Source organism: Oncorhynchus nerka, linkage group LG4 (genome assembly GCF_034236695.1).
Source record: "Oncorhynchus nerka isolate Pitt River linkage group LG4, Oner_Uvic_2.0, whole genome shotgun sequence".
NCBI classification, from domain to species: domain Eukaryota; kingdom Metazoa; phylum Chordata; class Actinopteri; order Salmoniformes; family Salmonidae; genus Oncorhynchus; species Oncorhynchus nerka.
Window position 1 is genome coordinate 58,003,545 of NC_088399.1, and position 144,179 is coordinate 58,147,723.

The 144,179-nt window shown below is 43.7% G+C and overlaps 2 protein-coding genes across 2 annotated transcripts in view; both read right to left on the reverse strand.

Annotated features, from left to right (window-relative positions):
* Positions 1 to 11,285: 11,285 nt before the first annotated feature.
* On the reverse strand, positions 11,286 to 74,960 carry LOC115128259 (nuclear factor of activated T-cells, cytoplasmic 1-like). The gene is given in 11 exon segments (XM_029657947.2): positions 11,286 to 16,003; positions 24,515 to 25,120; positions 27,540 to 27,672; positions 50,802 to 50,857; positions 63,331 to 63,471; positions 64,243 to 64,415; positions 66,107 to 66,309; positions 71,457 to 71,616; positions 71,799 to 72,315; positions 72,318 to 72,839; positions 74,572 to 74,960. Coding segments are annotated over 11 exon segments (2,655 nt in total). The 5' UTR covers positions 74,660 to 74,960; the 3' UTR covers positions 11,286 to 15,947.
* A 32,996-nt stretch (positions 74,961 to 107,956) lies between these two features.
* The window catches only part of atp9b (ATPase phospholipid transporting 9B), a 53,898-nt gene continuing 17,675 nt past the window's right edge, over positions 107,957 to 144,179 (reverse strand). Inside the window, exons 12-29 of the mRNA XM_029657949.2 lie at positions 135,955 to 136,115; positions 132,831 to 132,973; positions 129,126 to 129,238; positions 127,390 to 127,662; positions 123,971 to 124,132; positions 120,486 to 120,578; positions 119,571 to 119,654; positions 119,137 to 119,307; positions 118,808 to 118,906; positions 118,597 to 118,686; positions 116,035 to 116,179; positions 115,609 to 115,673; positions 115,296 to 115,451; positions 115,146 to 115,210; positions 114,884 to 114,992; positions 114,655 to 114,712; positions 112,432 to 112,635; positions 107,957 to 111,547 (exon numbers count right to left, since the gene is read on the reverse strand). Coding sequence (XP_029513809.1) covers positions 111,411 to 111,547; positions 112,432 to 112,635; positions 114,655 to 114,712; positions 114,884 to 114,992; positions 115,146 to 115,210; positions 115,296 to 115,451; positions 115,609 to 115,673; positions 116,035 to 116,179; positions 118,597 to 118,686; positions 118,808 to 118,906; positions 119,137 to 119,307; positions 119,571 to 119,654; positions 120,486 to 120,578; positions 123,971 to 124,132; positions 127,390 to 127,662; positions 129,126 to 129,238; positions 132,831 to 132,973; positions 135,955 to 136,115 — 2,328 coding nt within the window. The 3' untranslated portion in view covers positions 107,957 to 111,410. The remainder of the gene's footprint in view (positions 111,548 to 112,431; positions 112,636 to 114,654; positions 114,713 to 114,883; positions 114,993 to 115,145; positions 115,211 to 115,295; positions 115,452 to 115,608; positions 115,674 to 116,034; positions 116,180 to 118,596; positions 118,687 to 118,807; positions 118,907 to 119,136; positions 119,308 to 119,570; positions 119,655 to 120,485; positions 120,579 to 123,970; positions 124,133 to 127,389; positions 127,663 to 129,125; positions 129,239 to 132,830; positions 132,974 to 135,954; positions 136,116 to 144,179) is intronic.

Sequence of the window (144,179 nt, forward strand, 5' to 3'; positions counted from 1 at the left end):
GAGTCCCATAGGGCAGCGCACAATTAGCCCAGCGTTGTCTGGGTTTGGCCGGGGTAGGCAGTCAATTTTCTTGCAATTCTTTACATTTTTCCATGTCTAATGTGTATTCATGTGATATTTGAGTGACTCAAAAATTACTATCCATTGGCAAAAAAAATGGGAAAAAATCAAATATAAGTTAGCTGACAAAAAAACAAAACAAAAATGTTTGGAGGGGGGCACCCCAACTGCTGATTTAGCAGACGCTCTTATCCAGAGCGACTTAGTCAGTGCATTTAACTTGAGGTAGTTCGGTAAGACCCATGACAGTCGTAAGAAAAACCTCCCTAAATAAACCGTCTATCAGCCAAATCCGTGCTAGTAAGAAAGACAAGGGTGTTAGTTTAGTTTTTCTGACTAAACATCATGCCTGGTTGTATGATTCAGATAAATGATTTTCAACCTGATTTTAATTTAGAAATCACATGTTTATTCTTATACTGTACAAGTAATTTAAGTATATTGACAAAACAAAGTTTTATTGTCACATACACCAGATAGGTGTAGCGTAATGTGGTGTTTTACAGGGTCAGCAACCATTGAGCAAATTAGAGTTAAGTGCCTTGGCCAAGGGCACATCAACAGATTTTTCACATTGTTAGAGTATTCGAACCAGCGACCTTTTGGTTATTGGCGCAATGCTCTAACCACTAGACTATACCGCCCTGTATTGTAGTATACTGTAAACCTATTACAGTTAATTAATATATTGCAGTAGCTTTAAGTGTTTAGAATGTATTTGACAGGTGATAGCAACAAACTTTACATATTCAAGCACAGTCAACTAAAATGTTTAGGCTATACAGAACCATAAAAGGCCACAAAGTTCATTATTCAAAAATAAGAATATTCTCAGCTATATTTTAGATCACAATCAAAAGTAGCCTAATTACCGCCTTTTCTCTATTCAACTTGTTTAGAACAGGCAAACAGTTTTGCTTGAGTAACTAGGTCAAATATTATATGCAGTACAATGAATTGTACAAGTTATAGCAAGATACTAAACATATTCAAGTGTAGTCAACTAAACTGTTACGGCGCCATAAAATGTCACGAAGTCCATTATTCTAAACGAAAAACCATCTCGGTTCTTGACATTTTCTAGTGAACATCAAAAGGCTAGAGTAGACTATTGCCACCTATACTATTAAATGTTAGATTTTTCACAGACATACCGCATTTCTTGAGTAAACAGGTACCGTATTGGATGTGCTAGGCTGGCAGCAGATAGCATGATCACACGCACAGGAACAACTAAACTGTTTAAAAGGTTTTCTGTATAATATGACTTTAAGACCAGTAAAATGGTTGTAGGGTGGTAACACACGTACAACCATATTAGTTATGCGGACAGTTCTATAGGCACACCTTTTGGTTGGGTGCATCTCATCTTTCCCTGGCCCTGATTTCTTTACAGCAAATATAATACTCATGTTGCACCACCACATCACTATAATAAGGAAATTCACAATCTAATCAATTTCTAAGAAACTCTTTGCCAGAGCAGTTGGCAATACTATAACCCACACAGCCACATTGCACACCTCTGTAAACCTGTACATTTTCAGCGATGGGTAGATTGTGGGGCGTGTCAATTCATTGGTCCCCCTATAAGCTAATAGCCAAACATAAATGCCCTAGTTCTAAATGAGTTGGGAAATGAGAGGAAGGCTATGAAAGACTGACAGTATTGCATTGCGAGGAAGATGGAAAGATTTCAATTGAGGATGTCCAATGTTCTCTTTGCTGTAATGGAGATACACAGATGTTTTGTGATTTACTGGAACTCCAACAAGAACGGTGACAATATCAACGGTTGAAAAAAGGGCTCCATAGGCAAACTTGGTTGTGGCATTTTCCTGTGCTGATAATTGTCAAATTATTGTCATTTGTCAGATTATCAAATTGCTGGGTTACAAACTCCATGTCTTCAGGTTATGTTAGCAGTCTGAAAGAATAGGTTAGCCATCTGTCACTTTCATTCTGTAGCTTAACAGACTTTCTGTTGAGATGAATAAAATACCCGATAACATTAAATAGCTGAGGGAAATAGCTGAGGGATGGAGCTGGAGAAATGTAACCACTCTCAAATGTATTGTCAGAGCTACAGGCAAAATGAATCTTATATTTTGGGTTCTGATAGGGAATGAGAGTTTGAGTTATATTCTTTCAGAATCAATGGGTATATAACATAATTTAAAGTAAAAAAATGTATGTACCAATCACAGATTTTTCTGCATACACTCATTTCTTAAAATATCAGAAAATGTGATTTACACACCAGTGTGTTTAAAAATATATATATATATATATATCTTCCAAAAATAAAGGTATAATAAAAATAATATGTATTTAATTTGTTACATTCACTGCTAAAATGGACTAAATTTGACTACAAAGATGTGGTCCTTAAGCTCATGGTGGTCCTCAAGCTTTTAACTGTGATATGGTGGTCCTCGGAACGGAAAAGGTTGGTAACTGCTGGTCTACACAAATTAATAAAGTTATGTTAATCCCAACATTTCATTCAAAATATAAAGGTATAATGATTTATGCATCACATTGTTGCTGTGGATTTTCCTTGTACACACAATTTACAGTACAATATGTGAGTGGCAGACCACATGTAACAACACCTGCACAGGATCGGTACATCTGAACATCACACCTGCGGGACAGGTAAAGGATGGCAACAACAACTGCCCAAGTTACACCAGGAACGCACAATCTCTCCATCAGTGCTCAGACTGTCTGCAATAGGCTGAGAGCGGCTGGACTGAGGGCTTGTAGGCCTGTTGTAAGGCAGGTCCTCACCAGATATCACCGGCAACAACGTCGCTGGTTATACGCTGTACCGGCAGGATAGAACAGCAGCGTCTGGTAAGACAAGGGGCAGCAGGCTATGTATTTTTGTAAATAACAGCTGATGCACAATATCTAAGGAAGTCTCAAGCTGTTGCTCACCTGAGGTACAGTACAACTAAATCTCATGATAAACCGTAGACCACACTATCTACCTAGAGAGCTTTCATCTGTATTCTTTGTAGCTGTTTACGTACCACCACAGTCAGAGGCCGGCACTAAGACAGCATTGAATGAGCTGTATTCCGCCATAAGCAAGTGTGACAGGTTAAAGGACATATTCATAGCCTGTTATATATTAAAAAGTATTAGTAAATTCATAGTATGTGAGGATCTTAAAACATCTAAGGTTAAAAAGATGCATTCAGTATTAGTTGATAGAGATTGATAACATTCATATAATTGTGTTAAAGTTAAAATCTGTCAAAGGGTACGAATTGTGAGAGTAATGTGTAAACGTTATATTGATTACTTTATTTTGTAGTGCCTAAAAGTGTTAATCTGTGATCTACGAAATGTTCTTAATCTATGAGCCGGAGATCGATTGCTCTGGTCTCCACCCATATTCCTGGGGGAAATTTGCGGTCTTTTCTCATTGAACTAAATGTTGACTTGAGAATACAACACCGTATCACTCTCGTGATTATTTCTCCCCTGTTTTCAGGGGCGTAACACAAACAGGACAACGCCCACCCGTAGTTGGCCAGAAAACTCTGGACCACCTTTACAACACACAGAGACGCAAACAAAGCTCACCCTCCTGATTCCTGCTTACAACCAAAAATTAAAGCAGGAAGCACCAGTAACTAAATCAATTTTAAAAAGTGGTCAGATGAAGCAGATGCTAAACGACAGGACTGTTTTGCTAGCACAGACTGGAATATGTTCTGGGATTCATCCAATGGCATTGAGGAGTACACCACATCAGTCACTAGCTTTATCAAGTGCATCGATGATGTCGTCCCCACAATGACCGTACGTACTGACCCCAACAAGAAGCACATGCATGAGAGCACCAGCTGTTCTGGAAGGCTGTGATCACGCTCTCCGCAGCCAATGTAAGATCTTTAAAACAGGTCGACATTCGCAGGGCCAGACAGATTACTAGGATGTGTACTGCGAGCATGCAGCTGACAAGTGTCTTCACTGACATTTTCAGCCTCTCCCTGTCCAAGTCTGTAATACCAACATGTTTTAAGCAGACCACCATAGTGCCTGTGTCCAAGAACACTAAGGTAACCTGCCGAAACAACTACCAATCCGTAGCACTCGCGTCTGCAGACATCAAGTGCTTTGAAAGGCTGGTCATGGCTCACATCTACACCATTATCCCAGAAACCCTAGATCCACTCCAATTTTCATACTGCCCCAACAGATCCACAGATGATGCAATCTCTATTGCACTCCACACTGCCCTTTCCCACTTGGACAAAAGGAACACCTATGTGAGAATGTGAGACACTGCTAGCTAGCCAACAGCTAGCCAACGTCTACCGAATAGAACTTCCTCACTCAACAACCCGGTCGCATTCCGCTTCGCTCCACAGGTAGTGTCACATTTTCATTTCATTTCATTACAGTACAACGGTTTGATTTGTTTGATCGTAGCTAGCTACATAGCTAGCTACATAGCCGACTGTGTATCAAAGATAATTGTGTAGTCTAGAGCGATTTTCTAGGTTAGCTAGCCAGCTATTGTCGTTCTTTTAACGCAACGTAACGTAATCAACACTGCCAGCTAGCCCCAGAATAGCAGCACTGTAGAAACGATTACACTCAACGGAACGACTTGATTAGTGTAGTGTCAACAACGCAGCCACTGCCAGCTAGCCTACAAAGTCAACAACGCAGCCACTGCCAGCTAGCCTACTTCAGCAGTACTGTATCATTTTAATCATTTTAGTCAATAAGATTCTTGCTACGTAAGCTTAACTTTCTGAACATTCGAGACGTGTAGTCCACTTGTCATTCCAATCTCCTTTGCATTAGCGTAGCCTCTTCTGTAGCCTGTCAACTATGTGTCTGTCTATCCCTGTTCTCTCCTCTCTGCACAGACCATACAAACGCTCCACACCGCGTGGCCGCGGCCACCCTAATCTGGTGGTCCCAGCGCGCACGACCCACGTGGAGTTCCAGGTCTCCGGTAGCCTCTGGAACTGCCGATCTGCGGCCAACAAGGCAGAGTTCATCTCAGCCTATGCCTCCCTCCAGTCCCTCGACTTCTTGGCACTGACGGAAACATGGATCACCACAGACAACACTGCTACTCCTACTGCTCTCTCTTCGTCTGCCCACGTGTTCTCGCACACCCCGAGAGCTTCTGGTCAGCGGGGTGGTGGCACCGGGATCCTCATCTCTCCCAAGTGGTCATTCTCTTTTCTCCCCTTACCCATCTGTCTATCGCCTCCTTTGAATTCCATGCTGTCACAGTTACCAGCCCTTTCAAGCTTAACATCCTTATCATTTATCGCCCTCCAGGTTCCCTCGGAGAGTTCATCAATGAGCTTGATGCCTTGATAAGCTCCTTTCCTGAGGACGGCTCACCTCTCACAGTTCTGGGCGACTTTAACCTCCCCACGTCTACCTTTGACTCATTCCTCTCTGCCTCCTTCTTTCCACTCCTCTCCTCTTTGACCTCACCCTCTCACCTTCCCCCTACTCACAAGGCAGGCAATACGCTCGACCTCATCTTTACTAGATGCTGTTCTTCCACTAACCTCATTGCAACTCCCCTCCAAGTCTCCGACCACTACCTTGTATCCTTTTCCCTCTCGCTCTCATCCAACACTTCCCACACTGCCCCTACTCGGATGGTATCGCGCCGTCCCAACCTTCGCTCTCTCTCCCCCGCTACTCTCTCCTCTTCCATCCTATCATCCCTTCCCTCTGCTCAAACCTTCTCCAACCTATCTCCTGATTCTGCCTCCTCAACCCTCCTCTCCTCCCTTTCTGCATCCTTTGACTCTCTATGTACCCTATCCTCCAGGCCGGCTCGGTCCTCCCCTCCCGCTCCGTGGCTCGACGACTCATTGCGAGCTCACAGAACAAGGCTCCGGGCAGCCGAGCGGAAATGGAGGAAAACTCGCCTCCCTGCGGACCTGGCATCCTTTCACTCCCTCCTCTCTACATTTTCCTCTTCTGTCTCTGCTGCTAAAGCCACTTTCTTCCACTCTAAATTCCAAGCATCTGCCTCTAACCCTAGGAAGCTCTTTGCCACCTTCTCCTCCCTCCTGAATCCTCCTCCCCCTCCCCCCCCCCCTCCCTCTCTGCAGATGACTTCGTCAACCATTTTGAAAAGAAGGTCGACGACATCCGATCCTCGTTTGCTAAGTCAAACGGCACCGCTGGTTCTGCTCACACTGCCCTACCCTGTGCTCTGACCTCTTTCTCCCCTCTCTCCAGATGAAATCTCGCGTCTTGTGACGGCTGGCCGCCCAACAACCTGCCCGCTTGACCCTATCCCCTCCTCTCTTCTCCAGACCATTTCCGGAGACATTCTCCCTTACCTCACCTCGCTCATCAACTCATCCCTGACCGCTGGCTACGTCCCTTCCGTCTTCAAGAGAGCGAGAGTTGCACCCCTTCTGAAAAAACCTACACTCGATCCCTCCGATGTCAACAACTACAGACCAGTATCCCTTCTTTCTTTTCTCTCCAAAACTCTTGAACGTGCCGTCCTTGGCCAGCTCTCCCGCTATCTCTCTCAGAATGACCTTCTTGATCCAAATCAGTCAGGTTTCAAGACTAGTCATTCAACTGAGACGGCTCTTCTCTGTATCACGGAGGCGCTCTGCACTGCTAAAGCTAACTCTCTCTCCTCTGCTCTCATCCTTCTAGACCTATCGGCTGCCTTCGATACTGTGAACCATCAGATCCTCCCCTCCACCCTCTCCGAGTTGGGCATCTCCGGCGCGGCCCACGCTTGGATTGCGTCCTACCTGACAGGTCGCTCCTACCAGGTGGCGTGGCGAGAATCTGTCTCCTCACCACGCGCTCTCACCACTGGCGTCCCCCAGGGCTCTGTTCTAGGCCCTCTCCTATTCTCGCTATACACCAAGTCACTTGGCTCTGTCATAACCTCACATGGTCTCTCCTATCATTGCTATGCAGACGACACACAATTAATCTTCTCCTTTCCCCCTTCTGATGACCAGGTGGCGAATCGCATCTCTGCATGTCTGGCAGACATATCAGTGTGGATGACGGATCACCACCTCAAGCTGAACCTCGGCAAGACGGAGCTGCTCTTCCTCCCGGGGAAGGACTGCCCGTTCCATGATCTCGCCATCACGGTTTACAACTCCATTGTGTCCTCCTCCCAGAGCGCTAAGAACCTTGGCGTGATCCTGGACAACACCCTGTCGTTCTCAACTAACATCAAGGCGGTGGCACGTTCCTGTAGGTTCATGCTCTACAACATCCGCAGAGTACGACCCTGCCTCACACAGGAAGCGGCGCAGGTCCTAATCCAGGCACTTGTCATCTCCCGTCTGGATTACTGCAACTCGCTGTTGGCTGGGCTCCCTGCCTGTGCCATTAAACCCCTACAACTCATCCAGAACGCCGCAGCCCGTCTGGTGTTCAACCTTCCCAAGTTCTCTCACGTCACCCCGCTCCTCCGCTCCCCTCCACTGGCTTCCAGTTGAAGCTCGCATCCGCTACAAGACCATGGTGCTTGCCTACGGAGCTGTGAGGGGAACGGCACCTCAGTACCTCCAGGCTCTGATCAGGCCCTACACCCAAACAAGGGCACTGCGTTCATCCACCTCTGGCCTGCTCGCCTCCCTACCACTGAGGAAGTACAGTTCCCGCTCAGCCCAGTCAAAACTGTTCGCTGCTCTGGCCCCCCAATGGTGGAACAAACTCCCTCACGACGCCAGGACAGCGGAGTCAATCACCACCTTCCGGAGACACCTGAAACCCCACCTCTTTAAGGAATACCTAGGATAGGATAAAGTAATCCTTCTCACCCCCCCTTAAAAGATTTAGATGCACTATTGTAAAGTGGCTGTTCCACTGGATGTCATAAGGTGAACGCACCAATTTGTAAGTCGCTCTGGATAAGAGCGTCTGCTAAATGACTTAAATGTAAATGTAATGCTATTCATTGACTATAGCTCAGCGTTCAACACCATTGTGCCCACAAAGCTCATCACTAAGCTAAGGACTCTGGGACTACACACCTCTCTGCAACTGGATCCTGGACTTCTTAACTGGCCGCCCCCAGGTGGTAAGTGTAGGTAACAACACATCCGCCACACTGATCCTCAACACAGGGGCCCCTCAGGGGTGCGTGCTCAGTCCCCTGTACTCCCTGTTCACTCATGACTGCGCGGCCAGGCACGACTCCAACACCATCATTAAGTTTGCCGATGACACAACAGTGGTAGGCCTGATCAACGACGAGACAGGAGTTCAGAGACCTGGCCATGTGGTGCCAGGACAACAACCTCTCCCTTAATGTGATCAAGACGAAGGAGATCATTGTGGACTTCAGGAAAAAGCGGACCGAGCACGCCCCTATTCCCATCGACGGGGCTGTGGTGGAGCGGGTTGTGAGTTTCAAGTTCAATCACCAACAAACTAACATGGTCCAATCACACCAAGACAGTCGTGAAGAGGGCACGACAAAACCTATTCCTCCCAGGAGACTGAAAAGATTTGTCATGGGTCCCCAGATCCTCAAAAGGTTCTACAGCGGCACCATCGAGAGCATCCTGACTGGTTGCATCACTGCCTGGTATGGCAACTGCTTGGCCTCTGACTGCAAGACACTACATCAGTACATCACTGGGGCCAAGCTCCATGCCATCTAGGATCTCTATACCAGGCGGTGTCAGAGGAAGGCCCTAAAAATCATAGACTTTACCGGAGCCCCAAGTCTAGGTCCAAGGCTTCTAAACAGCTTCTACCCCCAAGCCATAAGACTCCTTAACATCTAATCAAATGGCTACCCAGACTATTTGCATTGCCCCTCCCCCTCTTTTACACCGCTGCTACTCTGTTATCTATGCATAGTCACTTTAATAACTCTACCCACATGTACATATTACCTCAACTAACTGGTGCCCCAGTACATTGACTCTGTACCGGTACCCCCCTATATAGTCTCGCTATTGTTATTTTACTGCTGCTCTTTAATTACTTGTTACTTTTATTTCTTATCAGTATTTTTTATTTAATTTTTTTAAACTGCATTGTTGGTTAGGGGCTCGTAAGTAAGCATTTCATTGTAAGGTCAACATCTGTTGTATTCGGCACATGTGACTAATAAAATTAGATTTGATTTGATCTAAAACAGCACTGAACACCACTGAATTCTATGTACACTAATCTTCCTTCCTTGCCATGGGTTGAAAAACATAATGTGTCAATTTCCTGAATGAATCAAACCACCGTTTTCTGTCTTTCGTGCATAAAGGCCCTCCAACCCAGTTTTTATGATTCATCAATACTTTCCTAAACCTAAATCTACAAGATCAGAGTATTTTTAAATCTACCAATTGGTGCTGAAACAGAGACGAGTAGGCTGTGCATAGCCTATATTTAAAGATGTCTCTTTCATTGATCCCTAATATTCTGGACCCATTCTCTTTATATCTAGTGAGTCTGTTGATAAAATTAGAACTAAAAGGTACAGCATATTTAAAGGGATGGCTTCATTTCAGATTACAAACGCTATTCAATCAAAATTCCACATCTGCTGGCCAGCAAATGGGAGGTTTGTCAGCGGTTGCATTCAATTTATTCAGAGCACGAATAATAGCTACACCTGCAGAGTGCCTTACATGTCTGAATAAGATAAGTCTGAATACCAAATACTGAGAGGAAAGGTGTAATTGCCAAGTCAGAATTGGACACATTTTGCATAGCAGGAAGGGTTTGGTGAAAGTCGTAGTGGAAGAGATTTAAATGGAAGCAGCATATTTGTTCCATATTATGTATTCTGCAATTTTTTTAAGATTTCTTATGCTTTTCAAATGCTTACCATGGGCTGGATTCAATACGTATCGCGGAAGTATCTCAGAAGCTCAGCAGTATAGCTCGATTGAAATGTAAAATCAACATTCCCTAATACAACAGACAAGGCCTGGGTTCAAATATTTGAGTATTTTCAAACACACAGCCCAAAACAAGTACTTTTCTTTGAATGACTATTTGTAAAAACTAAGTAGACTACCAAATTATATTTGACAGTATGTTCAAATACCTATTTAAAATACCTGGGTTAAAATGCATTGGAGTGTATTTGAGTCGGTGTATTTGAGTTTTTCAAATACTTCCCGATTTGTATTTCAAAATACATACAAATATTCAACTACTTGTCTTTTCAAATGAAATAATTCTGAACACTTACTTTGAATGTATTTGAAAGTAATTGAGGTATTTGAACCCAGGTCTGCACCAGTAACGAGTCATGCCTGACAGAGAGAAGCTGGCCACTGGAGGTCAGTATACACCATACTAACACCTTTTCACATAGGAGACATTGGACTTTTAATCTCATTCAACATCTGTTTATTCTTCTGTTTATTTCCTAACATCTTACAGTAGCCGGAGATAATACAATAGCTGCCAGTTGAGGACTTGTGAGGTGTCTGTTTCTCAAACTGGACACTGTAATGTACTTGTCCTCTTGCTCAGTTGTGCACCAGGGCCTCCCACTCCTCTTTCTATTCTGGTTAGGGCCAGCTTGCACTGTTCTGTGACGGGAGTAGTACACAGCGATGTACGAGATCTTCACTTTCTTGGCAATTTCTCGCAATGAATAGCCTTCATTTCTCAGAACAAGAATAGACTGACATATTTCAGAAGAAAGGTCTTTGTTTCTGGCCATTTTGAGCCTGTAATTGAATCCACAAATGCTGATGCTCCAGATATTCAACTAGTCTAAAGAAGGTCACTTGTATTGCTTTTTTAATCAAGACAACAGTTTCCAGCTGTGTTAACATAATTGCAAAAAGGGTTTTCTGATGATCAATTAGCCTTTTAAAATGATACACTTGGATTAGCTAACACAATGTGCCATTGGAACACAGGAGTGATGGTTGCTGATAATGGTCCTCTTTACGCCTATGTAGATATTCCATAAAAAATCAGCCGTTTCCAGCTACAATAGTAATTTGTAGTATTAACAATATCTACACTGTATTTCTGATCAATTTGATGTTTTTATGGGGGAAAAAATGTGCTTTTCTTTCAAAAACAAGAACATTTCTAAGTGTCCCCAAACTGTTGAATGGTAGTGTATATGTCTGTCTGTGTGTATATCTATATAATGTATTACTACATTTAACTGAGTGTATTATTAATTAACTAAATATAACTCTCTAAAATCTAAACTACATGAATGTAATATTCAATATAAATAATTGAGACAACTGTAGCATTCAAAAGAAGGTATTTATTAATGACAATACATACAGTACATGAAGCAGAATTGGAGCCCACAAAAAAAAACTGTGAACAATTAATCTGCATATCTGAACAATATAATAGTCAACTTTTCAGTAAACATGGCTTCATGGCTTTGTTAATTTCCTTTAAATTCATGGATTAAGACTTAATATAAAAGAGCGGAAATAAATGCAGTTGTAATAAGGGAACTTATGCGAGCTAATGATACAATGAAGCAAAAATCTTGATTATTTAGCATGTATTCAGTCTAACTATTGTGCATTCTACAGACTGAATCTTAGAATACTATATATTGTAGTGTATTATATAGTTAACCATTTGGTAATATGAGGAGCTACATGAAACACTTGAATAAACAAAGTACATGCTATAAGAATAAATACATACTTATAGAAAAAGTTTTGGATCTCCTACATGAGAATATTGCTTTTCACCATTGTTACCAATTCTTTGGATTAAAGGAAATAATAAATGTACATAAGAGACACCTTTTTCTATTACAGTCTTAATGTATACATTATTTGAGAAACAAACGCTATACCAGCATATTGCATAGGTATCCAGGAATTATTTTCTAATTGACAATTTAACCAAAGTGAGATGATTTCTTCCTTTCATATGAATAAAATAATGATTGCTAATGTACGTATTACCAGATTTCCCCACTGTTTCTACAAGGGAAACCAAAAAAAATGAATTTCAGGGATGGCATGATTAGTGTGGCGAAAACCTGCTGTATATGCTCTATCCCATTCACATATTTTTTCAAGCATAATTCTTTCCCTCAGTATCTTGTAGACAAGAACTACACAACTATGTAATAACTATGTAAAGGAAATTCATTTGAGTTAGCATATGGCAACCATATGAAGCAGAAGCAAATCAAGCATTGGCCAGTAAGCAACAGAGTTATTATCACAGGCTGACTATTGGCTAATCAAGCATGTGAAATGCAAACATTACATTGTCCCAACAGGACAGAGGCAGCACTGGTACTTGAGATGAAATTTTGGCTTTCCAAAAGGCACTAGCCTTGAATATCTTCAAAATCCTCTTGACAACATAGCCAACACATTGCCCTAGTTGTATTTCCTTAAAATAAATATACACCTGAGCAGATTGAGGTCTTTGTCTTTTATAAGGCATGTGCTTTTAACTCACTGTACTCAAGGACTCAATGTTGATGCCATTTCTCAGTCCTTGGGTGACATGAAGAGATGGCTCAAGTCACAAACATACAAAGCTGTACTAAACAACAGATCAAAAGTCAAATTGAACATGCAGGTAATGCTATCATTGGTGAGTGTGAACAAGTGCTTAAAGGTCAACTGCCCCTTGGAACCTACTTCACTGGTTTTAAATGGCCTATGTGGCATCGATGAGTCAAATTTATTCTAGTGTCAAAATAGAGTGCAAAGTGTAAATAGAATAATTTTTATTATAAAGTCAGTCTCGTCCAAAACAGAGTATTGTAAGTGCGTTCGTCACAATTTACTAGGAGGTTGGGTATGGATTACTTACATGGCCACTTTTGTAGATGATGCCCAATTGCCTAGAGACAACACGTTGTCGTACCATGTGGACATTTGATGTCAAGTCTGCATATGGATACAACACACGCACGTTTCGCTCAGCAAACAGGAGTGAAAATAGGCTTCCATAAAGTTGCTGCAAACTCCCAATGCATTTCAACAATATTGCCAGATTACCAGGAATAGATTGTACCCGACACAGTCAATTCTGCTGCCTGTCAACTGTCAAACGACTGGTGTTGGTGAGTAATGTTAACTAAATAGATAAGTGGTACTAGCTATCTAGTAGCTATTTTTGGTTATACATAGGGTGTGAAAAATGCCATATTTTGACTATTGTATTTCTGTTGCTAATTGTGTAGCTAATCCTCTTAATAAAACCAATGGTTCAAACTGCATGTCTCTATCACAATCCGTTCAAAAGTTATTGGTGTTTTTTCCCTTGTAGGATGGCCAAAATTAGGATGACTAAATCAATGGAGGCCAGAGAAAAAAAAGTGGTCAAAAGTTTAGAAAATTGCATTGTCATCTAGGCTGGATTCTGTGCAAGAATTAAGGCTACTGGCTACCTCACTTTCCTGTTGAAATCATATATTTTCTCGAATCCGCAGGACATTAAACAATATAGATGGATATTGATTTTGAGACATGGCATGTATTATTTTCAAATATTAGTATACGCTTTTCATTTTTTTAAATACGATTTCTCACAAAAACAAACTGTGAAATGTCACTGAGCATATACCAAGCATTTTATTTTCAAAGCTTTTAATATTTAATTCACCGCTATGTCAACCGAGCTCGGTGCTTATTATTGGATGTATTAGGTTACTCATGTTAGAGAAAGACCCCATGGAACGATTCAGAACATAAGTAATCATATTTGTCTTGGTAAAATGTATTTTATAACATAAGGAAGTGAAATTTCATCACCAAAGCACGTTTTCACCCACCCTGGGCAGGACACCCTATTATAAAACATGATTTGATAATGCTAGCGAGCCAGGCTAGCTGTGATACCACAGATGAAAGGGGAATGATACTGTAACTAGATAAATACATTACTCTAACGTGCAATGTGATGTATAGCATGTCAGAGGAAGATGTGCATAGCTCACATTAGCTAGCTACCTTGGTAACAACAGATAGCCCATTGGCATTTAGGGTCAATAACAGGGCAAGCACTTGGATACTAGCTTTTTAGTCAATCATAGGATGTAGCCAGCTTGTTTTCAATCATGTTAGAACTCGAACTGCATAGCTAATGTTACGTTAGCTAGCTAGCCAATTCATTGAAACTCGTACAAAAAATATGATAACTAACCCGGATTTGCAAGTTAGGTCTCTAGCTAGCATTCGGGGGCTTTGTCTGATAACCCAAAACAACATGCCTGTTCTCATAAAAGTGTATCATGTATGCTCTAGGGCAAAAATAAATGTAGGATGGCACTTGTCTACTGTAAATATAGCTATGGCTCTGGCAGCAAATAGCAAAACATAACAGTAAACATTCAGCAATGTAGACTGCTGGTTGCATAGCATCAGCGTCACCAGCCTGAATCTATTCCGTAGTTACAGTCCCTCTATTAGCATATAAATTACTTACAAACTAGAGAACCTTATGTTTCTCGCTATATCATTCAGTGATGAGATGTATTCCATTCACAGGCTACATACACAACCAGGTGGATTTGTTGTTCAGCAGCTTCGTGAGTAACCCCATACCATATTAGGAGCTGTTACAGAAGGCTGAGGCAGTGGTGAGGCACCAGTCCTGCTTCAGAGTAATGGAGGTCACATTTGGTCTGGTCAATGGTCAAAATTACTATCTGTCCTGAAATTCACCTAATCACCATTCATAATACAATGAGTGCCATGTATAGTATGTTGTAAGGAGGTGGCCCCTTCCACTGTGCCAATGGACTACTCCTGGGCCCCAGAGAGTAATGCCAACCAGTCAGTGCCATGCTGGCACGTGTCCCTTGTGAATTAGCTATGAATCAGGATTGGCTATGGCTATGTTCAACCGTGAAATAACGGCAGAAGAGATGCTTTTGAAATGTAGTCCTCTGACTGAAAGACAAGTTGACACTGATGTCTGAATTGGGAGAGACGTTGCACTCAGCATTAAAATTATACAATTATACACATCTATTACTTTGTATCATATTTTGTTACTTTTGAATATTTTGTTACATTACATGACTTGACGAAACACTGAAACTAAGTTCTAAGCTACTTTCGTAGCAAGGTGTTGTAGAATGAGTGCCTTATGAAACACATTCCAGACACTGGCACTTGCTATCTTGGCATAACTGATTTGACAGAGAAATATTAGCTAGATAGCTGCAGCTGGCTATCCTATCACCAAGCTACACTAGCTGCTGTCAGCTTGACTAAACAAGCTCACACAAACTGTAGAACTGAAATAGCTGACCATCTTGAGAAGGTCGAGTCAGTCAGGAGGGGAGAAGTCCTCAACTTCAAACGTTGTTCTCTCCATAGCAAAGCTAGTTTGTTTGTTGTGATTCCGCTAGCATTTCTTTATGAGCATTGATGAAAAACAAGGCCAAATCAGGAAGTGCAGTCGCCCTTTAATTCTCATCATTTCCTATTTCCAGTCAAAGGCACTTATTATGGATGAAATCATCTCATTGAAAGCCAGATACACAAAACAATCTGAAGCATTGTACACAAAATGTACACTTAGGCACTGAATCATTTACAATATCTGCAGACAGAAGTAAAAAAAAATACAAATAAAAAAATTCTTGGTCCACTAAAAAGCATACTTATTGGGGTTGAGGCTGGAAGGTGCAGTGCTGCATAGTACGCCTGTTTTTATTTTCTGAGAGATCAGCCATTTCATTTCATCTTCAATTTTTATACATTGGTGAATCTTCTGAAACGGCATCTTCTGAAAGGCACACATTAGATTATAATCTTCAAGATGCTCAATCTCTGTTCCCCTTGGTTGTTTTTTTGGCTTCCTGCATACTGTAGTCCAAGCATGCAGACGTTGTAAAAATTATTGGTACAGTATGGTATTTCCCTTTCTTCTGCTTCAGTCCTCCTGTGTCCATGATTAAAGTGGTGCTACGCATGACTGTGGACAGAGATGCTTGAGAGGTCGTTCCTGATGATCTCATTAACTGTGAAGAAAGGAGAAAGATGTCAATATCTCCCAATCTACATCAAAGCATCTCCGGTACATTCTTAGAAAAAAAGAGTTCCAAAAGGGTTATTCGGCTGTCCCCATAGTGGAAAGGGTTCTACATGGAACCCAAAAATGTTCTACCTGGAACCAAAAAGGGTTCTTCAAAGGGTTCTCCTATGTGCAGCCAAAGAACCCTTTTAGGTTCTAGATAGCACTTCTTTTTTTAAGTGTATAGTTCATAGTATTTGAGAGATATAGCTAGGTGTTTTAGCAGGTATTACGTCATGATGTGTTCAGTGTGAAAAATATATTCATTTGTTCAAACGGAAAATAAATGGAGTCTTGTTAACACAGATAAATAGAAGTCTCAGACTGTTTGGTTTGGAGAGGATGCAGCTTCTTGCCCTCTACAAAGGATCCAAATGCACTTGTCATGCACTTGTCTCTCCCCTTTCCTGCCTAATGCCACTCTTTCAGTGTTCCCACAGTCGGTGAGCCCTTTTATCAGCTGTGTTCTTTGGCTGATGGGAGGGAAGTGACCAAACACCGAAGGGACCAATTGGAACTAAACAAACAGCAATGTGGCAGTGTGTGCCATCTGAAAAAGAGGATGGCAAAGGCAGCCATCTTGATTGAGGAGTCCACCATGAACCAGCAGTGTCAGACTCACCAAGAGGACCTGACTCCCTTTACAGTGCTTTTTCTGGCAAGCCTTATCAGATCTGGAATCTGTCAATATTTCACAATCTGGTAACATCTGCAAAACCTAAAGCTTTTAGCAAGAAAAGGCCTCCTTCATATTAGAACAAGCTATGCCCCTTCATTACTTGTGAGACCGAATCACCATCTGTGTTATAGTTGCTTCAGTATTTAACCTATCTAGGACTGGCTCGCCAACAGCCAATGAAATTGCAGGGCACCAAATACAAATCAGCAGAAATCTCATAAATCAAATTTCTCAAACATATTAGGCACCATTTTAAAGAAAACATTCTCGTTAATCCAGCCACAGTGTCTGATTTCAAAAATGCTTTACAGCAAATGTTCCACAAATGATTATGTTAGGTCACCACCAACTCACAGAAAAACCCAGCCATTTTTCCAGCCAAAGAGAGGAGTCACAAAAAGCACAAATAGAGATAAAATTAATCACTAACCTTTGATGATCATCAGATGACACTCATAGGACTTCATGTTACACAATACATGTATGTTTTGTTCGGTAAAGTTCATATTTATATCCAAAAATCTTATTTTACATTGGCGTGTTATGTTCAGTAGTTCCAAAACATGCAGCGATATTGCAGAGAGCCACATGAAATCACAGAAATACTCATTATAAATGTTGACAAAAATTCAAGTGTTATGCATGGAACTTTAGATACACTTCTCCTTAATGCAACCGCTGTGTCAGATTTCAAACAAACTTTACGGAAAAAGCATAATCTGAGAACGGCGCTCAGAGCCCAAATCAGCCAAAATAAATATCCGCCATGTTGCGCAGTCAACATTAGTCATAAATAGCATTATAAATATTCACTTACATTTGATGATCTTCATCAGAATGCACTCCCAGGAATCGCAGTTCCACAATAAATGTTTGTTTTGTTCGATATTGTCCATCATTTGTGTCCAAATAGCTTCTTTTGTTAGGGCGTTTGGTAAACAAATCCAAAAGCGCGTTCAGGTCCAGTCGGACAAAAAGTTATATTACAGGTCGAAGAAACTTGTCAAAGTCTAGAATCAATCTTTAGGATGTTTTTATCATCAATGTTCAATAATGTTCCAACCGGAGAATTCCATTGTCTGTAGAAAAGCAATGGAACGAGAGATACCTCTCATGTGAAATGCGCGTGACTGAGAACGAGGCTGCTGGCAGACCCCTTAGTCAAACAGCTCCCATCCGGCCCCCCTTCACAGGAGAAGCCTGAAACAACGTTCTACAGATGGTTGACATCTAGTGGAAGCCTTAGTAAGTGCAAAATAACCCATATCCCACTAAATTCGAGAGAGGCTGAGTTCAAAACTACAAACCTCAGATTTCCCACTTCCTGTTTGGATTTCTTCTCAGGTTTTTGCCTGCCATATGAGTTCTGTTATACTCACAGACATCATTCAAACCGTTTTAGAAACTTCAGAGTGTTTTATATCCAATACTAATAATACTAGGCATATATTAGCATCTGGGACTGAGTAAGAGGCAGTTTACTCTGGGCACTCTATTCATCCAAAAGTGAAAATGCTGCCCCCTATCCCAAAGAAGATAAATAAACATTATTTTATTATTTTCCTATTATTTTTTTTATATTATTTTCCTATGATGATAGGATAAAGGGTCAATAGTACAAGGCATTTATTTTCATTGACACAGACACCTGATTGAGGAGCTTGGAGGAAAATTCCTTCCTTTTTTTATATTCAGGGGATATATCATTTAATAGTACTGAATGAACCAGCACCACTATCATTTAACAGCCTCTGTCTGAATCCCAAATGGCACCATAATCCCTAAATAGTGCACTACTTTTAACCAGAGCGCTATGGGCCCTGGTCAAAAGTAGTGCACTATATAGAGAATAAGGTGGTATTTGGGACTCTAACCACCTCGGCAACAGCTCCTCCTGGACTCAGATCTAGCCACAGGCCAAGGATATGTCTCTCAGCTCTACCAGATAGCAGCCAGATAGGGGAACACCCCTAGAGCCTGGTGGTGGAAGCCAAGCCCACGAGCCTACAGAGGAATTCCATTTGACCGGACACTGGCCCTGCACCATTAGCTCGCTCCCATTACAGCCAGGAGCTGGGGCCTGGAATTGTGAGATTCCCTCCCAAAAAATGAGGTGGTGCTTTTTCATCTATTGTGGTGCGGTACAGCTCTTCCCTGTGTGGACCAGCCCAGACACAGCCACTTCCTCTCAGCCTTCTCCCTTACTTCCCTGCACAATAAGAGTGACAGGGTGTTCCGAGCAGCGCTTGGCTGGTCCCGGAGGTGTTTACATGGTAGAGAGAAGTCTTTGTGGTCCAAACAATGTGCAGGTCAAACTAATTTGACATGATCACAACCGGCGGTATAAATGTACAGAGGACAGAGGTGAATGTGAGAAACCGATAAATGTGAGCAACCAATAAACTAAACGAAAGAGGCATTCCATAACATGTTCAGGGATTTCGAAGACAAATCACTTGAATTTTGATAGTAGGGAAACTGTTTTCTTATGGCTACAGAGTACAGTACAAACATCCCTGAATCTGAGCCGTCAAGTTGTCTAGACATAAAGTTAATATGTTTGGCCAGCTGATTGACTGCTATTAATAAAGAAATAGGAAAACGATCTGTGTTGGCTAAATGACGGAGTAGAGCTCTCATACGTGTGTGTCATAGAAACACACAGACACACACTATTATGTGTCTTTGAGGACAGGCGTGTATTTCAATGTGATAGGACTTCATGAGGAACTTGGCAAGAGCAGATACTTGTTAGTGGAATTATGGCATTTTTATTCATAATAGTGGATCTAGAAAAAAATGGCTATTCAGTTTCCAACAGTTCACTTCTGTGCTTTAAAGTTTTATCTTTGTAATACATCACCAGCAGACGATTTCCAACCCCATCTTTCAGATATTAGCAAAGCAATGTGCTAGGAGAGCAGGCTAGCCATCTTTCAGAAATTAGCAAAGCAATGTGCTAGGAAAGCATGCTAGCCATCTTTCAGATATAAGCAAAGCATGTGCTAGGAGAGCAGGCTAGCCATCTTTCAGATATTAGCATGTGCTAGGAGAGCAGGCTAGCCATCTTTCAGATATTAGCATGTGCTAGGAGAGCAGGCTAGCCATCTTTCAGATATTAGCAAAGCATGTGCTAGGAGAGCAGGCTAGCCATCTTTCAGATATTAGCAAAGCATGTGCTAGGAGAGCAGGCTAGCCATCTTTCAAGGGAGACCTTGGAGTATTCCCATTCAGTCATATGGAAGATCTGTGCTTCTGTGGGGATAATGTACCATACTAGGCCTCAGCTTGAATTTGATTGAAATCTTTAACAACTCTATTTAGGTTCATTGCAAGTCAAATTTACATCATGACATTTTCTAATGCATACACAAGGTGCATAGTTTAATTTCAACATGATCTTCAGAGCCCCACACTACTTCTTAGTCTTTGTCAGCAGCAAGGTGTATAACTTAGCCTTTCAAAAAGAATAGCCATTAACCACAAAGTGAAGAAATAACCACATCCCCACCTCAATCCCCACCCTTTGACTTTACTCTCCCCAACCCCTGCCACGTGTGTTCTTCCCAGAACTCAGTCCACTGGCCCGGCGTCAGTCGTCTATTTGATCTGGCATCAACCTTCTCTGCAGCTGGAGGTTATGGGATATCCTTTTCCAAACTCAAACAACCAGGGACGAGTTGTGCTCCAACGTCTCCATACATACAGTACATACATCAAGTCATGATGTCAGACATCAATCTGAGACATTAATACATCAGAAACAGACACACCATATCATCACCTTCCCATTTAATGACCAACATGGTGGATGGATTACGGAGGTTGAATAGATTTGCAGAAATATGCCACATATGGTTCAATAGGTTCTAGATATCTGCTGAATATATCTGTAAAAACATTGTATTTTAAACAGATTGACAGCAGTTTACATGAATCTAAATCTGGGATTGATTATTAAATGTAAGTGTTGAGTTTAACACCAACTATGTTGGTGGTAGATCCTACAGCGCTGTAACAAGAACAATGTCCCCCTTTCTGAATCAGTGCTGTTCATTTTGACTCTGCAAAAGCAAGCTGACCCACTGACTACAAGCAGAAAACACTATGGCTTACCCCCACCAAGCCCACACCGTTGTCTGTTTACGTCTGTTGCCTTGGACTACATTTCATTCTGTTGCCACATTTCATGTGAGGGGTCTAATTGAAAAAATCTAACCGTTGATCTGTGTATGTTTACGGATGATTCAGGCTCCCCGCCCTCAACAAAACATTAAAAATAGCCTCCCGTATGAAAGTGACAGTAGCATGTGGAACTGGTTACTATGACGATGTTCAATACAGAGTCTTGCAATAGAGACATAGTGAAAGAATCTGTGTTGTTCAAAGCAAACAACCCAGATGGGAATTTCTTGTGTGAATGGCAAGGACCGCTACTGAAGGAACGGTGGAAAACAATGACTCTGAACAGCTAGAGAAACAAAGTCAGTCACACCATTCACAAAACAATTAGCAGAACAGTGCTGTTAGCCTCATTAAGGGTTCCAGAGCATCAACAACCGTGCCAATAACGAGTGTTTCTGTCAACACAATACTACAGGACAACCGGTCCACTAACATGCTAACTACCACCTTTAAAACCTATTAATATTCACAGAAAAAGACAAGCCCTGAAACAGTGAGGAAGGGTGGTAGACATGCACCATGTACACACACATCCTGCAGAAGAAGGCCACATGGCTGGGCCAGGCCACAAGATGTTCTTGGCCCGTGCGGGCTGGGGCTCCTGCTGTATTACTGTTAGTCAGTTCCTGAGTGCAGTCGGTTAGTTCAGCATGTCACCCTGTATTACGCCAATGAAAACACTTATCCAACCAGGTATTTTATACATGCAAATTGCCTGAACAATGGAGAAATACTGAAATATGCGAAGGGCTTAAAAATATATATATATGAAAAAGGAGGGCAAGTGAGAGAGAGCAAAAATGTTACCGTGCGGATAACATTCCATGTCAATATCTGGAAATGCAGCATTGACTGGCTACTTCTCTGTGAACAGTATAAAACCAGTTGGTATTCAATATTGGATCATGGTAATCCAAAAGCCACATCATATCTCCTAACCAAAACTGTAAAAGTGGTTTTGTTTCCTTCCTTAGGTTGAGAATATTTACCAAAATGTTGAGGGAATCACAATCTCAAGCTATAGCCTTAACCTCCCTCCCCTCCTCTCCCTCGGGTCTCTCTCCTCTACTACCCCTGGCTCTCAGCTGTGACTTTACAGTAACAGTACACTATGTGCCCTGGTCCTCTACTCCTCCACTGCCTCAGGCCACAGTGGCAGCAGGCTCAGGCAGCATCCAGAACACACAAGCTCCAGTCAGTAGCTTTTATAGCCACGTGGCCTAGTCCGTTTCCATGAAGAAAGAGGTTTGGAGCCTCCTACAGGAGAATCTGAGAAATGGTAGACAGACAGGGGGGATCCTGAGACTGTAGGTTAAAAGATAGCACGGTGAGGGAGATACTGGGATGATGGAAGACAGGGATACCTTTTGGTGGTGTGGTAGGACAGTTATTAAGCATAGGGCTCAAAATATTAGAGGTCTGTTGTATACAGCTTTGTTTTACACTATAATTGAATGTATGGACATTCCATTAGGATATTCACATCGGGCGACATGGTGGCCTAGTGATTAGAGCGTTGGACTAGTAACTGAAAGGTACTGACAAGGTTAAGATCTGTCCTTCTGCCCCTGAACAAGGAAGTTAACCCACTGTTCCTAGGCTGTCATTGTAAATAAGAATTTGTGACTTGCCTAGTTAAATTAAAATATATATACTCTGTCTCACACCATTTTAAACTAATAAAAAAGCTAGGAAGTATGACTTCAGCGGCCACATCTAATGATCATTTTTACAAATCAAATTTCCTGTTAGTGCTGAAACTAATTGAACAGAATAAGTTACTAGTCCATGGACAGTAGGTGTCTCTGCACAAAATAAAAAATATTATATTTGTCTATGTGAACTTTAACGAGCATAGTCGACAATGAATTAGCGTACCACCACACCTGAGTGAGTCAATAAAATTGAAATCCACATGTACCCGTGCCAAAACTCCTGTTCACATTACTATAATTATACCTCTCCTGGTCCAAATCCACATGTAACCATGCCAAAACTCCTGTCCACATTACTGTAATTATACCTCTCCTGGTCCAAATCCACATGTAACCGTGCCAAAACTCCTGTCCACATTACTGTAATTATACCCCTCCTGGTCCAAATCCACATGTAACCGTGCCAAAACTCCTGTTCACATTACTATAATTATACCTCTCCTGGTCCAAATCCACATGTAACCGTGCCAAAACTCCTGTCCACATTACTGTAATTATACCTCTCCTGGTCCAAATCCACATGTACCCGTGCCAAAACTCCTGTCCACATTACTGTAATTATACCTCTCCTGGTCCAAATCCACATCTAACCGAGCCAAAACCCCTGTCCACATTACTGTAATTATACCTCTCCTGGTCCAAATCCACATCTAACCGAGCCAAAACTCCTGTTCACATTACTATAATTATACCTCTCCTGGTCCAAATCCACATCTAACCGAGCCAAAACTCCTGTTCACATTACTATAATTATACCTCTCCTGGTCCAAATCCACATCTAACCGAGCCAAAACTCCTGTCCACATTACTGTAATTATACTTCTCCTGGTCCAAATCCACATGTAACCGAGCCAAAACCCCTGTCCACATTACTGTAATTATACCACTCCTGGTCCAAATCTACCATTGTTCACTAAGTGTACAAGAGAAGCACAACTCCTGATGAATGTGGCTGGTGATAACTTGATTATTAGAGGAGTGATGTAAATAACCTACTACAACATAAGCTCTGCTGCTTGATTTCCCCAGACAGACAGAGCAGCCTAACAGAACTTCAGTCAGTGTGTTATTTAACCAGACTGTTAGCAGGAAGGGGGCAATTAGAATGGTTGGAGCGTAGCTCCAGCATAACAACCAATCCACCAGGGCTAGGAAGGCCCAGCCCAACCCAGCCAGATATTTGAGCTCAGTTCAGTTCAGCTGGGGTCTGGTGCAGATCACATCAAAGAGCTCTACTTTTACTGCTGCTGATAGCTGCTGGTTAGCGACTATCCCAGCTCCAGGTCTGAAGGATGGTTTCCTCCCAGTGATTGATATGGGGCCAGGCAGCACTGTTGTCTAGCTAACCCCAGGGAAGATCATTTATCCCATTTATTGCAAATCAGCACACAGCCCAGAACCCTTAGTGGTTGTGAATTCTGGAATCCCAGACCAGTGAGATCATAAAACTGGGTTTCTAAAATTCCCCAGCTTGCACTCTGCTTGGGAGGAATAAAAGAGGTAGAGGAGAGTTGTTTATTTTATCTGTGGACTTTTAAAAGGCCTGGCTATTATTCAGTGGCTTCAAAGTATGATATTTCAACCATAGACCTACCAGGGTTCTATGATTTAACTGTAAGTCCCTGTTCTAGTCGCCTGATAGCAGTGGGAGGACAAGGACCAGAGGGTGTTAATCATAAAAGCCTTACTCACCAAGTTCATGAGAAGGCAATTACTGTAAATAGTGACTGATAGTAGCATAGTATTACATCAAGTGTGCATTTACATAGCTTCTAAGCAGCTGGTTATACAAAAAATGATTTACTGTATGATTCAATGGTGGCTTTAATTATCACATTGCATTAGGATAATGTGGAGAGGTGTATGATTAATAACGCACCATCATCTAGGTACATCTGGTCCAGTTCCTCTGGCTCCTGTTTGATGTTAATGGCCAGCGTGGGGCTCGACGAGCGGCTGCCTCTCTCTGGCACTTTGGAGAACTGGGTCACTGGGCTGGAGCTGCCACTGATGGGCTGGGGCGGCGTTAGGCAGTGGGTGGGGGAGAACGGGGCTTCCGGGCCGCTGGTGTCAGGGGTGGAGGGCTGTGAGCCTGGTGAGGATGAGGCACTACTGGGTGGGTAGAGGACAGATTGCGGCTGGTAGCATCCAGAACTCTCCTGGATGATGGAGACATGTGGGATCGGAGACTGGGATGGGCCTGCTGACAGGCACTTGGAGAAGGGCGTGGTGGGTGACAGGTCATGCAGTTTGGGACTGGTGCTGGGGGAGGATGAGGAGGATAGTGAGGAAGGCTTCCCTCCCAGTCTCCGTTGGCAGGCGGAGTAGGTGCCCCCCACACATGGCCGGAGTTCTGTGGGTATAATGGAGGTCATGACCTGTGGGGTGTAGTAGGGCTTGGGGCGAAGCGCCAGGCCAGGGCCACGCTGGGGACACACCTGAGGGGGGTCGTAGTCATCATTCGGCTCCATTTTTATAATTGGAACTGAAAGAAGGAGAAAAGGGAGAGGAAAAGGAGGAAAATGAATAAACATACAGTTCGATCTCCTGTCGAGGGTGAGTGAGTGAGTGAGTGAGTGAGTGAGTGAGTGAGTGAGTGAGTGAGTGAGTGAGTGAGTGAGTGAGTGAGTGAATAAGTGAGTGAATAAGTGAGTGAATAAGTGAGTGAATAAGTGAGTGTGTGAGTGAGAAAGTGTCAGTGCATGAGTGAGTGAATAAGTGAGTGTCAGTGAATAAGTAAGAGAGTGAATAAGTGAGAGTGAGTGAGTGTGAGTGAGTGAATAAGTGAGTCAGTGAGTGGGTTTGTGGCTAGGATACCCACAGCCAAACAAACACTCATCAATGAGACTCTGTGTCTTTTCCACCCTGCTGAAAATATTCAAAAATGAAAAAAGGTGAGTGAGTGAGTGCGTGTGTGAGTGAGTGAGTGAGTGAGTGAGTGAGTGAGTGAGTGAGTGAGTGAGTGAGTGAGTGAGTGAGTGAGTGAGTGAGCAAGTGTCAGTGAATAGGTGATTGAGTGAGAAAGTGTGTGAGTGAGTGAATAAGTGAGTGAGTGGGTGGGTGAGTGAGTGGGTTTGTGGCTAGGATACCCACAGCCAAACAAACACTCTCATCAATGAGACTCTGTGTCTTTTCCACCCTGCTGAAAATATTCAAAAATGAAAAAAGGGAGACAAAAGGGATGAATCATCACCACAAGAGACTTCCAGCTGGTTTTACAATAAAAATGCCTATTTTCTTTGGAACATACCCCGGCAATAATATCCTATAAACGTGCATTATGAAATATGTTGCTGCTGCAGAAGTTTCATGCTGTACCCAAACATGAGATACATTACTGCTCTCTCAAAAAAACACACACAATAAACAGTTTTACCAAATATACTATGTACTGCTACTTCAAACCCCAATATTTCAAGACGTGGCTCAGTATTGAAACAAAATGGTGCCTGCAAAATGCTTTGAAGATTCCAATGATTATGCTTGTGGTGACCATGGTTGAGTTCAGAAGGGCCCTTTCTCCACCGTCTTGTTCTCAGTTCCCAGCCCTTGGCTACCAATACCAAATTCCTGTGTGGATCGTGTTGAACATTACATTTCAACAAGATCCACATGTGTTGAACATAACATCTCCTCCTGTATGATTCTCGGGTCAATCTCGTTAAATGGCTGATGCCGCAGTCCACTGACAACCGGCCGTTAGCACCGGTTTTGAACCTGAGATTTATCGAGATTTATCGTGCATCAAAAACTCAATTCGAACACCTAAAACGAGTGAAACCAAGTTACATCCTGCAACACCCAGCCTTGCTGAGCCCGCTGTCAAGTGAACAAGGTGAAGTCTGATGAGAAGAGTCATAGCAAACCGCTTCTATTTTAGACCCAGTAGGAGGAAGTGTGTCTGCAAGCGACAGGATAGACTAATGCGCAGACACAACACACAGATGAGTAGGATGAGTGCAATGTTTGTGTTACCACAAAATCTGAGAGCGTGCCTTAGCATCTCAGCAATAACAATCTGTGATGTTGCTGTACTGTAAGCTTACTGTTAGAAATGCCTGGGTAAGTGTACTATAACAGAAATGTTTGTACTTCTGCAGACTTGATTGATATATGCAAGTAAAAAAAACAATAATAACAATAATTTCCATCTCATTAGGTGTAGGCTTAATCCACATATTTTTGGGGAGGGATATCAAATCTCCTTTTACTGTAGGTTTAGCTGTCTGGACCTAATGTGTAGACTACTAGAGTGTGTGGCATGACACTGTCCAGACAGCTTGTTTAATGAAGAGACTTGAGTCTAACTCTTTAAGAGACACTGACCAGGCCCAGTGTCCCCTCTCTCCCCCCTCTCTGACTCTCACCAGAGGCTGAGGACAATGCTGCACTTTCAGAGGGGAAAGCAACTGAGGCACGTCAGCGCCCACATACAGGACTGGGACTGCAGTTGAATCAGAGCTTTGAACCACCCACTGGATACTAGCTTTCTCTGCAATTAGAAGTGTTTATTTTTTTTACATTTGATCTGGTGTGGCGTTTTTAATTTAGTCTGGCAACAGTTTGGCTATTCAAAAAACACTGTTCCGCTCCCCTTTTCCACTCTTGTGCAGTCCACTCCAAGTGTTCTTATAGCTGCAGGTATGGAAAATACTATATTTTATGGAGATCCATTTTTACAATGGGAATAACTGAAAAACCATCGCTTTGTTCTTCACTTGAAAAGCACCAAAGACGATATACAGAATGCTTGTGTTCTTTTCTTCAGATGTAAAAATTGTGCACAAAGTGTTCTTATTGGTCTGGGATATGAAAGGACAAGGATAGACAAAAGAGGAGTAGGGGATAGGGTGCTGGAGAGAGAAAGAGAGAGTTGGAGACAGACAGAACGAAAGAGAGTTTACCATTGGCAGACATGTAGGTGAAGTGCTGGTATTGGCTCCTTTTCCTCTTGCCATTGCACACATAGAAGTTCACCTGAACAGGATTGGATATCCTCTGGTTCCGATAAGGAGGGATTTCAATGAGAAGAGACGTCTGCAATATAAAGTCAAAGGCAATGCCATCCATAGTGAGACGCAACCGAGTGCCTTCAGAAAGTATTCACACCCCTTGACTTTTTCCAAATGTTGTTGAGTTAAAGCCTGAATTTAAAATGGGATTACATTTAGATTGTTTGGTCACTGGTCTACACACAATACCCCATAATGTCAAAGTGGAATTATGTTTTTCATTTGTTTTAAACAAATTCATAAAAAATTAAAAGCTGAAATGTCTTGAGTCAATAAGTATTCAACCCTTTTGTTATGGCAAGCCTAAATAAGTTCAGGAGTAAAAATGTGCTTAACAAGTCACATGATAGATTGCATGGACACACTTTGTGTGCAATAATAGTATTTAACATGATTTTTGAATGACTACCTCATCTTTGTACCCAACACATACAATTATCTGTAAGGTCCCTCAGTCGAGCTGTGAATTTCAAATACATATTCAACCACAAAGTGTAGGGAGGTTTTCCAATGCCTCACAAAGAAGGGCATCTATTGGTACAGTGCTTGCGAAAGTATTCACCCCCTTGGCATTTTTCCTATTTTGTGACCTTACAACCTGGAAATAAAATTGATTTTTGGGGGGGTTGTATCAATTGATTTACACAACATGTCTACCACTTTGAAGATGCAAAATCTGTTTTATTGTGAAATTAACAAGAAATAGGACAAAGAAACAGAACTTGAACGTGCATAACTATTCACCCCCCCCCCCAAAGTTAATACTTTGTAGAGCCCCCTTCTGCAGAAAATACAGCTGCAAGTCTCTTGGGGTATCTCTCTATAAGCTTGGCACATCTAGCCACTGGGATTTTTGCCCATTCTTCAAGGCAAAACTGCTCCAGCTCCTTCAAGTTGGATGCGTTCCACTCGTGTACAGCAATCTTTAAGTCATACCATATATTCTCAATTGGATTGAGGTCTTGGCTTTGACTAGGCCATTCTAAGACATTTAAATGTCTCCCCTTAAACCACCCGAGTGTGGCTTTAGCATTATGTTTAGGGTCATTGTCCTGCGTGAAGGTGAACCTCCGTCCCAGTCTCAAATCTCTGGAAGACTGAAACAGGTTTCCCTCAAGAATTTCCCTGTATTTAGAGCCATCCATCATTCCTTCAATTCTGACCAATTTCCCAGTCCCTGCCGATTAAAAACATCTCCACAGCATGATAATGCCACCACCATGCTTCAATGTGGGGATGCTGTTCTCGGGGTGATGATGAGAGGTGTTGGGTTTGCGCCAGACATAGAGTTTTCCTTGATGACCAAAAAGCTCAATTTTAGTCTCATCTGACCAGAGTACCTTCTTCCATATCTTTGGGGAGTCTCCCCCATGCCTTTTGGTGAAAACCAAACATGTTTCCTTGTTTTTTTCTTTAAGCAATGGCTTTTTTTCTGGCCACTCTTCCGTAAAGCCCAGCTCTGTGGAGTGTACAGCTTAAAGTCCTATGCCAGATACTCCAATCTACACTGTGGATCTTTGCAGCTCCTTCAGGGTTATCTTTGGTCTCTTTGTTGCCTCTCTGATAAATGCCCTCCTTGCCTGGTCTGTGAGTTTTGGTGGGCGGCCCTCTCTTGGCAGGTTTGTTGTGGTGCCATATTCTTTACATTTTTTATTAAGGGATTTAATGGTGCTCCATGGGATGTTCAAAGTTTTGGATATTTTTTTATAACCCAACCCTGATCTGTACTTCTCCACAACTTTGTCCCTGACCTGTTTAGAGAGCTCATTGGTCTTCATGGTGCCACTTGCTTGGCGGTGCCCCTTGCTTAGTGGTGCAGAATCTGGGGCTGTTCAGAACAGGTCATGTGACACTTCAGTAAACTCCACCTGTGTGCAATCTAACTAATTATGTCACTTCTGAAGGTAATTGGTTGCACCAGATCTTATTTTGGGGATTCATAGCAAAGGGGGTGAACCACTTTTCAGTTTTTATTTTTTTAAACAAGTTATTTTTTCATTTCACTTGACCAATTTGGACTATTTTGTGTATGTCCATTACATGAAATACAAATAAAAATACATTTAAATGACAGGTTGTAATGCAATAAAATAGGAAAAATGCCAAGAGGGATGAATACTTTTGCAAGGCACTGTGGATGGGTAAAAAATAAATAATCAGACATTGAATATCCCTTTGAGCATGGTGAAGTTATTAATTACACTTTGGATGGTGTATCAATACACCGAGTCACTACAAAGATACATGCATCTGGAATCAGTTGCCGGAGAGGAAGGAAACCACTCAGGGATTTGAGGCCAATGGTGACTTTAAAACAGTTACAGAGTGGCTGTGATGGGAGAAAACTGAGGATGGATCAACAACATTGTAGATACACCACAATAAAAAATATTAAATATTAAATAAAAATATTCCAAAACAATACTTCAAAAAGTTATCCTGAATACAAAGTGTTATGTTTGGGGCAAATCCAATACAACACATTACTGAGTACCGCTCTCCATATTTTGAAGCACAGTGGTGGCTGCATCATATTATGGGTATGTTTGTAAACTGGGGAGTTTTTCAGGAGAGAAAAAAAGAAACGGAATGAGCTAAGCACAAGCAAAATCCTAGAGGAAAACATGGTTCAGTCTGGTTTCCACCAGGCACTGGGAGATTAATTCACAGTTCAGCAGGACAATAACCTAAAACAAGGACAAATCTACACTGGTGTTGCTTACCAAGAAGACAGTAAATGTTCCTGAGTGGCCAAGATACAGTTGACTTAAATCTACTTAAACATCTAAAGCATGATATGTAAATGATTGTCTAGCAATGATCGACAACCAATTTGACAGAGCTTGAAGAATGTTTAAAATAATAATGTGCAAATGTTGCACAATCCAGGTGTGGAAAGCTCTTAGACTTACCCAGAAAGACTCACAACTGTAATGGCTTCCAAAGGTGCTTATACAAAGTAGTGCGTCAGGGGTGTGAATACTTACAGTACCAGTCAAAAGTTGACACACCTACTCATTCAAGGATTTTTCTTTATTTTTACTATTTTGTACATTGAAGAATAATAGCGAAGACATCAAAACTATGAAATAACACATGGAATCACGTAGTAACCAAAAAAAGTGTTAAACAAATCAAAATATATTTTATATTTGAGATTCTTCAAAGTAGCCACCCTTTGCCTTGATGACAGCTTTGCACACACTTGGCATTCTCTCAACCAGCTTCATGAGGAAGTCACATGGAATCCATTTTAATTAACAGGTGTGCCTTGTTAAAAGTTAATTCATGGAATTTCTTTCCTTCTTAATGCGTTTTGAGCCAATCAGTTGTGTTGTGACATGGTAGGGGTGGTATACAGAAAGACCAAGTCCATATTATGGCAAGAACAGCTCAAATTAGCAAAGAGAAATGACAGTCCATCATTACTTTAACTTATTTGATATAGGGGACGCTCTTTTAATTTTTGGATGAAAAAACGTTCCCGTTTTAAACAAGATATTTTGTCACGAAAAGATGCTCGACTATGCATATAATTGACAGCTTTGGAAAGTATTATCTGTGAGTGCCACAGAACTGATGCTACAGGCGAAACCAAGATGCAATTTCAAACAGGAAATGCCCCAGATTTTGAAGGCGCTGTGTTCCAATGTCTCCTTATATGGCTGTGAATGTGCAAGGAATGAGCCTACACTTTCTGTCGTTTCCCCAAGGTGTCTGCAGTATTGTGACGTATTTGTAGGCATATCATTGGAAGATTGACCATAAGAGACTACATTTACCAGGTGCTCGCTTGGTGTCCTCCGTTGCAATTATTGCGTAATCTCCAGCTGCGTGCATTTTTCCATTTGCTTCAGAGGAGAAACCCAACTGCCACGAATGACTTATCATCGAATAGATATGTGAAAAACACCTTGAGGATTGATTCTAAACAACGTTTGCCATGTTTCTGTCGATATTATGGAGTTAATTTGGAAAAAAGTTTGGCGTTCTAATGACTGAATTTTCAGGGTTTTTTCTTAGCCAAACGTGATGAACAAAACGGAGCGATTTCTCCTACACAAATAATCTTTTTGGAAAAACTGAACATTTGCTATCTAACTGAGAGTCTCCTTATTGAAAACATCCGAAGTTCTTCAAAGGTAAATTATTTTATTTGAATGCTTTTCTTGTTTTTGTGAAAATGTTGCCTGCTGAATGCTAGGCTTAATGCTATGCTAGCTATCAATACTCTTACACAAATGCTTGTGTAGCTATGGTTGAAAAGCATATTTTGAAAATCTGAGATGACAGTGTTGTTAACAAAAGGCTAAGCTTGTGAGCCAATATATTTATTTCATTTCATTTGCAATTTTCATGAATAGTTAACGTTGCGTTATGCTAATGAGCTTGAGGCTATGATTACGCTCCCGGATACGGGATTGCTCGACGCAAGAAGTTAAGACATGAAAGTCAGTCAATGCTGAAATTTCCAGACCTTTGAAAGTTTCTTCAAGTGCCTTCGCAAAAACCATCAAGCGCTATGATGAAACTGGCTCTCATGAGGACCGCCACAGGGAAGGAAGACCCAGAGTTATCTCTGCTGCAGAGGATAAGTCCATTATAGTTAACTGCACCTCAGAAATTGCAACCCAAAGAAATGCTTCACAGAGTTCAAGTAACAGACTCTCAACATCAACTGATGCCACAGGTTCCTTCCTGTTCTCAGATGTGGCGGAGGCGGTGGAGCACCCTCTGAGCGAGTGCCAGTGGTTCCACGGGACGTTGTCGCGCCTGAAGGCGGCCCAGCTTGTGCTGGCAGGGGGTACGGCCAGCCACGGCGTCTTCCTTGTGCGCCAGAGCGAGACACGCCGCGGGGAGTACGTCCTCACCTTCAACTTCCAGGGCAAGGCCAAGGTACAAGAGACGGGAGAGTGTGTGTCAAATCACATTTTATTTGTCACCTGGTGTAGACTTTAATGTAAAATGCTTGCTGACGAGCCCTTCCCAACAATGCAGAGTTTTAAAATTGAAATAGTAACAAGAGGAATACAATATAATACACAAGAACGGCGCTTAAATACAAGGAGTACCAGTACCAGATCAATGTGGGGCTGCATACAGGGAGTAACAGTACCAGATCAATGTGGGTGGGGCTGCATACAGGGAGTAACAGTACCAGATCAATGTGGGCTACATACAGGGAGTAACTACAGATCAATGTGGGGCTAGGGAGTAACAGTACCAGATCAATGTGGGGCTGCATACAGGGAGTAACAGTACCAGATCAATGTGGAGCTACATACAGGGAGTAACAGTACCAGATCAATGTGGGGCTACATAAAGGGAGTAACAGTACCAGATCAATGTGGGGCTACATACAGGGAGTAACAGTACCAGATCAATGTGGGGCTACATACAGGGAGTAACAGTACCAGATCAATGTGGGTCTACATACAAGGAGTACCAGTACCAGATCAATGTGGGGCTACATACAGGGAGTAACAGTACCAGATCAATGTGGGGCTACATACAGGGAGTACCAGTACCAGATCAATGTGGGGCTGCATACAGGGAGTAACAGTACCAGATCAATGTGGGGCTGCATACAGGGAGTAACAGTACCAGATCAATGTGGGGCTACATACAGGGAGTACCAATGGGACAGGGTTGGAGCGAGCGGTCGCATCTGCACTCGGTCCGCAGGTAGTATTACATTTCATTACATTTCATTATAGTACAACGGTTTGATTTGTCTAATCTTAGCAATTTCTTCTTAGCTAGCTACATAGCCGTCTTTGTATCATAGATAATTGCGTAATTATCATATTTCGTCGTCCTAACGCAGTCTACACTGCCCTGCAGCTAGCCAGCTAGCTAACGTCCACCGTTAGCTAGTCCACCGTCTACCGATTAGCAGCACAACTATTACACTCAACTGAACGACTTGATTAGTGTAGTGTTAGCTAGCTACATAGTTGTCTTTGCTGTCTTCGTATCCAAGATAATTGTGTAGTTTAGAGTGTGTAGTTTTAGAGTGATTATCTTAATTTACCGAGGTTAGCTAGCCAGCTATTTGTCGTCCTTAACGTAGGAGACTCTGCTAGCTAGCCAACAGCTAGCCAACGTCTACCGAACAGAACTTCTGCACTCAACAATCCGGTCGCATTTCGCTCGCTCCACAGGTAGTATCACATTTTTCATTTCATTTCATTACAGTACAACGGCTTGATCTGTTTGATCGTAGCTAGCTACATAGCTAGCTACATAGCCGTCTTTGTATCAAAGATAATTGTGTAGTCTAGAGCGATTTCCTAGGTTAGCTAGCCAGCTATTGTCGTTCTTTTAACGCAACGTAACGTAATCAACACTGCTAGCTAGCCAGCTAGCCCTGAATAGCAGCACAGTAGAAACTATTACACTCAACGGAACGACTTGATTAGTGTAGTGTCAACAACGCAGCCAATGCCAGCTAGCCTACATAGTCAACAACGCAGCCTCTGCCAGCTAGCCTACTTCAGCAGTACTGTATCATTTTAATCATTTTAGTCAATAAGATTCTTGCTACGTAAGCTTAACTTTCTGAACACTCGAGACGTGTAGTCCACTTGTCATTCCAATCTCCTTTGCATTAGCGTAGCCTCTTGTGTAGCCTGTCAACTATGTGTCTGTCTATCCCTGTTCTCTCCTCTCTGCACAGACCATACAAACGCTTCACACCGCGTGGCCGCGGCCACCCTAATCTGGTGGTCCCAGCGCGCACGACCCACGTGGAGTTCCAGGTCTCCGGTAGCCTCTGGAACTGCCGATCTGCGGCCAACAAGGCAGAGTTCATCTCAGCCTATGCCTCCCTCCAGTCCCTCGACTTCTTGGCACTGACGGAAACATGGATCACCACAGACAACACTGCTACTCCTACTGCTCTCTCTTCGTCTGCCCACGTGTTCTCGCACACCCCGAGAGCTTCTGGTCAGCGGGGTGGTGGCACCGGGATCCTCATCTCTCCCAAGTGGTCATTCTCTCTTTCTCCCCTTACCCATCTGTCTATCGCCTCCTTTGAATTCCATGCTGTCACAGTTACCAGCCCTTTCAAGCTTAACATCCTTATCATTTATCGCCCTCCAGGTTCCCTCGGAGAGTTCATCAATGAGCTTGATGCCTTGATAAGCTCCTTTCCTGAGGACGGCTCACCTCTCACAGTTCTGGGCGACTTTAACCTCCCCACGTCTACCTTTGACTCATTCCTCTCTGCCTCCTTCTTTCCACTCCTCTCCTCTTTGACCTCACCCTCTCACCTTCCCCCTACTCACAAGGCAGGAAATACGCTCGACCTCATCTTTACTAGATGCTGTTCTTCCACTAACCTCACTGCAACTCCCCTCCAAGTCTCCGACCACTACCTTGTATCCTTTTCCCTCTCGCTCTCATCCAACACTTCCCACACTGCCCCTACTCGGATGGTATCGCGCCGTCCCAACCTTCGCTCTCTCTCCCCCGCTACTCTCTCCTCTTCCATCCTATCATCCCTTCCCTCTGCTCAAACCTTCTCCAACCTATCTCCTGATTCTGCCTCCTCAACACTCCTCTCCTCCCTTTCTGCATCCTTTGACTCTCTATGTCCCCTATCCTCCAGGCCGGCTCGGTCCTCCCCTCCCGCTCCGTGGCTCGACGACTCATTGCGAGCTCACAGAACAGGGCTCCGGGCAGCCGAGCGGAAATGAAGGAAAACTCGCCTCCCTGCGGACCTGACATCCTTTCACTCCCTCCTCTCTACATTTTCCTCTTCTCTCTCTGCTGCTAAAGCCACTTTCTACCACTCTAAATTCCAAGCATCTGCCTCTAACCCTAGGAAGCTCTTTGCAACATTCTCCTCCCTCCTGAATCCTCCTCCCCCCCCCCTCCTCCCTCTCTGCAGATGACTTCGTCAACCATTTTGAAAAGAAGGTCGACGACATCCGATCCTCGTTTGCTAAGTCAAACGACACCGCTGGTTCTGCTCACACTGCCCTACCCTGTGCTCTGACCTCTTTCTCCCCTCTCTCTCCAGATGAAATCTCGCGTCTTGTGACGGCCGGCCGCCCAACAACCTGCCCGCTTGACCCTATCCCCTCCTCTCTTCTCCAGACCATTTCCGGAGACCTTCTCCCTTACCTCACCTCGCTCATCAACTCATCCCTGACCGCTGGCTACGTCCCTTCCGTCTTCAAGAGAGCGAGAGTTGCACCCTTCTGAAAAAACCTACACTCGATCCCTCCGATGTCAACAACTACAGACCAGTATCCCTTCTTTCTTTTCTCTCCAAAACTCTTGAACGTGCCGTCCTTGGCCAGCTCTCCCGCTATCTCTCTCAGAATGACCTTCTTGATCCAAATCAGTCAGGTTTCAAGACTAGTCATTCAACTGAGACTGCTCTTCTCTGTATCACGGAGGCGCTCCGCACTGCTAAAGCTAACTCTCTCTCCTCTGCTCTCATCCTTCTAGACCTATCGGCTGCCTTCGATACTGTGAACCATCAGATCCTCCTCTCCACCCTCTCCGAGTTGGGCATCTCCGGCGCGGCCCACGCTTGGATTGCGTCCTACCTGACAGGTCGCTCCTACCAGGTGGCGTGGCGAGAATCCGTCTCCACACCACGTGCTCTCACCACTGGTGTCCCCCAGGGCTCTGTTCTAGGCCCTCTCCTATTCTCTCTATACACCAAGTCACTTGGCTCTGTCATAACCTCACATGGTCTCTCCTATCATTGCTATGCAGACGACACACAATTAATCTTCTCCTTTCCCCCCTCTGATGACCAGGTGGCGAATCGCATCTCTGCATGTCTGGCAGACATATCAGTGTGGATGACAGATCACCACCTCAAGCTGAACCTCGGCAAGACGGAGCTGCTCTTCCTCCCGGGGAAGGACTGCCCGTTCCATGATCTCGCCATCACGGTTGACAACTCCATTGTGTCCTCCTCCCAGAGCGCTAAGAACCTTGGCGTGATCCTGGACAACACCCTGTCGTTCTCAACTAACATCAAGGCGGTGGCCCGTTCCCTGTAGGTTCATGCTCTACAACATCCGCAGAGTACGACCCTGCCTCACACAGGAAGCGGCGCAGGTCCTAATCCAGGCACTTGTCATCTCCCGTCTGGATTACTGCAACTCGCTGTTGGCTTGGCTCCCTGCCTGTGCCATTAAACCCCTACAACTCATCCAGAACGCCGCAGCCCGTCTGGTGTTCAACCTTCCCAAGTTCTCTCACGTCACCCCGCTCCTCCGCTCTCTCCACTGGCTTCCAGTTGAAGCTCGCATCCGCTACAAGACCATGGTGCTTGCCTACGGAGCTGTGAGGGGAACGGCACCTCAGTACCTCCAGGCTCTGATCAGGCCCTACACCCAAACAAGGGCACTGCGTTCATCCACCTCTGGCCTGCTCGCCTCCCTACCACTGAGGAAGTACAGTTCCCGCTCAGCCCAGTCAAAACTGTTCGCTGCTCTGGCCCCCCAATGGTGGAACAAACTCCCTCACGACGCCAGGACAGCGGAGTCAATCACCACCTTCCGGAGACACCTGAAACCCCACCTCTTTAAGGAATACCTAGGATAGGATAAAGTAATCCCCCTCACCCCCCTTAAAAGATTTAGATGCACTACTGTTCCACTGGATGTCATAAGGTGAATGCACCAATTTGTAAGTCGCTCTGGATAAGAGCGTCTGCTAAATGACTTAAATGTAAATGTAAATGTAACTGTTCAAAGGAAACTGTGTGAATCAGGTCTTCATGGTCAAATTGCTGCAAAAAAACCACTACTAAAGGAAACCAATAATAAGAAGAGACTTGCTTGGGCCAATAAACACGAGCAATGGACATTAGACCGGTGGTCTGATGAGTCCAAATGTAAGATTTTTGGTTCCAACCACTGTGTCTTAGTGAGACGCAGAATAGGTGAACGGAAGATCTCCATGTGTGGTGCCCACCATGAAGCATGGAGGAGGTTTGATGGTACTTTGCTGGTGACACTGTCTGTGATTTATTTAGAATTCAAGGCATACTTAACCAGCATGGGTACCACAGCATTCTGCAGCGATACGCCATCCCATCTGGTTTGCACTTATTTATTCTTTTTTCATTTTTTATTTTACCTTTATTTAACTAGGCAAGTCAGTTAAGATCAAATTCTTATTTTCAATGACGGCCTAGGAACAGTGGGTTAACTGCCTTGTTCAGGGGCAGAAGGACAGATATTTACCTTGTCAGCTTGGGGATTCGATCTTGCAACGTTTTGGTACTAGTCTAACACTCTAACCACTAGGCTACCTGCTGCGTAGTGGGACATTTGTTTTTCAACAGGACAATGACCCAACACACCTCCAGGCTGTGTAAGTGCTATTTGACCTAGAAGGAGAGTGATGGAGTGCTGCATCAGATGAACTGGCCCCCACAATCCTCCGACCTCAACCCAATTGAGAGGACTTGGGATGAGTTGGACCGCAGAGTGAAGGAAAAGCAGCCAACAAAGCATTCCAGGTGAAGCTTGTTGAGAGAATGTCAAGAGGAGAGTGATGGAGAAAACAGTCTATGACTTGGGTAAATGGAGTCTGACAATTTGATGGGCTTTCCTCTGACACCGCCTATGATATAGGTCATCGATTACAGGAAGCTTTGCCCCAGTGATGTACTGGGACGTATGCACACTACCCTGCATAAGGCGCTACAGAGGGTAATGCGTACGGCCCAGTACATCACTGGGGCCAAGCTTCCTGCAATTCCAGGACCTATATACCAGGCGGTGTCAGAGGAAAACCCATAAAATTCTCAGAGACTCCAGTCACCCAAGTCATAGACTGTTTTCTCTGCTACCGCACGGCATGCGGTACCGGAGCGACAAGTCTAGGACCAAAACGCTCCTTAAAAGCTTCTACCCCCAAGCCAAAGGACTGCTGAACAATTAATCAAATGGGCACCGGACTATTACATTGACACCCCCCTCCCCCATTTGTTTTATACACTGCTGCTACTCGCTGTTTATTATCTATACATAGTCACTTCACTCCTACCTACAGTTGAAGTCGGAAGTTTACAAACACTTAGGTTGTAGACATTAAAACTCATTTTCCAAGCACTCCACACATTTCTTGTTAAAGTTTTGGAAAGTTAGTTAGGACATCTACTTTGTACATGACACAAGTCATTTTTCCAACAATTGTTTACAGACAGATGATTTAACTTAAAATGTACTGTATCACAATTCCAGTGGGTCAGAAGTTTACATACACCAAGTTGACTGTGCCTTTCAACAGCTTGGAGAATTCCAGAAAATTATGTCATGGCTTTAGAAGCTTCTGATAGGCTAATTGACATAATTTGAGTCAATTGGAGGTGTACCTGTGGATGTATTTCAAGGCCTACCTTCAAACTCAATGCCTCTTTGCTTGACATCATGGGAAGATCAAAAGAAATCAGCCAAGAACTCCAGCTGGCTGAAATTTCCAATTTCCTGGGACCACGCAGCCGACATACCGCTCAGGGGGGATACGCGGTCTCCTAGAGATGAACGTACTTTGGTGCGAAAAGTGCAAATCAATCCCAGAACAACAGCAAAGGACCTTGTGAAGATGCTGGAGGAAACAGGTACAAAAGTATCTGTATCCACAGTAAAACGAGTCCTATATCGACATAATCTGAAAGGCCGCTCAGCAAAGAAGAAACCACTGCTCCAAAACCGCCAAAAAAATGCCAGACTACGGTTTGCAACTGCACATGGGGAGAAAGATTGGACTTTTTGGAGAAATGTCCTCTGGTCTGATGAAACAAAAATAGAACTGTTTGGCCATAATGACCATCGTTATGTTTCGAGGAAAAAGGGGGAGGCTTGCAAGCCGAAGAACACCATCCCAACAGTGAAGCACAGGGGTGGCAGCATCATGTTGTGGGGGTGCTGCAGGAGGGACTGGTGCACTTCACAAAATAGATGGCATCATGAGGTAGGAATATTATGTGGATATATTGAAACAACATCTCAAGACATCAGTCAGGAAGTTTTAAAGCTTGGTGGCAAATGGATCTTCCAAATGGACAATGATCCCAAACATACTTCCAAAGTTGTGGCAAAATGGCTTAAGGACAACAAAGTCAATGCATTGGAGTGGACATCACAAAGCCCAGACCTCAATCCTATAGAAAATGTATGGGCAGAACTGAAAAAGCGTGCGCGATCAAGGAGGCCTACAAACCTGACTCAGTTACACCAGCTCTGTCAGGAGCAATGCGCCAAAATTCACCCAACTTATTGTGGGAAGCTTGTGGAAGGCTACTCGAAACGTTTAACAATTTAAAGGCAATGCTACCAAATACTAATTGAGTGTATGTAAACTTCCGAACCACTGGGAATGTGATGAAAGAAAAAAAGCTGAAATAAATTATTCTCTTTACTATTATTCTGACGTTTTCACATTCTTTAAATAAAGTGGTGATCCTAACTGACAGGGAATTTTTACTAGGATTAAATGTCAGGAATTGTGAAAAACTGAGTTTAAATGTATTTGGCTAAGGTGTATGTAAACTTCAGACTTCAACTGTATATCAATAGGTCACGCTGGCACTATGAAGACATCCTTTACCAACAGCACAATTTGTTGACATTGGGAACTGACACAAAATGAACACCTCATTAAAATACCTTTTTTTTTTACATTGTGTTTCACTTTGAAGACACAATCTATGAGTGGTGATGGCCCCTGGTAAAATAGACAGTCAACTTTGGGCTATAATCTATAGTAAGTGATGCCTTCTCAACATGGCTCCTCATGTTAATTCTCTCTGTCACTCAAATAATGTTGCATTTGAACATGATGTTCTCATACAGTATATAGGAATCTAATTTTCTTTCACCAAAGAAAGCAGTTCTACAAGCTTGCTGAAACTGGACTGGGTGATGTCTCCCTAGCCGCCGTCCTGTCAAAGGCTTGGAGGTAAGCCTCAATGTCGTCAGCCTCTCAGCTTCAGTATAAACCTATTGGGTTTGGGATGAGAGATTGCTGCGCCTGCCGCCCTGCCGGCCTGGACGGCTTTCAGCTGGCTGAGTTCAGCTCGCAGGGAGAGCGGTCTGCTGATGCTGTTCCTCCAGCAGCTCCCAATACATAGCCTGCCGGGCTATGTTCGCCTCCACCAGCTGTTTCACCAATGCTTCCATGGTGCTCTGTGTCTGTTTCGTTATTGAGCTTGGTTTGGGGTCCCCGCATTCTCCACCACATGTGGCAGGTTTAAGGGTGTGGGGTTCCCACATACGTTTCTTCACAACACTCTTCACAACACTCACTTCCCTCTCCATTTTCTGCCCCTTTGTGCAGGCCGCTTCCTCTTTTATCCCCAAGCACTCCCTGGCTTAATGATCCACAGGCTCGCCTCGTTGGGGCAGGAAGTCCATATAAGGCTCAGGAGTGGAGACTGCGGGCTGCAAGGTATATCCCTTCAATCACCACTCCCCTCATCTCTCCCTGCCGTCTGCCACAATGCACACAGATGCAAACAGAGACTGATAGTTACACATACACTGAGTGTACAAAACATTAAGGACACCTTCCTAATATTGAGTTTCACCCCTCCTTTTGCCCTCAGAACAGCCTCAATTTGTCAGGGCATGGACTCTACAAGGTGTCCAAAGCATTCCACGGGGATGCTGGCACATGTTGAGGCCAATGCGTCCCACAATTGTGTCAAGTTGGCTGGATGTCCTTGGGGTGGTGGACCATTCTTGATACACATGTTGAGCGTGAAAAACCCAGCAGCGTTGCAGTTCTTGACATAAACTGGTGCGCCTGGCACTTAAATATTTTGTCTTGCCCATTCACTTTCTGAATGGCACACATACACAATCCACGTCTCAATTGTCTCGAGCCTTAAAATTGTTCTTTAACCTGTCTCCTCCCCTTCATCTACACTGACTGAAGTGGATTTAACAAGTGATATCAATAAGGGTGTACACACAAAACTGGCCAAAATATCGTGAAACATTTATTTTGCGAAGTAAAGACACACCTGAGATATGTCACAGATGGCCATCAGGTATGTTTCTTAAAATCATCCACTTTATCCTGCACTGTCATTTTATATCCAGTTCAGGGAGTGTCCAGTGCATTCGGAAAGTATTCAGACCCCCCATTTTGTTACGTTAGTCTTGTTCTAAAATGTGACCCGATTCAGGAAACTTGGTGTATGTCACAAGTCACAGCTTCACAGAAGAGCCTTTTGAAAGTAAAAAAAAAATCATTTTTTAACAAAATGCGTTTTTTGGCAGAAATGCTTTCTCGAACATGTGAACTTTCATGTGCCTTAATATCAAATGTGTATGTCATCTGTAAATACGAATAAAATTGTTAAATTATGAGCCTAGTTGGTTTAATCACAGAAAAAGTCAGCAACCTTCGCACTAGCCATGATTGGCTGAGATAATGAGTGAGCTGGACATACTGAGAGATGAGTTTGGATTGGTCTGCGGTGTTGCATCTTGTGTCTATAAAATGAGCTGCTCGAAATGCGTAAATAATCCTTTCAACTGCAGTTTTTTCAAAAGATATTATGTTATCCATGGAGAACTGCAAATATGTTGCTACTGCTCTCAATAACATTTACTGCCCTGAATTTATCAGTCGCTATCGACAAAGGTCAGTGGGAAAAAGTTGTGATGGACGACGATCGGGCCATGCTAGACTGACTCTCATTTCATAACACGTTTTGAAATCAGTGGAACACAACAGGCCAAACAAGCTGTGCAAACTAAATGGAAACAACACAGGATGTCTTATAAAAGGGGTTGCAGTCTGCCGTGAAGCTTTCATCCATGTATACAGGTAAGAATCTAGCAACATATTCAGGTATTATGTTTCTAATTTTGTCTGAAGGTTGTTTTCATTACAAGCTTAGGCTCGCTGTTAGCTAGCCAGCTGGAGTTCGATGGCTGGCTTGTTAACTAACAATTAGCCAAACGTTATTTGGTTAACTTTAGCTTGCTATGACAATCGGTTTGTATTGCTAGTAACGTTACTCTATGGGTTGGGATTATAATTTTTTTAGCTAGCTAGCTAACGTTAACGTGACATGTCTAAACAAAAGATCCCAAGTTAAAGCTTGCTGTTAGCTAGCTAATGTTAGCTGTGGTTAGGTGGCTGGCTAGCTAGCTAACATTAACTTATGTGTAGGAAGTGTGTGTAACGTTAGTGATGTTTTCTCAGAATGCCATTTTGCATTGCTAGTTATAGCCTAATGTTAGCTAGCTAACATTGAACTTATCAGTTAACTTTAGCTAGCTATGACAATCTGTTTGTATTGCTAGTTAAAGCTTGCTGTTAGCTAGCCAGCTGAAGTTAGAACGACCCAGTTTCCGACAGGGCAGGCGGAGAGGCAGGTTTCGGGTCGAGAGCCAGACCCTGTCCCCCGCCTCACTGCGGTGACGGTCTGCGCCAACTTTCTGGCACAGTACAGAGCGCTGAAGGTGGACATGGGCAGCGTCCCATGTTTCCTCTGCGTGCCGGAACCAGTCGTCCACCGCAGGATCCTCGGTCTGACTCTGATGCCAAAGAGCCAGAACCGGCTGATACCCCAATACACACTGGAAGGGAGAAAGGTTAGTGGAGGAGTGGCGTAGTGAGTTCTGGGCCATATCTGCCCAGGGCACGAATTTTGCCCACTCCTCCGGACGGTCCTGGCAATAAGACCTCAGAAACCTACCCACATCCTGGTTAACTCTCTCCACCTGCCCGTTACTCTCGGGGTGAAAACCTGAGATAAGGCTGACCGAGAACCCCAGACGTTCCATGAACGCCTTCCAGACCCTTGACGTGAACTGGGGACCCCGATCAGACACTATATTCTCAGGCACTCCGTAGTGCCGGAAGACGTGTGTAAACAGGGCCTCCACAGTTTGTAAGGCCGTAGGGAGACCGGGCAAAGGGAGGAGACGACAGGACTTCGAAAAATGATCCACAACGACCAGGATCGTGGTGTTACCATGTGAAGGTGGAAGATCGGTTAGGAAACCCACGACAGGTGCGACCACGGCCATTGTGGAATGGGTAAGGGTTGTAACTTACCTCTGGGAAGGTGTCTAGGAGCCTTGCACTGAGTGCACAACGAGCAGGAGGAAACATAAACCCTCACGTCCTTAGCTAAAGTGGGCCACCAGTACTTCCCACTAAGACAGCGCACCGTCCGACCGATTCCAGGATGACCAGAGGAGGGTGACATGTGGGCACAATAGATCAGCCGGTCGCAGACAGCTGGACACTGAGGGGGAGACGCCCAGCTGGACACTGAGGGGGAGCGGGCTCTGCACGTGACGCCCGCTCAATGTCTGCGTCCAGCTCCCACAATACCAGCGCCAACAAACAAGAGGCGGGGAGTATGGGAGTGGGATCCATGGGCCGCTCCTCTGTGTCATACAGCCGGGACAATGCATCTGCCTTAATGTTCTGGGAGCCTGGTCTATAAGAAAGGGTAAACACAAAACTAGTGAAAAACATGGCCCACCTTGCCTGGCGAGAGTTCAGTCTCCTCGCTGCCCGGATGAACTCCAGATTGCGGTGGTCAGTCCAGATGAGAAAAGGGTGTCTAGCCCCCTCAAGCCAATTTCTCCATGCCTTCAGGGCCTTGACGACAGCCAACAACTCCCAGGCCCCCCCACTTCATAGTTTCGCTCCACCGGGCTGAGCTTCTTCGGGAAGAAGGCACAAGAGCGGAGCTTCAGTGGCATACCCGAGCGCTGAGAGAGCACAGCTCCTATCCCAGCCTCGGACGCGTCCACCTCCACTATGAATGCCAAAAGAGGGACCCTGTCCGACCTCAGGTGTCCACTGCAAGCGCACCGAGCCCCCCTTCAGCAATGAGGTAATGGGAGCGGCTACCTGACCAAAACCTTGGATAAACCTCCGGTAGTAGTTGGCAAACCCTAAGAATTGCTGCACCTCCTTTACCGTGGTGGGAGTCGGCAAATTACACACGGCTGCAATGCGGTCACTCTCCATCTCCACCCCTGACGTGGAAATGCGATACCCTAGGAAGGAGACTAACTGTTGGAAGAACATGTATTTCTCAGCCTTAACGTACAGGTCATACTCCAAACAGGCGACAAAGTACTTTGCGCACCAGGGACACATGCTCGGCGCGTGTAGCAGAGTATATCAAAATGTGATCCTGAGATCTAGTTTGGTGAAGAAGCGTGCCACGTGCATTGACTCTATCGCTATGGCTATGAGCAGTAGCGGGTAACTATACCGCACCGTGATCTGATTTAGACCCCGGTAGTCAATACACAAACGCAGACCTCCCTCCTTCTTCACAAAAAAAGAAACTCGAGGAGACGGGTGAAGTGGAGGACTGAATGTACCCCTGACGCAGGGATTCGGAGACATGTTTCCATAGCCTCCGTCTCCGCCTGTGAGAGGGGATACACGTGACTCCTGGGAAGTGCAGCGTCTACCAGGAGATCTATCGCACAAACGCCCCGTCGATGAGGTGGTAATTGAGTCGCCTTCTTCTTAGAGAAGGCGAGAACCAAATCGGCATATTCAGGGGGAATGCGCACGGGGAGACCTGGTCTGGACTCCACCGTAGTAGCACCAACGGAAACCCCTAAACACCTACCTGAGCACTCTCGTGACCACCCCGTGAGAGTCCTCTGTGGCCAAGAAACAGTGGGGTTATGACAAGCTAACCAGGGTAGGCCTAGCACCACGGGAAACGCAGGAGAGTCAATAAGGAAAAGACCCATTTTCTCTGTGTGACCCCCCCTGATTCACCATGCCCAAAGGAGCGGTGACCTCCCTAATTTACCCTGACCCTAATGGTTGACTATAAGGCGTGAATGGGGAAGGGCACATCCACGGGAACAATGGGGGTCCCTAAAACTATGAGCTAACGCTCTATCAATGAAATTCCCAGCCGCGCCTGAATCTAAGAGCGCCTTATGCATGGAATGCGGGGAAAACTCTGGAAAAGTGACAGACACAAACATATGTGCAACAGAGGACTCTGGGTGAGAATGGTGCCAGCTCACCTGGGGTGAGGCCAGAGCGCCCTGCCTGCTGCCTCGATTCCCAGAGGAACCAACCCGACACTGACAAACAGTGTGACCTCTGCAGCCACATGAGCGGAAACCCCCTCCGGTCTCCATGCGCACCGCCCCTCCCAGCTCCATGGGTATCGGAGAGGGGGTGCAGGAGGATGGAACCATCAGACCCCGATCTGGATGTCCGCGAGTAGCCAGCAGATTGTCCAGCCGGATGGACAGGTCCACCAGCTGGTCGAAAGTGAGGTTGGTGTCTCTGCTGACCAGCTCCCGACGGACGTCCTCGTGCGGACTGCAGCAGTAGTGGTCGATCAGGGCACTGTTGTTCCATCCCACGCCGGCAGCCAGGGTTCTAAACTCCAGGGCAAACTCCTGGGCGCTCCTCGTCTCCTGCCTCAGATGGTAGAGGCGCTCACCCGCCTCTCTGCCCTCGGGCGGGTTGTCGAAGACTGCCCGAAAACGGCAGGTGAACTCCTCAAAATGGTTCAACGCCACATCTCCCACTCCAGGGCTTTCCTGGTGAGGCACAAGACGAGTGCGGACACCCTCTCACGGTCCAATGGAGCTGGGTAGACCGTGGCCAGATAGAGGTTTAATTGAAGGAGTTGGCAGCACTCCCGTCGTACTCCTGTGGCAAGGAGAGACGGATCCCACTGGGTTCAGGGGGGAAAGGGGCACTCAGGGGAGACCCCGGTTGTGCTGGTGGAGACACTGGAAGAACTCCCTGTCTCTCCCAGCGGTCCATTCTCTGGACAACACGGTCCATAGTGGCACCAAGATGGTAAAGTATTACTGCATGCTCCTGGACGCGCTCATTCACCTCTATGGCCGGGGTACTTTCTCCTGCTGACTCCATAGAAGGGTCTGAGATTCTGTAATGGGTGCGTGTATAGGTGGCATGGAAGTCAGGCGCAGGAGAACGAACTTGGTATAAACGGAGTCGTTTAATAAAAGTTAACAAAACTCCAAAACCAAAATATAAAAATAATCAAAGTGGGTACAAAACTCGTCGCGCACCAACACATAACTTGCACAAACATACAATCAAACAATCTCCGACAAGAACATGAGGGGAAACAGAGGGTTAAATACACAACATGTAATTGATGGGATTGGAATCAAGACAAAACCAATGGAAAATGAAAAATGGATCCGTGATGGCTAGAAGGTTGGTGACGTCGACTGCCGAACACCGCCTGAAGAAGGAGAGGGACCGACTTCGGCGGAAGTCATGGCATCTTGTACAAACTGTATAAAAAAGAAGAGGCGACTCCGGGATGCTGGCCTTCTAGGCAGAGCTGCAAGGAAAAAGCCATATCTCAGACTGGCCAATAAAAATAAAAGATTAAGATGGGCAAAAGAACACAGACACTGGAAAGAGGAACTCTGCCTAGAAGGCAAGCATCCCGGAGTCGCCTCTTCACTGTTGACATTGAGACTGGTGTTTTGCAGGTACTATTTAATGAAGCTACCAGTTGAGGACTTGTGAGATGTCTGTTTCTCAAACTAGACACTCTAATGTACTTGTCCTCCTGCTCAGTTGTGCACCGGGGCCTCCCACTCCTCTTTCTATTCTGGTTAGGGCCAGTTTGCGTTTTTCTGTGAAGGGAGTAGTACACAGCATTGTACGTTTCTTGGTAATTTCTCGCATGGAATAGCCTTCATTTCTCAGAACAAGAATAGACTGATGAGTTTCAGGAGAAATGTATTTGTTTCTGGCCATTTTGAGCCTGTAATCGAACCCACAAATGCTGATGCCCCATATACTCAACTAGTCTAAAGAAGGCCAGTTGTATTGCTTCTTTAATCAGATCAACAGTTTTCAGCTGTGCTAACATAATTGCAAAAGGATTTTCAAATTATTAATTAGCCTTTTAATATGATACACTTGGATTAGCTAACACAACGTGCCATTGGAACACAGGAGTGATAGTTGCTGATAATGGGCCTCTGTACACCTATGTAGATATTTCCAGCTACAATAGTCATTTACAACATTAACAATGTCTACACTGTATTTCTGATCAATTTTATGTTATTTTAGTGGACAGAAAACATGCTTTTCTTTCAAAAAAGGACATTTCTAAGTGACCCCAAACTTTTGAATGGTAGTGTATATTGATTGACTAATTAAAACGTTAATTTATCTTATGCTACACAAAGATGAATAAGATTATTTTTTCTAAACAAATCCATTCTCTTACTGAAATGGTTATTCCAGTTTAGATGGTTTTGGTGACGTGTCAAACTCATTCCACGGAGGGCCGAGTGTCTGCTGGTTTTTGCTCCACCCTTCTACTTGATTGACGAATTAAGATCACTAATTAGTAAGGAACTCACCTGGTTGTCCAGCTCTTAATTGAAAGGAAAAACCAAAAACCCGCAGACATTGGGCCCTCCGTGGAATGAGATTGACACCCCTGATTTAGGTAGTCTCATTCATTAGTCTTTTTTTTATATCCCTGGCAGTCTTTCTGAATGCAGATTGTAGGACCAGCTTGACCAGCATCTGACCAGCATTGACCAGCATAGACCAGCATGGACCCCCTTGAAATGTATGCTAGTCTAAGCTGTTTTTTTCAGCAGGGTGTACGAGCATGTGTCAGACAGAGAGAGTGTGAGTGTGAGTGTGTGTGTGTGTATGACCGTGCGTGTACTCACACGCTTGCATGTGTGTGTGTATGCATCTGTGTGTATGTATCAGTGGAGGCTCCTCAGAGGAGGAAGGGGAGGACCGCACTCTGTAGGGTAGCACCATGTTGTAACTGGAGCACAGCTAGCTTCCGGCCTCCTCTTGGTAAATTGACTTAATACAAAACGTAGGTGGCTCTTGGTTCTCACTCCCTTCCATAGACTTACACAGTAATTATGACAACTTCTGGAAGACATCCTCTAACCTATCAGAGCTCTTGCAGCATGACATGTTGTCTACCCAATCAAAGGATCAGAGAATGAATCTAGTACTGAAAGCATGAGTTATAGCTAGCTAGCACTGCAGTGCATAAAATGTGGTGAGTAGTTGACTCAAAGAGAGAGAAAGACAATAGTTGAACAGTTTTCAACAAATTCATTTCTTAAAAAATGAAGGAGAAGCAAGAGAAAGAGAGAGAGAAAGATGGTCATTTTTTCACTTTCAGTTCACATACTTAGCTAGCAAATGCAGCTGGCTAGTTTAGTTACTCAAACACCCGGCTCAAACAAAGGGATGCTATGTTAGCTAGCTGGCTATGACTATCCAACACAACACTGGAACTCTTCCAAGTCCAAGGTAAGCTTTTGATTTGATTAATGTATTGCCACCGTGGTCTGCCGGTGTAACTGCTTACCGACTCTACACTGCAACGTTACTGCGTGATCATAGCGGGTTAACTAACGTATTAGTTCGATTAGCTATTTTGACTAGGACGTTACTTTAGCTAATATGGGAACAACGATGTAGGCTGTGTGTAGCGGTTATGACATGGTTTATCTTGGAAAGGTTTTTTCGCAGGTAACATAGCTGATGTGTTGTTCATTGAAGTCCACAAACGAAGGGAAAGGTGAGAGGAGAGTGCATAGAGTTGAGAAGGAATACAGTGTGGCTGCTATGAAAGTGAACTTGTTTTATGTGTGATCGGGGGTGTATTCATTCCGCCAATTCTGTTTAAAAACGTTTCTTAAATGCAAGCAAAAACAACGGGGATGTTTGCAACTGTTGGACTAATGATTATGTATTTTGTGTATATACTGTATGAGTGTGTGAGAGAGTGAGAAGAGAGAGAGAGAGAGAGAGGGAGAGAGAGAGAGTAAAAGGAAGTAAAAAGCACATGACATCCCATTTGGAGTTTGCCAAAAGGCACCTAAAGATTCTCAGACCATAAGAAAGAAGATTCTCTGGTCTGATGAAACCAAGATTGAACTATTTGGCCTGAATGCCAAGCATCACGCCTGTAGGAAACCTGGCACCATCCCTACGGTGAAGCATGGTGGTGGCAGCATCATGCTATGGGGATGTTTTTCACTATCAGAGACAGTCAGCATCGAGAGAAAAATGAACGGAGCAAAGTACAGAGAGATCCTTGATGAAAACCTGCTCCAGAGCGCTCAGGACCTCAGACTGAGGCGAAGGTTCCCCTTCCAACAGGACAACGACCCTAAGCACACAGCCAAGAAAACGCAGAAGTGGCTTTGGGACAAGTCTTTGAATGTCCTTGAGTGTCCCAGCCATAGCCCGGACTTGAACACGATCGAACATCTCTGGAGAGACCTGAAAATAGCTATGCAGCAACGCTCCCCATCCATCCTGACAGAGCTTGTGAGGATCTGCAGAGAAGAATGGGAGAAACTCCCCAAATACAGATGTGCCAAGCTTGTAGCTTCATACCCAACATCCGCACTTCTGAGTTTCTCCCATTCTTCACAGACGTGATGCTTGGCATTCAGGCCAAATAGTTCAATCTTGGTTTCATCAGACCAGAGAATCTTCTTTCTTATGGTCTCTCCAGAGATGTTCAATCGGATTCAATCGGGCCACTCAATCGGGCCACTCAAGGACATTCAAAGACTTGACCCGAAGCCACTTCTGCGTTGTCTCGGCTGTGTTCATAGAGTCGTTGTCCTGTTGAAAGGTGAACCTTCACCCCAGTCTGAGGTCCTGAGCACTCTGTAGCAGGCTTTCATCAAAGATCTCTCTGTACTTGACTCTAACCTAAGTGTATTTAAACTTCTGACTTCAACTATATACACACTCTAATCGCCTAGTCTCAGTCCCAGTCTCCCAGAAAAGAGTGCTCTGGGTGACTCCCCCGGCCCCTGGCCTACCTGCGGCAGCATCCAATCCCCCCCCCCCGTACCAGACCAAGACAGCTAGCACACCCTGTCAAACATACACTCCAACAAGGAAACGCTGAACTCCTCAGAACCTTTTGAAATATTTTTGCTCAACACCGTTTCCCCAGGAGTATCCTTAATACAGAAATGAAAATAATCAGAAGTGTGTCTACTGTACTGTCTTTTCCAGACACAGGTCATATGCTGGGTGTTTTAGAGTGAGTAACAGAGACTCAGCAGAGTGTCTTCCAACTAACACAAACATTGCTGTGAAATACCTATAAAAAATGCAGAATGTCTTGTTTATTGAACTTACAGACTTGCAGGAGTCCTTGTCAACCTTGGCCTCTGTCTCCCATAGGTGATGGCCATCTATAGAAGGGAGAGTAGAACAGAGAGGGTAAGCATGTGGAAAAATTATATGTGACAAATTTGCCAGTATTCAGATTTGCAAAAATGAGTAACTACCGAAACTAGCTAGACTAACTCATGTAAATGTTGACATCATAAGCCATGATGTTGTGAATGATTTTATTATTAGCTCTGTCTGAGATCAGTGGTCTATTAAAAATCTTCAACAGAACCAAGGTTATCACCAACATAAGTTGAGTCTGCCGATGAACTCATATCCTCAGTCTCAGTCTTGGCTAAACCACTTGGGCCAAGGGGGCCGTTCTGATGCACCTCTGAGACCCGAGTCATAGGCCATACCAAAGGGATCTCTGACGTCTTTGGTCGATGAGAGAAACGCTGAATTCATTCCTTTGTGGAATCCCATACTGCATGACCAATTGTGACTTGTGGGCTTGTTAATGAGGTTATAAAATGGGGATTCCGATAACCAATGGGCTGTGAATGACTGGAAAGTGAAGCCTTGGCATTAAGTTTCTCTCCCCAACCCACCGTTTTAAATAGCTCATATTCAAATATCGGTGCTTTTGTCATGCTCATTAAAGTATTATTAAATGTTTTACTTGTTTTATATTCTGTTAATGAAACTTCTTTTAACACTCAACTTGTCGAAAACAAATAGGCTTTCCCATCAGGCAATAAAATAGTGCATCACAGCTGTTGGAAACATGGGTCCTAAAAAAGCTCCTATTTTGCTATTCTTCTATGAGACGTCAACATAAAGTCATTTTCACACAGTTTATAAGAAACAGTGTAACCACTGCACTATTTTCTCTTACACCAATGACTCGTTAACAAAGCCTGAAATAGAAATGAAATCACATAAAAAATGTCCTTAAACTTTCTCAGAAGTGCCTTTGTAACAATTCTGGTCATGTAATATATTATAAAAATAAAGAAAACTGTATGGAATATGGGGAAAAATGCACCAAATTATTTTTCAATCTTCAACATAGAAATAGTGCCAAAAACAATTTACTGAAACTTGTTGCAAATGACGGAGCGGAGGGACCCATGATTCACCAAATTATATTTTGAAAGAGTAAGCAAAGTACTTTAAGCATATGTCTTCGTTTCAGTCTCCTCAATCTCCTCTAACCGAAGCTAATTGTATGGATTTTCTCCTATTAATAATGTAAAATTAACAGCCGTTACAGAAAGACTCATGTGAAGGACAAATTACAGAGGAGGAACTTCTTGATGCAATTTAAAGCCTTTAAGACTGGGAAAACTCCAGGGCTGGATGGCATACCAGTTGAGGTATACCAAACTTGTTTTGATATACTCAGAGGACCGTTATTAGCATGTTTTAACCACTCCTATGTAAATGGAAGATTATCAGACACTCAATAAGAAGGTCTGATTTCATTATTACTGAAACATAATAAACTAGACACTCTAATGTACTTGTCCTCCTGCTCAGTTGTGCACCGGGGCCTCCCACTCCTCTTTCTATTCTGGTTAGAGCCAGTTTGCGTTTTTATGTGAAGGGAGTAGTACACAGCATTGTACGTTTCTTGGTAATTTCTCGCATGGAATAGCCTTCATTTCTCAGAACAAGAATAGACTGACGAGTTTCATGAGAAAAATATTTGTAAGGCACTCTTAGATTCAAGAGAGGGAGATGCGGCGTTGGACCATTTTGAGGAGTTCACCTGCCGTTTTCGGGCAGTCTTCGACAACCCGCCCGAGGGCAGAGCGGCGGGTGAGCAGGCAGGAGACGAGGAGCGCCCAGGAGTTTGCCCTGGAGTTTAGAACCCTGGCTGCCGGCGCGGGATGGAACAACAGTGCCCTGATCGACCACTACTGCTGCAGTCCGCACGAGGACGTCCGTCGGGAGCTGGCCAGCAGAGACACCAACCTCACTTTCGACCAGCTGGTGGACCTGTCCATCCGGCTGGACAATCTGCTGGCTACTCGCGGACGTCCAGATCGGGGTCTGATGGTTCCATCCTCCTGCACCCCCTCTCCGATACCCATGGAGCTGGGAGGGGCGGTGCGCATGGAGACCGGAGGGGGTTTCCACTCATGTGGCTGCAGAGGTCACACTACTGGTCAGTGCCGGGTTGGTTCCTCTGGGAATCGAGGCAGCAGGCAGGGCGCTCTGGCCTCACCCCAGGTGAGCTGGCACCATTCTCACCCAGAGTCCTCTGTGGCACATATGTTTGTGTCTGTCACTTTTCCAGAGTTTTCCCCGCATTCCATGCATTATTAGTTCCATTGTTTTAGTTTAGACTGGAACTAAGAACAGCGGGAACGTTTCCCTAGCCATTATTAGTGCAATGTCCCTTAAAGTGTTGCTCTGTGCTACACAGTGGGGCGGGGTGGGGGTCCGCCCCCCTCCCCCTTCCTCCTCCTCCCTTCCCCATGGGCTAGGTCCATCTTCTGTGCATGGCTCTGCGGCCCATCCCGTGCCCTCGTGCCTTGAATCTCACACGCTTTCAGTGGATACAACTGGAGAACTGCAAGGCAATCCCATTGTGCGCCACTCGGGAGCCATGACCAATATGACCAATATACTGTATATATTTATATGTATATAATAAAACAATTGTGTTTATAATGTGTATATTTATGTTGTATCATACAGTACATATTTGAAAAAGAGACATACTGTAGGTCGCAATATGTGTTTCCTGTTCAAATAAAGGTTACAGAAAATGTCAGAGGGGAAAAACAGTGTTCATTGTTTGCAGTAACACTTTGTTGTTGTAATGTTGTAAACGCACGTGGCAGTTTTCCCATTAAGGATTACAACTCCACAGATAGAAACACTCTTGATTATGTCTATATTATGACAGATGTTATTTTGAAGGCTGCCTGGTCTTATAAAGTGAGACAGAGGTAAACACAGACACAGGCATTGGAGCAGACAGCCCATTGCAGATAGGGCATCCTTGGTTTGGGTCTGCTTAGGCTGTGATGTGGCAGAGACTGAAGCTGGCACTGTCTGATAGCTCCCAATGCCTCCCATTATGTCTGGAGACTAGAGGCAGGAGGGGCCCTCTCCACGTCCACCTTCACTCTCTCCCTCTCTCTCCCTCTCTGGGAACCACTCCAAAAGGGAAACCTTAGATGGCTACGCAAAAAGTAAACATGTTTTTCAGATCTCCCCTCTCATTTCCTATCTACCTTTTTTTTTCAATTTTGTGATATACAATTAGTAATTCGTCTTGTACCATTGCTTACGGACTCGGGAATGGTGAACGTCAAAAGGGTCATGCGTCCTCCAAAACACAACCCTGCCAAGCCACATGGCTTCTGAAACACTGCGTGCTTAGCCCGGAAGCCAGCCGCACCAATGTGTCGGAGGAAACACCATCCAACTGGTGACTGATGTCAGCTTACTGACTCAACCTTGACTGGAGGTCAGCTTGCAGGCTCCCGGCCCGCCACAGGCTAGAGCGCGGTGGGACAAGGAAATCTCAGTCGGCCAAACCCTCCCCTAACCCGGACGACACTGAGCCAATTGTGCACCACCTCATGGATCTCCCGGACCGCTGCACCACTCTGGAGGCCCTCGTCTTCCCTTTTCTTATCTCTCTCTCTTTCGCTATTGTATAATACTTTTTTAAATGCAGAAGCAAAACATTTAATTGAGCAATTTGTTGTTGCCCCTCTGCCTGAAAAAGTGTCTATAGGCATCACATGCGTGGGATACCTTTAACCTTTACTTTGATGGCATTGTGCAGAGTGTACTGGGGAACTGATAGACACCGAATGTTCCATTGGGCCTGAGCAACATCTGCACAATGCCTCTCACCATCAAAAACCCTTGGTAACAGTACCAACCAGACCACTCCCTCACTTCAACAAACCCTGGTCTACAGGAGTAATGACCTCTCATATGGCAGACATAACACAAGTTAGCCAATAGACACAACACTGGTGGTGTACTACACTGTTATGGCAGCCAGCGTGGATTTGAATGAAGTAGTATACAATACAGCTACTTGTCATGCAGAGTTTATAAAGGGAATCAAACAGCTCCTTGTGCTCTTTAATTGGAGTGGGGTGGAGTAAACTCTAGTGCCCGAAGCCAAACAGCAGGGTGGCGTATACCCAAAGCTCTCATAACTTACAGTAAATATAAACACATGCGCTACCCAGGCCCATGTGGCATGGTGAAAGAGAACCCTTGTCCTGGTTCTGATGACTGTAACTTCTTCCTTCCAGTGCTACCCCCAGAACACGTGGATTGTGGGTATTGCATGCAAGCATGCTGTCGCAGGGAAGGGCGTTAATTGAGGCAAGCCAGCTCTTCAAACTGCTTCAATCAATTGCAGCTGGAGGGGATACTGTATTTGCTATAGTGAAGTTCACTACTCAATACAACACACTGTCTGTCTTCTACATTACAATATATCACTTTACACTCTATGCCACCATTAATTCCTAAAAAATATGTCTCTTGTTTTCCTCAAATATGAACTGTACGCTGTAATTTATAAAAACATAAACTCCCTGTTTATGTGCATATAATTGATTTGTTTATGAAAACAGCAATTGTTCTCTGAAATGTCGAGGCTGGACAAACCGCTGAACAGTTTCAAAGTGGGAGTCATTGTTCTGAGAATGCAATTAATTAAATCCAGAAGCACTGACCAGATAAGTAACACAGAGCACCCCTCCCACTGAGTGTAGGCTAATCATTACTCCGAGGAAGACGGATGGTTATGCCACGGTAACTCCCGCTCCCCCTCTCCGGTGCTCGATGTCGCCAGTTGTCTCATCATTACGCACATCTGCCACCATCATTACGTGCACCTGCACCTCATGACATTCACCTGGACTCCATCATCTTCCTGATTACCTAGCCTATATCTGTCATTCTCCTTGGTTCTTTCCTCAGGTGTTATTGACTCTGTTTCTGTTTCATGTCTGTACGTTTTTCGTGTTTCTTGTTTTGCACTATGTTCTATTTATTATTAAATTTTCACTCCCTGTACTTGCTTCCCGACTCCCGATTATTAGCGTTCACGTTACAGAATAACGCCTCACCAAGGGGAAGGAACCGGGATTTATTTTTTTACTGGTGATGCTGGTCCAAGTGCCGCTGAAGAAGCAACCAGGGATGCCTCAGCTGGCGCGACAGGTTCTCAAGCCTCAGCCTGCTCGTCAGGCTCCCACATGCCTCAGCCGGCTCTACAGGTTCCCGTGTCTCAGCAGAAGCGACCGGCCCGCTTCTGGTCCTCGGGACCATCCCTCTGGTCGGCGTCGTCCGGCGGCTAGAGCCACGTGTGAGGGAGGGGGTACTGTCACGTTTACTCCCACTCCCCCTCTCCAGAGCTCGACGTCACCAGTTGTCTCATCATTACGCACACCTGCCACCATCATTACGGACACCTGTACCTCATGACACTCACCTGGACTCCATCCCCTTCCTGATTACCTCCCCTATATCTATCACTCCTCTTAGTTATTTCCTCAGGTGTTATTGACTCTGTTTCATGTCTGTGTGTTGCTTGTTTTGTATTATGTTCTATTTATTATTCAATTTGCACCCTCCTTGCTTTCCGACTCCTGATTATTAGCGTACACGTTACAGGTTAGCTATACTTTTCTCAGGTAATTCCAGACACCATCTGGCAAGGTTCTTGCAGTTTGATAATCCTCACAGAATTCAATTTGGAGGTCCTTGATCATACTGTAGACATAGACGGCACCTCTGGCCAAGAACAACCATGCCTGTATGGGTCTGTTGCTGTTCCAGGGCAGGTCTGTACAGTACCTGGTTAGACTGACTGTCCTCATTGACTCTGACTGACAGGGAGACGGTGAACTTTGGGTCATGTGTCACAAAGTAGTCAGTCGATTCAGGCAGGGGAAACTGGTGAAACTGAAGTCCAGTGGGTCTCTGTCTGACACAGTGAGTATTTCTCCATGGTTGCTCCAGCCTGCCTGCAGTAGACCAGGCAGCCATCCAGTCAGCCAGGCCCAGATGTGAAAGCACTCTTTTTATGAGCGACTTTCTCACCATGTCTGACTTTTCTGCTAGGAGGATTCCCTCACAGCTTCTTTGCTCTCAGCCATAACTCATGGTTGCTAGGAAATACCGTGCAGACATAGACACACGCCATGCAAATACTCTTACTGTGGTGTGAACACAAGCACGCAACTTGACACACAACTCCACATGCTTTAAAAAAAGTTTTTATGATTTTGAAAAGGGTAATATTATTCTGCATTATTTATGGTCCTCAATAAAATGTCAGAAGTGCAAATGATTCCGGTGACTATCCTTAATCTATCAATCTTGGCCTGGAGATGCAAATCCAAACAAAATCCATCTCTATTTTTAGACATTTACATAATGTTGTGTTTTGAGTCAACAAACTTCAGCCGCCAAAATCTATTTGAAAACAAATTCAGGGGCAAAACCTTGAGAAAGTGACTAAACGATTAATAATTTCCCCAAGCGGTACTGAGGCCAATCAAAGAGCCCATCTCTGGGCAGGCTGAAGCTGGAGAGAAGCAATGTCAGATTGAAGCAGTTTCAGATTACAGCCTGACTTCTGGGAGCTCTGAGGGCTGTAAGTCTCATTTCCTATAAGGCTCTCCATGCTCTACGCCAGTGCTATTCAAACTTTTCAGCGGGGACCCCCATTTCTTGGGACCCCACCCCAAATCTAATGACACAATGTGAAAATCGGTAAATTGACCTTTTTACATCAACAAATAACCTTCAACTAATCTCTTATTAAAATGAAAAGAAACCAATGAATACATTTACTCAATAAAAGTGTATTTTTCAAATGATCTTTCTTAAAGATGTTTGTATATTGTCCCATACAATAAACCCCGCCACCCCGACTTTGATTACTACTGATCTACACTGTAACCACAATTAAAATGATGTTATCTTTTGTCCCTCGAACTGTGCTGAGACAGAGTGGACAGGGAGCTCCGAGGCAGGACTGTGTCTGCATAATGAGCTGCAGTTTTTATTATGGGGCTGGAGTGGTTCTGAGATGCAGGTAAATGTCAGTGGGCCTCTCTACAGGGACATTATTCCTTAATAAATCTGGCAAATAACTTTTCTGACAATTTTTCTCAACAATAGAAAAAAAGAGTTTCAGTCAATATTGGCCAGTTATTCTCTACAGTAGGAGCCTCAAAATTCTGGGTGTTGTTTATTTGAATATTCATAGGATATTGGTAAACTGGGTAAACCCTCTGTGGCAGGATTTATGAGAAGGATCGTTAAACAGTTTTTAGACCTATGCCTTGGCATGGACCAAAAAATGATAAAAACATTACAATTAAAACAATACAAAAGAACAAGCACTACAATTTAAAATGCTACTTGAGTATAAGTCTAAAAGTATTTGGTTTTAAAGTATCAAAAGTAAATGTAATTGCTAAAGTATACTTAAGTATGAAAATGTGAAAGTAAAAGTATAAATCATTTAAAATTCCTTATATTAAGCAAAGCAGATCCCACCATTTTCTTGTTTTTAAAATGTATGGATAGCCAGGGGCACACAACCCAAAAATCTAAGCAAATAAAATGTAATTTGTCACATGCACTGAATGCAGTTTTAAGAAAAATAAGTATTAAGTAAAAAATAGATAAGTAAAAAAACAACAGATTATTAAAGAGCAGCAGTAAAATAACAGTAGTGAGACTATATACAGGGGGTACTGGTACAGAGTCAATGTGTGGGGGCACAGGTTAGTCGAGGTAATTGAGGTATATATATATATATATATATAGAGGTACTGGATGGCAGGAAGCTTGGCCCCTTCCAGTGATGTACTGGGCCATACGCTCTACCCTCTGACACAGTGAGTGCAGTGTAGTGCCTTGCGGTCGGAGGCCGAGCAGTTGCTCTACCAGGCAGTGATGCAACCAGTCACGCTCTCGATGGTGCAGCTGTATAACTTTTTGAGGATCTGAGGACCCATGCCAAATCTTTTCAGTCCCATCAGGAGGAATAGACTTTGTCGTGCCCTCTTCATGACGGTCTTGGTGTGTTTAGACCATAATAGTTTGTTGGTGATGTGGACACCAAGGAACTTGAAGCTCTCAACCTGCTCCACTACAGCCCTGTTGATGACAATGGGGGTGTACTCAGTCCTCCTTTTCATGTAGTCCACAATCATCTCCTTTGTCTTGATCACGTTGAGGGAGAGGTTGTTATCCTGGCACCACATGGCCAGGTCTCTGACCTCTTCCCTATAGGCTGTCTCATCGTTGTCGGTGATCAGGCCTACCACTGTTGTGTCGTTGGAAAACTTAATGATGGTGTTGGAGTCGTGCCTGGCCATACAGTCATGAGTGAACAGGGAGTACAGGAGGAGACTGAGCATGCACCCCTGAGGGGCCTCAGTGTTGGCAGATCAGCGTGGCAGATGTGTTGTTACCTACCCTTACCACATGAGTGCAGCCCAGGATCCAGTTGCAGAGGGAGGTGTTTAGTACCAGGGTCCTTAACTTAGTGATGAGCTTCGAGGGCACTATGGTGTTGACCGCTGAGCTGTAGTTAATGAATAACATTCTCACATAGGTGTTCCTTTTGTCCAGGTGGGAAAGGGCAGTGTGGAGTGCAGTAGAGATTCCATCATCTGTTGGGACAGTATGCAAACTGGAGTGGGTCTAGGGTTTCTGGGATAATCGTGTTGATGTGAGCCATGACCAGCATTTCAAATCACTTCATGGCTACAAATTTGAGTGCTACAGGTCCGTAGTAAATTAGGCAGGTTAGCTTAGTTAGGCAGGTTAGCTTAAGGCAGGTTAGCTTAGTGTTCTATGGTGCTATGCTTGAAACTTGTTTGTATTGCAGACTAAGTCGGGGACAAGTTGAAAATGTCAGTGAAGACACTTGCCAGTTGGTCAGCGCATGCTCGGAGTACATGTCCTGGTAATCCGTCTGGCCCTGCAGCCTTTTGAATTGTTGACCTATTTAAAGGTCTTACTCACATCGACTATGGAGTGCTTGATCACACAGTCGTACGGAACAGCTGATACTCTCATGCATGCTTCAGTGTTGCTTGCCTCGAAGCGAGCATAGAAGTAATTTTGTCACGCCTACTCCCGCTCCTCCTCTCTGGCGCTCGAGGGCGCCAGGCTGCCCATCATTATGCACACCTGTTACCATCAGTATGCGCATCAGCGCTCATTGGACTCACCTGGATTCCATTACCTTGTTGATTGCCCCTCCTATATCTGTCTGTTCCTCGGTTAGATCCTTGTGTCAGCATTATTGTCGTTTTGTTTTCCCCTGTCCAGACACTGTCCGTATTCTGTTGCTGTTCGTTTCATTAAGTGTTCACTCCCTGTACTTGCTTCTTGTCTCCAGCGTCTGTCCTTACAAATTGAGCTTGTCTAGTAGGCTCGTGTCACTGGGCAGCTCGCGGCTGTGCTTCCCTTTATAGTCTGTAATAGTTTGCAAGCCCTGCCACATCCGACGAAAGTCAGAGCCTGTGTAGTACGATTCAATCTTAGTCCTGTATTGACGCTTTGCCTGTTTGATGGTTCGTCGGAGAGCATAGCGGGATTTCTTATAAACTTCTGGATTAGAGTCCCACTCCTTGAAAGCGGGTAGCTCTACCTTTTAGCTCGGTGCAGATGTTACCTGTGTTCCATGGCTTCTGGTTGGGGTATGTACGTACGTACAGTCACTGTAAGGACAACGTCATCGATGCACTTATTGATAAAGCCAGTGACTGATGTGGTGTACTCCTCAATTCGATCGGAAGAATCCCAGAACATATTCCAGTCTGTGATAGCAAAGCAGTCCTATAGCTTAGTATCTGTGTCATCTGACCACCTCTTTTTTGATCGAGTCACTGGTGCTTCCTGCTTTAGTTTTTGCTTGTAAGCAGGAATCAGGAGGAAAGAATTACGGTCAGATTTGCCAAATGGAGTGCTAGTGAGAGCTTTGTATGTATCTCTGTGTGTGGAGTAAAGGTGGTCTAGAGTTTTTTTCCCCTCTGGTTGCACATTTAACATGCTGGTAGAAATTAGGTAAAACTGATTTAAGTTTCCCTGCATTAAAGTCCCCGGCCACTAGGAGTGTCGCTTCTGGATGAGCGTTTCCCTGTTTGCTTATGGCAGTATACAGCTCATTGTGTGCGATCTTAGTGCCAGCATCGGTTTGTGGTGGTAAATAGACAGCTACGAAGAATAAGATGAAAACTCTCTTGGTACATTGTGTGGTCTACAGCTTATCATGAGATTTATTTTTTATTTAACCTTTATTTATAACTAGGCAAGTCAGTTAAGAACAAATTCTTATTTACAAAAACAGCCTAACCTGTCCAAACCCTAACCCGGACGAAGATGGGCCAATTGTGCACCGCCCTATGGACTCCCAGTCACAGCTGGTTGTGATACAGCCTGGAATCGAACCAGGGTCTGTGGTGACGCCTCTAGCACTGAGATGCAGTGCCTTAGACCGCTGCACCATTCGGGAGCCCAGATGCTCTACCTCAGGTGAGCAAAACCTTGAGACTTCCTTACTATTAGAATTCGTGCACCAGCTGTAGTTTACACATATATACAGACACCTCTCGTCTTACTGGAGGCGGCTGTTCTATCTTGCCAATGCAGCGTAAAACCCGCCAGCTGTATGTTATTCATGTCGTCGTTCAGCCACAACTCTGTGAAACATAAGATATTACTGTTTTGAATGTCCAGTTGGTAGGATATTCGTGATCGTAGTTTGTCTATTTTGTTATCCAATGATTGTACGTTGGCTAATAGGACTGATGGCAGAGGCAGATTACCCACTCGCAGTCAGATCCTTACAAGGCACCCCAACCTACGTCCCCGATATCTCTATCTATTTCTCATGCAAATCACAGTGATTTGGGCCTTGTCGGGTGTCTGAAGTAAATCCTTTGTGTCCTTTGACTCGTTAAAGAAATAATCTTTGTCTAGGACGAGGTGTGTAATCACTGTCCTGATATCCAGAAGTTATTTTCGGTCACAAGTGACAGTGGAAGAAACATTGTGTACAAAATAAGTTAAAAACACACACAATAGCACAATTGGTTAGGAGACTGTAAAACGGCAACCATCTCCTTCAGTGCCATTATAATATTTTTGTTGTCACAGTAAATTTCTGGAGTAAAAAGTACAATATTTTCTTTAGGAATGTAGTTAAGCTAAAGTAAAATTCTAAAAATAGAAATAGTAAAGTACAGATACCCCAAAAACGTCTTAAGTAATACTTTCCACCACTGGAGACAAGGCAACAGATGAACTGAAGATTCACAGGGTATTCCACAGCACACAGTGGTAATGAATTGGGATATTGAGGCTGAAAGGGAGACTCAATGGAGGGAGGCAGAGGAGAGTGAGACGGGGTGGAAGGCTGGCTTAAGGGTGTTTCCATGGTAGGATTGCCCAGGAATCCTAATTCTAGTGCCAGATGCAGGGAAACCCTCACCACCCCACCTCACAAGGGAGCATCAACGCCAACCCAGAGGCTGCACTAGGCCCTAAAGATAGTCTGCTAAACCTCAACAGATCTGAGGGAGCCACTGATTTTCTTCAAACTGACAAAAAACTATAAACCAAAAAGGGAGTTATGTAGAATTCTAGGCAAGGTAAATATTTAGAATTTCACATACATAAATCAATAGCAATCCCCTAGTTCCTAGCTAGAAGAGATTAGGATAAATCAAGAGATGTAGAAAGAGATATAGCAAAGCTCTCACACAATCACTTCTTGTTTTGAAAAACAATCTCACACTGCTGTATTGTATAACAGTGGGGCTTGAGACCCCACCCAACCAACCTAGAATTCCTCTCCTCACAGGTGGAACAATGGCAGCGGATTCCCCTCTGTTCTGAGTGACTCACAGAGCGATACAATTAGATGTGTTCACATTGCACAGCCTTGGTCCAAACCATACCTCAAGTTACTTTTCTAAAGCAAATCAAGGACATTGCTGTAAGTAAACCCTAAGCGTCAACATATCGGAGCAGTCCCTCCCTCCCTCCTTCTTAACTGAGAGGGCTTAGAGAGAGGATAGGAAACAAATACAAGAACTGTGAGGGACAGCACAGCAGCACACACAGCCTATAGTGCATTTGTGATCCATTCCTGTGCTGAACAGGCAATGGAAACTTCTGCAAATGTAAATCTGCTGTGTTAAAAATACAGCGCATTAATGTGCACCACATGTGGCACTCTGGCAGGATGGGGGATATTTTGACGGCGGGGAAAGAGGAGGGAGGAAGGAGGGAGGGAGTAGTCCTGAGGTTTCTCCAACCCAGAGAGAGAGGGAGGGAGTTGGAGCACGCACCCACACACATTTGAGTAGACACACACACAAGCGTGCAAGCACACACACACGCGCACACACACACACACACAACACACACACACTTGTGTAGACACATGCACACATACACTTGCACACTAACCCACATACAGCTACATCTGCACTGCGTTAGCTCCTGCTCCATCTCCAGCTCCTACCTTGGGCTTTCTCCACGAACACCACCTTGGAGTCGTGCTGGAAGTTGTGTCCGCTGAGGAGCATCCTCTCTCCCCCAGCAGCAGGGCACGTCTCCAAGGTCTGCTTATCCACCAAGGGCAGCTCCTGGGCTGATCTCTGGGCTGTAGGAGGGGGACAAACACTATCCTCACGAAAGAGTCAATACAAACCCATTCCCCATGCAGCCCCGAGCATCCAGACCAAGTAATTTTCACAAGCCTGACAACTCTTAAAAGAATCATCACAACTAGCAATGCCATGAGCCATTAGCTCTAGAGACATAGGGTTCCTCTGACCTGAGGGTGAGGGCATGGATCCATTTAGCATTTGTTATTGTATCGTTTTCTCAAATTATTGTTTTTACAAATAATTTCTTGGCATCATGATCATACTTGGCCATCACCTCCTGGTTAACTTCAACCGCCTTGAAGTGTGTTATATTCCTTAATAAAAGTCTAATGTTTGCAAATGAAAAATACATCTGGCAAAGAACCTTTCTGACAATTATTCTCGACAATAGAAAAAAAGAGTCTCAGTCAATAACAGTTTTGTGGCAGCGTATCAGCGACCGACAATGGTCTATTCTTAAGAGCTGAGATCATGGTTTAACCACATTTCTCATTTACCTCATAGCACTTGATCTCTGTGGTGTGATTCTCAGCCATAAACCCATGAGATTACCAGATCTGCTCAGATGTATATCTAGTTCTTTCAAGGTCAATGGTGCTCATCACCAAAGTCAAAAGGATCTGCCATGTTAAACCATTTCCCCCCTGTATAAGACATTGCACAATTGAGAAAATTGTTCACATGAAAGACTCTTCGTAGCATGGATGTCAGCCCAAAAGGCATCCATACATTTTAAAGCAGGCTGATAGTGAAGGTGTACTCACAGCACTCTATGGGGTTGGATGCAGCCTGCAAGGACAATGTCCTTCCTGTGGGCTGGTTGATGTGAACCCGGAACACCATCCTCACACGTGTGTTCTTACGCCCGATGTCCGTCTCGCCCTTCCTCAGCTCGATATCCGAGTTGCGGAGTTTCAGGATGCCAGCGCAGTCAATTCTAGATGAAACAGATAGAAAACAAACTGAGTTAGACCTTAGAGAGGCTCATAGCTACCATCACGTTAGATAGATCCCCATCATTATTGAGATCCCAAATCATTATCCCTGTGATACTTACCACATACACTAAATATCAACACTCAGCTAATTAAGGTATAGTTTAAGAGTTTCTCTCTAGCACCACAAAGGGATTTCACTGTAGAATCATACAACAGTATTTCAGCAGAATTATGCTTTTTACACAGTCTCCGAGCCTTCATCAGACACTTTATAAATGTCTCATTTCTCACCCCTCCCTCCTGTTTATGCTGTGCACTCACTTTTAACATTTCAGACTTTTATGGAGTTAGCTTTTACAAACAAATGTTAGTTTTCCCATGGGAGTACTCCTCGACGCCACATTCCTTATAATGTAGTTCATGTCAACTTTTACACTAACTGAACATTCCCGAGAATTCTTTGTCAATCACTGGGGGCTGCTCCGCTGGTGAGGCAATCAGGTGTTGAGGCTAAGGACCCCAGCTGTTCAGCTCTCCCTCCGCCTACAGCCAGACAGCTTGGGGTGTGATGAGTGAACAAAGCACAGGCTGAGGCTACTGAGGCGTCTCTAGTAGCCTGAATAGAAGGTTGCATCCCAAATGGCACCTATTTGCTATATAATGCACTACTTTTGACCAGAGCCTATGGGGAATAGGGTGCCATTTCGGACACGGACAAAGTCTCAGTCAACTGTGCCAAGGGTTCAACTCAATGCTAATCTCAGGAGGAAAAACGTTTCTCCATTGAACCCTATGCAATGTTAAGAGTGTTTGGCTTTTGGAGTGTAGTCGATCATAGGTAACAAAAGCATTGCATTTATCTCTAATCGAGTCAAATTAAGTTGTCAGCATTGGTGTTCAAGTTGATTAAAACTTTACCATAATTGATGATATGCTATTACTGGTAACTTCCCAGATCACGATTAATTAATCCCTGTGATATATAATTTTACTTGTATAAAATATATGAAGTCACATGGGAATATACTTCAAAATGTATAAACCCCTTGCTTACACAAACATCACATTTCGGGCTCCCGAGTGGCACAGCGGTCTAAGGCACTGCATCTCATTGCTAGAGGCGTCACTACAGACCTGGTTCGATTCCAGGTTGTATCACAACCGGCGTGATTGGGAGTCCCATAGGGCGGCGCACAATTGGCCGAGCGTCGTTAGGGTTTGGACGGGGTAGGCCGCAATTGTAATAAGAATTTGTTCTTAACTGACTTGCCTAGTTAAATAAATCAAATAAAATCACTTTAAGGTGCGTTCTCCAGAAAGACTACTGAAACCAAACACTGAAGTGAAAATGGTTCTATAAGTTTAAGTGTTACATCCATTAAAATGCAGTAGAACTGCTACTGCCTAGACAGACCCCAGTTGGCAGCTTTGAGGTTCCCCCTGTAATATGAGCCTCAGGGATTATTATACAGTGTAGGGGGAAACCCATCCATCTGTACAGAGGGGTGATCCAGTCCACACAGACAGACACACCCAAGCCGGTGCTGATCAGCCGTCATGGACACAACTCTACAGATGTTCACTCATAATTTGAGTTGCTTGAGGAGGAGCATAAATGTCTGACTGGCTGATAGGCGCAACAAAAAGACATACACAGTGGCGAATGAATGCACACTCACACACTACTCACATGGCGCGCATTTTGTTCTCGGGCAGCAGTGGAATCTCCAGCACCTTGGTGTTGGACTGCAGGACCTCATGGCTGGGGGTGGAGACGGTCTTGCCGGTGATGCGGTGGACCTGGTAGAAGGCATGGGGCCGCAGGAGACGGTCATCTGCCGTACCAATGAACAGCTGCAGGGTCAGGGGCTCACTCTCCATGTAGCCTTGGAGCTGGAGGGAGAAGACAGAGATTACATTCCATTAAATTGTATTAAATTAATAACTTATTGCCAATCAACAATGGTTAATAGGAATTTGTTTTACAATGTTAATAGATAAGAAACAACTTATGTCTGGTATCGAGTATCAACACACACAACTCTTGACAACTTGTTAAAAAAAAACAGGGATACCTTTCAAACACAGTTTACATTTTTCCCCCACTCATTATCCAAGGCCAACAACCCATACACATATTTCCTCCATTAATGTCAGTCCGTGTCAGTACTGATAGGCTGCGACACAGCATGATATTACAGTAGCTCCATCCCCATCCCCAGTTCCGCTGGCTGCCCAAGAGCCAGTTAACCATCTGAGACAAATGTCCCTGTGATTTCACAGGGTAGTTTACCCTGCTGACAGAACTAAGCCCGGGTTACAGTGAACTAAAGGTTTTGGGTGTCTCCCAAATGGCATCCTATTCCCCATATAGTGCACACCCTATGGGCTCTGGTCAAAAGTGGTGCAGTGGGCCCTGGTCAAAAATAGTGCACTATAGAGGGAATAGGTGGCCATTTGGGATGTAAATCCATGTCACTTACACATGCTCTCATTGACCAAGATCAGGGATAGATTTTTGGAGCGGTGGACGGAGTTAACTTTTTATCAGCGAGACAATCACATCATTATTTAATTGGACAGGATTCAGAACGTCTGCAGTACAAACCGGTCCTTAAAGAATCCCAGACCTCCATAGGTGTTGCTTGACAGCCACCCAGAAAGCTGAGCAAACGCATGGAGCCTAATACCCACTCTGAAACCTGATAATAGAGACTACAACCGACACAGAGTGTGGAGCTATGCATGTTATCTGTACGCTATGACAGTGGAGGAATTAGCAGAGGAAAGTTGGCATGGGGGGTCAGACTGACATAGTAAAAAAAAGAAAAAGCAAAGGCAGCAAAGCCATTGAGTTACGGTGGTCTACTTTATGCATTAACTTAAAAAGGAGTTACCATACCATTTTTAAAAGAGAATCCTATTGAGATCAATTCCTCTATTTCAAGGGCGCTCTGCACTCAATCATAGAACGCAATAAAAGCATACAACATTTACAAGCAATTTAAGAGGGGTAGGCCAATCTAAATTAAAACCCCCCAAAACGACTAATTCAGATGACATAACAGGTTTAAAACACTCAGAAATAGGACCAACAGCGCTCCGCTAGTGCAGGGGGGTGGTAAATTCCTGCAACAGATTAATGTGTATTTTGGCTTATGGCCACATCTATAACCAAAGGCTCAATTGTTGGGGGGATAGTGATATTTAGAGTACCTGATGCCACAAGAGTTGATTGCATGCCAAAATGGCTTGCAAGCCAAAGAACAAACACCATCCCAACCGTGAAGCATGGGGGTGGCAGCATCATGTTGTGGGGGTGCTTTGCTGCAGGCTGGACTGGTGCACTTCACAAAATAGATATCGTCATGAGGATGGAATATTATGTGGATATATTGAAGCAACATCTCAAGACATCAGTCAGGAAGTTAAAGATTGGTGGCAAATGGGTCTTCCAAATGGACAATGATCCCAAACATACTTCCAAAGTTGTGAACAAATGGCTTAAGGACAACAAAGTCAATGCATTGGAGTGGCCATCACAAAGCCCTGACCTCAATCCTATAGAACATTTGTGGGCAGAATTGAAAAAGCGTGTGCGAACAAGAAGGCCTACAACCTGACTCAGTTACACCAGCTCTGTCAGAAGGAATGGGCCAAAATTCACCAAACTTATTGTGGGAAGCTTGTGGAAGGCTATCGTAAAAGTTTGACCCAAGATTAACAATTTAAAGGCAATGCTACCAAATACTAATTGAGTGTATGTAAACTTCTGACCCACTGGGAATGTGATGAAAGAAATAAAAGCTGAAATAAATCATTCTCTCTACTATTATTGATATTTCACATTCTTAAAATACGGTGGTGATCCTAACTGACCTAAAACAGGAAATTTTTACTAGGATTAAATGTCAGGAATTGTGAAAAACTGAGTTAAATGTATTTTGCTAAGGTGTATGTAAACTTCCAAATTCAACTGTATATAGTAGTCCCCCCCTCCCCGTTTTTCAGTCTGTCACACCTGAAGATGTAATCAGCAATGTCAATGTTCTTATTTGGGATCGAGTCAATTATCCAAATCTCTGTGAGAACCAAAATATCTGGGCTCGTGTTCATGCACCAAGATATCAAGAAGGTCCATCTTTGACATCAAACTTGATATGTAACAGCCCAAGCCCTCTTCGTGATTTGAAATCCATATTTATGGTATTTGAAGTATTAGCACTGGATGAGCTTACCACAGTGGGCTTCCCATTGGGCGAACAGTAACAGAGCTGACACAAGATTATTACTGACAATACCCCTGGGAATATGGTAGCAGTACGATGACAACGCTGTGAAATAGTGGGAATAGGAAGAATTACCTGATCAGGAGTTGATCAGGAGTTGCACTGTCATTAACTCACTGTTTTATAAGAGCCTCCTCGATGTTGGACAAGATAACTTTTTCCCCGTTCCTATTTGGTTGCTAGACATCCCTCTTGTTAAACTGGAGCCTCTCCCAAATTGTCAATGTACTCCAAATCCATTGAGTATCTGTAGAATTCAAGACAGTACCGTAGCCAGAGACGAATAAGGTGTTCCATTCAGTGACCTATTGTTGGTAGAGGCCCGGGAAAGAAAAAACGCTTCTGTCTCCTTTAGCCTATCTGTAAGCCCTATAAAGTCATCTTTGAATTGCTTTGTGAAGATTGATGTTGTTTGTACCAACATGAATGACTACTGTGTAAGCATTTGGGTGCTTTTCCATCACAGCGGGGACCTGTTGATGTCTGTCACGAGCACGGGCTCCAGGGAAGCAGTGGCCCCTTGCTTCCGCGACTACCACATCCCTAACTATGGAGCTCCCTATAACAAACACCAACGCTTGTTTCGGCACAGGCAGTGCAGTCTCCCCTCCCTAGATCGTATTATCACCTACTAGTGGAATGTCAAGACTGGCAGCTCAAGGTACCAGAAAGAGATTAAAAAGGGAGAGAGGGAAGAGGGCAACAGGGGCACCCTCTCTCTCGTTCTCTCTTTCTCTCCAACCCTCCAGCTGACTTCACAGTCCTATCGTGCTTTTGAAAATATGGTTCACATGACCTCAAATTTTGTTTTCTTGAACACAAAAAAGCCTTATAATTTAAAATAACATGGTTACATGACGTTCATAGTTAAGATTAAGAAAATCAACATTTAGCTAATGAAAAATGAATCTACCAGTAGTTACATTTATAATCTTTGGCCAGTTTTAGATATTTTCACTCACTTTATTTGACATCACTTATTGATTTTTGCCATAAAAGCCCCCCACAGACTTGAGTATGGGGTATTCCCTCAGACCCAGCTATGAAAGCTAAGCCTAAACCCTAGAACATGCAGTCCTTTAGGAGAGCATAACTCAGTCTGCCATCGGTATAATGGCGCGTGTGGTCTGCAGCAGCAGCAGCTGTGGCATTAGAAAAAAACAGAAAACGCCAGGCTTAGCTGTGCTCGACATGGAGGGAACCAGTGACTTCCAGAACAAACTCTGCACAGTTTGGGCAAGGTTTGACTCCGAGGAAGAGCAAGAGAGAAGGCCCAGTCAGCCAGTGTCCACAGCCCACAGCGTACCATGTAATCAGGAAGCTAGGGAGAGATTGAGTGGCCTTAGGCTCCCTCTAACATCTCTATCAGGCTGCCAGAAACGTGTGTGGTTTGAGCCCGGCCTGGACTGGCCGCCTCCACAGGACGCCACTGTTGATGATGTCAGCATTACAGACGGGAACTTTCCTAAACAAAGGGAAGTCTGTGTGTTTGGTCGGAAGCTGGCGGGGGGAGGGAAGGAAGAGGAGGGGAGGGAGGTGGAGGTTTTGAAAGAACACACTATATCATGATGAGAGTAACCCAGAGCCCATGTCATTAAATCATTAGCACCTAATCACAGAGAAAAACATGCTACCCAGTACAGATGTGAATTCTGATGTTCAGACACACAGGACCATACAACATGCTTAGCTAGCCACATTCTCAGGTTCCCATTCATCCCCACTGCAGCCTTCCTGGTTATAATCCCAGGTTGGTCGCAAACGTTGGGGTGTTACCACACAAGGATATGTGAGAAGTTCAACCGTCCAGATACTATTCAACACATGTAAACTTTGCCTGCTGAAACCTTTGATGGCTTACTTTCTCTTCTCAACGTAGACACTGTGGTTTATTCAGAGGTTGAAGTCAAGTCAGTGATGTGGTACAATGATTGGGAAGACCGGCCTTGTAGTCCAAGAATTACAATTGCTCAATGCTTCTTCTGAGTTGACCACCAAAGCTACTGTGGTTTAAGCTCATGACTAAGCTTTACTGGCCACACTACCTCGCTTTGCGACTGTCTGTCTGCACTTCAGACGTAATGGAAAAGTTTGAGTCACCCTCGTCTGGACAGGAACTGACTGAGCGCACTGGTCTGTCTATTAGCATACCTATGGTATTTCATTCAGAACTATGACGTCTTTCGGATAACATCATAGACGTGTAATGATAAAACACATACCCACTAATCTATTTAAGCGCTGGTGATATAAATAGGTTGGAAAGAAAGTGATTGGAGAAATACAGTTCCAAAAGTATTGGGACAGTGACAATTTTAGTTGGCTTTGGATTTTAAAGTTACAAACGCACAAATATCATACCCCCCCAAAAAAAAATGCTAACCCCTGTTATTGTAATGGTGAGAGGTTAGCATGTCTATATTTGTGCTTCAGTAACTTTTTCACTCATCATTATTCACGATTCATTCAGGATTATCCCTAACCATGGTAGCATCCACATTACAGTAGAAATGTTTAGAAACGTATTCTATTCTTATTTTACAAAAGGACACAATACATTATTTACCATTCATTTATATTGGGCACAAAATAATCAGACACACAACCAAAACAAACGGTAAATGCACAAAAACGTATGTACTTTCCACATACTTTTGGAGCTCACCGTAGGTCGGAGAAGTGATGGGGGTAAGAGTATTACATCCAGACAAGTCTATATTAGAGTAGGTTAGTATAAGGAGGATAGCAGACCTGCACCACAGGGTGTCCTCCTGCCAGAGCCTTGACTGCCCCTCTGCTCCCTTCGGTCTCATAGTGGGCCCGGTGGTGAGATTTGGGCTGCACCTCGATCTGTAGGCTGTACGGCCCCGAGCTGGACGGCAGCTGCCAGTCAAGGGCTGGTAGAGATGGGCTAAGGTGGAGAGAGTATTTTTCAAGTTTGCAGTGTAACAAGGCACAACTGCAGATTGTCAATGCTTTGCTTGTATATTTCGGAGTTGACTTCAATTTGACCTCAAAAACTTTCCGTTGTTAGGAGCTGTCAACCTTATAATGAATATTCTTTCAGTCAGTCAAAGTCTTGCTTCAGCTTACCTGACATATTGCTTTGGCTTGGACCATGAGTATGGGTGCTGTGGCACATCCAGGAATCCCCCACAGTAGTTCTCCTTCTTAAAGGGCATGCGGGAGAAGGGGTACTCATCCTGACCGAGCTCCCCAGGGCTGAGCTCCTCTCCTCCAGGCTCTACCTTCAGGCAGACTGCCCGAGGCTCCAGGCTGGTCTTCCGGGACTTCAGAGGGATGCCCTCCCCCAGGTCTGCCACACCGTCTGTGGTCAGAGCGTTGATGGCTGCAACTATGGCTGAGTTGGTGTACTGGTTGGTGTTGTTAGGCATCCAGGACTCACCTGTGACGCAGAGGCGTGGGGAGGTGTGAGGGGACGGCCCGGGGGAGTGGTTAGGGGAGTAGGGGGGCTTGGAGGTTGTGGTTCTGTTGAAGCTGTATTTCCTCTTTCCACCACTAGGGGAGTTGGGCCTGGAGCCCCGCTGGCCCATCCAGCTGTCGTCCGTGACACTGGTGCTGGGGGAGGTGGAGGGGGAGTGCCGGGGGAGCCCGCATTGGCGCAAGCATCACCCGGAAGGGCGAGAGAGGAGGAGCCACTGGGTGAGACGCAGGGCGACTGCCAGGGCGAGTTTTGGGGTGAGTTTTCGTAGTTGTAGGAGAAACCCGACTCATAGGACGAGGCCTCGGAGTGACAGCTGCGTGACGACACACTGCTGGCCGGGCTGAGGCAGCTGGGGTCACGGTAGCCATCTGCATTGGGCAACGTCAGGGTCACGACGGAGTTGACCCGTTTAGCCACAGTAAGGTTGTTGCTCTCTTCAACTTTGTCCTCAGGAAACTGCCCGTAGGCTGTGATCTCAATACGAGGGCTCTCGAGGGCTGGCGCTCCATTTGGACGGATGCTAGGGGAGGAGTAGTAACCCACTGTCCTCATGTTGTTGTGGGCGCCGTAGCTGGGAGGCTGGCTGATGGAGACTGAGATGGTGGGGCCAGACTGGAGACTGTGGTATTGGGAAGGCATGCAGGGGTTGCCCTGGGAGAGACTGACGTTGGGGGTGTGGCTGTATGCTTCTGAAAAGCAAATACATGGAATGAGTTAGAATTATGGTCCATGCACACTCTCATTGGCTCACACACTGAAACACATACGGTAGTTGCCAGTTAATTACAAAGAAAGCTGGTGTGATGCTGTTGCTCATGATGGAGTGTAAACTGCATCTACACGCTGATGCAGAAAGTAAATATGTTCCTGTATCCAAATAAGAGCAAGACCAGAGAACTCAAAACTGAATGGGTTTCCCAAATCACAGAAGTAAAACTACCACCAACACACCATCCCTGAAAGACACAACCTTCACAAAATAACTAAGGTGAGAAGTATACAAATAATTGGCAAAAAGAATTACACAAAAAATAACCAAGATTTATTTATTTATTAATAACCAAAATATATTTATTTATTTAACCCTTATTTTATCAGGTAAGTTGACTGAGAACACATTGTCATTTACAGCAACGACCTGGGGAATAGAGGGGGATGAATGAGCCGATAGGAAAGCAGATGTAGACGATAACTTTTTTCAAATTTCACGTTGCCTCTGGTTTTATATACCACAGCAATCAAAACATTGAACCAATTATTACACTTTTTCCTGGCTAGTTTATTTTCAAAAGCTATAGGAAAATGTATCACCTGTGTGTACCACATGGCTAGTTTGTTTGCATGACTAAAGGTGCAAGCTCAACCCAACAGGGGAGCCTCATGATGCCAGCTAAGATGCCAGCTCCCCCACTGGGTATGAGGGCATAAGAGACAGACTGACTACCCATGTGGCACAGACAGAAGAGAATGGGGGAAGTTGTGGTTAAGGGTACAGGGACCTGAGTAATCTTACAACAGTCAGCTCTTAAGACTATTCCAGTCTCAGGCAGTATGCTGTTGCCAGAGCTCCTGTCTGCTGTGAATTAAGAAACATAATCACAACCATAAAAGACATGACATCACTGCACCAACATATGACTCCCACAACATAATCACAATGTAATAGCCTTAACATCACAGTGGTGTCACAGCATTGCTATGTCTTTATGACAATTCTTGATGGATTGCAGAAGATGCCACTTTACCAATGAGAACCACTGGTAGTTATGTGTATGTTCTCTGATTCAATTGTCGTAAATCTAGACATGCACACTGAAACACTGCACATTTGGTGTAAATGTATCTTCAAATGGGGTCTGTTGACTCATGCAAGAAGAGGCATTGAGGCATGGATTACCAATTTGAGTAAACCCTCCTGAATAAAGAGTTTTGGTGCCACCACTGCCACTCCCACCACTCCCTACTCATAGGAGAGGCACCTCATAATGTAGTGTAGAGCTCATAGTAATGTGTTTCATGTTCATCCTTCCTTATGGCGAACTCAACATATTTCTTCTTTCAATACATACAATGTTAGTAGGTACTTTAAATAAACCTTTTGGTGAAACCAAATATTTATTTCAAAATGTAAGTGGCTACCATGAATAAGGTAACAATGACGTAGCCTATCCTATAATCATATCGGTATTCAGTGCGCTGCATTACATTGTAATACCTGTATAATAGTAGGCTATCTAAACAGAGAATAAACCCATTGACTGACACCTGAGGAGCGCCTAAAGTGCGCCACTAGACAAGACAGGCACCTATCCAATATGCAGAAGCATCTGTTCAAATATCGATTGAATTACCGTTTACGAATGCTATATTACTCTTACACACAGTCTGACATTCAGACGTAACAGTAAACAGCCTACTCACCCTCTTCAGCAGATTTCATTTTTTTCCTGTCAGACAGGGTAACGGAATGTCTGAAATCGAACTTTTGCCTGCGTACTCCAATATCCATAAAACGGCGCTTTTACCCCTCCAATGATGATGGCGATGCTCGCTCGCTATATTCTAACAAACCTCGAAACTATAGAAAATGTCCTTAATGAGAAAAAATAAATACACGTAGATTAAAAAGTGACTCGGAGAAAAATACAAATCGTATCTGCAGAGTGAAAAACTTTTGGATACAATTGGATAGCGCAAAGAAATCAAAACGATGAGACGGGATTCAGATTATGATTGAGAGTAGATATTATTTTACTGCCTGATTTGAAATATCGGACTTGATTTTGTGAAAAGGAATCCTAGCTGGTATTGGTCTGTGTGACGCACTGCTTGGTTGCAGAGAGCTCCTCAGCACTTATAAACCTGGGGATCACCTCCGGCGGGAGCGCACCGCCCCTCGAACAGTGACGCATCACCACGTCTGACCAACCAACAGACCCGTTGATTTGAGATTCTCTCCACTCTCTGGGGTTTCCAGCTGCTTTCAGACGTGGTTGACTAGTTGGCCTGGCAGTGTACAGTTGCAGTTCAGAGAGAGATGCAGGCTAGTGGAAAATGTTATGCAATAATTAGATGTACAGATAATGAGAAGAAAGATTAGATAATGGATATGCCATTGTCCAGTGCCACAGCTACATCAGCCTTAAAAATCTTGTTGACATTAATCTATTCTCTAACATATTAATAAGCAGTTGCAGGAAATGCATCCACATCAAATATATGGACCCTGTCCTTTCCATGTACTTGATTTTGTGTCCATGAGAATATCATATACCTATTTACAAGCTTGTCTCTTGGGCTCTAAAAACATTGGGCAGGACCAACATTAAACTTTAATATGGCGATACCCTTGACTAATATTTTCAATGCTTGTATTATTTTCACTCCCCCAGATACCTGGGTCATTCGAAACCCTCCCTGCTCCGAGTCATAATTCACCCAGCATCGTTCCATCTCTTCCTTCTGGCATTACACACAACGTCTGAGCAGTCATTCATGCCTCATGGTATGATGGAGCGTGACATTATACAGAAGGAACGTTCTTAATCAAGATTTGCAAGCAGCTTAATCCTGGCAATCCTGTTTTACATTAAACCACTGCCATGTTCACCCTGATACAGACATTCATCACATGGCAGCAGGCGGGTGCTTGTCTGTTCAGTTAAAGAGCTGCATTAAAGAGCCCCGTCTGCTTACCTCCTCCAGAGGAAGGAGTACAGCGCAGTATGAGGACCAGCTGAACCAAACATGCATGAGCTTTTCTTGGCTCTGATCTGAAGCTGAAGATAAAGATGGCTGCTGCATCTTCAAACATCATACAGGATGACTTCCTTCGGATTTTCTTATGGACGTTGCTGAACTTGCAAGACCATTCCCACTTCCTTTGACTGAACAACTAAGTGCATATCTGCTGGGCAAGAAACCCATCATTATCTGTAGTTACCAACGGTATAAGGGACGTATAAAGTTAGTGCCATACCCAGTAATTTGGCATTTGGACTCTTCTTTTTTTCTTATTTCCATAGAGAACTATCTATGGTGGTGTACTGTACACTTATCCAACCTCATAATGCAGTCAGATGTCGTTGGCAGGTCTGGACATCTCAGGGCTTTGGGAACTGCTTCTGTGACAACACACAACATTAGTCACATGTCTATCACATGGTGGCTCTCAAAGAGTCTGCCCATCTCTGTAAGTGGGAATCTGCAAAACAGTGGAATGTAATCAGCTGTGTAGGCCTTCGTGATGCAGAGGTGCCATGCAGTAATCACCTTCAACAGACACTATGTGGGTGTCTTTCAGAACACAGCACAGCTTGCCAACACTGCTTACCCTCATTCAGATGTTGACGTTGCACTTTTCAGAGTAGGTTATGATAGTGGTACTTCACTCAAAGTATTTCTCTACACAACAATGCGCTGCGAATGCCAAATGTCCAAAAAAAAAAATGTTGGGTCAATTATGACCCAATTTGGGTCCTTTCTGTGACCCAACACTGCATTATTTTAACCCAGCACTGTTGGGGTATATGAATGACCCAACATGTTGGGTCCTTTCTGTGACAAAACACTGCATTATTTTAACCCAGCACTGTTGGGGTATGTGAATGACCCAACATGTTGGGTCCTTTCTGTGACAAAACACTGCATTATTTTAACCCAGCACTGTTGGGGTATGTGAATGACCCAACATGTTGGGTCCTTTCTGTGACCCAACACTGCATTATTTTAACCCAGCACTGTTGGGGTATGTGAATGACCCAACATGTTGGGTCCTTTCTGTGACCCAACACTGCATTATTTTAACCCAGCACTGTTGGGTTATGTGAATGACCCAACATGTTGGGTCCTTTCTGTGACCCAACACTACATTATTTTAACCCAGCACTGTTGGGTTATGTGAATGACCCAACATGTTGGGTCCTTTCTGTGACCCAACACTGCATTATTTTAACCCAGCACTGTTGGGGTATGTGAATGACCCAACATGTTGGGTCCTTTCTGTGACCCAACACTACATTATTTTAACCCAGCACTGTTGGGTTATGTGAATGACCCAACATGTTGGGTCCTTTCTGTGACCCAACACTGCATTATTTTAACCCAGCACTGTTGGGGTATGTGAATGACCCAACATGTTGGGTCCTTTCTGTGACCCAACACTGCATTATTTTAACCCAGCACTGTTGGGGTATGTGAATGACCCAACATGTTGGGTCCCTTGATTTTCCCAAAAATGTCTATTACAGAATCTGTTAATTTTCTAAAGGAACAAATAATTCTAACAATCAATGTTAAGATGTCACTATACAGTTGGCAAAATTCATTAAATGACATATGGCCAATCATGACAAATTGCAGATAAAGTACAAAATATTTATTTTCCGATATTCATTTCAGTTACAAAATGAAGTCATGCGAAAGTTAATGATGGTGAATGCCAGGGATTAGAGGCGATTGTCCCCGAGAGTCAGAACGAAGGGGTTGGGTCTCTTGTTCTTCTAGTCGCCTAGCAGAGATATTCAGCCATATTGGTTCCAGCCTGAAGATTAGAGAATGACTAAAATGTTGAACAATAATCTCAGACACTCATCACAATCTTGCAAAAGCCCGCGCGTGCACACACACAAATTGAGGCATTTCTTATTGCTCAGAACATGTTATACTCCTAATACAGTCTATTGCTCAGAACATGTTATACTCCTACACCGTCTATTGCTCAGAACATGTTATACTCCTTTCCGTCTATTGCTCAGAACATGTTATACTCCTATACAGTCTATTGCTCAGAACATGTTATACTCCTATACAGTCTATTGCTCAGAACATGTTATACTCCTATACCGTCTATTGCTGTGTGCAGGATGTTGATATGCATTGAGTTGAGTCCAGCCACTTTGTGTGTTGTTTACAGCAGGGGTGGGAAGAGTAATGAAATATCCTACTCAAGTAGAAGTACTGTTACTTCAATGAAAAGGTACTCTATTAGAAGTTTTTTTAAAACTACTTAAGTAAAAGTAGCTCATTTAAAAAGGTACTTTTAAAATAAAAACATTGACCTTGACAATTAGCAAATTTTACTAAGGTTACCTGAATGTTGTTACACGTGGTCTTTTTCATGCATTACATTGAAAAAGGGAGAGGAAATTAATCTACATTAGGAACTAATGTTGCAATTAGACATCTATCTGTATGTCTAAAAAACTAAGGATTTGTCCAAAATAAACTATTAACATTTGAAAACATAATAAACATTCAAAGAAATTACAATCAGTGGTGGAAAGAGTACTGAAATATCTTGCTCAAGTAGAAGTAAGACTCAACAAAGTACAAGTGCTTGGAAAAGCTACTAAATTACCAACATTACGACCAGGAATACGTCTTTCCTGAAGCGGATCCTTTGTTCGGACCTCCATCCTGGACATGTGATCTTATCCCAGAAGCCGACCACAAACAACGCGGTCGCCGGAGGAGAGGCAGGCGGAGCGGCCTCCTGGTCAGACTCATAAGGCGAGCACACTATCCACCGCTTCTGAGAATATTTCTCACCAATATCCAGTCTCTAGATAACAAGGTGGACGAAATTAAGGCACGAGATGCCTTCCAGAGAGACATCAGAGATTGTAACATTCTCTGTTTCACGGAAACATGGCTCACGTTATCAGAGTCGGTATAGCCACCCGGTTTACTTTCTTTGAGGACAATACAGTGCCACTGACAAGGCCCGCTACCAAAGCCTGTGGGCTCTCCTTCACCATAGCCAACGTGAGTAAAACATTTAAATGTGTTAACCCTCGCAAGGCTGCCGGGCCCAGACAGCATCCCTAGTCGCGTCCTCAGAGCATGCGCAGACCAGCTGGCTGGTGTGTTTACAGACATATTCAACCAATCCCTCTCCCAGTCTGTCCCCACATGCTTCAATATGGCTCCCATTGTTCCTGTTCACAAGAAAGCTAAGGTAACTGAACTAAATGACTATCACCCCGTAGCACTCACTTCTGTCATCATGAAGTGCTTTGAGAGACTAGTCAAGGACCATGTCACCTCCACCCTACCTGATACCCTAGACCCACTCCAATTTGCTTACCGCCCCAATAGGTCCATTGACGATGCAATCGCCATCATACTGCACACTGTCCTATCCCATCTGGACAAGAGGAATACCTATGTAAGAATGCTGCTCATTGACTACAGCTCAGCATTTAACACCATAGTACCAAACTCGTCATTAAGCTCGAGACACTGGGTCTCGATCCCGCCCTGTGCAACTGGGTACTGGACTTCCTGACAGGCCGCCCCCAGGTGGTGAGGGTAGGTAACAACATCTCCACCCCGCTGATCCTCAACACTGGGGCCCCACAAGGGTGCGTTCTCAGCCATCTCCTGTACTCCCTGTTCACCCATGACTGCGTGACCATGCACGCCTCCAACTCAATCATCAAGTTTGCAGATGACACAACAGTGGTAGGCTTGATTACCAACAACGACGACACAGCCTACAGGGAGGAGGTGAGTTCATCCATATATTTATATGTACATATTCTTGTTCAGTCCTTCACATTTGTGTGCATTTGTGTGTATACGGTAGTTGTTGTGAAATTGTTGGATTTCATTTTGCTACACTCGCATTAACATCTGCTAAATATGTGTATGTGACCAATAACATTTTATTTTATTTGAAGTACAGTGTAGACATTGTTAATGTTGTAAATGACTATTGTAGCTGGAAACGGCAGATGTTTAATGGAATATCTACATATGTGTAGATGCCCATTATCAGCAACCATCACTCCTGTGTTCCAACAGCATGTTGTGTTAGCTAATCCAATTTCATCATTTTAAAAGGCTAATTGATCATTAGAAAACCCTTTTGCAATTATGTTAGCACAGTTGAAAACTGTTGTTCAGATTAAAGAAGCAATAAAACAGGCCTTCTTTAGACTAGTTGAGTACCTGGAGCATCAGCATTTGTAGGTTCGATTACAGGCTCAAAATGGCCAGAAACAAAGAACTTTCTCTTGAAACTCATCAGTCTATTCTTGTTCTGAGAAATTAAGGCTATTCCATGCGAGAAATTGCCAAGAAACTGAAGTTCTCGTACAACGCTGTGTACTACTCCCTTCACAGAACAGTGCAAACTGGCCCTAACCAGAATAGAAAGAGTAGGAGGCCCCGGTGCACAAGTGAGCAAGAGGACAAGTACATTAGAGTGTCTAGTTTGAGAAACAGACGCCTCAGCTTCATTAAATAGTACCCACAAAACAGCCTCCTATGAACCCAAACACCCAACCTTGCTCTGTTTAAAGAAAGCTACACAACTTCGTTAACCAATGCCTGCAACCAAGCAAATGGGACATTCAAAGTAAAACTACTCGTGTAAAAAAAAATGTTTTTTCTTTTTTTAAGAGTGTAATATTTCCTCTCACCCATGGGGAGGGGATCCCATTTCAATTGAGTATATTAGAGTATCCTTATGAACGACAACCCCTGTGTTGCAGCCTGGTCTCATAGAATAGACGTAACATAGTAAGTGTAAATCCAGGATCTCAAATTAGTATAATATGTTATGTTTGGTATGGTTACATAAGACAGATGGTTACTTAAGGCAAAAACGAAGGGGATGAGTGGGTGTATAAGGTGTATAAGATGAACGTCTAGCAACCTAATGGTTGCGAGTTTGAATCGCATTATGGACAATTTAAGCATTTTAGCAACTTTCCAACTACTTATACTTTTTAGCTATTTTGCAACTACTTAGCATGTTAACTAACTCTCCCCCTAACCCTAACTTTAACCATTTAAGCTAACCCTAACCTTAACTCTAACCTAGATAACGTTATCCAGATAACTATAATTTGTAACATATCCTACGTTTTGCAAATTCGTAACATATATTACTTTTTGGAAAATCAAATTGTAATTTCTAACATATCATACAAAATGGGTGATGGACACAAATTAATACAAACCATATGAAACGTAACACTAAATGGACTGGCATGGATTTATGTACAGAATAATGGGGAAGCAGGGTAGCCTAGTGGTTAGAGCGTTGGACCGGAAGGTTGCAAGTTCAAACCCCCAAGCTGACAAGGTACAAATCTGTCGTTCTGCCCCTGAACAGGCAGTTAACCCACTGTTCCTAGGCCGTCATTGAAAATAAGAATTTGTTCTTAACTGACTTGCCTAGTTAAATAAAGGTTAAATAAAATAAAATAAAACAATAATACAAAATGCTCTGAGACCAGGTTGCAGCCAGCCAGCCCAGCCCAGCCAGCCATGAAATGGTAGCTGTCTATTTCATCATGGGGTCATTGGCACAGTGCACTTCCCCCCCATTCATTTAAAGAGCTCCCCCCTTATTTCTTTGACCTCATGGAAATCTCTCTCCCAAAGCATGGGGCCTAATTGTGGCAGAGGGTATCATTGCTCCCTCTGCTCTCAAGCCATGTGTCACTGAAACATGTGCTGCAGTAAACACTTCCCCATCTGCAGTTAATAAATAGCACCACTGTTGCTGATTGACGCGCAGCTCCAACTACGTCAGGGCAGCGTCGGATCACTGTGGTTTTCCCACCCATGCCTGCTCCTGGTTAGCAGGCACTCTGGTCAGGACCATCCCTGAAAGCAGGATACTGTAACTAAGAACAGATCATCAAAATCAAAGCACATTTTATTTGTTACATGTGCCGAATACAACAGGTGTAGGTAGACCTTACTGTGAAATTCTTACTTACAAGCCCTTAACCAACAATGCGGTTTTAAGAAAACAGAGTTAAGAAAAATATTTGCTAAATAAACTAAAGTAAAAAATAAAAAAGTAACACAATAAAATACAAATAACGAAGCTATATACAAAGGGTACCGGTACCAGGTCAATGTGCGGGGATAAAAGTTAGTCGAGGTCATTTGTACATGTAGGTAGGGGTAAAGTGACTATGCATGGGGGAATGCAAATAGTCTGGGTGGGCATTTGATTAATTGTTCAGCGGTAATGGGTAACAACGCAAGTGTCTTGTCTTAGTGGCGTAGTCGGTACAAGACCCAATACTTTATAAACATTCTGATGTAGTAGGTCTACCCCAGCAGACCCACCACTACATTATCAAAGTTCACTTTCATTAGCTGTGTCTTATGGGCTTGATACATACATTACTTACATTCCAATAATTCATGTGGATTTTGCAGATCAAGTCAAGTGCATTCCTCAAAAGTTCAAAAGGACTGGGACCCTCACATCTGTGAGATTTTGTCCTTCAAAAGGACTGGGACCCTCACATCTGTGAGATTTCTTCCCCAAAACTACTACACACTACAGTTCAGTATGGTTTATGGAGAATATTTTGGCTGAACCCTACAAGTGATTATTACAGATAAACAGTGCCATGTTCAAAACCTCCCCTTACCCACCCCTCTCTCCCTGACAGTCTGGACAGAGTAGGGCCCTTTGAGGGGGGTCTCTGATGTCACAATCCTAATCACCTCGCCTGCTGTTCCATATCTGGCCTCAACCATTTGGTGGGTTAATATCCCTGGTATGACGTGGGTTGGCCGGCGCATAGTGGAAAAGACCTTGACTCGCATTTCTTTCCATAACGCTTGCCTTAAATCCAGTGCCCGGCTTTATTTGTCTATGGACGAAAACATGGTAGAAAATGTCAACATTGAACAGATTTCCAAACAGAGCTATGATCAACACAAATGTTGGCCATGATGCTGAATCACCTGTTTGCTTTGGAAATATGATTTGGTAGGACATTTAATATCCCTGATTCTGTGTTTGTGTGCAGAGAGGTTTTCTTTCCATAACTAGCAATAAATTCATCATGACTGGGATTTTATGATGTGTTTCTTGATTTAATATCATAAAATTTTTAAATGATCTTTCCACTTATAAGTACTTTAGGAAAGTTCAAATGGTTACAGCCCAATGACCCTAAAAATAGCGTAAAATGACATGATATTTTGTTATCTGGATGGGATGTGGGTTAGGAGTGGATTGGAAAGGCTGGTAGATGGATGGAGGGGCTGGAGGGTGCCCTGCCCACCCTCCGATCTCCCTCCCACTCAGCCTTCCTGTCTCCCATCAATGTGCTCCATTTTTCTCTGGCGCTGTTACGGAATCCCCCAGTTCATTTCCTGTTGTGTAGGGTGGTTGCCAGGCAACAATGGCAGGCATCCAGTGGAGAGGGAGTTTTCCGAAGCAGCGATTCCCCCAAGGCTGAGAGAGAACTCACAGCTCCCTAACACTGCACTAAACACAACCTCCACTAAACACACAGTATGCTTCAGCATTTTAATAGGTGTTTAGAGATCTTCCTTTACCTTGAGCACAAAGAATTTCCCTATCTTACAAAGTATAGTTTAGATACTGGCAATGTCAGACTACTATACTGAGATATCTTCTTTATGCATCCCTAAACTGAACTCCTGCCAGAAGCCTGGACATTATATCTGGTCATTTTACTTATTTTGTACATAATTTTGCTGCTTACCATCTCTTATGACCGAAAATAGCTTCTGGATATCAGAACAGTGATTACTCACCTCGAACTGGATGAAGATTTCTTCTTTAATGAGTTCTTCCCAGGGACCATGCCCAAATCCCTGTCATTCGCGTGAAGAAAAGACGGAAATACAGGGGGCGGAGATCGGGGTGCCTTGTGAGAATTCATCAGCGACTGCATAACCTACCTTTACCATCCGTTCTATTGGTCAACGTGCAATCATTGGAAAATAAACTGGATGATCTCCGTTCGAGATTATCCTACCATCGGGACATTAAATTATCTTGTGTTTCACCGAATCGTTGCTGAACGACGACACGGATAATATAGAGCTGGATGGTTTTTCCGTGCATCGGCAGGACAGAGCAGCTATGTCTGGTAAGAGTGTCAGTGTCAATTTGTCAATAACAGCTGGTGCGTGATGTCTAATTTTAAAGAAGTTATGAGGTATTGCTCGCCCGAGGTAGAATATCTCATGATAAGCTGTAGACCACACTATCTACCTAGAGAGTTCTCATCTATATTATTTGTAGCCATCTATTTACTACCACAACCCGATGCTGGCACTAAGACCGCACTCAATGAGCTGTATAAGGCCATAAGCAAACAAGACAACGCTCATCTAGAAGTGGCACTCCTAGTGGCCGGGGACTTTAATGCAGGCAATCTTAAATTCGGTTTACCTCATTTCTACCAGCATGTCACATGTGCAACCAGAGGAAAAAAAACTCTAGACCACCTTTACTCCACACACAAAGCACTCACTAGCACTCCATTTGGCAAATCTGACCGTAATTCTATCCCCCTGATTCCTGCTTACAAGCAAAAACTAAAGCAGGAAGTACCAGTGACTCGCTCAATACGGAACTGGTCAGATGACGCGGATGCTACGCTACAGGACTGTTTTGTTAGCACAGACTAGAATATGTTTCTGGGATTCATCCAATGAGCAATGACGAGCATACAACCTCAGTCAGCAGTTTCATCAATAAGTGCGTCGCCGAAGTTGTCCCCACAGTGACCATGCATACATATCCCAACCAGAAGCCATGGATTACAGGCAACATCCGCACCGAGCTAAACGCTAGAGCTGCTGCTTTCAAGGAGTGGGACACTAATCCGGAAGCTTACAAGAAATCCAGCTATGACCTCAGATGAACCATCAATAAGGCAAAACAGGACTAAGACTGAATCCTACTACAACGGCTCTGACGCTTGTCGGATGTGGCAGGGCTTGCAAACTATTACAGACTACAAAGGGAAACCCTACCTGACGAGCTAAAATGCCTTTTATGCTCACTTCGAGGCAAGCAACACTGAAGCATGCATGAGAGCACCATCCGTTCCGGACGACTGTGTGATCACACTCTCCATAACCAATGTGAGCAAGACCTTTAAATAGGTCAACATTCACAAGGACACGGGGCCAGACGGATTACCAGGATGTGTACTCAGAGCATGCGCAGGCCAACTGGCAAGAGTTTTCACTGACATTTTCAACCTCTCCCTTGCCGAGTCTGTAATACCTACATGTTTCAAGAAGACCACCATAGTCCCTGTGCCCAAGAAAGCAAAGGTAACCTGCTTTGACTTCCGCCCCATAGCACTCATGTCGGTAGTCATGAAGTGCTTTAAAAGGAGGGGTCATGACTCACATCAACGCTATCATCCCAGAAACCCTAGACCCACTCCAATTCGCATACCGCCCCCAACAGATCCACAGATGACGGAATCTCAATCGCACTCCACACTGCCCTTTCCCACCTGGTCAAAAGGAACACCTGTGTGAGAATGCTGTTCAGTAACTACAGCTCAGCGTTCAACACCATAGTGCCCAGAAAGCTCATCACTAAGCTAAGGACCCTGGGACTAAACACCTCTCTCTGCACCTGGATCCTGGGCGGGCTGCCCATGGGTTGTAAGAGTAGGCAACAACACATCTGCCAGTCTGATCCTCAACACGGGGGCCCCTCAGAGCTGAGGGATTAGTCCGCTCCTGTGCTCCCTGTTCACCCATGACTGCGTGGACAAGCACGACTCCAACACCATCATTAAGGTTGCTGACGCCACAACATTGGTAGTCCTGATCACTGACAATGATGAGACAGCCTATGGGGAGAAGGTCAGAGACCTGGCAGTGTGGTGCCAGGACAACAACCTCTCCCTCAACGTGATCAAGACAAAGGAGCTGATTGTGGACTAGAGGAAAAGGCTGGGCCGAACAGGCCCCCATTAATATTGATGGAGCTGTTGTGGAGCGGGTCGAGAGTTTCAAGTTCCACATCACCAACGCACCCCCTATATACAGTCTCATTATTGTTATTTTATTTTGTTACTTTTTATTTAATTTTTTACTTGATTTATTAAGTAAATATTTTAACTCGGTAAGGTCTACACCTGTTGTATTCGGAGCATGTGATCTTGTCTCATCGCTGCAACTCCCCAATGGGCTCGAGATAGGCAAATGTCGAGTCATGCATCCTCCTAAACATGACCTGTCAAGCTGCGCTTCTTAACACCCGCTCAACTTACCCGGAAGCCAGCTGTACCAATGTGTCTGACAAAACACCGTTCAACTGATGACCAGAAGTCAGCCTGCAGGCTCCCGGTCCGCCACAAGGAGCGCGCTAGAGCGCTAGACCGCTAGAGCGCGATGAGCCAAGTAAAGCCCCCCCGGCCAAACCCTCCCCTTAACCATGGACGATGCTGTGGGACTCCCGGTCACAGCCGGTTGTGACACAGCCTGGGATCAAACCCCACGCTGTAGTGATGCAGCAACACCTTGATGCAGTGCCTTAGACCGCTGCGCCACTTGGGAGGCCCAGATTATATTTCATTCTAATGAAGGTAACTATATTATTGGGAGTAATGGGTTTACAGTAGCTTTGACATTGTGCACTCACCTGTGTAGACTTTCCACAACACGTGTACAGAATCTGATTTGACTGCCAAACCTGTTGACTAACAAAGAAAACATCCAAACCAGGGAGTCATAGAACACATTAACTTAAAGGTAAAAAAATAAACAAGCTGATTTACAGTGCTTGAAACTCTGTATTTATCTTTAGTATACTGCAATGTCAAGTAAACCAGCGGTATTGCCATTTTCCAAATAACCACATAGAAAAGGCTATTCTTTCTACTTACAGTACCTTTTCCTCTTTGTGAATGTGAAGCTGTGTGTGAAAACAAGGGGGAGATGCAAGTGAAGGTTTCCTAACATGAGCCATCAGACCATCATATTCATCGCTGGGTCACCCACCATCCACAGTGTTTCCTAGTACTCTCGAGGGGGGAAATTGACAACACATTGTTTTCTGCTTAGTGAGCAGCTCAAACCTGAATACTGTTTTTACAGTATATCGTAACCCCCCTCTCTGAAGGTAAAATATAAGAAAGCAGTCTAATTACTGCTTCCGCATAGAGTTTTCTATTGATCAAGTCATTCCTTTGTATTACTATACATACGGAATCAATTACTGCCTTGGGAAAAGTTGATTAAATGGTTAGTCTGATTATTTGGAGGTGCCTAAGGAGGAATAGATGAGCCCACAGACTAACATGAGGCAACCTGATGGGCCCATGAGGGATGGGTACCACAGAGATCGTTGCAGAAACATATACCACACCACAAATGTTAAGAGCATAGTCCTGCATACACTTCAGTTGCTTCAACCTCAACGAGCCATTGTTCAGAATGGCTCGTTGCGGGACGAAGCAAACACCTCAACAGTCTTCAAATGTACTGGATTCTTAAACAACCTTTTTAGATTAATTGTCATATCTTTCCAATGTCTGGTCTTTGCCACCATCTTGTGGTCAAAAATGATTCTCCATCAGCATGAATACAATACTGAGGGTTACCAGTATTATAACCAAAGACAGTACAGTAGCTAGGTTTTAAAAACTCTCTGATACAACAGTTACCACTCAAATCAGACAAAGTTTTTAACGAGATATAAAATATCCACTTAGTTCCTTGAGCATGATGACATTAGGGAATTGTTTTTAAAGTAATAAAAAAAAACATCCAAATCTGTCAGTTTAAGCTAGAGATACACTACATGTCCAAAAGTATGTGGACACATACTCGTCAAACGTCTAATTCCAAAATCATGGGCATTAATATGGAATTGGTCCTCCATTTGCTGCTATAACAGTCTCCACTCTTCTGGGAAGGCTTTCCACTAGATGGGTCTTGCTTCCATTCCCTCGATCGGACTGCCAGATGGTGAAGCGTGATTCATCATTCCAGAGAACGTGTTTCCACAGCTCCAAAGTCTGATGCTTGGCATTGTGCATGGTGATCTTAGGCTTGTGTGCTACTGCTCGACCATGGAAACCCATTTCATGAAGCTCCCGACAAACAGTTATTGTGCTGACGTTGCGTCCAGAGAGAGTTTGGAACTTGGAGATCACCATCGTGTTCGTGAGTTTCCCCTTTCCATAGTGGGTTCATATTAGTTAATTTTAGAATAAGGCTGTAACGTAACAAAATGTTGATAAAGTCAAGGGGTCTGACGGGACTCATCAGAAGTCAGTAACGCTGATGTGCCAACTTCTGTCTGCACTAATATGACCCCACTATGGAAAGGGGAGACTCACAAACACGGTGGTGTTCTCTGTTTTGCTCTCTGACCCCCACAAGTGTCATTGGACTCGTCTGAATGTAACCCATGCAAACGAATGGAAGTATGGAGGTAGTTTTGTGCCAATTTTTTAAATACATTTTAGAATAAGGCTGTAACTTAACTCAACGTGGAAAAAGTCAAGGGGGTTCAAACTGTCAGCAAGGGTTCAAACTGTAGAACCCAGTTCCTACATTTGAATATTAAAATATATTTTATCAAACAAACTTTGCTACATTTTATCTCTGGGACCCTCAGGAGGACAAATCAGAGCAAGATTACTGAATGTAAGTACATTATTTACCTTCAGAGGTGAATGTATCAAACCAGTTGCCGTGATAAAAGTTTTTTGTTGTTGTGCACTCTCCTCAAACAATAGCATGGTATTCTTTCACTGTATTAGCTACTGTAAATTGGAGAGTGCAGTTAGGTTAACAAGAATTTAAGCTTTCTGCCCATATAAGACTAGACTAGTCTATGTCCTGTGACATTTTTGTTGTTACATACAACGTCATGCTAATCACATTAGCGCACGTTAGCTCAACCGTCCCGCGGGGGCAACACCGATCCCGTATAGATTAAACAAATGTGGTTTCTACTGATAATTGAGATGTATAAACTATTGCATAAGGGGACAACAAGCAGATAAGAGGCAATTCGTAATTTCGATTTAGACCATAATGAGCGAGCTAGGACGGACGTAGTGTGACGGCCCTGAATTTTTCTGAACCGTCTCAGTGCTTCTCCTTCCAATAGGGTGTTTTCCCTTTAATTACCAATTAAATAGCCAGCACCAGCTGCGCAAAAGTGGGGTTGTGATGGAGACGTGAATGAGGATGTGTTCAACCCTCAGTTCCGAAGCATCTCTATTCCGTTTGTTTTGTTACCTTTAAATGTGTGTTTTGTAGCCTCATAGAGTTTACCCAGGATCGGGGATTGGATTGTCTGACTGACCGACTACAACCTTTTTGTATACGGTATTTCATTTATTTTGATGTGATGTATACTGTGATGATTTATGTAGTTAGTTGTAGTTGAGATCTTAGTAAGAGTTGATACGCTTTAAAGTAAAATAATTGTTATATTGTTATATTGATTGTATGATTAATACTGGGTTTATGCTACACTTGTAGGAATGGACAAACATTGCGTGACCAAGGTCACTTGAGTTCCCTGAACTTCTTTGTTGTAGGTTGTAGTCTTCTTTGTTGTAGGTTGTAGTCTTACAACTTCAAGGTGACATCCTTGATATTCGTCGGACTCAACAACATCTCCAAACTCTAATCCACCATAAATTCAAATGTCTGAGTGAAGAGCAACAACAGAGTGCCATGGAATTCAGAAACTCACTGAGCACTCTAACCCACACGCTGACAGAGCTCAGTGAGAGTGGAAGATGGGAAATTACTGGTGCCATGGACAGGCAGTTTGACTACCAACGACACCAACTCACTGCCACTCTCCAATGGTGCCTGCAACATCACCACACTGAGGTCCTCAAGGATGTTAATTCTGTTTATTCTCCCATGGTTAACACTGTAGACCACTTGCAGACCGAGCTCTCTAATTGTGTTAAAATGTTGGATGACATGTCTGTGGACATGGTCTCCATTAGGCACAACTCCTTGCACAGAGTTCAGACCACTGAGGGCCAAGCTGGCACCTCTGAACAGCCAAGACAAGGCCATGCTGCAACCACCCCTTGCAGGATGCAATCCACCATGCATCCCGGTGTTCATTTTCATGGTCCGATAACTCCCTCCCTCTCTACTTCCTCAATCCCCCCTAGCTCGTTTGTTCATGGTGATTTGAGTAGACGTCATGTGGGGGCGATGCCCATTAAATTGCAATTTCACACCTTCGGGAAAAAAAGATGACAGTCCTGATCCGCTAATGTATCTGGAAAGATGTCGTGACTTTCTTGCCCTCAATCCCCTGGCTGACGAAGAACTCCTTGCCACATTGAGGAATGTGTTGCATGGGACAGCTCGAGACTGGTGGGATGTGGCACGTCTCACCACTACCTCCTGGGCTGACTTTGAGGCCAAGTTTTCCTCTGCATTTCTGTCTGAGGATTACTCAGATGAGTTGGCAGGCAGAGTCAGAAATCGAGTGCAAAGAGAGAAAGAGAGTATCCGTGACTTTGCATACGGTTACCACTCCCTGTGCAGAAGGTGGAAACCTGGAATTGAGGAGGAAGAGGTCATTAAATTGATCTTGAAGAACATCAACCCACTACCAGCCAGTCAACTCCGAGAACGAGTCACCACTGCCGATGGACTGGTTCGCTTGGGACAGCAGTTTGAGAAGGACAGAGAATGCCAACAGCAATATGACCAAAGAAAGAAACAGACCCCCAAACAGTTACCAAAGCCAGACCATCAACAACAGCCAGAGTCTCCAGCCAAGACACCTTGTTCTGTTGGAGATGTAGCCAAAAGGGACATTCTTCAGCTACATGTCCAAGACCGTATCAAGTAAACCCTTCCAGAAACCACAAATCACAACAGGCCAACACACCTAACTCTCTTCGCAGGAATGACCATCCTACTCTGGGTGCTTTAACCAGTGCTGAAACCCCAAGAGTCACTGCCTACGCCCCCCCATCGATATCCCCTTCCTTTCAGTTAATACCGCACCAACTGGTGTTACCCCTTGTAATGCTGCGGGTGTCGTGGGTGTGGAGTCAGACGCAGGAGACAGAGAGTGCAATGCTGTGCGTCTTTAATTGCACCAACGCACCACAGGGTACTCACAATAGTAACGACCCCAAACACAGGGAATGAAAATGTACAACGGAAAAGTCACGACCAGGCACTAACACGTACCTCTACAACAGAGCCGAAGGTTACACTGAAATAATCCCGCACAACAACCAGGCGGGCCGGCTGTCTAATAAAGACAAACTAATCATACCTAAACAGGTGCTACCAATAAACATACAAGGAGGGGGAGGAAAGACAATCAGTGGCAGCTAATAGGCCGGTGATGACGACCGCCGAGCGCCACTCGTGACAGTACCCCCCCCCTGACGCGCGGCTCCCGCAGCGCGCCGACACCGGCCTCGAGGTCGCCCGGAGGACGAGGTGCAGGGCGATCCGGATGGAGGCGATGGAAATCCCTCAACATGGATGGATCCAAGATGTCCCCCACCGGTACCCAGCACCTCTCCTCCGGGCCGTACCCCTCCCAGTCCACGAGGTACTGCAGGCCCCTCACCCGGCGTCTTGAGTCCAGAATGGCCCGGATCGTGTACGCCGGGGACCCCTCGATGTCCAGAGGGGGGGGAGGGACCTCCAGCACCTCACTGTCCTGCAGGGGACCAGCTACCACCGGCCTGAGGAGAGACACATGAAACGAGGGGTTAATACGATAATAGGAAGGGAGTTGTAATCGATAACACACCTCGTTTATCCTCCTCAGGACTTTAAAGGGCCCTACACACTGCGGACCCAGCTTCCGGCAGGGCAAGCGGAGAGGTAGGTTTCGGGTCGAGAGCCAGACCCTGTCCCCCGGTACAAACACGGGGCCTCACTGCGGTGGCGGTCAGCACTCCTCTTCTGCCGTCCACTCGCTTGTTGTAGAGATTCCTGGACGGCCTTCCAGGTCTCCTTGGAGCGCTGTACCCATTCCTCCACCGCAGGAGCCTCGGTCTGGCTCGGATGCCATGGTGCCAGGACCGGCTGGTACCCCAACACACACTGAAAAGGGGACACGTTAGTAGAGGAGTGGCGTAGTGAGTTCTGAGCCATTTCAGCCCAGGGAATGTAGCGTGCCCACTCCCTGGCCGATCCTGGCAATACGACCGCAGAAACCTACCCACCTCCTGGTTCACTCTCTCCACCTGCCCATTACTCTCGGGGTGATAACCGGAGGTCAGGCTGACAGAGACCCCCAAGCGTTCCATGAACGCTCTCCATACCCGAGACGTGAATTGGGGGCCCCGATCAGAAACGATGTCCTCCGGCACCCCGTAGTGCCGAAAGACATGGGTGAATAACGCCTCCGCAGTCTGTAGGGCTGTAGGGATACCAGGCAACGGGAGGAGACGGCAGGACTTAGAGAACCGATCCACAATCACAAGAACCGTGGTGTTCCCCTGAGACGGCGGAAGATCGGTCAGGAAATCTATGGACAGATGTGACCATGGCCGCTGTGGAACGGGGAGGGGTTGTAACTTCCCTCTAGGAAGGTGCCTAGGAGCCTTACTCTGAGCGCACACTGAACAGGAGGAGACATAACCCTTAACGTCCTTAGCCAAAGTAGGCCACCAATACCTCCCCTGAAGGCTCCCCACTGTCCTCGTCACCCCAGGGTGACCCGAGGAGGGTAGGACATGAGCCCACCGAATCAGCTTGTCCCGAACACTGGGAGCCCGGTCTATAAGACAAAGTAAACCGGAACCGGGTGAAGAATATGGCCCACCTTGCCTGACGTGGGTTAAGTCTCCTAGCTGCCCGAATATACTCCAGGTTCTGGTGGTCGGTCCAGATGAGAAAAGGGTGCTTAGCCCCCTCAAGCCAGTGTCTCCACACCTTCAGAGCTCTAACCACCGCTAGCAACTCCCGGTCCCCCACATCATAGTTACGCTCCGCTGGGCTGAGCTTCCTTGAGAAGAAAGCGCAGGGGCGGAGTTTTGGTGGCGTACCCGAGCGCTGCGATAGCACGGCACCCACCCCAGCCTCGGACGCGTCCACCTCCACTATGAATGCTAGAGAGGGGTCCGGATGCGCCAACACGGGCGCATCAGTGAACAGCGCCTTCAACTTGTTGAACGCTCCGTTCGCCTCTGCTGACCACTGCAACCGCACCGGGCCCCCCTTCAGCAGTGAGGTAATGGGAGCCGCTATCTGGCCAAAACCCCGGATAAACCTCCGGTAGTAGTTGGCAAAACCCAAAACCGCTGCACCTCCTTTACCGTGGTTGGAGTCGGCCAATTACGCACGGCCCTAATGGGGTCGCCCTCCATCACTACCCCGAGGTGGAAATGCGATATCCCAGAAAAGAGACGGCTCGTTTAGAGAACACGCATTTCTCAGCCTTGACGTATAGGTCATGCTCCAGCAGTCTACCAAGCACCTTGCGCACCAGAGACACATGCGCGGTGTAAGTGGCCGAGTAGATCAGAATGTCATCGATATAAACAACCACTCCCTGCCCGCACAGGTCCCTGAGAATCTCGTCTACAAAGGATTGAAAACGGCTGGAGCATTTTTTAACCCATACGGCATGACGAGGTACTCATAGTGGCCTGATGTGGTACTAAATGCGGTTTTCCACTCGTCTCCCTTCCGAATACGCACCAGACTATATGCGCTCCTGAGATCCAGTTTTGTGAAGAACTGCGCTCCGTGGAATGATTCCACCGCCGTAGCGATGAGAGGTAGAGGGTAACTATACCCCACTGTGATGGCGTTTAGACCTCTATAATCAATACACGGACGCAAACCTCCCTCCTTTTTCCTCACAAAAAGAAACTCGAGGAGACGGGTGAAATGGAGGGCCGAATGTACCCCTGTCCCAGCGACTCCGTGACATATGTCTCCATTGCCAACGTCTCCTCCTGGGACAGCGGGTACACGTGACTCTTGGGAAGCGCAGCGTCTACCTGGAGATCTATCGTACAATCTCTTCCCGGTCGATAAGGTGGTAATTTAGTCGCTTTCACTTTACTGAAAGCGATTGCCAAATCGGCATACTCGGGGGGAATGCACACCGTGGAACCCTGGTCTGGACTCTCCACCGACGTAGCACCGATGGAAACTCCCAAACACCTTCCAGAACACTCCTCTGACCACCCCTGGAGAACCCCTGTTTCCACGAAATTTTAGGATTGTGCCGGGCCAGCCAGGAGTCCCCAGCACCACTGGAAACGCAGGCGAATCAATAATAAAAAAACTGATACGCTCCCTATGATTCCCCTGCGTCACCATGTCCAGTGGGACAGTGGTCTCCCTGACCATCCCTGACCCTAATGGCCGGCTATCTAGGGAGTGCACAGGGAAAGGAGAATCTATCGGCACCAGCGGAACCCCTAATTTAAGGGCGAGTCCGCGATCCATAAAGTTCCCAGCTGCGCCTGAATCGACTAGCGCCCTATGCTGGGAAGAGGGAAAAAAGTGAAGAAAAAAGGTTAAGACAAACATGTGGCCAACAGGGGGTTCTGGGTGAGTTTGATGCAGACTCACCTGGGATGATCGAGAAGCGTTCCGCCTGCCATCTCTACTCCCAGACGGACCCCCCCAGCACCGATCAGACGTGTGTCCTCTCCGACCGCAGTTGGTGCAGGGAAGGCCTCCTCCTCCGGTACCCCTCGGCGCAGCCCCTCCCAACTCCATCGGAATGGGAGCGGAGGGGCTGGGTGGTGGAACGCACAGGACCCTCTCTGAACGCCCGCGGGCAGCCAGCAGATTGTCCAGTCGAATGGACATGTCAATCAGCTGATCCAGTGACAGAGTGGTGTCCCGACACGCTAACTCCCGGCGGACGTCCTCTCGGAGACTACACCTGTAGTGGTCCATAAGGGCCCTGTCGTTCCACCCAGATCCGGCTGCCAAGGTCCGGAACTCCAGCGCGTAATCCTGGGCGCTCCTCCTCTCCTGCCTGAGATGAAAAAGTCGTTCTCCCACCGCTCGGCCGTCTAGAGGGTGATCAAACACCGCACGGAAGCGGAGGGAAAACTCTGGGTAGTGCTCCCGCGCTGAGTCTGGGCCATTCCAGACTGCGTTCGCCCACTCCAGAGCACGACCCGTGAGGCAGGAGATGAGGACACTCACCCTCTCCGCTCCTGAGGGAGTGGGTCTAACGGTGGCCAGGTATAGCTCCAGCTGAAGCAGAAACCCTGGCAACCCGACGCCGCTCCATCATAAGCCCTCGGTAGCGTCAGACGGAGGGTGCTGGAGTCGAGTGATGGGGAGTCCGGAGCCGTGGGTGCCGAAGGTGGAGAGAGGAGACCACTCCTCTCCCATCGGTCCATTCTCTCCATTACTTGATCCATCGCGGATCCGATCCGATGGAGAACGGTGGTGTGGTGGAGAACCCGTTCCTCCATCGATGGGAGAGGGTTGGCTGCTGCTCCTGCTGACTCCATTCAATTTGATTTAGGTGCGGGATTCTGTAATGCTGCGGGTGTCGTGGGTGTGGAGTCAGACGCAGGAGACAGAGAGTGCAATGCTGTGCGTCTTTAATTGCACCAACGCACCACAGGGTACTCACAATAGTAACGACCCCAAACACAGGGAATGAAAATGTACAACGGAAAAGTCACGACCAGGCACTAACACGTACCTCTACAACAGAGCCGAAGGTTACACTGAAATAATCCCGCACAACAACCAGGCGGGCCGGCTGTCTAATAAAGACAAACTAATCATACCTAAACAGGTGCTACCAATAAACATACAAGGAGGGGGAGGAAAGACAATCAGTGGCAGCTAATAGGCCGGTGATGACGACCGCCGAGCGCCACTCGTGACACCCCTGTCCATAGGCCCATGGACAGGAAGAGCCATCTGGACACCGGGTCATCCTGGACACTGCTCAATGAGAAACTATGGAAGGAGGTTAAAGGTCCACAATACAACTTGAAGCCGTGGACAGAAGGTCCACTCTATCTGACTGATGGTGAGGCTAAACGACCACTTGGATGGAGTGAGGTAGAGTTCCGCCTGTGTAACCTCTCCTATATGATTCCTTCTGTTATCCTACAAACAAGAACCTTGCTTTTCCTGTCGTGTTGGAAATTGATTTCATGTACTTCAGTGGTGTCCAGATTGATATCGCACACAATTGCTACTGGTTTCCATACAATCCGAGCAAGAAGCATTGCTTCCAATCAGAAGCTACAAAGTTACATGATTGGGGTTCAAATGCCGTCTCTGCCGTTGCTCCGGTACCACTAACCCTTGATAATCCTTCTGATGATCTCCTTTTACAGGGTCTCAGAAGAGCTCAGCTGGAACAGCCAGAGGAGTTAAGGCTGTTGGAACAGCTGCAGAATAATGCGGATGTATGTACTTCAAAGCTAAGACACACCGGGCTCCTGAAGCACAAAATATTCCTTACACAGGAAATGCTGATCAAGCAAAAGCCATATTGTTTGTCCCCAGCGAAGCTAATCATCCAAAAGGGACTCATTAATGATATGTTAACACAAGATATAATAGAACGTTCCTCCTCTCCCTGTGCTGCTCCTGTTGTCCTCATCCCAAAAACGACCGGTGGTCTTAGATTTTGTGTGGACTATAGGAAGACCAACAATGTTTCCCAGACTAATGCCTATCCTCTTCCCACCTTCCACGAGATCCTGGAGTCATTGTCTGGCGCTGTTGTGTTCACTATCATTGACCTCAATAGTGGATATTGGCAGGTTGAGATGGACCAGGAAAGCAAGGACAAGACTGCTTTTGTCTGTGCTGAGGTCTTGTTTTCCTTTAAGGTGATGCCTTTTGGATTAAAGAATGCTCCTGCCACTTTCCTAAGACTGGAGATTGCGTTAGGTGAGCTCAAAGGGAAGATCTGTTTCGTCTACCTGGACAATATAATTATCTACTCCCAGAACAGAGAACAACACTTTCAAGATCTTCAAGCAGTGTTGGACAAGCTAAGAGAAGCTGGTCTGACCTTGAATATGAAGAAGAGCAACCTCTGCCAAACCTGAAGTTCCTGGGCCATATTGTGTCTTTTGATTGCATTCATGTGGATCCTGAAAAGACCAAGGCGGTACAAGATTTCCCTGTCCCAACCACACTCAAGGCCCTTCAACGGTTCCTTGGGATGGCTGGATGGCACCATCGGTTTGTGTCGAACTTCTCCCAGGTGGCAGAACCCCTCAACGCGTTGAAGCGAAAAGGAGCAGAATTCCTATGGACGGCAGAGTGCCAGACCTTCTTTGAAACTCTGAAATGACACCTTGTCACACCTCCCATTTTAGGTCATCCCAACTTTGATTGCCCTTTTGTTGTTTACACTGATGCAAGTGACGTTGGACTTGGTGCTGTCCTAGTCCAACAGACTGGACTTGGCACTGAAGAAGTGCTAGCGTTCGCCAGTCGGTCATTGAATGGAGCAGAACGGAACTACTCCACAACCGAGCAAGAGTGCCTTGCAGTTGTCTGGACTTAGGAAAAGGGGAGGTACTACCTGGAGGGAAGACACTTCACTGTGGTCACTGACCATTCCTCCCTTGTGTGGGTGTTCAAGACCAACAAACCAAGTACCAGACTCATCAGATGGGCTCTATCGTTGCAAGAGGTCACCTTTGCAGTAGAATACAGGAAAGGAAAATACAATACTGTTCGAGATGCCTTATCCAGAGCTCCTGCTAGTGGTAATGGTGGCCCTCATCTTACATGTGCTACTGTCCTGTCAAGCAGGCGAGACTCACCCAAAACTGACTTTCTCATCTCTTAGGCCATGTGGAAAGCCCAACAGGATGATCCAGAAGTACAGGCTTTGTACCAGACTATCCTGGAAGATGGAGAAAAGATGGTCAATCCTACCACAAAGCTGACCATCATTGAAGACAAAGTCTACCGAGTTGTACAACTACCTCACAGAACACTCTACCAAATGTACATACCTGAACCTCTGCGCCTTCAACTGCTTTAACATTTCCATGAAGACCCATTAGCTGGTCATTTGGGCAGGTTCAAAACCTACAAGCGGTTGCAAGCATTACTGTACTGGCCACATCTGAGCATGGATGTGAAGTCACACATCCGAAACTGTCAGGTTTGTCAAATGTACAAACCAGAAGGTAGAAAGTTGCAGCAAACGGTGGTTACCCGACCTTGGGAAATGTAAGGAGTGGATTTGATGGGTCCATTTCCTAGAAGCTCCAATCAGAATGTGCACATGCTTGTTTTTGTTGATTACTATTCTAAGTGGGTGGAGCTCTTTTCCCTGCGTCAGGCCACAGCAAGGACTGTCTATAACATCCTTACGAAAGAGATCCTGACTCACTGGGGAGTGCCTGATTACATCCTGTCTGATCGAGGTTTCCAATTTGTCTCTGATCTCTTTGAGGAGACCCGCCAAAGCTGGAACCTGAGACAGAAGTTGACCACGGCCTATCACCCACAGACCAACCTCACTGAGAGGGTAAATCGAACCTTGAAGACAATGATTGCTTCCAATGTAGGGACCCAGCACAAACACTGGGACAGGCACCTTCACGAGTTTCGATTTGCCCTGAATTCTGCTGTGCAAGAGTCCACTGGAGTCACACCTGCAGAGCTGAACCTAAGTCGTACCCTCCGAGGACCCTTGGATATGGTGCTACAGCCCCAGTAGCTTACTCCAGACGCTGCTTGCTATGACCAGGTAGTCCATCTCCATGACTTGAGAGCTCTTGTCTCAAAGAACATGATCCAGGCTCGACTCAAGCAGAAGATAAATTATGATAAGAACAGACAAGACATGCAGTACCAGCTTCGTGATCGGGTGTGGCTTCGCTCTCATCCTTACTCGAAAGCTGAACAATTCTTCTCGGCCAACCTCACTCCTAAATGTCAAGGACCATATAGGATTGTGGAGCAGATGGGCCCTTTGAACTACCGAGTGGTGAAAGAGGACACAGGTGTAGATATGCGCGTTGTCCATGTCTCACGCCTTAAGGCCTGTTACCCCCCGGGGGGCTGAGGAATTGGAGGCGATTGAGCGCCGCAAGGTCCTGGATATCTTTGAAGAGGAAAGTGAGGAGACTTTTCTCGGATTCCCAGACCCAGATGTCTCACACCTTAAAGCCTGTGACCCCTCAGCTGAGGAGCGCGAGCTCCAAAAAGTCATGAATATTTTTGTAGAGGAAAGTGATGAGGAGACCTTTCTCGGTTTCCCCGACCAAGATGTGCCTTCCAGTGCAATGGTCGGCTTTTTCCAGGGGAGGGGGTGTGTGACGGCCCTGAATTTTTCTGAACCGTCTCAGTGCTTCTCCTTCCAATAGGGTGTTTTCCCTTTAATTCCCAATTAAATAGCCAGCATCAGCTGCACAAAAGTGGGGGTGTGATGGAGACGTGAATGAGGATGTGTTCAACCCTCAGTTCCGAAGCTTCTCTATTCCATTTGTTTTGTTGCCTTTAAATGTGTGTTTTGTAGCCTCATAGAGTTTACCCAGGATCGGATCCACTCTTTGAGTCCGTGGACTATACAGCTCTCTGTCAGCTCTCTGTTCTTCGTGGCCTTTCTCCGCTGGAGATCTGTTAGCGGATTGGATTGTCTGACTGACCGACTACAACCTTTTTGTATACGGTATTTCATTTGTTTTGATGTGATGTATACTGTGATGATTTATGTAGTTAGTTGTAAACTTAGTAAGAGTTGATACGCTTTAAAGTTATGTGGTAAAATAATTGTTATATTGATTGTATGATTAATACAGGGTTTACGCTACACTTGTAGGAACGGACAAACATTGCGTGACTAAGGTCACTTGAGTTCCCCTAACTCACTGAACTTCTTTACCGGGCTGGACTCTTTTTTAGGCAGAGGTACAGGACATTTCTGGAGGAACCAGAACTCATTGTGTTATATTATTATATGTGTGTGTAATCATTTATGTTGGTAATACAACCTACGCAAAATAATATAGTTGTTTTTGAAGTTCTTTCCAATGTTTTAAGGGTTTATGAAAAGTTTATTTCCATCCTGACTTTTACATAAGTCCTTTGTATTGGTGTAGATTTGACGGACCAGATGGGACTCATTCCCTCCCAAACCAAAAGGAGAAACCAATGTTTTCTCTGGTAGGCACAACCTACCTGCCACCCCTATAAATAAGTCAAAACCGTTACAGTAGTCAATATAACTATTTGTTCAGCACTTTTGAAATGTACAGCGACAGAATTCAGAACATGGGCCGTTCTTACAGAATACTCCTGTACACCAAGTCAGAACCGTAGGATAAATAAAGAGGTCATATAAGGAGACAATGAAAGCTCTTACAATATTCAATGATTACATTTCTCTAAAACAGGTTATGTGCACCACCAAATTAGAACAGTAGGTGAAATTAAGAGATAAAAATAGACCAAATTATGAGGGTGAGGCACATTGAACGCTGTTTGGGTCTTTGCGTGTCAAAAAAGATACACGTCAAATAACACTACTTGACGTGTTAAATAAGCATTTAATTTGACACGTCAAATAACAAAATTCATAGAATGTTGCGTGTGCTGAATTTGCATGTGCAAGCCAAGCGCAACTACTACAATCAGTAGCACTGTCAGCTGTACAAAAAAAAGTCTGCAAACAAGCACACTGTCATAGATCCCTCTGGACCTTACATTGCGCACACCTGGCCCCACTGATTGTATTTGTATATATTAGAGGTCAACTGATTATAATTTTTCAACGCTGATACCGATTATTGGAGGACCAAAGAAGACAATTACAACAATAATGAATGAACAATTTTATTTTAACTTAATATAATACATAAATAAAATCTATTTAGTCTCAAATAAATAATGGAACATGTTCAATTTGGTTTAAATAATGCAAAAACACAGTGTTGGAAAAGAAAGTAAAAGTGCAATATGTGCCATGTAAAAAAGCTAACGTTTAAGTTCCTTGCTCAGAACATGAGAACATATGAAAGCTGGTGGTTCAATATTCCCAGTTAAGAAGTTTTAGGTTGTAGTTATTATAGGAATTATGACGCGTCGACTATTTCTCCCTATACCATTTGTATTTCATATACTTTTGACTATTGGATGTTATTATAGGCACTTTAGTATTGCCAGCCTAATATCGCGAGTTGATAGGCTTGAAGTCATAAACAGGACTGTGCTTCAATTATTGCTAATAGCTGCTGGCAAACGCAGTAAAGTGCTGTTTGAATGAATGCTTACGAGCCTGCTGCTGCCTACCACCGCTCAGTCAGACTGCTCTATCAAATATCAAGTCATAGACTTAATTTTAATAAAATAAACAGAGAAATACGAGCCTTTGGTCATTAATATGGTCCAATCCGGAAACTATCATTTTGAAAACAAAACGTTTATTCCTTCAGTGAAATACGGAACCGTTCCGTATTTTATCGAATGGGTGGCAACCCTAAGTCTAAATATTGCTGTTACATTGCACAACCGTCAATGTTATCATAATTATGTAAAATTCTGGCAAATTCATTGCGGTCTTTGTTAGGAAGAAATGGCCTGCACACAGTAGGCAACGAGCCAGGCGGCCCAAACTGTTGCATATACCCGGACTCTGCTTGCACTGAACACAAGAGAAGTGACACAATTTCCCTAGTTAATATTGCCTGCTAACATGAATTTCTTTTAACTAAATATGCAGGTTTAAAAAAATATACTTCTGATTTTAAGAAAGGCATTGATGTTTATGGTAAGGTACATTTGTGCAACGATTGTGCTTATTTCGTGAATGTGCTTTTGTTAAATCATCAGCCGTTTGTCGAAGGTGAAGTAGGCTGTGATTCGATGATAAATTAACAGGCACCGCATTGATTATATGCAATGCAGGACAAGCTAGTTAACCTAGTAATATCAACCATGTGTAGTTAACTACTGATTATGTGAAGATTGATTGTTTTTTATAAGATAAATATAATGCTAGCTAGCAACTTACCTTGGCTCCTTGCAGCCACAAGGTCCTTTTGACGCTGCACTCACGTAACAGGTGGTCAGCCTGCCACGCAGTTTCCATTACTGATTGTTATGAAAACTTGAAATCGGCCATGACGATTTATCGGTTGCCCTCTCGTATATTTGATACTTTGTTCACCATGGTGGTGTTGATTATTGCTACTATGTCCGTTGGTGCGTGTGAGTACTTGTGCTCTGTGTGTTTTGGGCTTTCGTGCCCTTGTGGATTGCCAGATGATTACGGGTCTTGTCCCGTGGGTTAATCATTGTGCGAGTGTGTATTTATTCAAGGTACTCCTCACTCTTTTGTTTGGGTTTCAACCCTGTGTTTTTGTAGTGTTTGTTTGGTCTTCGTCCCCGTGCCTTTACACGGCACGCTGTCATTTGGGGTATAATAAAAAAAACTATTACGCATTCCAGCACCTGTCTCCCGAATCTCTTCATACCAGCGTGACACACACACCGGCCACAAATGATGTGTTTATAATACTTAGGGGGAAAAAAATACCAAATTATTAGGGTGAGGCACATGGGCTACTAACAGCTTACTACACAATATACACATAATATTACTTTCTTAGCAACAGTATACATATCTCCCTGGTATATTACATCATTTATGCAGCAGCATAACATTACAAGACATTTTTGGACTCACCTTGTGCTGTGCTCACTTAAACAGGAAGGTGGTGGGGCGGTCCTGTGTAGGCAAATTTTGTCATCAAAGTCTGGTATTCTCTGGATTTATGGTGGGAACTCTGAAAAAAACACAGCCACCCCATTAAATAGCAGGCTAATGATTGCTTTGCAATACTTGCAGTTGGCCACTGATTCCTTCTAAACCACTCATTGTTGAATTAGTGATTTCCAACTTGTTGTGTAATGTTTATGTCCAATGGCCGATGAGCACCGATACGTTTCATCTATAATTTTTCTTCCTTATTTCTCTTCATATGACAAGGATTAAAAAGATCTGCCAGAAGATTGTCGACTTGATTCATGATGATGACTGCTAGCTTACTAGCTAAGACTTTGAAAGAAATGACATGATCAATCCAATCAAAGCTACTGTACATATTTTGTATTTGTATTTATTATGAATCCCCATTAGCTACTGCCAAGACAGCAGCTACTCTTCCTGGGGTCCAGCAAAATGAAGGCAGTGTCTACAATTTAAAAAACATTACAATACATTCACAGATTTCACAACACATTGTGTGCACTCAGGCCCCTAATCCACCACTATCACAGTACTAAATCCATGTGTATGTGTGTATGTTTGTGTTGCTTCACAGTCCGCGCTGTTCGATAAGGTGTTTTGTAATCTGTTTTTTAAATCTAATTTTACTGCTTGCATAAGTTACCTGATGTGGAATAGAGTTCCATGTAGTCATGGTTCTATGTAGTACTGTGCGCCTCCCATAGTCTGTTCTGGACTTGGAATATCTTGTGGGGTATGCATGGGTGTCCGAGCTGTGTGCATTCTACAATACCTCTCATAAATATAAGTAGTGACGAAGTCAATCTCTCCTCCACTTTGAGCCAATGAGAGATTGACATGCATATTATTAATATTAGCTCTCTATGTACATCCAAGGGCCAGCCGTGCTGCCCTGTTGAGTCAATTGCAATGTTCCTTTTTTGTGGCACCTGACCACACGACTGAACAGTAGTCAAGGTGCGACAAAACTAGGGCCTGTAGGACCTGCCTTGTTGATAGTGTTGTTAAGAAGGTAGAAACTAGGGCCTGTAGGATCTGTGTTGTTGATAGTGTTGTTAAAAAGGCAGAGCAGCACTTTATTATGGACATACTTCTCCCCATCTTAGCTACTGTTGTATCAATATGTTTGACCATGATAGTTTATGGTCCAGAGTTACTCCAAGCAGTTTAGTCATGTCAATTTGCTCAAATTCTACATGATTTATTTCAAGATTTAGTTGAGGTTTAGGGTTTAGTGAATGATTTGTCCCAAATACAATGCTTTTAGTTTTTGAAATATTTAGGGCTAACTTATTCCTTGCCACCCACATTGAAACTAACTGCAACTCTTTGTTAAGTATTGCAGTCATTTCAGTCGCTGCAGTAGATGACGTGTATAGTATTGAGTCATCCGCATATATAGACACTCTGGCTTTACTCAAAGTCAGTGGCATGTCATTCATAAAGATTGAAAAAAGCAAGGTGCATAAACAGCTACACTGGGGAATTCCTGATTCTAACTGGATTATATATGAGAGCCGTCCATTAAAGAACACCCTCTGTATTCTGTTAGACAAGTAACTCTTTATCCACAGTATAGCAGGGGGTGTAAAGCCATAACACATATGTTTTTCCAGCAGCAGACTATGATCGATAATGTCAAAACCTGCATTGAAGTCTAACAAGACAGCCCCCACAATCATTTTATCATCAATTTCTCTCAGCCAATCATCCCTCATTTGTGTAAGTGCTGTGCTTGTTGAGTGTCCTTCTCTATAAGCATGCTGAAAGTCTGTTGTCAATTTGTTTACTGTGAAATAGCATTGTATCTGGTCAAACACCATTTTTGCCAGATGTTTACTAAGGGTTGGTAACAGGCTGATTGGTCAGCTATTTGAGCCAGTAAAGGGGGCTTTACTATTATTTGGTAGCAGAATGACTTTAGCTCTCCTCCAGGCCTTTCTAGTAGGCTTAAATTGAATACGTGGCAAATAGGAGTGGCATATTCGTCTGTTATTATCCGCAGTAATTTTCCATCCAGATTGTCAGACCCAGGTGGCTTGACATTGTTGATAGACAACAATACTTTTTTCACCTCTTCCACACTGACTTTACAGAATTCAAAAGTACAGTTCTTGTCTTTCATAATTTGGTCCGATATACTTGGATGTGTAGTGTCAGCATTTGTTGCTGGCATGTCATCCCTAGATTTGCTTATCTTGCCAATGAAACAGTCATTAAAGTACTTGGCAATATCAGTGGGCTTTGTGATGAATGAGCCATCTGATTCAATGAATGATAGAGCAGAATTGGCCTTTTTTCCCAAAATGTCATTTAAGGTGCCCCAAAGCTTTTTACTGTAATTCTGTATGTCATTTATCTCGTTTCATAGTATAGTAGTTTATTTTTATTTCGTCACATGGTTTTTAAAATTTGCAGTACGTTTGCCAATCAGTTGGGCTGCCAGACCTATTTTCCATACCTTCCCCTCATCAAATCAAATCAAATGTATTTATAAAGCCCTTCTTACATCAACCCAGCCTAAAACCCCAAACAACAAGCAATACAGGTGCAGAAGCACGGAGGCTAGGATCCGGCCCTAGAAAGGCGGGAACCTAGGAAGAAACCTAGAGAGGAACCAGGCCATGAGGGGTGGCCAGTCCTCTTCTGGCTGTGCCAGGTGGAGATTATAACAGATAAGATGTTCATAGATGATCAGCAAGGTCAGATAACAATAATCACAGTGGTTGTTGAGGGTGCAATAGGTCAGCACCTCAGGGGTAAATGTCAGTTGGCTTCTCATAGCCGATCATTCAGAGTATCTCTACCACACCTGCTGTCTCTAGAGAGTTTAAAACAGCAAATCTGGGACAAGGTAGCACGACCGGTGAACAGGTCAGGGTTCCATAGCCACAGGCAGAACAATTGAAACTGGAACAGCAGCACAACCAGGTGGACTGGGGACAGCAAGTAGTCATCAGGCAAGGTAGTCCTGAGGCATGGTCCAAGGGTTCAGGTTCTCTGAGAGAAAGAGAAAGAGAGAGAAAAAGAGATTGAATTAGAGAGAGCATACTTAAATTCACACAGGACACCGGATAAGATAGGAGAAATACTCCAGATATAACAGACTGACCCCCCCCTAGGATATAACCCCACCCACTTTGCCAAAGCACAGCCCCCACACCACTAGAGGGATATCTTCAACCACCAATTTACTACCCTGAGACAAGGCAGAGTATAGCCCACGAAGATCTCCCCCAAGGCGCAAACCAGAGGGGGGGCGCCAACCCGGACAGGAAGATCACGTCAGTGACTCAACCCACTCAAGTGACGCACCCCTCCTAGGGACGGCATGGAAGAACACCAGTAAGCCAATGACTCAGCCCCAGTAATAGGGATTGAGACAGAAAATCCCAGTGGACAGATGGGAACGGCCAGGCAGAGACAGCGAAGGCAGTTCGTTACTTCAGTGCCTTTCCGTTCACCTTCACACTCCTGGGCCAGACCAGATGAACCTGTAGCAATATTACTTCAACAGCATTTAACATTAGATCGTCTCTAAGATTTACAGGAATGTGGTTCTGAATATAGACCGCAACACCGCCCACCGTTGACATTTCTGTATTTTTGGTAGATCTTATAACCGGATATTGCTACCACTGTATCATCAAATGTATTATCTAAGTGATGTTTCAGAGATAGAATATGAATGTCATCTGCATCCTCCGGGTTATGATAATATGAGCTATTTTTAGCACTTTTCTTTTGCTTGGTTATTTTTTATGCTTTACTGGGAAGCTTATCTGAAGTAGACTTACTCATGTATTGGAGCTGATAGTGCAGGGTGAGCTGCACAAAGTGGTCTTCCTACTAGGGCACACCGCCTCAGTGCAAACAGTCTAACTCTGGTTCATAGGCTAATGATTACTGCATACAATAACTGTAGGATAAACAGAGGTATTCGTGCAATAAATTAAGTTACTTACATTGTGTTTGCCAATGCCCCTAGGATCATGTACAGTTGAAGTCGGAAGTTTACATACACTTAGGTTGGAGTCATTAAAACTCAACATTCAACCACTCCACACATTTCTTGTTAACAAACTATAGTTTTGGCAAGTTGGTTAGGGCATTTACTTTGTGCCAAAGCACACCCCCACAAGTAATTTTTCCAACAATTGTTTACGGACAGATTTCACTTAGAATTCACTGTATCACAATTCCAGTGGGGCAGAAGTTACACACACTAAGTTGACTGTGCCTTTAAACAGCTTGGAAAATTCCAGCAAATGATGTCATGGATTTAGAAGCTTCTGACAGGCTAATTAACATAATTTGAGGTGTACCTGTGGATGTATTTCAAGGCCTACCTTCAAACTCAGTGCATCTTTGCTTGAAATCGTAGGAAAAATCTAAAGAAATCAGCAAAGACCTCAGAAAAAAATTGTAGACCTTCACAAGTCTGGTTCATCCTTGGGAGCAATTTCCAAACGCCTGAAGGTACCACGTTCATCTGTACAAACAATAGTATGCAAGTATAAACACCATGGGACCACACAGCCGTCATAGCGCTCAGGAAGGAGATGTTCGGTCTCCTAAAGATGATCAATCCCAGAACAACAGCAAAGGACCTTGTGAAGGTGCTGGAGGAAACCGGTACAAAAGTATCTGTATCCACAGTAAAAAATGAGTCCTATATCGACACAACCTGAAAGGCCGCTCAGCAAGAAAGAAGCCACTGCTCCAAAACCGGTTTGCAACTGCACATGGGGACAAAGATTGTACTTTTTGGAGAAATGTCCTCTGGTCTGATGAAACAAAAATAGAACAGTTTGGCCATAATGACCATTGATATGTTTGGAGGAAAAAGGGAGGGGCATGCAAGCCGAAGAACACCATCCCAACCGTGAAGCACGGGGGTGGCAGCATCATGTTGTGGGGATGCTTTGCTGCAGAAGGGACTGGTGCACTTCACAAACTAGATGGCATCATGAGGATGGAAAATTATGCAGATATATTGAAGCAACATCTCAAGACATCAGTCAGGAAGTTAAAGCTTGGTCGCAAATGGGTCTTCCAAATGGACCCTAGTTAAGCAATTTAAAGGCAAAGCAACCAAATACTAATTGAGTGTATGTAATCTATGGCAGGACCCAAAGGGCTTAAATGTTCGATGTCTACCCTTACTAAGGACTTAGACTTGGCCTGTGACGTAGTGTCCCCATAAGTGACAGAACACTGAGCCAATCACAGCGCAATGCTCCTATTTTCTGCTGGCTTGCCCCACCACCACAGAAAGCACTGAGCTAGGCTGAAACACCTGCATTTTGGAGCTGCCTTACTCAAGTAAGCAAAAAAGAGACCATGTTTGTATGCAGCTTTATTAACTCAATGACATATCTTTTTTACATTGTTTGCAAACTTCATGTGTGACAAGTATTAATGCCAAAATAACATGCAAAATTGTCAAGACCCCACTCCCAAAAAAAATATATAGATCATTTATTTTGTTGCTAAAAATGTAGGGCTCAAAACAGGTGGGACTCTGAATGATGGTCGCCACTGATTCTGATCTACTTTCTTTCCGGCTGTCTTTTTAGCCATTTATGAATGCGTTTCTATGGGCTAAAGTAGTAAAGGACCTTACGGTTGTTAAGCAATCACACCATATGAAGCAATTATTTGTTAAAATGTCAATTTATTGCTCATTAATCAATAGTAATACCATAAATTGCAGTCTATGACATAGAATGCAAGTCCTCAACAGATTAAACCTGATTAACACCATACAAACAGAGCATAAGTATCAACAGAAAACACATCGTTAGACAATTGGGATCAAGTTAACTTAAAAAATATATATTTGTATTACAATGACAGCCATGTCCATACTTCACTCATAAATAAACACAACAGCCCAGTCTGTCTCATACAGCGTTGCCGTGTACAGTATGGTTGCCACAATTCTATTCAGGACATACAGGAATGATTTACCTGAGTTCAACTCAAATGGGATACAAAAACATGGCAACCTCTTCCACAGAGAAATATACAACACTTACTGTACAGACAAAGACAATCAGGAAAATAGATCAGTGTGAGCATCGTGATACATGTATTCAATTGTGTTTGGACTAGGCATTTATATCTAACTAAACACACACACTCACATGGCAAGAATGATAAAACTCATTCCCCCAAACCGCTGTCAGGTTTCGTCTTTGCATCCATAGCAGGGTGAAGTCAGCTTCATCTCAAGCCCAGAAGACATGATCAGAGGTTAATAAAGATACTGTCATATTAGTAATTGTCAGAGGATGCCTACAAAACTACAGCCTTAATATTCTGTGGTTGTTTAAGATTGAGAAAGAACAGTGGTCATTGTGAAATATTGTCAGAAGTGAGTGGTTACAGCAAGGTATATATATCCCTTGTGGTCAAGCTGCTGGCCCAGGAGATCTTTCAAATAAGAAACAGAATACTCTAGCTAGTCTATCTAATCCTGTGATTGACAAATCGGAGCTATGAGACATTTTCCAAACGCAACAATCAAACAATGAGGCACAAACGCAAACTGGCATGTCCAGCAACCAGGGCTGGCAGCCAATGACAAATACACATCCTGATAGCGTAATACACTGTGTTCAAGGCCAGGATGCAAGGAATACAATTGCCTAAATCGAATTAACTATGGAGTGCTGGTTTCTACTCTCAGGAATTCATGAAGATATTTGATATGATATTCAGCATCTGGAAATGTAAAGGACTTATTGTACAAAGAGAGAACATCCAAAGCCAGTTGGTGTTGTTCCCAGAACAAATCATTTGCACTTATTTGCTAAATGTAGCTTATTTTGGTTAATGTAAGTTTTCCCTAAGTACACTACCGGTTAAAAGGTTTAGAACACCTACTCATTCAACGGTTGTTCTTTATTTTTTACTATTTTCTACATTGTAGAATAATAGTGAAGACATCAAAACTATGAAAAAACACATATGGAATAATCTAGTAACCAAAAAAAGTGGTAAAGAAATCCAAATATATTTTATATTTGAGATTCTTAGCATTCTCTCAACCAGCTTCATGAGGTAGTCACCTGGAATGCATTTCAATAAACAGGTGTGCCTTGTTAAAAGTTAAATTGTTGAATTCTTTCCTTCTTAATGCGTTTGAGCCAATCAATTGTGCTGTGACAAGGTAGGGGGGTTTACAGAAGATAGCCCTATTTGGCAAAAAACAAAGTCCATATGATGACAAGAACAGCTCAAATAAGACTGGAGAAAATTACAGTCCATCATTACTTTAAGACATGAGGGTCTGTCAACGCGGGAAATTTCAGAGTTACTTCTGCTGCAGAAGATAAGTTCCTTATAGTCACCAGTCTCAGAAACTGCAGCCCAAATAAAAGCTTCACAGAGTTCAAGTAACAGACATCTCAACATCAACCGGTAAGAGGAGACTGTGTGAATCAGGCCTTCATGGTTGAATTGCTGCAAAGAAACCACTAGTAAAGGACACCAATAAGAAGAAGAGACTTGGTTGGGCCAAGAAACAGGAGCAATGGTCATTAGACCGGTGGAAATGTGTCCTTTGGTCTAAGGTCCAAATTAGACATTTTTGGTTCCAACCAGCATGTCTTTGTGAGACGCGGTGTGGGTGAACGGATGATCTCCGCATGTGTATTTCCCACCGTGACGCACGGAGGAGGAGGTGTGATGGTGTGGGGGTTCTTTGCTGGTGATACTGTCTGTGATTTATTTAGAATTCAAGGCACATCTAACCAGCATGGCTACCACAGCATTCTGCAGTGACACGCCATCCCATCTGGTTTGTGCTTAATGCCACTATCATTTGTTTTTCAACAGGACAATGACCCAACACACCTCCAAGGCTGTGTAAGCACTATTTTGCCAAGAAGGAGAGTGATGAAGTGCTGCATCAGATGACCTGGCAATCCCCCGACCTCAACCAAATTAAGATGGTTTTGGGATGAGTCGGACAGCAGAGTGAAGGAAAAGCAGCCAACAAGTGCTCAGCATGTGGGAACTCCAAGACTGTTGGAATAGCATTCCAGGTGAAGCTGGTTGAGAGAATGCCAAAAGTGTGCAAATCTGTCATCAAGGCAAAGGGTGGCTATTTGAAGAATATCAAATAGAGAAATATATTTGTTACTACATGATTCCATATGTGTTATGTCATAGTTTTGATGTCTTCACTATTATTCTACAATGTTGAAAAAAGTAAAAGAAAGAAAAACCCTGACCGTTATTGTAAGTACAGTTAAGCGTCAGGGTACAGTAGTAAAATGGTGCACGCGTTAAGTGCGTAGGAATCAAAGTTGTAAATCACAAATTAAACCATCATACTGGTATCTCTACTCAGCAGAGATGAATAACGTTGAATAAAACACTTTTTAATGCAGAACTACATACACAAAAAGTTCAACGCGGAAACCATAGTCATTGAGTTATAAAAATTTAAAAAAGACACTTGAAGCAATTGGGTTGGAAGTGCAGAAGGCAAATTGACCCGAGCCTTCCCGTCCAGTGCCTCAAAGGGTTATTTGTTCTGTTTTTACCCCTTCCCTGTCCCTTTTTAGCATTTGTGTGGCGCTGTCTTTACAGGTATTACCACATTCCAGTGACATGAATCCATACAATACTCTACTCATGTTGTTGCTTCTAGTGACCTCTTTAGGTTCCCTGTCTGTCAATCACTGTGGACCAGTTCAAAAAGCGCTGAAAAGAAAGGTTGGAATCATAGAGAGCATGAGAAAGATAATTAGGGGAGTTGTGTGAGCAGGATAGAGCTTAAAATGGCTCATGAGGACAGCTTGGAGTAGCTGGGTGGTGAGAACTTGCGCTTCAGGTATTTGATGATATAGAGAGGGAGACAGCTGACGACGGTGATCACTGACACCTTCCAAAGGAAGGCCGGTGTCGTGATGAAGCCCAGGTCTGGGATAAAAAAAAAAAACACAGGTTAGAAATCTGTCCAAATAACAGCACATACAATATGTGCAAGGCACTAACATGTTGATATACATTAATTTATTATCACTTTATTCAAAAGATTTGGTTGATAATTATGGATCCATGCTATCTGTTTAAAAGAGCTTTTGCACACATGCCTGGAATGAGACATACATCACTGAGTGGAATGGTAAAACAATATAAGTAGCAGGAAAATATGCTCAATACGTCACATCAAATATGGCTGCAAAAGACATGGTCAGAGTCTGGTCACTAAAGGAACGTGAAGAGTGCTGAGCAGTCACAGCACGGTCAAAAACAGTGATGAGAGGAGAGTGTGAAAAGGAAGTGGAAGAGAAGAGGTAGTGTTTCCAGTGCTGCACACCTACCCAGAAATGCTCCAAAGGACACTCTGCCTATGCCTGTCCCAAGGACACATACAGTAGCAAAAGAGAGGATGAGCAGCAGAGAGAGAGAGACCAAATGAGTGCATGAGAGAAAAAAAACAGGGGAAGTAATACAGGAGCGAGCGAGGGAGAAGGGGAGAGGGAGAGAAAAGATGGCAGACACAAACAAAGCACAGACCTCCAAGGTTTAATTGGGTTAACTCAAACATAAGTGCATCAAACTAAAACATACAAGCTGTAGTGCAAAGGGTGAGACTGTTCCACTACAAGATTAAAGTGTTCGTAAAAAACTGCCCTCCACATAACAAAAAGCAAAGAGCAACATCAAATCATTTTCCCTCAACACTTATCAGCACAATAGCAAACAGCATCATATTTTTTGTTTTTTAACTTTGGCCCTAAGGGGATAAATAACATTTAATGGAGTTGTTTTTTCCCCTCAGGTAAACAACATTTGCTTACCGAAGTACTCATTGAGGAAGGCAAGCGAGGCTATGTAGCAGCCCAGACTGAGGAACTCTGCTAGCACCATGAGCCAGTGCCAGGTACGGATGTTGAGCGCCACCATGAGCAGCTCGGTGAGGATCAGCGCAGTGAAGGAGATGGCCACCACGTGCACAAACTCAGACTCAAACAACACCAGTGCGCCGTACATCAGGATGCCACCTGGGGGCGCCATGAAGTGTTAGTGACGTAGTACTGGTTGAGTAACAGGTTAACTTCAGTGGCTGTTGGCGAGGGGTTCCGCTAACAGACAGGTTAACCAGCTTGAGAAAGAGAGAGAATGATCAACTAGAATTCATTCTAGTCATCAACTACAATCAAATTGTTTCTAGTTAATAACAATAAGACCTAACGTAAAATGTACCAGCTTATTCTTTTAGGGAACCAAATATGACAAGTACATTAGGCCTTTGTTTTGGTTTACTTCTTAAGTTACTTTGATCCCCATTGCTCACTGAAAGTCTGTTATTCAAAATATGTATTAGGATTCAAGTAAGTCTTAAGACACAGGATCTGACTCAATTACAGTATTTATGAGGGCAAACAGACAATAGGTCCAAGTGTATCCAAAAACCAACCAGGTAAACCACTGAGTACTGTAGCTTGACACTCATTCATCAATTCTATAGTGGTGCCTACTGTATTTTGATAGCCTTTCATTTAATTATAACACGGCACAAATTGAGCTTAATGGCCTATTACTGATCACATAATTGCCTTTTCCATACAGTCTACATACAGTGCATTCCTGGGAGTTAAACTCTGTAATAAATTAAAACCGACGATCGTGGCCTGATATTTTTTCTCCCCCCTCATATCTCCCTGTTTTTCATTGGACTTTGGTAATAGACCTTTAATTAAAAAACGAGAGCTGTCAGGAAGTGACGCTTCAGTGAGAACATAGATCTTTCTCAATACGCTGCATGGCTTAGCGATTACAGAAATATCGATTTACTGGACAGACAAAAGCCTGCGTGTAACTGCAGATGATGCTTGGAAACCTAAGCTACTGAGAAACAGGACTGTCTGAGAGTCAGGGAGCCAGGGGACTGACGGTATCGCACATAGTAAAAATGATGAAATATAAGTGTGGTGCCTGGACGGTCAGTAATAAAAGGTGTTTAAGCTGCGCTTCGTTCAGGTTGCTTTCAGAAGAGCTGCCTTACTGTGCGGATGGAAAATTTGGATATAAGAGTTGTGCACCTGGCCAACATCTTCATAATATCCATCATGTTTAGAAGCACCCTCCCCTGTGTGTTAGTATCCATCATCTTCATAATATCCATCATGTTTAGTGTTAGTATCCATCATCTTCATAATATCCATCATGTTTAGAAGCACCCTCCCCTGTGTGTTAGTATCCATCATCTTCATAATATCCATCATGTTTAGAAGCACCCTCCCCTGTGTGTTAGTATCAATCATCTTCATAATATCCATCATGTTTAGAAGCACCCTCCCCTGTGTGTTAGTATCAATCATCTTCATAATATCCATCATGTTTAGAAGCACCCTCCCCTGTGTGTTAGTATCAATCATCTTCATAATATCCATCATGTTTAGAAGCACCCTCCCCTGTGTGTTAGTATCCATCATGTCCATAATGTTTAGAAGCACCCTCCCCTGTGTGTTAGTATCCATCATCTTCATAATATCCATCATGTTTAGTAGCACCCTCCCCTGTGTGTTAGTATCCATCATCTTCATAATATCCATCATGTTTAGTAGCACCCTCCCCTGTGTGTTAGTATCCATCATGTCCATCATGTTTAGAAGCACCCTCCCCTGTGTGTTAGTATCCATCATCTTCATAATATCCATCATGTTTAGAAGCACCCTCCCCTGTGTGTTAGTATCCATCATGTCCATAATGTTTAGTAGCACACTCCCCTGTGTGTTAGTATCCAACATGTCCATCATGTTTAGAAGCACCCTCCCCTGTGTGTTAGTATCCATCATCTTCATAATATCCATCATGTTTAGAAGCACCCTCCCCTGTGTGTTAGTATCCATCATGTCCATCATGTTTAGAAGCACCCTCCCCTGTGTGTTAGTATCCATCATCTTCATAATATCCATAATGTTTAGTAGCACCCTCCCCTGTGTGTTAGTATCCATCGTTAGATTTCCAGGTGTACAGTTCTAACTCAGAAAACTGCAGTATCCTTTCAATTCTCTTACCTTGGTAAATACTGATCAACACCCAAATGAGAAAAGTCTTGAAAGACAAGGAACGACCCTATAAGAAGAGAAAAATACAGAATTGCAGACATCATAATCTAATTCCTGTCAAACCACAAAACACAACTTTTGAATTCACTTTAACCTGTTAAACCCTTAATGAAAATAGAGTAAATTGACCATCCATTCCCCGTCAGCCTGTATTATATAGGAGAGGTTGCCATTTTACCTTGGTAAGGTCTTTGTAAAGCTCAGGGTACAGCAGGGCCATCTCTGGCTTCACGTCCTGGTCCAGCACCAGGGAAAATACAGGGAACATTGTGTAGATGGTAGAATACCTGCACAGAAGGGGAGAACATAGGACTGAGGTAATACAGAACACTGGACCAGTGCATCAATAGAAAGGGTCTCACCACCTCATGTTTAGATGCATGCACATACTGTACGCACCAATGGAAACAATTACAGTAGAAATATAGACAACCACATACCCAACCATGAGAAAACCCTGGTACAAAGGGACTGATGCAAAGTAGAAAATGGAGGAAAACACTGCCTGCAAAGAGGGAGAGATGAGACATATTTCATTCAAGTCCTTCCATATTCAGTACTAGTAACATAAATATGTTCAGGTATGTTACCTGCATGGTTGATATGATCATGCCTCGGTGCATGACAAACTGGCCCAGGGCTGCTGAACGCTTGTAGCTGTTCCTGCCGTGGACCATGAGCAGCCGGCCAATGTGCTTAAACTGAGTGATGGAGAAATCTGCCGCCAGGGATGCCTGCTTCCCCTCCTGCATGGGGAGAGCATAAGTGTGTAATGTTACTCTACGGAAGGACACACCCCCATAACAGACTCAATACGGCACCCATAACAGGTTTAGCATTTGATTGGACTATTTAACGTTATAATATGTGGATAGGATAAGAGGAGTGATATGGGTTGTTTACCTTTCCTTCAATGCCGATGCCACAGTCTGCTGCCTGGATCATACTGACATCATTACCTCCATCACCTGGGAGAGACAAGAGAGGACCACACATCAGCCACAGGCTCAATAATATTATGTAAAAGAGCCATATGGAAATAAGGCTTACGCCCCAGGATGATGACAGAACAATGTTAACAATGATGCTTGTGCTGTTTGATTGCCATCTTGTGGACATAATAGGTGTGTGTACCTTCTGGTACTGGGTCTAGTTTCTTCTTTTTCAATTAGTGAGGTATATTACTGGTAGGAATTTTCTACAATTGACTTATTTAATCATTTGGCATTCATTGTACACAGATCATTGTAGCAGTTGTGTCTGATACAAAGGATGAGAGTGGTTAGCTGTTATGCATCTGGGTCTTGCCCAGGGTGCAAAGGGGCTCACCTATGGCACAGGTTCTGTTGGCTGTGTGCTGCTTGAGAAGGTGGACAATCTGGGCTTTCTGAGTGGGGGAGCAGCGACAGCAGACTACTGCTGGACACTGACACGCCAGCTCCACAAACTCATGCTCATAGTACCGCAGACACACCTGTAGGAAGAGAAACATACTGACACGCCAGCTCCACAAACTCATGCTCATAGTACCGCAGACACACCTGTGGGAAGAGAAACATACTGACACGCCAGCTCCACAAACTCATGCTCATAGTACCGCAGACACACCTGTAGGAAGAGAAACATACTGACACGCCAGCTCCACAAACTCATGCTCATAGTACCGCAGACACACCTGTGGGAAGAGAAACATATCGATTTGGAAAATGCAAACACATCCGGACCCACACAAGCACATTTACATAATGAAGTATTTACTGTACCATCTCTTCAGATCCATTATCATTATATTTTATACCTTTTATTTAACTACTTAAGTCAGTTTAGAACAAATTCTTATTTACAATGACGGCCTAGGAACAATGGGTTAACTGCCTTGTTTAGGGGTAGAACGACGGATTTTTACCTTGTCAGCTCAAGGATTATATCCAGCAACTTTTCGGTCACTAGTCCAACACTCTAACCACTAGGCTACCTGTCGCCCTGTCAATGGTGTTATAATTAAGCAACAAGGCCAGAGAGGGTGTTCAGCCAAGGGCTGTTCTTCTGCACAACGCATAGTGCCTGGATACAGCCATTAGCCGTGGTATATTGGCCATATACCATAAATCCCAGAGGTGTCTTATTGCTATAATAAACTGGTTACCAATCTAATTAGAGCAGTAAAAATACATATTTTGTCATACCCGTGGTATACGGTCTGATATACAGTGAAGGGGAAAAGTATTTGATCCCCTGCTGATTTTGTACGTTTGCCCACTGACAAAGAAATTATCAGTCTATCATTTTAATGGGATGGTTTATTTGAACAGTGAGAGACAAACAAATCCAGAAAAATGTATGTCAAAAATGTTATAAATTGATTTGCATTTTAATGAGGGAAATAAGTATTTGACCCCCTCTCAATCAGAGAGATTTCTGGCTTCCAGGTGTCTTTTATACGTAACGAGCTGAGATTAGGAGCACACTCTTAAAGGGAGTGCTCCTAATCTCAGCGTGTTACCTGTATAAAAGACACCTGTCCACAGAAGCAATCAATCAGATTCCAAACTCTCCACCATGGCCAAGACCAAAGAGCTCTCCAAGGATGTCAGGGACAAGATTGTAGACCTACACAAGGCTGGAATGGGCTACAAGACCATCACCAAGCAGCTTGGTGAGAAGGTGACAACAGTTGGTGCGATTATTCGCAAATGGAAGAAACACAAAAGAACTGTCAATCTCCCTCAGCCTGGGGCTCCATGCAAGATGTCACCTCGTGGAGTTGCAATGATCATGAGAACGGTGAGGAATCAGCCCAGCACTACACGGGAGGATCTTGTCAATGATCTCAAGGCAGCTGGGACCATAGTCACCAAGAAAACAATTGGTAACACACTACGCCGTGAAGGACTGAATCCTGCAGCGCCCGCAAGGTCCCCCTGCTCAAGAAAGCACATATACATGCCCGTCTGAAGTTTGCCAATGAATATCTGAATGATTCAGAGGACAACTGGGTGAAAGTGTTTTGGTCAGATGAGACCAAAATGGAGCTATTTGGCATCAACTCAACTCGCCGTGTTTGGAGGAGGAGGAATGCTGCCTATGACCCCAAGAAGACCATCCCCACCGTCAAACATGGAGGTGGAAACATTATGCTTTGGGGGTGTTTTCCTGCTAAGGGGACAGGACAACTTCACCGCATCAAAGGGACGATGGACGGGGCCATGTACCGTCAAATATTGGGTGAGAACCTCCTTCCCTCAGCCAGGGTATTGAAAATGGGTCATGGATGGGTATTCCAGCATGACAATGACCCAAAACACACGGCCAAGGCAACAAAAGAGTGGCTCAAGAAGAAGCACATTAAGGTCCTGGAGTGGCCTAATCCCATAGAAAATCTGTGGAGGGAGCTGAAGGTTCGAGTTGCCAAACGTCAGCCTCGAAACCTTAATGACTTGGAGAAGATCTGCAAAGAGGAGTGGGACAAAATCCCTCCTGAGATGTGTGCAAACCTGGTGGCCAACTACAAGAAACGTCTGATCTCTGTGATTGCCAACAAGGGTTTTGCCACCAAGTACTAAGTCATGTTTTGCAGAGGGGTCAAATACTTATTTCCCTCATTAAAATGCAAATCAATTTATAACATTTTTGACATGCATTTTTTGGGATTTTTGTTGTTGTTATTCTGTCTCTCACTGTTCAAATAAACCTACCATTAAAATGATAGACTGATCATTTCTTTGTCAGTGGGCAAACGTACAAAATTAGCAGGGGATCAAGTACTTTTTTCCCTCACTGTACCACGGCTGTTAGCCAATCAGCATTCAGGGCTCAGTTTGTGTTTTTTTGGCTGCATCTACATTACAATCTGCATTGAGAGGTCTGTGAGAAGTGTTTGTGCTGTAGTACCTCCAAGGAGTCTCCAGAGATGACCAGAGCACAGTCGTGTTTCCTTCTGAAGGCATTGAGCTCCAGATGGGCCTCTCCTCTGTTGGAGACCTGCTCGAGAGCCAGGCAATACAATTAGTGGAAGGACAGATACAGGACCATTTCTTCATCCCTTTAACACTCATCAAGTGACAGATTATTATCTTAAGATGAAAAAGAAAGAGAAGCGTACCGATCTGAATACATGAATATCTTGGCTTCTGGACACCAAATGGGAGCTTTTAGCGATACAAGTAGCTGTCTCCAGTTTATCCCCGGTAAGCATCCATATCTGAAGAGATAACAAAACCATGACATGGAATCAGTGACAGCATTAAAAGCACCATTTTACCGTATTTCATATTATACAAGGACTAGTCAGATTCTGGTATGACATGGAATACGTATTTTTCACAGCTAACATTATACTGTACATGGAAAGGACAGCGCAATATAAATGCAGCCAACATATAACAAGTTCGCAGGTGTAGTAAAACACAGAAGAATAGTGTGGTCTCACACCTTGATCCCAGCATTTCTGAGGAGCTCCAGGGTTGGCCTGACGTCAGCCTGTAGTTGGTCCTCAACCCCAGTCAAACACAGAAGCTCCATCTCCCTCTCCAGACTCTCTACCACTGCTGACACCTTCAGAGCCCGGTCATGGATACTCAGCTTGGCCTGGTTGTAACGGTTCTACACAGAGGGAAAGATAGTCAGTCAGTGAGGGAGGCAGAGATGAGAAAGGAAGTGATAATGAAAGAGATAGGGAGGTAGAAATCCAGTCAAAGGGAGAAAATCAGAGAGAAATAAATAACCGTTGCAAAAGTGTGTAGCGCATAGGGCAAAAGAGGAAAGGGAAAGTAAATAAGTGGAATGAGGGCAAGTTGGCAGCTCATTCGGTTTGAAGATTATTTTCAATTCAGCAGGACATTAAGGAGGGACATTATGTTTTGCACCTCAAAGTCTGTATACTGCTCTTCAGACAGAGATTTCTTAGCCACCACCAGGGTCCGAAGCCCTTCCCTGGCCATGTTCCCACACTGAGAACAAAAGAGGGGATAGTTAGGAAAGAGTGATGTAATATGATAAAACCAGAAATTACTGAACATTTGTAGAGACAAACGTACTCTCTATAGTCCAGTCAGATACATATTTATTAAACAAACACTATGTTTCAACAAATTTCATATGGCATACAGTAGGTTTAACATATGCTGAATAGCATACAGTACAGGGATAGATCATTTCATCTAATTGAGAGTCAGCTGCATCAGAACAGCACGTACAGTCAACCAACAAAGACAGAAATCAATGGGGAATAACGTCGCCTCGGGAGAAAGTTCAGAGGACACAAAACCACATTTTATTGTTTTATATGAAACGCCAATGGGCTGAAAGTGACGCGCTGATTGCTTATTGACATGGTACCCATATAGCACCACTGCTTGGACAGTCTACGGGATATTACAGTCAATGGAACATCATTAACACCATTGTTAGGAATATGACATACTGGATGCGTCCCAAATGGCACCTTACTCCCTATATAGTGCATTATATTAAACCAACGCCCTGGTCAAAAATAGTGCACTAAATAGGGAATAGGGTGCAATTTGGGACGCATCCATTAATGCCTCCTAGGAAAGGAATCCACTTCATGTTGGTCACTAATTAAATCAAAAACAGCCCCTGGTCCTAAATGACTCAATATTGCCAATACAATTATGAACATACAGTATTGCACACCCAGTCATGGGAGGGCCTGTTGATCTTGTGATGAATGAATGTCCTGGTTAACAACAGAGGTAATTACCCTGCATGTGTTCGATACATTTTGTTCATAAGTACAACAGTCTGGATGGAAGCCTTACCTCCTCCTCCAGCCAATCATTGTACTGCACGATACTCGCCATGGCAACATCAGCACCCTTCATATAAAACGTGATGTCACCTGTGGTCTCCTCCTAGAGCAGAATATGAGAGAAAATGTAGATGTATTAATCATATAAAAAGCATTCCAGTACATATAGTACGAACACCAGACCTGAATTCAAATATAATTTTTGTTAACATGTCTAGATGGGGTTTGTACCATTCTGACTTTTCTACGGGTTCCATTAGAGCAGGAAAGCTCAACCAAGCACAGCTTGAAATGATTTCAAATAGTATTTAAACCCAGGACTGACTAACACACACACACAGTACCAGTGAAAAGTTTGGACACACCAACTCATTCAACAGTTTTTCTTTATTTTTTTAAATGTTCTACATTGTAGAATAATAGTGAAGATATCAGAACTATGAAATAACACATATGGAATCATGTAGCAACCAAAAAAGTCCAAATACAGTTGAAGTCTGAAGTTTAAATACACTTAGGTTGGAGTCATTAAAACTCATTTTTCAACCACTCCACAAATTTCTTGTTAACAAACTATAGTTTTGGCAAATGTTTACAGACAGATTATTTCACTTAAAATTCACTGTGTCACAATTCGAGCGGGTCAGAAGTTTAAATACACTAAGTTGACTATGTCTTTAAACAGCTTGGAAAATTCCTGAAAATAATGACATGGCGTTAGAAGCTAATTGACATAATTTGAGTCAATTGGAGGTGTACCTGTCGATGTAGTTCAAGGCCTACCTTCAAACTCAGTGCCTCTTTGCTTGACATCATGGGAAAATCAAATAGAAATCAGCCCAAAACTCAGAAAACAAATTGTAGACCTCCACAAGTCTGGTTCATCCTTGGGAGCAATTTCCAAACACCTGAAGGTGCCACGTTCATCTGTACAAACTATAGTACGCAAGTATAAACACCATGGGACCAAGCAGCCATCATACAGTTCAGGAAGGAGACGTGGTCTCCTAGAGATGAACGTACTTTGATGCAAAAAGTGCAAATCAATCCCAGAACAACAGCAAACAACAAAGCACCCTGTGAAGATGCTGGAGGTAACAGGTACAAAAGTATCTATATCCACAGTAAAACGAGTCCTATATCGACATAACCTGAAAAGCCACTCAGCAAGGAAGAAGCCACTGCTCCAAAACAAGACAGACTACGGTTTGCAACTGCACATGGGGACAAAGATCGTACTTTTTGTAGAAATGTCCTCTGGTCTGATGAAACAAAAATAGAACTGTTTGGCCATAATGACCATTGTTATGTTTGGAGGAAAAAGAGGGAGGCTTGCAAGCAGAAGAACACCATCCCAACCGTGAAGCACGGGGGTGGCAGCATCCCGTTGTGGGGTGCTTTGCTGCAGGAGGGACTGGTGCACTTCACAAAATAGATGGCATCATGAGGTAGGAAAATTAGGTGGATATATTGAAGCAACATCTCAAGACATCAGTCAGGAAGTTAAAGCTTGGTCGCAAATGGGTCTTCCAAATGGTCAATGAACCCAAGTATACTTCCAAAGTTGTGGCAAAATGGCAAAGGACAACAAAGTCAAGGTATTGGAGTGGCCATCACAAAGCCCTGACCTCGACCCTATAGAAAATGTGTGGGCAGAACTGAGAAAGTGTGTGCGAGCAAGAAGGCCTACAAACCTGACTCAGTTACACCATCTCTGACAGGAGGAATGGGCCAAAATTTACCCAACTTATTGTGGGAAGCTTCTGGAAGGCTACCCGAAGTCTTTGACCCAAGATAAACAATTTAAAGGCAATGCTACCAAATACTAATTGAGTGTATGTAAACTTCTGACCCACTGAGAATGTGACGAATGAAATAAAAGATTAAATAAATTATTCTCTCTACTATTATACTGACATTTCACATTCCTAAAATAAAGTGGTGATCCTAACTGACCTAAGACAGGGAATTCTTACTAGGATTAAATGTCAGGAATTGTGAAAAACTGAGTTTTAATGTATTTGGCTAAGGTGTATGTAAACTTTCAACTTCAACTGTATATTTGATATTCTTCAAAGTAGCCACCCTTTGCCTTGATGACAGCTTTGCACACGCTTGGCATTCTCTCAACCAGCTTCATGAGGTAGTCACATGGAATGCATTTCAATTAACAGATGGGCCTTGTTAAAAGTTAATTTGTGGAATTTATTTCCTTCTTAATGCATTTGAGCCAATCAGTTGTGTTGTGACAAGGTAGGGGTGGTGTACAGAAAATAGCCCTATTTGGTAAAATACCAAGTCCATATTATGGCAAGAACAGCTCAAATAAGCAACAACAAAAAAACGACAGTCCATCATTACTTTAAGACATGAAGGTCAGTCAATGTGGAAAATTTCAAGAACTTTTAAAAAGTTTCTTCAAGTGCAGTCACAAAACCATCAAACACTATGATGAAACTGGCTCTCATGAGGACTGCCACAGGAAATGAAGACAAAGTTACCTCTGCTGCAGAGGATACGTTCATTAGAGTTAGTAGCCTCAGAAACTGCAGCCCAAACAAATGCTTCACAGAGTTCAAGTAACAGACACATCGCAACATCAACTGTTCAGAGGAGACCGTGTGAATCAGGCCTTCATGGTCGAATTGCTGCAAAGAAACCACTACTAAAGGACACCAATAATAAGAAGAGACTTGCTTGGGCCAAGAAACACAAGCAATGGACATTAGACCGGTGAAAATATGTCCTTTGGTCTGATGAGTGCAAATTTGAGATTTTTGGTTCCAACCGCCGTGTTTTTGTTAGAAGCAGAGTAGGTGAACCGCAATTGAGGTTCCCACTGTGAAGCATGGAGGAGGTAGTGTGATGGTGCTTTGCTGGTGACACTATGTTATTTATGTTGAATTCAGGGCACTCTTAACCAGCATGGCTACCACAGCATTCTGCAGTGATATGCCATCCCATCTGGTTTGTGCTTAGTGGGACTATCATACATTTTTCAACAGAACAACAACACAACACACCTCCAGGCTGTGTAATTTGACCAAGGAGAGTGATGGAGTGCTGCATCAGATAACCTGGCCTCCACAATCCCCCGACCTCGACCCAATTGAGATAGTTTGGGATGAGTTGGACAGCAGAGTGAAGGAAAAGTGGGCCAACAAGAGCTCAGCATATGTGGGAACTCCCTCAAGACTTTTGGAAAAGCATTCCAGGTGAAGCTGGTTGAGAGAATGCCAAGAGTGTGCAAAGCTGTCATCTATTCAAAAGGTGGCTACTTTGAAGAATCTCAAATATATTTTGATTGGTTTACAACTTTTTTGGTTACTACATGATTCCTTGTGTTGTTTCATAGTTTTGATGTCTTCACTCTTATTCTACAATGTAGAAAATAGTAAAAATAAAGAAAAACCCTGGAATGAGTAGGTGTGTCCAAACTTTTTACTGATACTGTAGTTTTGTTGACCATTACATGGATGGTAACTACGTCCATACCCTGATGATGATGCCCATCCTCTTGCTCTCTGAGGTGAAGGGGAAGATCTGCAGGATGTAGTAGGTTAGGACCTGTCCTGCTGGGGTCTTCAGCTGCAGGGAGGTCAGGTCCCTGTTCACCAGAGTCAGCCCTACGCTCTCCGTCCACCGCACCAGCGCCACCTGAAGAGGAGCAACGTACACACACACACACTAAGGTCAATGGTCAGGAACACACCTGCACTACTACACAGACCCAGGCCCTCTGTGCCTCTCACTAGGGGCTAGCTACGGGTCCACATAGAGGGTTCAGAGGTCAAGGTTAGGGGCTCTGTGTACGCTCACAGGGTCAACTTCATGATCGCCTTGAATCAAAGGAAACACACAGGAAAGTAATTGGTTCATTGTTAAGTATTATTCACAGCTGAGAGGGAATACAATGAGAGACAGAAGGAGACTGTTGGCCTCATAGTAACAGAAGGACTAACTATAACTCAGTGGCCAATTATTACACAATAGAAGAATGGTGAATAATCCTGAAGTCATAGGCTATGCTTTAGATTAAGACATATGGTGAAGGGACAAATGTGTTATCCAGGACCATTATAATGGTTAATAAACAAAAAAATATACACATTTGGATAATTTGTTTTGTCCAATTATCTTAAGTATCACTTGCGGTCAAAAAGCATAAAAAGGTGACATAGCCAATAATTGAAACAGAAAGGCAAGTAGTAAAACCGGGCTCTACTTAGTTATCATAATGAATGGGGATCTTTGTGTGTGTGTCCCTTCCCCAATAATGGGGCATATGCTCAACCACAGCTTCATCTAAACAACCAACACATCCATGCTCAGTGTGCCAAAATAAATACATTCTGTGGTTTAACAACTGGTTGTATTACACATTGAACTACAAGAACATGCTTTGCATTTCAAAATAGAGTCCAGTACACTATTGTGATGCAGTACAGCCCTTTACTGGATATAACCCAAAACCCTGAAGCATCCACAGTTGTAATATTGATAGTTTGTTGCCTTACAAATACTCTGTATACAATGCTCTAGGTGCCTTATCTCTGGAGTGGAGTCCATTCACAAACAGAGGAGTGTTTTTCCTGTTGTCTTTTCCCTCCTCTCCTCAGCAGGAACTCCTGCCCCCCCAAGTGAGTGTTCAGCTGCACACGACTCAATTCTCCACGGGTTCATTTTCAATTTGCTCACTCAAAGGTTGTTATTATACTCCTGACCTACAAATTGGAACTTCCTGCTAATACCCCATCATTTCTTTCTGTTTCCCCTTTGAGGTCCGTGCTAGAGCTGGCTGTATTTACTTAACGCACATCTGTGAATCATAATCGCATGGGAGTACGTGCGGCACATATGTGTGTACAAATGCGTACAGAGTCAGGATTTAATACCTACCTCCTCAATCAAGTTTATCAGCTCCATGGGAACTGTTTAAAGCCATGTCAACTTTGATACAAACTGTATGTAAATCATGTGTTACACAAGTAATGTAAGAGACTACCCGTGACTACTTGACGACAATGGCAGACCGGTTTAAAGTGCCCAATCAATCATTTCAATAGCATTCCCAAAGTTCTAGTGATCATGTATATCAACATGGCAGAGCTGCATTTAAAATGAGCAGCAGCTAAGCATTTCATGATGAAAATGGATCTGTAATAGCTCAATTCTTCCCACCATGTCATTACCAATCAGAACTAGGATTTTAACAGCACTCACTAAATATAATTTTCTTAATTGATTTAGGGTGGTCAAAATTCAAAATACTAGCTTGTAGCACTGTAGCTAATACGTGCATTTATGTAAAACATTCATACATGCCGACTCTGTAAATAAATGTCCATATTTGCAGTTTTATTTGGTCACCTATTGAAAAGGTCAATCAGGGACTTGCATACGCAAGTCAAACAGCTAAACCAATGAATTTCTCCTTTGCCTGGTACTCCCATTGGGGTCCCCTTTTTCCATCGGATATCCTATTACCTCCTATTGGAGATGATAAACTCCTACTTCATGAGACTCCACGGTCATTAAATGCCATGGTCAAACATTCTCGGGCCAGTTCCGAATGGCACCCTATTCAATGTAGGCCCTGTTCCAAAGTAGTGGACTATATAGGGAATAGGGTGCCATTTGAGATGCAGCCCTCCTCTGACATCACAGGGTCAGAGGTTAGAGCAGGGCCCTGTTCACAGCGTGGTTGACCAGAAGGTCAACTGACCCTTGACCTCGGGTCGGCCCACTCCATCTCCTTAATGACGGCTCATTACATTAGAGAGAGTCAGCTAATTAAATATGGGCCTCATAGCGCTGCACTGACAGGGCTCTGCCACTGTTGTCAATGAGGCTGAGGCTAAAGAGAGGGAAAGGAGAGCTAAGGGGAGAGAGAAAGAACAAAGAGAGTGAGAAGAAGAGAGAGATGTGAGCAGAGATGGAGAGGAAAAGAGACACAGATAGGGGTGGGTGAGGGGGAACTGAACAACCACAGACCCTTCTCACCGTCTCTCAGAGAAAATTAAATATTGATCAATCCAAGCAGTGCCAGACAACAGACGGAGATAGAGCCGAGTGTAAAGGGAAATAAATAAATATACACATGAAGGTGGGACAGGACGGGCGAGCAGGCAGGCAATTTCAGAGCAGACAAAGAGGGAAACCCAGATATATCTTTTGTAACCGTTTTATCTTCATTTGGACTGCTAGGTTGAGCTCGAGCCCAGTGCAAGTCAAGGTAAGTTTCACAAAGGCTTCAAAAAATCATTGGGTCATGGGTGAGAAACACTTCACTATATGGTGGGATTAGCGATCCTTTGATATGTATTGCATATTTATGACAAAGTTATATGGCGAAGACTCCTCCTCATCCAGCAATCTGTCCCTGTGCCATGTATGTATTCAATATTCATCCAGGACTTTCTTGGATTTCTCAAAAAAATAGCAACCATATTTCCATCAGAATGGAAATAAATAATTGGGTAAGCAGCGCCTGGTACTCATAAACGGCCCTAATCTAGGATTACACAGACAGGCAGTGGAAGGTGACGCCATAGGACTGCCGTTGGGGTCTTTACCAGTCCAGATTCTTCCTTAATTAGAGCTATAAATTCTAAAGGACACAAACGCCGCTGATTAAAATAGCTTAACCTCTGACAACTTTATGGCCTCTGCATTAACCTGGGCCTCAATGGAATAGCCATTATGACAAACTACAAAGATAATTTAGTGTTGAAGACGGACATCAGAGAGAAACCAGGGTTGTATTCAGTAGCGACTAAATGGAAAACAATGGACTGAAACAGGGAGGGGCTACAAGTACTTGTCCAATAAGAAACGCTTGTTTCGGTATTCCGTTGCAAAACATTTTGCTTTGGTGTGAGTAATAAATACAACTCTGTGGAGTAAGAGCTGACCTCGTCAGGGCTGGAGGCCTGATAGGTGCGGTTGTCGTCGCTGAAGTCCTGGTCGGCCTCGGCGGCAGTGGACTCCGTCTCCCCATTGGCGCGGGACTCGTAGACGGGCGTGACGTTGTGGCACAGCGCGATGGCCTTCACTGCCTCGTGGATACGGCTGCTGACGCTCCTGCGGACCTTGGGGGCCGCCGCCTTGGGGGCCTGGGCTGGCTGGGGCTTCCTAGATGGGGAGGAGCTGTTGCTGCTGTTGGACTGCTGGGTCTGGGAGCTCGGCTGTGGAGGCAAAGTACACCACATTTATTATTATTCTGCATACAGGGAGTGGACTATGATGACATGAAAAACAGACATTCCCTATAGGGAATTCCAAATAGCACTGGGCCACATTCAGTTGCCAAACATTCTCGAATGTTGCAGATAGAAATGCCATGACTAGAATCGACATGACTCCTTGTTCTACATGTTGGATTAGCATGCTTGTTCTACATAGCATATTTCTATCTGAATGTTCCAAAACGTGTTCTCTGACAACTCCCATCAATTCAACTCAGTGGCGTCTCACGGCAGCCCACTGTGCCAGCTAGGTTTGACAGAGTTGATGTGTTCCACTGAAGCGGATGGTTTCGCCTTATTAACCCTTATTGCTGCTAGAAAGCGAGACTCCTACAAAGACGCAAAATGGAAACACTTCAGCAAGCCTACTACAATGGAGTGCTCACTTCACTATGAAGAATGGGAGAGGTAGTCAGTCAAGTTATGAGAGCTCCTTTTATTGCCAGCTGCCATTAACATCATGTTTCATTTCATCCCTCTCGCTCTCTTTTCAGAAAACCCTTCACTCTCTCTCTGTTTCAATCACTTACACCGGGGGTGGGTAAAAAACTGTCTGATTAAAGGGATAAACATCTATTTGATTCCTCTATGTCTACATTGACATCTGTAGTTAATAAATTACTTCCACCGAGTTGGCAGATCTGTACACAACTGCGCTCTATAGTGTACATTCAATGTAACAATGGCATCACCATAGCTTTGCACATGATATTAAATTGATTTATTCCTATGAATTACATAATGTTTACAGATGCATAATTCAATTTCACACATTGATATCTATATGCCCTTTGTTCGTCACAAACCATTACCCGCAGGGACCTATAATGAGGTTATGATAGATTTCCACGTAGCGTTACAATCAACCTCTGACCCTCTCTGTCATCTCAGTAATAAAGGGAACATGAAACACACCAGCACGACAAATCAATGGTGCTGAAGCGCTAGCTGCTATTGAGCAATGTGCTAAAAAGACTCATCTTTCATTAGCCAAGCTTAAACAGAGTGCAGGCAGATGGTTCCATCCTCAGCACAGCTGTTAGGGGCCTGCCTGAGTGTGAACAATATAATTCAGTCATGCCTTCATCTAGAGATCAACCACCTAGAGGGAACGCTGTATTTTACTGTATGTCAGTGTAACGCTCAGGGACTGAGCTTGAATGAACAATGAAAAGGCCAAGAGGAGAAGTAGTGGAGAGAGAGGTTTAACTACGTGTCTCTTTATGAGGAGTTGTGAGCCATGATCTCTCCTGGTACCTATGAAAGTTAATAAAACAAAGAGATCAATAGCTAATCTTTCTCCTGTTTATTCCCCCAAATGACAGGTGATGTTTGCACATGTTTACTAAAAGTTTCTCAAATTCAGTGAACCATTTAGGACAACACTAAGAATGTGGGATCACCTGTGCGTATGACTGCCCTATATGGCTCTGGATCTCGTCCATGGTGTCCGTCCCATAGGACACTGTCCCCAGGTGCAGCCGCTTGAAGATCATCTCGTTCTGTGTCAGAGTGCCTTCAATTCACAAAGCAGAATGAAGTGAGATTTGTATTAGAGGCAAACAACAAGTTAATGAGCGAGAGTCTCTCTATACCAGCACATAATTCACATACTGCTGATCGTCGAGTCATTTTTGAGTGGGTCATGTATGCATTCTTATAGCTACAGTGTTACACCTAGGACATCTTTCAGCATTGGTGGCAGAGTTTAGTGGGGGGGACAGACATTTGTCCTCAGAAGAATGCCTAATGACCACGTACCATCATGCATCTCATTACCCGTATGGACTCCCTGTCCTCTCCAACCAACCCAACACAGCATACAAGAGATACTGAGTGTTCCGACTAAAAACTACTGAAAATGGAGGCAGCGGCTCTCGTTTAATGGATGCTGCTTGCCAGAATGTGTATTGATACCGCGTAAACCTGATTAGGGGGCAACTACCTTCCAATAACATCATGGGCCCACAAAGTTATCCAATTCTAATGGATTGATAGTTTTTTGCTTTCTTTCCATGTAGTTTAACTATCAACTGGGATAAATAGGTAAGGAGGCTGGCTAATCTAGTCCTACTCTGCCTGGTAAGACAAAGAAGCATGTCGGGACCACCCCCAGAGTTGATCACTTTGATATAAGGTTTGGTTCTTGGAAAGGACACTCATTTGTTCTAAAAGAGTCAGAGAAAGAATACATGTAGAATAAACAAAAGAGAAATTAACTAACAAATCTCATGTGAATTCTATATTTTCAGGGGTGCAAACAGGTGAGGGCCCCAAAAGGTGACCACATTTTTTGGGCACGGAAATGAGTGAAAAATCCATGTGGAGTGCAAGAACATTTGGTTATTTTTTGAGAATAACAGGTCCATAATACAGATATAAAAATAGTGTCCAGGTGTAAGGGGGAGTAGGGCTCATCATGACATCGCCGTACATATACTATTCTTCAGATATAGTACATATTCTATCCATATACTGTCGATATTGTCTATATATTCCATATACACATATACAGTACCAGTCAAAAGTTTGGGAACACACTCATTCCAGGGATTTTCTTTATATTTTACACATTTTCCACATTGTAGAATAATAGTGAAGATATCAAAACTATGAAATAACTCATATGGAATCATGCAGTAACCCAAAAAGTTTTAAACAAATCAAAATATATTTTATATTTGAGATTCTTCAAAGTAGCCACCCTTTGGACATTCTCTCAACCAGCTTCACCTGGAATGCTTTTCCAACAGTTTTGAAGAATGCCAAGAGTGTGCAAAGCTGTCATCAAGGCATATATATATACACACACACGGAAGTTTAAATACACTTAGATTGGAGTCGTGAAAAGTCATTTTTCAACCACTCCACAAATTCCTTGTTAACAAACTATAGTTTTGGAAAGTAGGTTAGGACATCCACTTTGTGCCTGACACAAGTAATTTTTACAACAATTGTTTACAGACAGATTATTTCACTTAATCACAATTCCAGTGGGTCTGAAGTTTACATACACTAAGTTGACTGTGCCTTTAAACAACTTGGAAAATTCGAGAAAATTATGTCATGGCTTTAGAAGCTTCTGACAGGCTAATTAACATAATTGGAGGTGTACCTGTGGATGTATTTCAAGGCCTATCTTCAAACTCAGTGCCTCTTTGCTTGACATCATGGAAAAACCAGCCAAGTCCACAGCAAAAACAATTGTAGACCTCCACAAGTCTGGTTCATCCTTGGGAGCAATTTCCAAAAGCCTAAAGGTACAATAGTATGCACGTATAAATACCATGGGACCACGCAGCCGTCATACTGCTCAGGAAGGAGACGTGTTCCGTCTTCTAGAGATGAACGTACTTTGGTGCAAAAAGTGCAAATCAATCCCAGAACAGCAGTAAAGGACCTTGTGAAGATGCTGGAGGAAACAGGTACAAAAGTATCTATATCCACAGTAAAACGAGTCCTATATCGACATAACCTGAAAGGCCGCTCAGCAAGGAAGAAGCCACTGCTCCAAAACCACCATAAAAAAGCCAGACTACGGTTTGCAACTGCACATGGGGACAAACATTGTACTTTTTGGAGAAATGTAGAACTGTTTGGCCATAATGACCATCATTATGTTTGGAGGAAAAAGAGGGAGGCTTGCAAGCCGAAGAACACCATCCCAAACTGTGAAGCACGGGGGTGGCAGCATCCTGTTGTGGGGGTGCTTTACCGCAGGAGGGACTGGTGCACTTCACAAAATAGATGGCATCATGAGGTAGGAAAATTAGGTGAATATATTGAAGCAACATCTCAAGACATCAGTCAGAAAGTTAAAGCTTGGTCGCAAAGGGGTCTTCCAAATGGACAATGACCCCAAGCATACTTTCAACGTTGTGGCAGAATGGCTTAAGGACAACACAGTCAAGGTATTGGAGTGGCCATCACAAAGCCCTGACCTCAATCCTATAGCAAATGTGTGGGCAGAACTGAAAAAGTGTGTGCGAGCAAGGAGGCCTACAAAGCTGACTCAGTTACACCAGCTCTATCAGAAGGAATGGGCCAAAATTCACCCAACTTATTGTGGGAAACGTGTGGAAGTCTACCCGAAACGTTTGACCCAAGTTAAAAAATGTAAAGACAATGCTACCAAATACTAATTGAGTATATGTAAACTTCTGACCCACTGGGAATGTGATGAAAGAAATAAAAGCTGAAATAAATCACTCTATTATTCTGATATTTCACATTCTTAAAATAAAGTGGTGATCCTAACTGACCTAAGACAGGGAATTCTTACTAGGATTAAATGTCAGGAATTGTGAAAAACTGAGTTTAAATGTAAACTTCAACTGTACATATATTCAGGACTCCGACATTACTCATCCTATATTTCTTAATTCCAATCTTTGACTTTTTATATGTGTATTATTGTGGATTGTTAGATATTACTGCACTGTTGGCGTTAGGAACACAACTATTTCGGTACACCCGCAAAAACATCTGCTAAATATTTGTATGCGACCAATACAATATTATTTGAAGTATTTGAGAGATTTAATAATAAGACATGAAAGTTAATGAATAAAAGGTTTTTGGAGTGTTCCATGCTCAATCAAGCACATTGTACCCTCAAATATGAGTGACTTAGGTGAGAAAAGAAATGTTCAGCTGCCCCTTTAAGGACGGTAGGTTGCCATGGTAACTGTCGAGAATCTCTGACATCTCTTGGTTAGTTAGCAGTTGCATCAATCGCAAACTAACATTGAAAAATAACCTAGCAAAACTATGTAAATAGCCAAGAAACTCTATAACAAAGTCTTTAATAGACTTTAATAGACCTGGTAAACCCGACCAACTATGCCTATGTGCCAATTTGTTTTATTTCAGCACCACACTCACATCACATATCTGACAACCCTTTCTTTGACATTCTTTTTGTAGGATGCGTTGGGATGCATTCTGCGCACAGTCAATGATTTCGAAATGAGAAATTATACAGATCTACACAATTCATGTGGATGGCCTATTTTGACATCAAAACAGTGAATATCGCCAAAAAGCGACAAGCTTGCATCCCTGATGGTTACATTTGGTCATACTACAGTGGCTGTGTGTCCTGTCACCTGTCTTGTCAGTCAGTAGGTAAACCAGGCGGCCCAGCTCCTCGGGAATGGTACTGGTCCGTACCACAGTACCAGGGATGTTTTCATCTTTCATGATCATCCAACCGTAGGCAGACTTCCCCATGTCCAGATTGACACGCAAGCTGCAGATACAAATAAAACAGAGGTCAAGTCAAATATGTGTTAACCTTTTGCGTGTAGGGGGCAGTATTTTTGTTTTTGGCTAAAAAACGTACCCATCTGAAACTAGAATATGCATATAATTGTCATATTATGATAGAAAACACTCTAAAGTTTCCAAAACTGTAAAAATATTGCCTCCGTTTAAAGGGATATCAACCAGATTCCTTTTTCTATGGCTTCCCTAAGGTGTCAACAGTCTTTAGACATAGTTTCAGGCTTTTATTTTGAAAAATGAGCAAGCACGATAACATCGCATCAAGTTGTCACATGGGAAGCTATTGTTTTTCCCTCTCCTACTGTGAAAGACATTTGCGGTTGATATATCATCGATTATATATTTTGTAGTGGATAGGTGGGGGCTCTCAGTGAGTTTTGCGCTACAGAGTAAAGTGGCCATTGTTTCTCCCGGTGTTTTTGAAAAACCTAAACACCCGTTTGATATATTATCAAATATATATTTGAAAAACAACCTGAGGACTGATTATAAAAAAACGTTTGACATGTTTCTGTGGACATTATGGATATTATTTGGAATATACATCTGCGTTGTTGTGACTGCTCTTTCCTGTGGATTTCTGAACATAACACGACAAACAGAGGTATTTTGGGTATAAAAATAATATTTATGGAACAAAAGAAACATTTGTTGTGTAACTGGGAAACATCCGAAGATCATCAAAGGTAAACGATTAATTTTATTGCTTTTCTGATTTTCGTGACCTAGCTACTTAATGCTTAGTGTACATAATGTTATGCTATGCTATCGATAAACTTACACAAACGCTTGGATTGCTTTCGCTGTAAAGCATAATTTCAAAATCTGAGACGACAGGTGGATTAACAAAAGGCTAAACTGTGTTTTGCAATATTGCACTTGTGATTTCATGAATATTAATATTTTTTAGTAATATTATTTGACTGTTGCGCTATGCTATTCAGCGGTTACTGACGAAAATGATCCCGCTAACGGGATGGGTAGCGTCAAAATACACTGCTCAAAAAAATAAAGGGAACACTAAAATAACACATCCTAGATCTGAATGAATGAAATATTCTTATTAAATATTTTTTTCTTTACATAGTTGAATGTGCTGACAACAAAATCACACAAAAATGATCAATGGAAATCAAGTTTATCAACCCATGGAGGTCTGGATTTGGAGTCACACTCAAAATTAAAGTGGGAAACCACACTACAGGCTGATCCAACGTTGATGTAATGTCCTTAAAACAAGTCAAAATGAGGCTCAGTAGTGTGTGTGGCCTCCGTGTGCCTGTATGACCTCCCTACAACACCTGGGCATGCTCCTGATGAGGTGGCGGATGGTCTCCTGAGGGATCTCCTCCCAGACCTGGACTAAAGCATCCGCCAACTCCTGGTGATGGAGCAGGACATGATGTCCCAGATGTGCTCAATTGGATTCAGGTCTGGGGAACGGGCGGGCCAGTCCATAGCATCAATGCCTTCCTCTTGCAGGAACTGCTGACACACTCCAGCCACATGACGTCTAGCATTAGGAGGAACCCAGGGCCAACCGCACCAGCATATGGTCTCACAAGGGGTCTGAGGATCTCACCTCGGCACCTAATGGCAGTCAGGCTACCTCTGGCGAGCACATGGAGGGCTGTTAGGCCCCCCAAAGAAATGTCACCCTACACCATGACTGACCCACTGCCAAACTGGTCATGCTGGAGGATGTTGCAGGCAGCAGAACGTTCTCCACGGCGTCTCCAGACTGCCACGTCTGTCACATGTGCTCAGTGTGAACCTGCTTTCATCTGTGAAGAGCACAAGGCGCCAGTGGCGAATTTGCCAATCTTGGTGTTCTCTGGCAAATGTCAAACGTCCTGCACGGTGTTGGGCTGTAAGCACAACCCCCACCTGTGGATGTCGGGCCATCATACCACCCTCATGGAGTCTGTTTCTGACCGTTTGAGCAGACACATGCACATGTGTGGCCTGCTGGAGGTAATTTTGCAGGGCTCTGGCAGTGCTCCTCCTTGCACAAAGGCAGAGGTAGCGGTCCTGCTGCTGGGTTGTTGCCCTCCTACAGCCTCCTCCACGTCTCCTGATGTACTGGCCTGTCTCCTAGTAGCGCCTCCATGCTCTGGACACATGGCTGACAGACACAGCAAACCATCTTGCCACAGGTGGCATTGATGTGCCATCCTGGATGAGCTGCACTACCTGAGCCACTTGTGTGGGTTGTAGACTCAGTCTCATTCTACCACTAGAGTGAAAGCACCGCCAGTATTCAAAAGTTACCAAAACATCAGCCAGGAAGCATAGGAACTGAGAAGTGGTCTGTAGTTACCACCTGCAGAACCACTCCTTTATTGGGGGTGTCTTGCTAATTGCCAATAATTTCCACCTGTTGTCTATTCCATTTGCACAACAGCATGTGAAATTTATTGTCAATCAGGGTTGCTTCCTAAGTGGACAGTTTGATTTCACAGAAGTGTGATTGACTTGGAGTTACATTGTGTTGTTTAAGTGTTCCCTTTATTTTTCTGAGCAGTGTATGTTTTAAGCAAGCAAAATTAAATCCAACTACCATGATTCTACTCAAACAATGTCACCCAATAATATACGATTAGAAAGGTTAAAAATGTAAAACATCACAGCACAACTGAAAAATATATGGCACATGGTGATTGGTGGGATGGGCTGAGAGTGGCTGAGATTAAAGAGCTTATGTTAGGTAATGTATTATAGTTATGTGACTGCTTTATTTAAAAGTACCATATATGTGAAATGTATATGTAGCAAAAAAGCTGTAAAAAAAACTACGAAATTTGTCCTCCGAAGAGGGGTTAATAAACAAAAAATAATAATGTTACCCAACAAGAGTCAAAGACTAATTAGAGCAGTGAAATGGATGCCATGCTGTACCATAGTTAGATACACTATCTATACTGTGTGTACCTCTATGTGCTGTACCTGATGGGGATGATGTAGGAGAATAGCACGATGAAGCGGAACAGGTTGCGAAACCAGGGGCCCACAAAGCCCTGCAGCGCTACCATGACAATAGACAGGACAACCTGAGCCAGGAACAGAGCCTTGGTAAGGCGGTTCAGCTCCAGGTCCAGCAGACCCACCTGTTGAGGCGAAAGAGGTCAGGGTTCAGAGGTTAAAGGCTAAAAAGACAGACAAATCATCCACTGGGACTAGATATGCTTGGTTTCGTTGACTCTTTATGCATGCATGTATTTATTATGGATCCCCATTGACAGCAGCTACTGTTCCTTGGGTCCTGCCATATTAAGGCATTTATATACAATTAAAAACATTACATTTCATAACACATTAACTGTGTACCCTCAGGTCACTACTCTACTACTACTACATATCTGCAACACAAAATCCATTTGTCCGTGTGTGTATAATGCGTATGTTATCATGTATCATGAGTCTTCACAGTCCTCACTGTTCCATAAGGTGTATTTTTATCTGTTTTTTAAAATCTGATTTAACTGCTTGAATGCGTTACAGGATGTGGAACAGATTTCCATGTAGTCATGGCTCTAAATAGTACTGAGACTCTGTTCTGTACTTGGGGACTACGAAGAGACCTCTGATGGCATGTCTTGTGGAGTATGCAGGAGTGTCTGAGCTGTGTGCCAGTAGTTTAAAACAGACCACTCGGTGCATTCAACATGTCAATACTTCCCACAAATACAAGTAGTGATGAAGTCAATTTCTCCTCTACATTGAGCCAGGAGAGATTGACGTTAGCCCTCCATGTACATTTAAGGGCCAGCCGTGTTGCCCTGTTCTGGGCTAATTGTAATTTTCCTAAGTCCCTCTTTATGGCACCCGACCACACGACTGGACAGTAGTCCATGTGCGACAAAACTAAGGCCTGCCTTGCTGATAGTGTTGTTAAGAAGGTAGAAACTAGGGCCTGTAGGACCTGCCTTGTTGATAGTGTTGTTAAGAAGGTAGAAACTAGGGCCTGTAGGATCTGCCTTGTTGACAGTGCTGTTAAGAAGGCAGAAACTAGGGACTGTAGGACCTGCCTTGTTGACAGTGTTGTTAAGAAGGTAGAAACTAGGGTCTGTAGGACCTGCCTTGTTGATAGTGTTGTGAAGGTGGTAGAAACTAGGGTCTGTAGGACCTGCCTTGTTGATAGTGTTGTTAAAAAGGTAGAAACTAGGGCCTGTAGGATCTGCCTTGTTGACAGTGTTGTGAAGAAGGTAGAAACTAGGGCCTGTAGGACCTGCCTTGTTGATATTGTTAAGGAGGTAGAAACTAGGGCCTGTAGGATCTGCCTTGTTGATGGTGCTGTTCAGAATGTAGAAACTAGGGCCTGTAGGATCTGCCTTGTTGATAGTGCTGTTAAGAAAGTAGAGCAGCACTTTATTATGGACATACTTCTCCCCATCTTAGCTACTGTTATATCAATATGTTTTGACCATGATAGTTTATGGTCCAGAGTTACTCCAAGCAGTTTAGTCATGTCAACTTGCTCAATTCACACATTATTCATTACAAGATTTAGTTGAGGGTTAGGGTTTAGTGAATTATTTGTTTTTGAAACATTTAGGACTAACTTATTTCTTGCCACGCATTCAAAAACTGACTGCAGCTCTTTGTTAAGTGTTGCAGTAATTTCACTTGCTGTATTGACTGACGTGTATAGTGTTGAGTCATGCGCATACTTAAAGCCACTGGCATGTCATTTGCAAAGATCGAAAAAAGTAAAGGGGCCTAGACAGCTGCCCTGGAGAATTCCTGATTCTAACTGGATTATATATGACAGACTTCCATTAAAGAACATCCTCTGTGTTCTGTTAGACAAGTAACTCTTTATCCACAATATAGCAGGGGGTGTAAAGCCATAACACAAGTTTTCCAGCAGCAGACTATGATGGATGTCAAAAGACACACTGTGCAGCAAAACAGCTCCCACAATCTTTTTATCACCAATTTCTCTCAGCCGATCCTCAGTCATTTGTGTAAGTGCAGTACATGTTGAATGCCCTTCCCTATAAGTATGCATAAAGTCTTGTCAATTTGAATACTGTAAAATAGCATTGTATCTTGTCAAGCACAATTTTTTCCAAAGGTTTACTAAGGGTTGGTAACAGGCTGATTGGTCAGCTATTTGAGCCAGCAAAGGGGGCTTTACTCTCCTTAGGTAGGAGAATAACTTTTGCTTCCCTCCAGACCTGAGGGCACAGATGTTCTTGTAGGCTTAGATTGAACATATGGTAAATAGGAGTGGCAATATCGTCCGATATTATCCTCACTAATTTTCCATTCAAGTTGTCAGACCCAGGTGGCTTGTCATTGTCGATAGACACTTTTTGCACCTCCTACACTCACTTTACAGAATTCAAAATTACAATGATTGTCTTTCAGAATTTGTTCAGTTACACTTGGATGTGTAGTGTCAGCGTTTGTTGCTTGCCAATGAAAAACTAGTAGGCAATATCAGTGGGTTTTGTGATGAATGAGCCATCTGATTCAATGAATGATGGAGCACAGTTGGCATTTTTGCCCAAAATTTCATTTAAGATACTCCAAAACGTTTTACTATCATTCTTTATATAATTTATAGTACAGTTTCTTTTTTTGTTAAAAATAAAAAAAGCATTGTACCACATAAAAACATTGAGCATGACATCCAGACATATCCTCCAACATAGCACACAGTCAAATAGTATCTCACAAGCTACAATACAGAACTAAAAGGGTTCAAGTCATCAACTCCCAGTCTTAGAAATAACATTACAAATAAAAATGTATCCAGCTTCTAGAATTGTTGTTTCTACACGTAATCCTAGCAAGCATTTGTTCATAAGATGCTAACCTCCAACATTGATTCTATCCACTGTTTCAGAGTAAGAGTGCCATGACCCTTCCAAATTCTAAGGATTACTCTAGCTGCTGTAACCATACCAACAATGATCAGTGCAAATTCGTCACATTAAGTAACTCTGTTCTATTGCCCAAGAGACATACAGTGGGGCAAAAACGTATTTAGTCAGCCACCAATTGTGCAAGTTCTCCCACTTAAAAAGATGAGAGGCCTGCAATTTTCATCATAGGTACACTTCAACTATGACAGACAAAATGAGAAGAAAAAAAATCCAGAAAATCACATTGTAGGATTTTTAATGAATTTATTTGCAAATTATGGTGGAAAATAAGTATTTGGTCACCTACAAACAAGCAGGATTTCTGGCTCTCACAGACCTGTAACTTCTTCTTTAAGAGGCTCCTCTGCCCTCCACTCATTGCCTGTATTAATGGCACCTGTTTGAACTTGTTATCAGTATAAAATACACCTTTCCACAACCTCAAACAGTCACACTCCAAACTCTACTATCGCTCCATAAAAGCTGCGGGGAACAAGGGGAACTCTGCAAGGGGAACAACTACTCCAAGTCTCAGAGCAAGTGACGTCACCGATTGAAACGCTATTAGCGCGCATCCCGCTAACTAGCTAGCCATTTCACATCAGTTACACCAGCCTAATCTGATAGGCTTGAAGTCATAAACAGCGCAATGCTTGAAGAATTGGGAAGAGTTGCTGGCAAACACACGAAAGTGCTTGTTTGAATTAATGTTTACGAGCCTGCTGCTGCCTACCACCGCTCAGTCAGACTGCTCTATCAAATACCAAATCATAGACTTAATTATAACATAATAACACACATAAACTCAAGCCTTTGGTCATTATGGTCAAATCCGGAAACTATCATTTCGAAAACAAAACGTTTATTCTTTCAGTGAAATACAGAACCGTTCCGTATTTCATCTAACGGATGGCATCCCTAAGTCTAAATATTGCTGTTACATTGTACAACCTTCAATGTTATATCATAATGATGTACAATTCTGGCAAATTAATTACGGCCTGTGTTAGGAATAAATGGTCTTCCCGCGGTTCGCAACGAGCCAGGCGGCCCAAACTACTGCATATACCCTGACTGCTTGCACGGAACGCAAGCAGTCATCAATAAGAGACATTACTGTGCAGCCATATTCATCGACCTGGCCGAGGCTTTCGACTCTGTCAATCACAACATTCTTATTGGCAGACTCGACAGCCTTGGTTTCTCAAATGATTGCCTCACCTGGTTTACCAACTACTTCTCTGATAGAGTTCAGTGTGTCAAATCGGAGGGCCTGTTGTCTGGACCTCTGCCAGTCTATGGGTGTGCCACAGGGTTCAATTCTCAAGCCGACTCTCTTTTCTGTATACATCAATTAAGTTGCTCTTGCTGCTGGTGATTCTCTGATCCACCTCTACGCAGACGACACCATTCTGTAAACTTCTGGCCCCTCCTTGGACACTGTGTTAACTAACCTCCAGACGAGCTTCAATGCCATAAAACTCTCCTTCCGTGGCCTCCGACTGCTCTTAAACGCAAGTAAAACTAAATGTATGCTTTTCAATCGATCGCTGCCCGCACCTGCTCGCCCGTCCAGCATCACTACTCTGGACGGCTCTGACTTAGAATACGTGGACAACTACAAATACCTGGGTGTCTGGTTAGACTGTAAACTCTCCTTCCAGACTCACATTAAGCATCTCCAATCCAAAATTAAATCTAGAATCGGCTTCCTATATCGCAACAAAGCATCCTTCACTCATGCTGCCAAACATACCCTCGTAGAACTGACAATCCTACCGATCCTCGACTTCGGTGATGTCATCTATAAAATAGCCTCCAACACTCTACTCAACAAACTGGATTCAGTCTATCACAGTGCCATCCGTTTTGTCACCAAAGCCCCATACACTACCCACCATTGCGACCTGTATGCTCTCGTTGGTTGGCCCTCGCTTCATACTCGTCGCCAAACCCACTGGCTACAGGTTATCTACAAGTCTCTGCTAGGTAAAGCCCCGCCTTATCTCAGCTCACTGGTCACCATAGCAGTACCCACTCGTAGCACGCGCTCCAGCAAGTATATCTCACTGGTCACCCCCAAAGCCAATTCCTCCTTTGGTCATCTTTCCTTCCAGTTCTCTGCTGCCCATGACTGGAACGAATTGCAAAAATCTCTGAAGCTGGAGACTCACATCTCCCTCACTAGCTTTAAGAGCATTTTACAGATCACTGCACCTGTACTTAGCCTATCTGTAAACAGCCCATCTATCTACCTACCTCATCCCCATACTGGTATTTATTTATTTATCTTGCTCCTTTGCACCCCAGTATCTCTACCTGCACATTCATCTTCTGCCGATCTACCATTCCAGTGTTTAATTGCTATATTGTAATTACTTCGTCACCATGGCCTATTTATTTCCTTAACTTACCTCATTTGCACTCACTGTATATAGACTTTTTGTTTTCTTTTGTTCTACTGTATTATTGACTGTATGTTTTGTTTATTCCATGTGTAACTCTGTTGTTGTATGTGTCAAATTGCTATTCTTTTTCTTGGCCAGGTCGCAGTTGCAAATGAGAACTTGTTCTCAACTAGCCTACCTGGTTAAATAAAGGTGAAATAAAATAAAATAAATAAATAGAGAAGTAACACAATTTCCCTAATTATAAGAAATTCATGTTAGCAGGCAATATTAACTAAATATGCAGGTTTAAAAATAAATAATTGTGTATTGACTTTAAAGAAAGGCATTGATATTTATGGGTAGGTTTGGTGCAACGACAGTGCTAAATCATCACCCGTTTAGCCCCCCCAACCACTCTTTTACGCTTCTGCTACTCTGTTCATCATATATGCATAGTCACTTTAACGATACCTACATGTAAATACTACCTCAATAAGCCTGACTAACAGGTGTCTGTATATAGCCTTGCTACTCTTTTTTGAAATGTATTTTTACTGTTGTTTTATGTATTTACTTACCTACACACACACACACACACACACACACACACACACACACACACACACACACACACACACACACACAAATTGCTCCCAAGGATGATTCAGACTTGTGGAGGTCTACAATTTTTTTTCTGAGGTCTTGGCTGATTTCTTTTGATTTTCCCATGATGTCAAGCAGAGGCACTGAGTTTGAAGGTAGGCCTTGAAATACATCCACAGGTACACCTCCAAATGACTCAAATTATGTCAATTAGCCCATCAGAAACTTCTAAATCCATGACATAATTTTCTGGAATTTTCAAAGCTGTTTAAAGACAGCGTATGTAAACTTCTGACCCACTGGAATTGTGATACAGTGAATGGTTTCTTAGGATACATATGTTGATCTGGACAATGTTTTTGCACTTTTCTGGGATTATTGATTGTTTTTATTGCTAAACTGCTAGGCTCATCAGAGAGAGACATGACGGTGATGGTTGTGTTTGAGCTGATAGCACTGAAGTCTAACTCAGGTTCATAGGCGCATGATTACTGCTGACAATAGCTGTAGGATCGACAGAGGCATTCATATAGAAGTATTCCTTCATATAGAGACAGCAGGCTCCCTAGTGTATGAACTTATAAAGCTAGTTACTGATAGGCAAATAATGCTTAAGCCATTCCTTAAGTCTCACTTTCAAGAGGACATTTTTTTTTTATCCCCTCCTAGCATAATGAGTTCCTCAACCTTATTACGTCAAGGGTGAAGAACATGAGAATAATAAAGCGAAAGACTCCACTGCAGTCTTTTATCATGCAAACCGTGTTGTTGGGCAGAGATGAGTTTCTTGGTGGCACTTCCTGGTAAACCATAAACTGAATTGTCACAAACTCCTTGAATACCACAAAAAGAAGCCAAAAAAGAGAAAGTTCCCATATTGAAATGGCTTTTCCTTCAAAAGGTCCAAAGTTTTTTTTTATTTCTCAAGTGCATCGCTCAGCCAATGGAGCATGTGGGAAAATGATGTCAAAAAAAGAAGTGCCCTTCCCCTCTCTGGCAGGGCTCGCAGCAAAGCACCGAACACAGAGGTCTTTCATCTCCGCACCATGCAAACAAAAACAGCAAACCATAACATCTCCCCCTAAATAAAGGAACTTGGATTGAAAAGGGGGGAGGAGGAGGATGGGGGGTGTATATAAAGCAGGTGAATTCCAGTGCTGCTAAGCCCCTACCAGCCCCATTCCCCAGAGAACTGAGAGCACAGAGAGCAGTGAGTGACTTATCTGCTGTAGTTAAACCCCCGCTGTAGAGGGGGGAAGAAATATCCCCCCCACCCCAGTGCCTCACTACAAGGTTCATGCTTGAGCTATTGAGAAAAATAGGGGGTTTGGTAGATTAAAATTAAGAAAAATTTAAGACAGAGGACACAGTTTAATGGCTGAAAAGCAAAGGATACCCTTTTGCCTGAACAATGGACCAACCTTCATTTTCTGAGGCTCGCTGAGGATCAGATGAAGTCACTATTCATTCAGTCAAGGGGGGAAAGGACTCAATTACCTCAACCTAAAGATGCTATCAATGAATAAAAGTGCATATTTTACTCCATTCATCCCAAACCCATTAAAAGTGAAAGGAATTATTTAATCTGGCTGCACGGCTGTGTTTGTGTGAAATTTGATGATGAATTACAGCCTTGAGACATGCATATTCATTGAGCAAAAGCCAAAGAATCCTAACACTAAGACCATGGCAAAAATAACAAGCAGGTAGTATATTCAGTAACATTCCACATGATTGTGCATAAAAGAAAAGGGAAAAAAGACAAAACAGCAGAGAAAGCATTTCGGATCTTTTTGTATATCATGTTAATCATTCTAGAAACTGCCCATGTGCTCTGTGAAGCACCAGTGGAAATAATAAGTACAGGGTTCAATGAGGAATAGACGTTGGGGAATGTCTCACATCACAGAATGTTGATGTTCTGTTTTAACAACATCCAAATAAAGAGAGAGAAGCTACACCTGATGTCCTGTCACTCAGATCAAGTGCATTGTGCTGGCTTGTGTCACAATAGATTATGAGGCAAAAACCTTCTTGTGACTTTAGCCACACTGTATTGACTTTCTCCCCAATCTCAGTCTCCATATTGGCACTTCTGACATCTCCTTGAAATATTGAATTCCTCTCAGCCGCGGAGCTTACACAAAACACTGGCCCTTGCTGTTCGACCGGCAACATCAGCGATCTTATTAAAAGGAACTTGTGTCAAAAAATGTCCATAGTGAGGAGAGTGTCAACCAACAAAAAGGTTAACACAGAAGAGTGTGGTTGTGGCAAAGGTCTTTAGGTAAGAACTCTGTACACA